Source organism: Sciurus carolinensis, chromosome 6 (assembly GCF_902686445.1).
Source record: "Sciurus carolinensis chromosome 6, mSciCar1.2, whole genome shotgun sequence".
Classification (NCBI taxonomy): Eukaryota; Metazoa; Chordata; class Mammalia; order Rodentia; family Sciuridae; genus Sciurus; species Sciurus carolinensis.
Genome location: NC_062218.1, coordinates 107,177,398 through 107,318,324, shown reverse-complemented (window position 1 = coordinate 107,318,324; position 140,927 = coordinate 107,177,398). Strand labels below are relative to the sequence as shown.

The 140,927-nt window shown below is 46.7% G+C and overlaps 4 protein-coding genes and 1 long non-coding RNA gene across 18 annotated transcripts in view; 1 reads left to right on the top strand and 4 right to left on the bottom strand.

The window, feature by feature from the left end:
• The window catches only part of LOC124986831 (uncharacterized), a 19,978-nt gene extending 7,705 nt beyond the window's left edge, over nt 1–12,273 (bottom strand). The window contains exons 1-5 of one of the 5 annotated variants that reach the window (XR_007109097.1): nt 12,093–12,273; nt 5,130–5,291; nt 3,883–3,977; nt 3,463–3,516; nt 1,041–1,161 (exon numbers count right to left, since the gene is read on the bottom strand). This is a non-coding gene — a long non-coding RNA (uncharacterized LOC124986831). The remainder of the gene's footprint in view (nt 1–1,040; nt 1,162–3,462; nt 3,517–3,882; nt 3,978–5,129; nt 5,292–12,092) is intronic. The other 4 variants (XR_007109098.1, XR_007109099.1, XR_007109101.1 and 1 more) reach the window with 4 other exon arrangements.
• The window catches only part of Il17b (interleukin 17B), a 42,868-nt gene extending 2,489 nt beyond the window's left edge, over nt 1–40,379 (top strand). The window contains exons 1-7 of one of the 8 annotated variants that reach the window (XM_047555620.1): nt 9,365–9,481; nt 18,248–18,425; nt 18,755–18,988; nt 31,038–31,105; nt 35,106–35,178; nt 37,243–37,532; nt 39,843–40,379. In XM_047555620.1, the coding sequence (XP_047411576.1) occupies nt 35,158–35,178; nt 37,243–37,532; nt 39,843–40,074 (543 nt within the window). In that variant the 5' untranslated portion in view covers nt 9,365–9,481; nt 18,248–18,425; nt 18,755–18,988; nt 31,038–31,105; nt 35,106–35,157 and the 3' untranslated portion in view covers nt 40,075–40,379. Of the gene's footprint in view, nt 1–9,364; nt 9,482–18,247; nt 18,426–18,754; nt 18,989–31,037; nt 31,106–33,229; nt 33,293–33,331; nt 33,471–35,105; nt 35,179–37,242; nt 37,533–39,842 lie in introns of those variants that run through there. The other 7 variants (XM_047555621.1, XM_047555619.1, XM_047555623.1 and 4 more) reach the window with 7 other exon arrangements.
• Nucleotides 40,380–45,508: 5,129 nt separating this feature from the next.
• On the bottom strand, nt 45,509–56,293 carry Pcyox1l (prenylcysteine oxidase 1 like). Of its 2 annotated transcripts, none has more exons than XM_047556923.1 (6): nt 56,147–56,293; nt 51,399–51,605; nt 50,040–50,214; nt 48,096–48,307; nt 46,864–47,004; nt 45,509–46,414 (listed from the first exon to the last, which is right to left on the bottom strand). In XM_047556923.1, the coding sequence occupies exons 1-6, from the start codon at nt 56,232–56,234 to the stop codon at nt 45,753–45,755; spliced, it is 1,485 nt and encodes a 494-aa protein (XP_047412879.1). In that variant the 5' UTR covers nt 56,235–56,293; the 3' UTR covers nt 45,509–45,752. The 2 variants fall into 2 exon arrangements, with proteins under 2 accessions (XP_047412879.1, XP_047412880.1); XM_047556924.1 differs by having other exon boundaries at nt 51,399–51,552.
• Nucleotides 56,294–59,867: 3,574 nt separating this feature from the next.
• Nucleotides 59,868–70,077, bottom strand: Grpel2 (GrpE like 2, mitochondrial). The gene is made up of 4 exons (XM_047556768.1): nt 69,828–70,077; nt 66,098–66,251; nt 65,049–65,130; nt 59,868–62,873 (listed from the first exon to the last, which is right to left on the bottom strand). Exons 1-4 carry the CDS (start codon nt 69,890–69,892, stop codon nt 62,509–62,511), a joined length of 666 nt encoding a protein of 221 aa, XP_047412724.1. The 5' UTR covers nt 69,893–70,077; the 3' UTR covers nt 59,868–62,508.
• A 3,389-nt stretch (nt 70,078–73,466) lies between these two features.
• Afap1l1 (actin filament associated protein 1 like 1) lies at nt 73,467–134,870 on the bottom strand. 2 transcript variants are annotated; one of them, XM_047556919.1, is made up of 19 exons: nt 134,749–134,870; nt 107,868–107,996; nt 106,783–106,866; nt 106,005–106,102; nt 104,803–104,911; nt 100,655–100,753; nt 99,858–100,069; nt 98,132–98,311; nt 95,440–95,532; nt 92,192–92,285; nt 91,803–91,955; nt 90,312–90,523; nt 88,454–88,599; nt 87,776–87,848; nt 85,990–86,101; nt 79,639–79,803; nt 77,604–77,797; nt 75,194–75,322; nt 73,467–74,040 (listed from the first exon to the last, which is right to left on the bottom strand). In XM_047556919.1, the coding sequence occupies exons 1-19, from the start codon at nt 134,762–134,764 to the stop codon at nt 74,017–74,019; spliced, it is 2,322 nt and encodes a 773-aa protein (XP_047412875.1). In that variant the 5' UTR covers nt 134,765–134,870; the 3' UTR covers nt 73,467–74,016. The 2 variants fall into 2 exon arrangements, with proteins under 2 accessions (XP_047412875.1, XP_047412876.1); XM_047556920.1 differs by having other exon boundaries at nt 77,604–77,782.
• Between the last annotated feature and the right edge of the window lie 6,057 nt (nt 134,871–140,927).

Below are 140,927 nucleotides of genomic sequence, written 5' to 3'. Positions count from 1 at the left end.
TGGGCTTCATCCCTCGTCTCACATGCCCAGGTGTCAGCTCCTTGCTGGAGCTCTGCCTTCTTCTCCCCCGCCCCTCCCCTCTCCTCCCACATAGGAAAGGAGCCAGATAGGGCTAAATCTTCTCCCCACTTTCCCATCCACATGGCGCCCAAAGTCCCCTCTGTAACTCCCTGTCTGTGCGACTCTGAGTGAGTTTCTTTACCTCCTGGGCCTCAGTCTCCCCTCCCAGTCTTACAAAGCTGGCATACGCCCGTTCTGCTGTGAGCATGGAGGTGTGTTCAGCAATTGGCAAGTGTGGGAAGAATGTGATCAGTAGTAGAGACGACTGCCACCCTGTCTCGGGCTTTACTGTGTGGCCCGCTTGGGATGCAGCTTGCCCCCAGGGCCCCTCTCAAAGCCAGATGACCTGGTTGGTTATTACTAGGCTCAGAGAGGCTCAGTGACTGTCCCACCTCTGGATTCTGACCCTGCTCCTTCCATTCCTTTCTCGGGAAGGTTACTATTGTTCCTGCGTCATTTGTTCCATTTGTCGACCTGTCTCGCTGGCTCTGCACTGTTGTTTTGTAGGGAGAGTAGGTGGGGTGATTTCTTGGCTCCTCGTTGATTCTCCCTTCTTTCCACCTTCAACCCAGACCTCAACAGCCCCAAATGACCCACAGTCACACTCATCTACTGGGACTTTCCTTGGATCAAGTTCTTCTCTTCAGTATTTATTTTATTTTATTTTTTTAATTTGATGCTGGGGATTGAGCCCATTGAGCTCAATCCACTGAGCCACATCCCCACCCCTTTTCCTTTTTATTTTGAGACATGGGTCTTACTGAGTTGCTGAGTCTGGCCTCAAACTTGCGATTCTCCTGCCTGAGTCTCCCCAGTCACTGGGATTATAGGCGTATGCCACTGTGCCTGGCTGCTCTTCAGTTTTCTGAGACCTGGTTTCTGGGTCCCTAGTGGCAGGATGGGGAGTTTTCCCAAGGGTCCAGTTTGCTTCAGTACTGCCTGCAGAGTTAGGTGGGGATGTGTGGAGGGGAAGTACTCACAATTTTGCTTCCAGGGCTGCCTACCCTCTCCCTCCTCTGGTCTCCAGGAGGCGCCCTCTCTGGGGTTTTTGCTTCTTTAATGCTAGGGTGGTAGGTGGCCTCCACCAGCCAGTGCCTGTGCCTGAAAGAAATAAAGACCCCACCTATCAGAAGGATGCTGACTACCTTATGGTCAGAGTCCTGCCTCAAGAGTCCCTGATCAGGCTGCCAGGCCCTGAGCGACTGAGGAAGGGTCCTTGGTTATCTCTAGCTCAGAAGTCTTGGCTTAGTCTTGTGGTAGTGCAAACCTGTAATCCCAGCCACTGGGGAGGCTGATGCAGGAGGATGGAGGCCAGCCTCAGAAACTTAGTGAGTCCCAGTCTCAAAATAAACTAAAATGGCTGGGTATGTGGCTCAGTGATAGCCTCTGGGTTAAATCTCCAATGCCACACACATGCAAAAGTCTTGGGCTCACTCCCCTAGAGAATTTTCAGGCCCTGAGGGCTCTACTATCCCTGCTTTGTTGCCTAGCTTTGATTTTCTTTTCTTTTTTTTTAAACTTTATAATTTTTTGCAGTGCTAGGGACTGAACCCAGAGCTTTGCACATACAAGGCAAGCACGCTACCACTAAGCCACATGCCCAGCCCTGCCACCTAGCTTTGAAAGAGGGTCTTCAGAGAAACTCTAAGGTTCATGATCAGAAGGAGTCACCTTCCCTTCCAGCACAATCAGGCCCCATCAGCAAAAGTACTGGTCTGGAAGGAAATTTCCTAGAGGCACTTCTGACCAGCGGCCACACTTCCAGCCTCACACATAGGAAAGGAGCCAGATAGGAGTTGATAGAAATCTGGGGCTAAGCGAGACCTGTGACCGTCTCCAGCAGTACAAGGCTTGCAGCCTGGGAGATGCTCCCCCGCTTGAGTCAGAACGCTCACAGTCCCTGCCTGGGGTGAGTTCAAAGAGGTGGTGTGGTTTGCTCAGGGTCATCTGCCAACCAGTATCAGAGGCAGACGTGGATCCAGGCTCTGCATGCTCTATTCAGCTGTCCCTTGAGCGTGGGCAGGAGCCAGCTGGATGACCACCAAACAAAGCTCACATCGTCATGGTCATTGCAAAAGCCCAGTGGCCTCTCCTGGCCTTGCTTGTTTCCAAGAAACATGAGGGGCTGGGAATGGGCCACATCTGTGGGCCAGATGGCACTGCCGTGGGGAGAGAGCTGAGGCCAGGGCTCTGCGTGAGCCCGTGAGGCATGCTCATGAACCTGGTTGTTTCCAGAGAGACTTCCTTGCCACAGCCCCCTCACACAGGCACGTGTCCTACAGCCTTTGCTCGCCTTGGGCTCTGGGACCCAGGTTTCCGCCATATGTTTGGAAAAAATGAAGACACTGGCCCTGCCTTTGGGTCTCACCTCTGGCACTTATTAGCTGTGTGACGGTTGTCTTCACTTCTCTGACCCTTGACTTCTGACCTCTCCACCTTATTTGTGAAGGTCAAGTGAGACAGATGTCAAGTGCAAGCACAGATCCACGCAATAGTAAGCCCCGAGTATGTGGCCACAGCTCCCATTGTTAGCATGGGCAGCCAGGATGAGGGTGAATGTCCAAGCCGGCATCCAGGGCAGATGTGGAAGCTGGCTGTGGGAGCCCGGGAGTCCTCCTCCTGTCCCCTCCGTGCATGGCTTCCTTGGGCCTCTATTCCCAGGACACCTCCGCCCCTTGTCACCCCCACCGAGTTCACCAGCCTCACACGCTCCCCACTTCCTCCCCAGGGAAGGGAGCTCCCGGACTTTTCAGCAAGCCCTGGGAACGGGGTCTGAGCTGGAACAAATGAAGCAGGGAAAAGAGGGAAGAAAAGGGGCGCCAGGCTTGCCCAGAACCCCAGGGCCTGCCTCCATTAATGCAGCCACATGGAGGGTCCTACAGCCCAGGCCTCCTATGGGTCCTGTCACCCTGGCCTTCCAATGAGGGCAAAACTGGGGAGGAGTGGGAGGATAGGAGTTCTTGCCCATCTGTCTTCCTGTGTGTCAGGCACTTTGGGATCTGCTGCAATTCTAAGAGCAGCTAACAGCATCCGGGCTTTTGTGGTACCTCCCTCTTGTCAAAGTATGCACAGCTGATCCTCGTGATCATTTATGACTTAGTTATCACTCTTAATCACCATTTTACAGATGAGGCTCTCAGAGGTTACAGCACTTGCTCAAGGTGACAAGTTAATGTCAGTGTCAGGTAGCCCAAAATGCGATTTCATGGCTCTCCAGGAGACCTGGATTATTCATGTCACCGTTCTTAGAGGGATAACATGGGTCAGGATCTGGTGGCATTTTCCAAGTGTGTGTTGGTCTTTGGGGTGGGGGTTGTGAACAGAGAAACCACTTTGTCTAAGTGGAAGCCATCTGGCCCCTGGTGAAGATCACATGTCACTGAAAGTAAGGGGGCTTCTTACATGGGTTGTTCCTCTGCCTCTTTCCCCAGTATCTTTTTCTTGCATGTTATCCATCTGTAAAAAAACAAGAAACAAAAACTACTACTAAACTAAAGGAGTTGGTTCTGCCTTTTGTCCTGACTCTTTGTGAAGAACAGGGGACTCTGGGAGTTCAGGATTATGTGATGCTTTGGGGATAAAATATCAGTTTCTTTTGGAACAAGTTGCATGAGAAGAGCAGTAGGTTAGGCATCAGGCATCCTGTACATATGTATGCTCTGTGATCCTGGACAAGGGTCTTACCCTTTCTGGGCCTTGGGAGCCACTTGCATGTGATGTGGTAGGGAGAGGACTGTACCTCACAGTATACAGGGCCCTCCCAAGTAGACTCCCACCCTCATGCCACTCGCTGTTGCTCAGTCCAAAGCAGGTCTCAATTACCTGGACCAGGGGGATTTTCAGCAGCAGGACTTGAAGTCTTGGAGCATCTGTACTAGAAGCATCTTTGTCTCACATTCATTATTTGGATAAGGAAACTGGGGCACGAAGAGGAGAAGCAATGAGCTCAAAGTGATGCATGCCACCAGAGGCCCAACTGGTACCCCAGCAAAGGTCCTGCCTCCCTGAAGGGACATGACTTATCAGATAATAATACAGGGGCCCCTGGAGGAAGGTGGGAGAGAAGAAGGCCTTAAGTTCCTGTGGCCTTGAAGATGGAATAATCGTGACTTCCTCCTCCAAATAACTTTTGGCCCTTCCTAGAACCAGATGGCGGATGTTTGGAATTGATGTTGTAAATAGTTTTTCAGAAGGGGGTGGGGCGCAGATGTGTTACTTTCTTCAACCACCACAAAGATCTGAGGGAGGGAGCCGGGGGAGGGAACCTGGGTATGAAAAGATTTGGGGGAAAGGGAGAAGGGAGGAGGAAGGAAGAGAAAAGAGATGTGAGGTGGGGGGAGGGAAAACCCAGGGAAGAGACACTGATGGAGATTGAAAGCAGGAAGGCGAGAGGAAGAAGCACAGAAGAGAGAGGATGGGAGGAGGAGGAGGAAGAGAGATGGGAAGGGGGCTCCAGGGTGCAGGCGCAGACAAGCTCCATCCTGACTTCAGGAGCAAACCCCTGGGTTTTCTAAAAATAGCTCAGCCTTTCCCCCAGCAGGGCTGGCGGCAGGGACGAGAGAGGCACGCTTGCCCTTTTATGGTAAGAAAAATCCAGATCCTTAGAGAGAGGCTGAGCTGGAGCCTCTAATTCTGGATGACGCCCAGCAGTGGGGTCTGGGGTGGGACGGGACCTCATGGGGCATGACTGGGTGGGATTTCCTGGTCTAGGTTCCATATAACCCCTGAAAAAAGGACTGAGGTAGGGGCAGCAGGGGCCACCCAGGAAAGCCCTGGGTTCTGGTGGATCCTGACTGCTGGGGTACAAGGCTCCTAGGGATGTGCTCCACCCTGCCTCCCTGCTTTATGGAAGAGAAAACTGAATCTCAGGGGAAGGATTGTAGGCTCTTGCCTGAGTTTGAGCTATCCAGGTGAACGGATGCCTGGGTCCACAGGAGGATGACTTTTGTGCCTGTTACTCTGGAGGGCAGCATGGTCAGTGGAAAGAGCACTGATGTGAGAATCAGGCGACCCACGGTCTCCTTCCAGTTTGCCCATTGCTTGCTGTATGACCCGAGCAGTTTGCTGACCTTCTCTGGTCTCAGTGTCCTTCATTGGAACGATCTTTAGGGCCTTCCCAGTTTTTTCTCTCTCAGGGAAATTCATGGCTGGAAGTTAAACTCGAGCATAGAAGAATTCATTGGCTGCTGTTTTCTTCCTGTACCTGATCCACTTCCTGCTCCAAGTGAAGTCTAAGATGAAACAGAAACAGGGAGGAGGCCCCAGAGGAGACTGAGGCAGATCATGGATGGAACCCCTGACTTCTCCAACTGGTTGGGTCCAGCCTGTCACTGGATACACTGAGGCCCAGGGGACCTTATGTTCAAGTTCATGCTAGAGGTCATATGGAGAATTGGGGCAGAGCCCTCTCAGCCGTGGGCTCTTTTTTCTGCAGAAGTCTCCCACCTATAACTGCCAACAGCTTGGGGACCATCTATGGCCACACGAAGAGACTCTGTGGGCAGAGAAGCAAGAAGCCAAGATAGGCTTTCATCTTCCCACTACCTTTGAAGACAGTGACATCCTTGCTTGGTTCTTGCCTCTCCTCTGTCCCCCCTGGGGTGTGAGGAACAGTACCATAGTCTCCATTTTTGGCTAGAAGGCAAAGACACCACAAATATGCTCAGGGGGGCTGATCTTGGGCAAGTCTTTCTCTGTCATCGAGTCTCAGTTTCTGCATCTATGACACAGGGACAGAGACTCCGATGTACTTTGAGGTCCTTCGTCCTCCAAAAGGACAAAGAAGCTATGAGTTTAGGATTGAACACCAGGAATATTTATTAAGTATCCACCATGCCAGCTCCCCAGGGTGAATGAGATGGAGATAGTGTGTTTTAGCTTTATAATCAGTGTGAGGTGGGGACTCATTGCCCAAGGTCTCTGGCATCTCCAATCCTGAAACCCTTCTGTCTTTATTGTAGGAGCCCCTGAGATCAGGTAGGTCTGGTCATAATGATCCAGGGATGCCTACTGGTCTGGTAAATGTTCACGTGCAATTCCCCAGGACCTTCAGGAGGCCTGGCTTACTCCTGACTCTCTAACATGATTGTCCCCTTCTCCAGGTCCTGGAAGGTGGGAGGATGCCCCCAATTTGCTCTGTACATCCCTTCATAGCCTCCATCTCTCCGCACTCTCTTCTGTGACTCAGCCCAGCATGGTTGCTTGATTTCCTTTTCCAGCCTCCTGTGACATCCCCACCCACCACTGGGAGAAAGGATGGAACAGAAGAGGAAAAGGGAAAAAAAAAAGCATCTTGATTCTAAATCAGAAGTTTTCCTGTGACCCTCCTGGAATTTCCATGTGGACTCTAGGGAGCGTGTGAACACGACTCCCAGGGACCCTGGCCCCCTCCGTCTCATTCCTGCAGGGTGGAAGGCCATCAGCTGAATGTTCCCCAGGGACCTCTGTCTCACAACCAGGCTCCAGGTCTCTCTGGCCAGGCCTGGGCTCCCCTGGGAAGGGCAGAAGGCAGCAGTGGGATGAAAGGAAATGGGAGGCAGCGTTCCTGAGAGGCCCTTTCGCAAAGTCAGGGCAGAACTGATGTCATGTCTGGCTGGAATCTGACGAGCAGGCTGCTCTGGGGAGGCGGGAGACTCAGCTCTGTGATTATCCCATAGCAGCTAGAGTTGGCTCATGAAGTTCCAGGCTGCTGGTGGGAAAGGCCAGAAGCCTCTGATACCTAACTTCTCTCTATGTCACTCCTGCTAATCTTGCATACTTCTGGTGTTGGCGAGCTCACCATTTCCAAATCCCTCTACCTTATCCCTCTTTGGACAGACTATTGGAGACTCCTTCCTAGTATCTTGTTGCTATCTGTTCCTGTGGGGCTTGATACTCTATCTTCTGGAGCTGCAAAGAAGGTTCTGCTCCTCAGAAGGCTCAGGAGAGGTCTGCAGGTGGTGAATGCAGCTCTTGGGTTTCCTGTCCCTCCTAATCTCACCATGAGGTCTCTTTTCCCAATGTGTGACACTGGAGAATTGCCCAACGCCCACATTCCCAAGTCTCTTCCCTGCACTGGGGTTCTTGGTTTGACAGTGTTTTGCGGAAGGAGACAAACAGGTTAAAGGAAGGGACTAACAGACACCAAAGAGGGCTTTCTCAACCTCTGTGGCTGTGATTTTGATTGTCAAAGCCACTTCACAGCTCAGGCCTTCCCCACTTTGCCAGACCCCTCCCTCACTGAGTTCTTTTAGATCAATCCTCAGCTCCAGCCAGATGGGCTTCTGTCTTCTGAAGATGCCCACATCTGTACCCCTGTAAGTGGGGCTCTCCTTCCTTCTGTCTGTCTGTCCAGAGCACACCCTTGCTACCCACCTGAACTGTCTCCCTTCCATTACAAACACTGGGCATCTTGACCTGAGGGGTTTAGTGGGTCGGGGTGCTGGCTTCAGGGCCCTGGCTAGGTATTAGCACACTGGGTCACAGGCCTGAGGCCTAGAGGCTCTGAGAAGGCTGACCAGAGGTCCCTAAGCCTAGCAGTGCAGCCAGGGTGGTGTTATAGCCTCTATAGATGCCATCCAAGGCCAGCAGCTTCATTCTGGACACACTCCCATCCCCATTTCCCTGGAGGAAGAGGCTAAGGAGAGGATGGGCAGAATCTAGTGGCAATGGAGCCGTGTCTGGTTTTGGTTTTGTTTAGACCAGGGATTGAACCAGGGGTACTTTACTGCTGAGCTACATCCCCAGCCCTTTTTATTTTGAGACAGGGTTTCCTTGAGTTGTTGAGGTCCTCACTAGATTGCTGATGCTGGCCTCAACCTTGCCATCCATCCTCCTGCCTCAGCCTTCTGAGTGCCTGGCATTAGAGGGGCATTGTCACTATGCCCAGCTGAAGCAGTGTCTGTTAAGCCTGTGGGTCCTCTACAATTCAAGTGCAGTGTGGGTCTGAGGAGGGGTCTTTAAGGAGAAGCCTTGGCTCATGGCTGATGAGGACTTTTAGGGAGGTGCCGGGGTCTAGCCTGCTGCCCCTTCAAGTCTTCAATAACCTGGAGGAGGGACAGACCAAGCTGATGAGTGCTAACTGTGCCAGTCACTCTAAGGGCTGCCCGAGTTTCATCTCGCTTAATCCAGACCATTCAGTAAGCTAGTGAGGCAGGTCCTCTTACCATCTCTATTTTATAGATGCGTCAACTGAAGCACAGAGAGCCCAGGTTGCCCAAGGTACCACAGCTGCTCTGAGACAGAGGCAGAATGGAACCCAGGCAGCCTGTCTCCCATCTGGCATCTCCTGCATCTTAGCCCCACTCCAGAGCTTGCTGCCTCCCCTCTACCTTCTTCACTCGTCTGGTGAACACAACATCTGCCCCACTCATGACAGCCCTGGCTCCGGAACCAACCTCTGTCTCCTTAGCTAAACCAAAAGGGGCTGAATAAGCTGGGCTCTGGGGGCCAGGAGAGTGGGGGATCCATGCTGTGCATTAAGGCATGTTTTGAATTGGAGAAAAGGTTTCAGTGGTGAAGTATTGCCGCCAAGAAGCCTCTTTTGTAAGCAGGGAGGAGACGGGCCTTGGTGCTCTTGCAACGTGCGGTGAGAACTGGAGCCCCGTGCGGCCTGTCTAGACAGGCTGTTAGCAGGCGGCAGCCACTGTGGGCTCTTTCCCCCAGATTCCTGCAGCTCAGTCCCCTGGGTACCTCTAATTGGACTGTAGCAAATGCATTCTGGCGGGCTGGGGAAGGGCCACATGGGAAGTGCCCACTCCCACTCTGGGGCCTGTGATTCCCAGAGCTCTGCAGCTTGCTTGGCATATGAAGAGCAAATTTCTAGATAGGCACACAGACACACACAGCTTCCTGCAGAACACACGCAGTTTTATTTCCATTCCTTCTTTCCCTTTTTTTTTTGGTGGTGCTGGGGATGGGACCTTGAGCCTCTTGCATGCTAGGCAAGTGCTCTACCCCTGAGCTACATCCAGCCCCATCCCTCTCATTGTTTACTAGATAAGCTGGATGCATACGATGTGAAGTGTGCAACATATATACTTCAAGAAACCTGGTGATTTCACAAGTGATCATTTTCACCTGAGACTGCGGCCTGCTGGTAGGAGTGGAGCTGGGTTTGGCTGGCCACTATCGAAAGGACCCTGGTGCTTTCTTATAAAGCTGGAAGGTGCATATGCAGGACCCAGCAAGCCCCTCTAGGTAGAAACCAGACAACTCCAGCCTCTGCCTGCCAGCAGACAAGCACAAAAGTGGACATAACAACAACTGGAAATAGCCTTTATTGTGGCTCTTTGAATCATCCCAAGGTCCTGAGCCCCAGGGACTGTTTAATTGCAAAATTGCAGAAGAAGGCAGGGCCCCAGCACCGCTCAGCAGTGAGAACTTCAGAGACCATCCAGGGAGCCCCAGAGGCTCACCCAGGGAGTTTGACACAACCACGCAGGTCAGTGGTGGTCGGGGCCTGAACTTCCTATTCTGTAGGGCTATATGTTTGCTTTTCCCCAGAAAGGGCTGATTCAACTCCTTTCTCTCCAGGGGAAGCAGTGTGGCTGGCTGAAGGGAGAACAGTGGCCTTGGAGCTAGGAAACTTGGGTCAAGCCCTGGGGCAGCCTCCTCACCTCAGTGTCCTCAAGACAGAAATCCTCCTCTCAGTTCATAGAGGGACTAAGAGCTTGTGGTTGGGCCTGCACAGGCTGGGGTCAGATTCCCCTGAACCACTTTCTAGCTGCATGGCCTCAGATGAGCTGCAGTGTTTTCCTTTCCTATAAACTGGGGAGGATGGGATCATGCTGCTTCCTGCCTCTCAGTACGCCTGGGAGAACTAAATGATAATTCAAGTGATTCAGCCCAGGACATGGATCCTGGGAAGTCCTCCATACATATTCTGTCTGCTGCTGCAAGGGAGATTGGAGGTTTCTCTTGAACTATGGGGTGGCCAAAGGTCAGGGCAGGAGGTTGGAGGCTCCTGCGGCAACCAGCACACACACAGTGTCCAAGCTTCACCATTCATTAAGCCACTTAATCTCTGTGCCTCTGGTATCTCATCTGTGCAATAGGGACACTTGCTTCTAGCTCATAGGGTCTTTTGAGGATTGACTGAATTCATTCATATAAAGGCGTTAGGTAGTTACTAGACCTTGTAAGCACTTCACAAATGAAAGCAATGTAACTGTCCTTATTTGTACCAACTTAAGGAGCCCATTGTGGGCAGAAATGCAGGTTCTGTTCCAGCTCAGCCATCAGCTCACAACATAGCCTAGAGCTAAGTGTTCCCTTTGCGGCTTCATAGCTCTGTGAGGGTCCCAGGCTACTTACAGCCCAGCACTCCTAAAACTTCCCCAAGCCTAGGAATGCCCTGAGAGCTTGCACTAAAGATCCCAAGGCCACCTGACATACATCAGTAGACAAGTGTGCAGTGGCTCAGACCCCTGCACCTGGGAGACACCTGGCCCTCACATTGCCTTCTACATGCAGGAAAGGAGGTCCCATCAGCCCTTAAGGCCCTCCAGCTGGCCCTTTGCCCCTCACCTCTGATTTTCAGATCCATCTTGCCTCCTCCCTGAGCCTGTCCTCTCTTGAGCAGCTCTGAATACTCCCTGCCTGGCTCTTATCCCTCTTCTCTCTAAACATAGCTAAGGTTACCTTGCCCTACAAAGGTACAGGGTCTAACTGTACTATCACACCAGCCCCTGCTCTTTAGGGGCATAAGCCCTTCACTGCTGCTAACAGCCATGCAAGGTCAGAACCAGGATTGCACCCATTTCACAGAGGAAGAAGGTATGGCTCAGAGATGGCAAGCGACTTGCCCAGGGTCACTCTTCTGATAAATAAACAAGTCAGAATCGGGCCCATTCAACTGGATTCCAGAGCCTCCTTCAGGATCTTGGGCCTTATATAATCAGAAGTAAGAAGGCAAGGATGCTGAACAGCTTAGCACAGGAGGCCTGTGCTGCATTTGGGGCTGGATGTGGCCAGTGTGTGTTCTGAGGAGCCTGCCTGGATGTTGTCTGTGTGACCCTGAGTCCCAGTCCTTAGCCTCGGCCTCTGCTCAGCCCAGTCTCCCACAGAGCCCGTCACAGGTCTCCTGCCTTCCTCCAAGAGTCCTGGCCCCTCTACCTTATCCCCGAGACCCTCCACAGTTTTCCCCACATCCTTCCCTGAGGTCCTGCACTCCTGTGTCACTGCCCGTTGGCCCTGGGAAAGCTCATCCTGAGGTCTCAGCCAGACACTTCCCGGCCACTTTCCATCTTTTCAGGCTCAGCCTCCAAAAGCTCCCACAGGTTTTGGGCATCTTCTTGGGCTCTGAGACTATGGTCAAAGGTCAGACTTAGCTCAGGGACCTCTTAGAGAACTTTCCAACACCAGCTCCCCTTAGGTTCCAATATCTCTGAAGTTACATCCTGTAGAGAGGCCATTTTGCCCAGATGGCGAAACTGTGGCCCAGACACCGAAGGGGGCCTGCCCAGAGCCACACAGCCAGGCACTGAGAGGGAGCTAGGGCTGGAGCGCAGGCTCGCTCGACTCCACCACCAGTGTCTTAGCCCACTGCTCCTCGTAGAGCCGGTAGCTGGTCCTTCAGGACTCTCCGCCTCCCCGCCAGGGCCTGAGCTTACATGGCTTCTTCCCCAGCTTTGTTTCTTCAGACTATTATCTGAAGACAGTTTTCCTTACCAGGAGCCCCCGGCTCTTGGAACCGTGAAGTCAAAACCTCATACAACAAAGAGCACTGTCTACGAAGAAGCCAGGAGATTGACCCAGACTCAGGCTTGAGGTGAAGCTCGGGACAGCAGGGCAGTAACTCTGTCCACTCCACCGGCTCCTCCTTTCCCATTTAACTGCAGCCACGGGGAGTCCCAGGAGCAAAGGGCCACAGATTAGAGCTGGGTAGGGCTGGGCGGACTCTTAGAGATCATCGAGTCCAGCCCCTGTGCAGACAGGTAAACTGAGGCTCAGAGAGGCAGGAGCACAGGGGTTAGCAAAGAGCAAGCAGGGGCGCCCCAGATACAGCCTCCTCCTGGGGGCCCATGCACGGCCCCCTCCTCTGCGATCCTTACCTGTCCCGCAGTCTGGTCCAGGTGTGGCTCCTCAGGGCCTAGAGATGGGGTCAGCCTGTTTGGGGCATGGTGGGGGGTGTCACTGCTTCTCAACTAACTTGACCCGGCCTCTGGCACCCCTTACTACCACAGGGGCATTTTTAAGCGACTGGCACTGGGTCCCCCTCCCCTTAGCCCCTTGCCCATGGTTCCCTGGCCAAGAAGGCCGATCTGCCTTTTACCTTATATGAGCTGAAGAGGCGAGCCTGGTGTTGGGGCAAGGCGGGTCCTGAGTCCTCCCAGGGCTCCCATTGGCCCAGCCTCCAGTCACATGACTGCCTCGCCTTGACCTGCCCCTGGTGCTGAATGTTGCTTTTACCCCCTAAGGAAGGAGTGGTTGACAATTTTCATATTTCTTCTAAATTTGGAGATTTCAGACAATGCTGGGAGGCTTGGCTCCAGCCGCTGGAGACCCATGTGGAAGTCATTAAGCTTGAGAAGGGGGCAGGGAAAGAGGGAGGTAGGGAGACAAGGAGGAGGAAGGGGGTGGGGACGAAGTTCTGAGGGCTGCCAGTTGTCAGCCTGGGAACATGAGCAAATTCCCTGGGAGAAAGCTATGTGTGAGAATTTCCTTCCTCTCCCTGGCCCCTGTGCCCAGAACTGCAGTGGGAGTTCTGAGGTTTTCTGGGAATCCCCAGTGAGGAAGACACCAGGCCTGGCTCCTGGGGGCAAGGGGTGACAGGAATGGTGGGGCATGGGGGACCACAGGGAAGTGAATCTCTTCTCCTGAATTTTAGGAGATTACTCTTATCATCATGTGAAGGAGGCCCAGTGCCCCACAGAGCCAGGTGCTAGACAGGTCAGGGCCTTGAACCCAGGAGTGCCTGGCTGGGTCTCTTTCCTGAGAAATGACCATGTCTAACCCTGGCTCCCTGTCTCACTGTTTTGGCCACCTTGACTTTCTCTAGATGCGTTAGTGGTTTTCATGCCTCAGGGTCTTTGCACAAACAGTGCTCTCTGTTCAAGGTGCCCTCCTTCCAGAGTTAATCATGACCAGCTCTTTCCCCTCCTTGCTCTGTGCTCAAATGTCACTTCTGGGAGAAGCCATTCCCTGGCCTCAGTATTCCCTACCATATTCCCCTCTTCCTTTCCTCACAAGATCCATGGAGCCCTGTGCTTATCTTATGTGTTTTCTGGTTCAGTTTCTCTCTCTACAGTTCTTCCAGGAGAGTGTGCCTCCTTCGGGCAGAGTTTGAGTCTCTGGGTTTCCCATCATGCCTGCAAAGAATGTTCAGAAAAGATTTGTGAGGGGCACATGAGAGGCAGTGACCAACAGCAAAGGAGCCGCTCCTGTGACCAGCCCTGCCCTGCCCCAGGGCCACCCTGGCCCTGTCCTTCAATGCTCAGAGCTTCCCTTCTGTGGCCACCCCAATGGCCCCCCACCGACTTCGTCCACTGTGGGGAGCCATCCATACCTAGCAGAATCAGCTTGGCTGAGCCATGGGATACAGAGGTCTGACTCCCAGGAACTGGCAGCCATGGGAGACTGGTTCAGACAGCCGGGGAGTGGGTGGTCCTGTACAGAGTGGCTCACCCCTGAGGATATGCTAATGCTCTAAGCAGAAGGTTTCCCTAATTCCACACCATCCTGTTCCTCACCCTCCCCGTGTGGGCCCCTTTACCTGTGGGGCTATAAATAAAGGTGAAGGTGGGCTTCTCCATCTTGTCAGAGGCCAGGTCTGGTATGGCCTGATCCCTCACACCCCCTCCTATTTGAAGAGTATTGGTTCTTGTGTTTACTGATTAGATAAGTTTACTGGTAATTAATTGATCGCCAGCACCATTGTCCTCCTACAGAAGCTCTTCCCCTCACCCATGTGGGACGTGGCTGAAACCTCCCACAGTCCACGACCTCAGTCACAGTTCCCCAGCTCCATCTCTCCCGTCCTTGGTCAGCCACATGCAGTGTCTGCCTGTCCCTGGCACAGGGCTCCCTCCAGCACATGGCCTGGTGCCATCCTGTGAGGGGCCAGTTAGGGGCTCCTACGGGCATGGGGCACTGCATCAGACATTCTCCCTGGCCTCAAGACTCCCAGTGTGCTAGGAGGAAAACAGTATTCCTTACCCGCTCCCTTCGTCTCTCTAGAGGGAGGAGCTCCCCAGCGCTGGCAGGCTTGCTCTCGCTTCTGCCTTTGTGGCTCCTTAACTGTGAGGTCTGGGCAAAGTTGTCTAATGGTGGCACTCTGGGTGTCACCTTCCTGCTCTGTAAATGAGAATAAAAACATCTGCCTTGCTGCATCACCACTGCCAGGGTCCGCACTGCTGTCCTGGTGGTGGCCTGAGCAGGACTCCAGGAGTCAACCTGGGCTCAGCTCCACCCCTCTGCTCCCCATTTCCCAGGGGCCTCGGGAAGGTTCTCTTGTGAGCTAATGTCTATGAAGCTCACTTTCCTTCTTGTAGAATGGAGCGGACCCGGGTGCCCGCCTCCCAGATCTGCTGCTAAAGGGGAGGTGAGATGAGGCTGTGAGGGTTTAGTCTGGGGCCTCCTTCAGGGCAACTGCTCAACCAGCCTTGGACATTTTTAAGAGTCACAGTACAGGAGCCTGACACACAGCAGACTCGCCATTAATGTCATCCCCTTCCTTCCTGTCCATGAGGATGGATTCCATCCTTGTGCGCAACCCTGGGACCAGTGAGAGGTGGGGGGCAGGGAGGACTCAGAACACCCACTCCCCTCCCCTGCATGACAGCTGAGCCACCAGGAGAGCCCAGAGTAAAAGTAAAGCCAGTCCAACAGAACCATCCTGGAAAATCCTCAGGAGACTGTGAAACTTGAGTTACGCTGCTGTATAAATATCAAGGATTGATTTCTGTTTTTATTTCTTGTGCTTTATGAGTCTTGTCAAGGAAGTCTGATCCTGAGCCGACATGACGAAGATTCAGGCCTACTTTTTCTTCTATTAGGTGCAGGGTCTCTGGTCTAACTCCTAGGTCCTTGATTCATTTTGAGTTGAGTTTTGTACAGGGTGAGAGTTAAAGGTTTAATTTCATTTTACAACATATGGATTTCCAGTTTTCCCAGCACCATTTTTTGAAGAGGCTATCTTTTCTCCATTGTATGTTTTTGGCACATTTGTCTAGTATGAGGTGACTGTATTTATGTGGGTTTGTCTCTGTGTCCTCTATTCTGTACCATTGGTCTGCCTGTCTATTTTGTTGCCAATACCATGTCGTTTTTGTTACTATTGCTCTGTAGTAGAGTTTAAGGTCTGGCATTGTGATGCCTCCTGCTTCACTCTTCTTGCTAAGAATGTTTTGGCTATTCTGGGTCTCTTATTCTTCCAAATGAATTTCATGATTGCTTTCTCTATTTCTATAAAGTGCATCATTGGGATTTTAATTGGAATTGCATTGAATTTGTATAGTGCTTTTGGTAGTATGGCTATTTTGACAATATTAATTCTGCCTATCCAAGAACATGGGAGCTTTTTCCATCTTTTAAGGTTTTCTTTAATTTCTTTCTTTAATGATCTGTAGTTTTCATTGTAGAGGTCTTTCACCTCTTGCTAGATTGATTCCCAAGTATTTTCTTTTTTTTTTTTTTTTTTGAGGCTATTGTGAATGGGGTAATTTTCCTAATTTCTCTTTCAAATGGGATAGATTCAAACTAAAAGGCTTTTTCTCAGCAAAGGACACAATCAACAATGTGAAGAGATAGCCTACAGAGTGGGAGAAAATCTTTGCCACATGCACTTCAGATAGAGCACTAATCTCCAGAATTTATAAAGAACTAAAAAAACTTTACACCAAGAATACAAATAACCCAATCAATAAGTGGGCTAAGGAAATGAGCAGACACTTCACAGAAGAAGATCTATAAGCAATCAACAGATATATGAAAAAATGCTCAACATCTCTAGTAATAAGAGAAATGCAAATCAAAACTACCCTAAGATTCCATCTCACCCCAATTAGAATGTCTGTTATCAAGAATACAAGCAACAATAGGTGTTGATGAGGATGTGGGGAAAAAGGTACACTCATACATTACTGGTGGGGTTGCAAATTAGTGTAGCCACTCTGGAAAGAAGTATGGAGATTCCTTAGAAAACTTGGAATGGAACCACCATTTGACCCAGCTATCCTACTCTTTGGCCTATACCCAAAGGACTTAAAATCAGCATACTACAGTGACACAGCCACATCAATGTTTATAGCAGCTCAATTCACATTAGCTAGATTGTGGAAGCAACCTAGATGCCCTTCAGTAGGTGAATGGATAAAGAAACTGGTATATATACACAATAGAATATTATTCAGCCATAAAGAAGAACAAAATTATGGCATTTTCAGGTAAATGAATAGAGTTGGAGAATATTATGCTAAGTGAGATAAGCCAATCTCAAAAAACTAAAGGCCAAATGATTTCTCTGATAAGCGGATGATGATATATAATGGGGGGATGGGTAAGGCAAGAATGGAGGAAGGATGGATTGTGCAGAGGAAAATGAGGGCTGGGGAGAGGGTGGGGGGAAGGAAAGATAATAGAATGAGACAAGCATCATTACACCATGTACATGTATGATTACACAAATGGTGTGACTCTACTTCATGTAAAACCAGAAAAATGAAAGTTGTACCCCATTTGTGTACAATGAATCAAAAATAAGAATTAAAAAATTAAAATAACTTAAAAAATCAAGGATTATTTGATAGAAAAGCAAAACTCCCAGTTTGAATTATAGAGAAACCCACCACGTCAAAAACCCAAGAGCTCTTTCAGAGACTTGGCTGAGCTCTTGAGTCAACTCCACCTGTGAGTCAACAGGCTTGCTTACAGAAAGTCCATTGTGAGAGGCCATAACAAGGAATTGAAGAGACTTGGGGACAGAAGAGAGGCGTCCCCACAGAAGTATAGCTAAATGGCAGCCATTCATGACTCCATCTCCATAAATTCATCTCCAATATTTTGGAAGTTGTGTCTTTCCTGCCCATACCATGTCTTGGGAGCTCTGAGCACCTACGTCTGTGAATCTCTGTGTGAAGTGACTTCTTTCTGTACTGTGGAGAAGCAACCGTGACATCTCTGCACTCCCAGGAGAGACGGGTTGACAGCCTCTGACTCAGCACACATGACTAGGCTCCTGGGAGTGGAGCAAGGGCCACTCCTGCTAGCAGCTGAGGATGAGAGTCCCTTTGACCTGGTAGGTTCTGTGTCCTCAGAGGTGTACCGATTGGTACAGTTGGAACCTTCAGGAGAAGGAGTCTAGATCTACAGAGGAAAGACTAAATCAGTGGAGACGTCCAAGGATGAAGTGGGCTAGTGACTGTCTTGGTAAAGTGGTGAGTTCCCTGTCACTGGAGAATTACAAGCAGAGGCTGGATGACAATTTAGCAAGTCCCTTCTAGCTCTGAGACCCTATACACTCCCCATCCCCAACCTGTCCCTTGCCCCCAGTGCTCACTTCATACCGGTTCTGTCCAAAAGACAGGTTGGTGGTCACTAGCTTGGAAACAGTTATGTATTGGACAGGGCCATGACCCTTGAGTTCAAAATTAAGTTCCATATATTCTTTTCAATGAGCACAAAACTTTTGTTGAGAGTTTGAATCTGGGAGGTAAGCTCATAGACAATTACTGATGAAATTCTGATAATTGCCAGGCATGGTGGGGAATGCCTATAATCCCAACAACTCAGGAGGCTGAGGCAGGAGGAGCACAAGTTCAAGGCTGGCCTGGACAACTACATGAGACACTGTTTTAAATAATAGAACTGGAGATAGTACAGGATGTTGTGGCTCACACCTGTAATATCAGCGGCTCAGGAGGTTGTGAGCTTACAATCAGCCTCGTGAGGCCCTAAGCAACTTACTGAGGCCCTGTCTCAAAATATAAAAATGACTGGGGATGTCCCTGGTATCAAACCCCAAAACAAAAACAAAAACAAAAAACAAGAAAACAGAGAACTGGGGATGTAGCTCAGTGCTTTCCTTGTATATGTGAGATACCCTGGGTGTCTCCTATACTGCAAAAAAAAAAAAAAAAAAAAAAAAAAAAAAAAAAATCTTACAATTGTTTGCCTTGTGATCAAACCAATTTCTCAAAAAATGTCATGCCATATGCCATGGAAAGCTGTCCACAACATACCACTAAAGTTTGTTTTTTTTTTTTTAAAGCATGGCACAGAAGATGCATGGTGTGATTCCACTGAAGTAAAACAATGTGTGTGCCTGTACCGGGTGGCAGGGAGTGTGTCTGGCAGGGGCCCCGCTGGAGGTGTCTACTGCAGACAGGCCAGGACAGAGAGTCGCTGTGGAATGTCCAGGGTAGTTTCTCTGGGAACAGCAGGGGAGGGTGAGTTGCCCCATTGTCCTGGGAAGGATGCGACAAACCTCTTGCATTGCTCACCAGGGAAGAATGGTTGCGGAGGTGGAGGGAACAATGGCATAGCACAGTCCTTCCAAATCCCTGACACAGCCTGGCACAGGTTGCTGGCGGGCACTGGGGAAGGCCTGCACTGAAGGACCTGATGGTTGACCTGGAGGCTTCCCTGCTAAGGGGGGATGTGGGCTTCTACCCCTGCACTGTGGAGTTGTGAACTTGACCCACAACCGGGGAAATTACTCATTGAAATCAGCTTATCAGCTTATGCTCTGTCATTCATGTCTGTCTTTCCCCCACAGAATGAATATAGGTCCAGGTGGGACTGGACACTGTACTCACCTAAGACAACCTTAAGGACTAGGGGACGCCTGCGTGTCAGAGAGAGGTGGTAAGAACCTTGGAGCTGGCAGCTGGGCCACCTTTCCAACTTCCGACTGTCACCAGCACAAGGGGCTTGGATATTCGAATCCTCACAGCCAACTGGACCACACTTACCGCACCCTGAATGGTTGCAAGCAACATCCCAGTTATGTGTGAGTGTGCGTGTAGTTGCAAAAATGTGTCAAAATGTACCATTTGGAGTATGTGAACGTTCAACAAAATAAGAACAGAGGTTGTCTCTGGGTGGTGGGAATTTGGGTGATTTGGGTTTAGTTCCTTGTAGTTTTCTATATTTGGTTGTTTTCTTGATTTCCATGGTTTTTCACTATTAGGAAAGAACAATTATCACTTTTCAAAAGGCATTCAACAGCTGGGCATGGTGGCACACGCCTGTAATCCCAGCTGCTCTGGAGGCTGAGGCAGGAGGATCACAAGTTCAAAGCCAGCCTCAGCAAAAGCGAGGCACTAAGCAACTCAGTGAGACCCTGTCTCTAAATAAGTGAAAATAGGACTGGGGATGTGGCTCAGTGACCAAATCCCTGGTAGGAAAAAAAAAAAAAAAAGAAAAGAAAAGAAAAGGCATTCAACAAGTCCTTGCTAACTTACTTACTTTGGGTTAGAACTTAGGTATAGCAAGTGTGTAAAACTGAAAATTCAATGTAGTATTCACTGTACAATGAAGTGGTACCAGGCAGGGTCCAGATGTAGGACATAAATCATTCTTGCTCACTTAAACAGAACAGGAATTGCTACAGGGAACTGGGTGCTTACACAACTGGGAAGGCTGAAGAAGTGGGCTCTGGCCAGGATCCCTGAGCATGACTGCGGTAACACAGCAGAGCTCTTCGGCAGGGGCAGCAGCTTCCTTTTCTGCCATCAGAAAGATAGTGTGATGGTTAGTTTTATGTGTCAACCTGATTGGACGAAAGGATGCCCAGATACCCACTAAAACAATTTCCTGTGTGTCTGTGAGGGTGTTTCTGGAAGAGATTGGCATTTCAGTCAGTAGACTGAGTAAAGAAGATCCACCTGCACCAGGGTGGTTGGACATTAGCTAATCTATTGAAGGCCTTCATAGGACAAAAAGGTGAAGGAAGGGCAAATTCTCTCTGCTCTCGACCTGGGACATCCATCTCTGGCTTCAGATATTGGATATTGGTGTCCTGGTACCTTGATCTTTGGCCTCCAGGACTTCTACCAGTAATTCCCTTGGTTCTCAGGCCTTTGAACTTGACTGAGGACTGAGTCACACTGGCAGCCCTCCTGAGTCACCAGCTTTCAAATGGCATTTTGTGGGATTTCTTTTTTCTTTCTTTTCCCTCCCTCCCTCCCTTCTTTTCTTTTCTTTTCTTTTCTTTTCTTTTCTTTTCATTTCTTTTCTTTTCTTTTCTTTTCTTTTCTTTTCTTTTCTTTTCTTTTCTTTTCTTTTCTTTCTTTCTTTCTTTCTTTCTTTCTTTCTTTCTTTCTTTCTTTCTCTTTCTTTTCTTCCTTCCTTCCTTCCTTTCTTTCTGTTTCTTTTCTTCCTTCCTTCCTTCCTTCCTTCCTTCCTTCCTTCCTTCCTTCCTTCCTTTCTTTTCTTCCTTCCTCCCTCCCTCCCTCCCTCCCTCCCTCCCTCCCTCCCTCCCTCCTTTCTTTCTTTCTTTCTTTAAAACCCAGGAGTTCTTTACCACTGAGTTACATCCACAGCCCTTTATATTTTTTTATTTCGAGACAGGGTCTCATCAGTTGCTTAGGGTCTTGCTAAATTGCTGAGGCTGGCCTTGAATTTAGGATCCTCCTGCCTCTACCACCCAGTGGCTGGGATTACAGGCCTGTGTAATCCCAGTTTATGCATGTGTAATCCCAGTTTATTTTGGGATTTCTTGACCTCCATAACCATATGAGCTAGAATACATACCTCTCTGTATTCTTTTGGTTCTTTTCTCTGGAGAACTCTGACCAATTCTGAACTCCTGCCTCTGCCACATTGTTCCCTGACACCACAGAGTCAGTGATGGGTCCTACTAGTCAGCTAGGACTGCATAACAAGAACCACAGAGGTGGCTTTCAACACAGGACTGCATGGTCTCAGTGTGCTGGAGGCTGGATGTGCAAAGTCAAAGAGTTGGCAGGGCTGGCTCCTTCTAAGGCTGTGAGAAGGAAGCTGGCCAGGTCTCTTTCCCGGGTTCTCCGTGGTGTGTAGGTGGTCCTTGGTGCCTGCTTGTTGACTTGTTGACACGTCACTCCAGCCTTTGCCTTCATGTGTATTTGGCATTCTCCTGTGTGCATTTGTCTCCAAATTCCCTTCTCTCTCTCTCTCTCTTTCTCTCTTTTAATAAGGAAAACAGTCATATTGGATTAGGGACTCACTCTATTCTAACATGACTTCACCCTAACTAATTACATCTGCAAAAACCCTATTTCCAAATAAGGAAAAATTCTGAGGTGTTGGGGATTAGGATGTCAAAATATGGATTTATGGGGGCAGATGGACACGATTCAGCCTGAACGTGGTGATGGAGTGTTGCTGTGGACAAACCCATGTGGCTGTTCTTGTAGCAGCTGCAGTGAGAAAGCAGGGAAATGACCTTCGTCCAGAATCCTGGGTTTGTAGATTTTGTTTTTAGGCGGGGAGATCAATCCAACACGGGGTCACTTTATCCCTGAGCTATATCCCCAGTCCCTTTTAGTTTTCTATTCTGAGACAGGATTTTGTTAATTTTCTGAGTCTGGCCTTGAACTTGTGATCCTTTGGCTTCAGCTTCTGGAGTAGCTGGGATTAGAAGTGTGTGCCACAGTGTCTGGCCAGAAACCAGTTTTAGCACACAGGAATCTGCAGTAAAGAAGAATGAAGCCACTCTAGAGGCAGGTTGGTGTGATGCTGTGCCAAATACTCTATCTCTAATACCTTCTGCCCACCTTCCCAACCCTGGTCATTATATGGCAGCAAAATTTCATACCACTGAGCACATGAGCCTGGGGTACTAGAAATAGCAGTGTCTTCAGGAACCAGGAGATGGGCACTTGAGCCCTGGTCCTATCATTAACTGATGGGGTGATGGTGAATCAAACCTATCAGATGGACAGGAAGTCCCACCACACACAATGTGCTCACCACATTGTGATAGCAAGGCATTTACAGTCACTACCATACTTAGAGGCTGGTGCCATAATTGTAAATTATGTCTATCCCACCCAAATTTGTCAATTATTTCTTGCTATCTTGGGATTAGCTTCTTCTCATCCTGAGATTATTTTTAAAGCATTCATTTTAGTGGGGCCTGGTGTCACTTGTCTGTAATCCCAGCTACTTGGGAGGCTGAGGCAGGAAGATTGAAAATTTAAGGCCAATCTGTGGCAATTTAGCCAAACCCTGTCTCAAAAGGAAATGAAAAGGAATGATGATGTAGCTCAGTGAAAGAGTGCTCCTGCGTTCCATCCCCAGTTCCTTCCCCCGAAAGAATGATCAAAACAGCTGGTATGGCAGCACACATTTATAATCCCAGCGACCTGGGAGGCTGAGGCAGGAGGATCGCAAGTTCAAAGTCAGCCTCAGCAATTTAGCATGTCCCTAAGCAACTCGTCAAGATCCTGTCTCAAAATGAAAAATAAAAAGCCAGGGAACGTGGCTCAGTGGTTAAATGCTGCTGGGTTTCAATCTCTGGTGCATGCACACACACACACACAATCAAAAAATCAAAACAAAAGAGCAAAACAATAATCATCTTCTCCCAGCCATGACCAGTTTCCCACTGCCCCCATTTCCCTTGTCTGTGTCCCAAGTGTTGTGCTTTTGCGTAACCGAAACCCAGTGCTCAGTTTTGATGCTAGATGGTTTAGAAGGAACGGGACCAAGAGGCCGCACTCTCTACACCACTGTGCCACTGACTTGTTATGTGTCTGGGATCCTCAATACTCTATGAGCGTCAGGGTCATTACTCCCTGCCCACCGGCAGAGTCTGGGCAGGGCCCTGAAGGACAGTAGTGGAGGGATCATGCTGCATGGGGTTTGCTCTGCGAACTGTCTTTTGCTCATTTTCTGTTGTTAAGATGGGATCTTTCTATGTTGTCCAGATGGAACTGTTGATCCTCCAGGCTCAGCCTTCTGAGTAGCTGGGATTACAGGTGTGTGCCCCTGAACCCAGATGCTGCTCTTTCTCAAACAAATATGGCTGAGCATCTACTGTATAGAAAGCACCATGCTCAGCATCATGGTGATTAGAAAGGGAAGTCAGACCATTTCTGAAACAATTAAGGGAAGAAGTTAATACACCAAACCTCTTTTTTAGAGGAGAATGGAAACTTAATTTTCCTGGGTTCAGATCAAAAGGAAATTCATTAGACTAAGTGATTGTAAAATCCCTGGGAAGATGCAGCATCAGGCATGGCTGGATCTAGGGACTCAGTGTTTCTGGAATCTTTCTCCTCTGAGAATGGATTCTGGAGAATGAAAGATAGGAAAGAAGAAAGGAAGGAGGAGAGAGAAAGGGGGGGAAGAAAGATGTCATCTGCCAATGTGCCAGGAAGAATTATGCTACAAGGAAGACTGTTACGTGATATGTGATCTCTGTGAAGCACGCAGGACTTTAGAAGAGGGAGGAATTGATGCACTCATGCATCTGCTCATTTATTTATTCAGGTCTTAAACGGTCAACTATTCTGGGCTTTGCACTGAATGAGACCAGGTGCTCCTGAGATGAAGACCAAGTCTCTGCTCTCAGGAAGCTCCTGCCATTTATCAGAGAAAGCAAGTGGGTAGAAAGCCAGTTACGGATTTGTATCATGTTCCAGGGATGCACGGGGCATACTGAGAGCTCATTTCTTACTGGGAGATCTGGAATTCTTTTCTGTAGGTCCTGGGGTTGGATCCCAGGGTTTAGGCAAGCATTCTACCATTGAACTACATCCCTAGACTTAGGAAGATTTTTGGAAGCAGGTTATTAGGGACTCAGGGAAAATAGTAGGAAAGATCATTCAAAGCAAAGGAAACTGCACAGGCAAAAGCTCAAAGTCTGTATACAGAACTACTTGGAGGGTGATTGGGTGACAGGTTAAACTGGGCCGCTGGTTTTCACATTTGTGTAATAAAAGAGTTGGGTACCCTGCTACTGAGGAAGGGAAGGGCACATGCACACACACACACACACACACACACACACACACAGAGGCTGTGGCTGTCTCGTCTTGGAACAGGATTTAATTTACTTCTAAGTGGCCTTGCTGGCTCACGAAGGTGAGGACTTTCGGGCCCAGCTCCCAGAGAACAAAAGAGAATAAAAATGATCCACGTCATACTAGGTATTACGTTACACTTTAAAACAGTATTTATTTTTTGATAGATAATACCAGTACATTGTCACCATCAGAAACATACAAATGATATGCTGTGAAGAAAAGGTTCTTCCCATACCTATCCCTTAACTCACTTGCAAGAGGCTTTGAGTTTAAAATCCTGGTCAAAGAACCCCAAACCTTTGTGATCATAAACCACTGTCCTCAAACTACAATTTATTTAAATATATTTTTATTTTATGCTATTTAAAAAATAAATCATTAAAATTAGGAGTTATTTATAAAGTCTATAGAGTGCTATAATAATAATAATATATTCCTTTAACAAAAATAAAAAAACAGTAAAAAAGAAAGTAGAAAAGATAAAAAAGTAAAAATTGAAGTTCCTGTATTTTTCCTAAGCCCCAAATGAAGCCCCACTTTGGAAACCACTGACTTAGCCTTAAGAACGTGCAGAGCTGTGCTGGGGCTGTAGCTCAGTGGCAGAGCTCTTGCCTACCACGTGTGAGGCACTAGGTTCGATCCTTAGCGCCGCATAAAAATAAATAAAATATAGATATCGCAGGGCTGTGCTCAGGACTAGGGGCTGCATGTGTGTGTGTGTGTGCGCGCGCGCGCGCGCGGGTGCGCGGATGTACACGTGGTACTTGGGCGGGATGGAGCTGCTGTGAGAGCTGGTAGACTTGGGACACTGCAAAGGCTGTGTGGGGTTCCTTGAGTGGTGGAGACCTGGGCTGAGCTTGCAATGGAACCCTGAATAGGGATGGGGATGCGACTTTGTGGCAGATGGACTGGACCTTCAGCGTCTAGGCATGACAACTTGGCTGCAAGGGGGCGGGGAAACTTTCACCTTCATGAGGACCCCACGTCCCTGCTCCAGTCCCCACCCCTGCCTCCTTGAACAAGGATCTTAATTATAGGTGGACATGAAGATGGAGCCAGGCCCCTCACTCACTTTTTCTCAATGAGGGGAGAGTCACTAATCTTGGCTGCTAATGTGGGGGAATTCAATATGACATGTACAACGAGAATAAAATGACAATTATTTCTCTTCTTTCTTAATGTTTTTTTTTTTTTTTTTTTTGGTGGTACTGAGGATTGAACCCGGGGTTGCTTTACCACCAAACTACACCCCCCTCCAAGTCCTTTGTCTTTTTTATTTTGAGACAGGGTCTTGCTAAGTTGCTTAGGGCTTCATTAAGTTGTTGAGGCTGGCCTTGAATTTGCAAATCTGCTTCAGCCTCCCAAGCCCCTGGGATGACAGGTTTGCAGCACCACACCTGGCCATGATGATTATTTCTCTTAGAAATTGTTCTTATAAATTGTTCTTATTTGCCTTAGAACAAATTGACATTTGCTACCCATGTATGAAAGGGTTATGCCAGCAGAGGGAAGTTGTTAGAGATTATTTCCAACTGGGAGCAACCTGGTTAGTGGAATTATGGAAAAATCATTTTAATACCCCTTCTGGGCCCCGACTTTTCCTGTCCTTCCCCTGTGCTGCAAAGTCACCCTCCCTGCCCACATCTCCCTGACCCTCCTCAGCCGTTCCCCAGGACAGCTGGCTCACTCCAAGTCTTTGCAAACCACCCAGGACTGTTAAACAGATCCTATAATTAGACGCCAGGTTTCCTAAACGAAGTGAAAAATGTAACGTTACCCTCTGTTTGTTCACTGGATGCTCAGCTTATGTCCCATGACCCAGAGGAGCTGTGACCTTGGGTTTCCAAGAAGCCTTAATAAGGTAATGTTTATAAGGCTCTTAGCTTTACAACTCCACTGGAGTACAATTCTGTGAAATGAAGACAAGCTGTAATTCCAAGATGATCCCCTCCTCCTGAAGGGGGAGAATGTGGCTCCCTCAGGTGGTTCACAGAAAGCCCCAAGACTGGAAGTAAAGAAAGTGGGTTCTGACCCCAGCTCCACACCGGATTGCTATGTGATGTCTCCTTCCCTCTCTGGACTTATGTTGGGCATTGTTTGAAAGGGCTTTTCCGGCTCTGACGTTCTACAGGTGATTTCTTTGTCTACCACTGAGTTTTATCTCAAGCAAGGATTCTTTTCCAAATTCCACCTTTCTTCTTTAGACTTCTCAAAAGGAGCTGATGATGAAATTTGAACTGCATAGATCTAGTCTGGGGTTGGAATAATGCATAGATACTCCTTTTCTTTTCTCTTTTTGCGGGGAGGGTATTGGGGATTGAACCCAGGGGTACTTAATCACTGAGCCACCTCCCCAGCCCTTTTTTGTATTTTATTTTGAGACAGGTCTTACTGAATTGCTACAGGCCTTTCTAAGTGGCTGAGGCTGGCTTTGGACTCATGATCCTCCTGCCTCAGCCTCCTGAGCTGCTGGCATTACAAGTGTGCACCACAGTGCTTGGTAGATACTTCTTCATCTGCCTCAGTTTTCAACCCCTGAGGGCCTCTCCCATGAGATAAAATGCATAAAAAATAATACATAAATGACTAGTGGAAATAAAACTGTTGAACATGAGGACCTGCAGTCGCCCTGTCTGGAGATGGCTGCACCACATGTGCTTGTCACATTATAGGCCAACATCATCGGAACTGACCCCGCGCTCTTCCTATGAACCAGACTCCGTGTCAAGGGTTTATGCCCATCCTCAGCCTCCCAGCAAACCGGTGAGGCAGGTCCTTTATCATTAGTTTCTCATTTAACAGATGAGATACTGACAATTAAGAGATGAAAGAGACAGTCACAGTGGCTCAAACTTGTTATCCTGGTTGACTTGGGCTGCAGCAAGAGGATCACAAGTTCAAGGCCAGCCTGGCAACTTAACGAGACCCTGTCTCAAAATAAAAAAATAAAAATAAAAAGGGTTTGGGATGTAGCTCAAATTTACCAGGAGGAAGCATGTGGTTGGAGTAGAGATTGCAGAACCCACCCTTGACCTCTGCAGATCTGCTGCAACGCCTGTAGAACGTTACGATGCCTCTTCCATCTCTGTGGCCCTGCACCATTCTGAGGACAGTGCACGACCTGCCAGCCCACACGGGACATGTAGCATGGGTGGTAAGGACACCTTTGCTGGGCTGAGCCCCCTAGATTTGAGGGTTGCTTGTTGCTGCAGCAGAACTTGGTCTGTCTCGACTTGACATTGTTTGCCATGGTCAAAGGGAGCGGCTTTGCGCTGTCTATTCTCAGAGAGTCAATTTGCAGCCAGCAGAAGGAAGGAGCAGGAACATTTAAAGCCATCACTAAAAACCCCAGCAATATTTAATAGGAGTCTCATTCAGAAGCCAGCAAAATACTCCTGGTGAGCCCGTGGAGCTCAAGAGTGAGAGAAGTGGTTCATGGACTGAGAAGGTTTGTAAGTGATTCTGGAAAGCCAGCTCTGGAGTTGGGATAGTGGGATGCAGAACAAGGGAATCTCAGTATGGAAGACAAAAGCTTTGAACATAGCTGTGTGAGTCAGACTGAGGGCCAACAATCCTCATTTTTTTCCAAGCTCACAGTCCTGGGGAGAAGAAGATCAAGGTCAGCCTGACCCCACCAATCTCTCCAGAGCCAACTCAGAAAGCGTGTCCCTCTGGCACAAAGCCCTCTCACCAGACACATTCCCTGGGATGTGACTTTGTGCATAGAGCCAGGTGGCCATGACTGCAATAACTTGACTGGCCTGTGGTCCTAACCACTCTGACCACACCAACCCAGCTCTAACCACTGCCCTTTATAATGCTCCTTAACTCTCCCCAAGGTGGGGCAAAGGTTAGGGTAGCTGGTGGCCAAAAGTGATCTGGGGACCCAGTCTTTCATCCCAAACTCAGTCCCTTTTTTCCTCGCTGCGTGAGGAAGATCATGGGCAGATTATTTTCCTTCACAGGCCCTCTTTCCTCTTTTGGAATATCTTCATATTCATAGGGTTGACTCGTGGAGTAAACTGCTTCCTGTACTGTAGAGTATCCACACGTGAGGAGTATCACTTGTCAGCAGGCGATTGATGCCAGCCTCTGCCTGGGCCGTGGCTGGAGCCTTGAAGCTGCCTCTAACACTGGAGCAGTTCTGGAGGCTTCTTTCCTGGGAACCGGACCTTGGAAATGGTCAGATTCCACACTAGCCGTTTCTTCCTCTTTCCTCACAATATTTATGAGAACTGACCTTCCAATGGAAATTTGGCAAGATTTCATATTCTGGAGACATTGTACCTTCCTCCACATGCCCTGAGGGCCAAGGTCATGGGCTTCCCAGAAGATGTAGCAGTTCCCACGAATGCAGACGGTACAGAGGACTGAGGGGAGGGGGACAGCAAGAGTCCCAGAGCTGCAGGTTGGTCCTGAAGTTATCACTATTGTCATTTCCCCCATCCTTCGCTAGAAAGCAAGCTCAGGAACGTGTATCCCCATTGCCTAGAACAGTGCAGGTTCAAGGAGGTGCTCAATATATATTTTTAAGGGAAGTGAATGGACCCCTTCAAGAGCTCTAAGAGGTGCTTCACGGCCCATAGGCCAACGCCCTGTCGTGACTCACAGACACTGAGGGAGCACACTGGGCAGGGTATTTAGCCACCACTGGGGCTGCTGCTCAACACTGTGCCCTCACAGGTCCAGGCCAAGAGACCAGCTTCTGCAGGGAGGCCAGGGTCAGGAGTTATGGAAGACTTGAGGGCTTAGGTGTTTTCCGGTGTTGAGAGAATGGGGACAGAGACCTTAGCTATGGCCATGAAGGCCCCTTGCTCAAGGGTGATAGAATGTGTCTCAGAGTTTCTGCTTGTCCCCCAAGTGGTGGTCATGAGTAGCCCTCACAGTGTCCTTCAGCAAGTGCTGCCCTGGTCATGCTGGTCCCAGGCTCCCTGGCCAGGTGCTGAGATGTACATCTGAGAATAAGGCATGTTGGCAGCCTGGAGCTCGCTCCTTCCAGGGCAGTCCATTTTATTCCTGGGCAGCTCTGGCAGCTGGAAGGTTCTCAAATTGAACTGTAGCTCTCTCTCCATGGCTCTTCAAAACAATAACCAAACAAAACACACATATTCAAGATACCTTCCACAAATTCACACACGGATATTCAACCAAACAACCACAGTCAAAACAGCACCATCTGAGCCTGTAACAGAAGCGAGCATGCAAGGCCCACTTGGCAAGCACCATCAGCCTCAGTGTGGTGTTCAGGGCACAGGCCTTGGGACCCGCGCTGCAGAAGCCAGTACTGGTGCCCCACCAGGCCTGGCCCCCAGACTCCCCTCCTGACAGCAGCCAGGGCCTGAAGGTAACATTTCTCATGCTGTCTGTCCTTTTATGTCCTTCTGCTGGAAGGTGGGGCCTCCTGTCCCACATAGACACAGACCTACCCAGCGAAAGGAGGGGCTGACAGCTTTGGGAGAAATGTCAGGATTCTGGATCTTGTAAATCCAGACGTCCTGTAAACTCTGACCAGAGTATAAACATCCCCTGGGACTGAAGGGAGGATGTGCTGGTGGGCAGGGGGCCCGGCGCCTCAGCTGCCCTCGGGACAGGCTGTTTATTCCATGTCTCTCACCAGCTCCCTCTGGCTTCTTCCTGTCCCAGGTGAAGCCAGGCAGGACAGCACCACATGGGGCCTGAGGCCTTGGACAGATCTGGACCTGGGTCTCGAAGCTGAAAGGGAACTTATTTTTAAAGCCCAAGAAGCCCAACCCTTCCCCTCACAGTGCTCCCAACTGGTGTTCTGCCCTGTGCTGAAACTCGTGGACTCATGGGCGCTCACTCCTTCCAAGGTAGTCTGGTCCATTCCTGGGCAGCTCTGGCAGCTGGAAGGTTCTCGAATTGAACTGACTAGAATTGTCTGTGCCACTTGATTGGGCAGAACTAAGAATAATACGAACAACTAAACAAGAGTGAGGTCATTCACTGAGCGACCACCCTGTGCCAGGCAGTTTACAAGGTCTTGTGACGTCACCCTTTGAGGCCTAGACTCAGGGAGGTTAGGTCACTTGTCCAAGGTGACTCTGCTGCTAAGTGGCAGGGCTGGGATGCAGGCCACTCTGGGTGGAAGTCTGTGCATTAAATATTAGTCTAAACTGGCTCCTCACAAAATCAAAGAACAAAAATAGCACCAATACCCACCAAAATACCACACCACGAACACAGGCACACATAAAACCAAACCGGATTACAATAAAAATAGCCCGAACTGGTCAAATAGTAGATATCTTATGTAAAATGGAATATGTGTTCTAGAAAGGAGTGATCTCCCTAGACTGAAGGGAATATCCAGCCAAGACCTTTTAGAGGAGTTCCTGCACTGGAAGGGCCTGCATGAGGCACCCCCTGCTTCTGGTGGTCTGTGGTGAGGAGTGTTAATGGGTACTAGGTTCAGTGTTGGGTCTGTCTGCAACCCGGAAGCACTTGGCATCTTCATGGCTGGATACGGGCAGAAGGGTGGTCTTGGCACTGTCCCCAGAGAGCCCTGCCCCAGCTCACTTCCTTGACTGCCCCCTGTGCCTGGCCTGGGCAGAGGGTCCCTCTGCACATTTGGGGGGCCGCCCATTCACCCAGGCCTTTCCCTTTTTTGAGAACTGGGAGCTAGCTGGCTGGGACTGTTCCCACCAACAATGTTCCCGTCCAGGGAGCTTAAAATAGCCCCTCTTGGCTGGGGCTCTGGAGTGAGCAGTGAGGCAGGCATTTGTGCAAATATGGGCCTGGAAGAAAGACTTCTACCCAGGAGGGAGGGTGGGCGGCATGGCAGAGGAGCCAGGACCTCCTGGGGGGATGTGCCTTCCTGGCCGCAGTCAGCAAAAGGCGTCTGCTAGTCGCCTCCTGCCTCCCGCCTCCCCAACCTTACTGGGTCCACTTGGGCAAGGTTTTACAGCAAACCCCTCAGGTCCTTCTGGTCAACTGAGCTCCAGGGTGGGCCCACTGATAGAGGTCTCTGCATTCTTCCACTGGCTCTAGCCTCCTCCCTACCTATCTCATAATGCCCTTCCTACCTAGGAACACTCCAGAAGCATCCTTGAAGGCCACTGACGAAGCTACCATTGATTGGTCATCACTTTTTCCAGGTACTTGAACATGCATCATCTCCTTTGATCCTTGCAATAAACCAGTTGTTATTATTTACCTTTTTTTGGTGGTGCTGGGGATTGAACCCAGGGCCTTACATATATTAGGCAGGTAATCTACCACTGAACTACATCCCCAGGCCCAAGAACATGTTGTTATTAACTTCACTGAGCAGAAGAAATGAAGGTTCTGAGAAGTCAAGTAACTTTCCCAAGGTCACACAGCTGTGAGCGGGTAGGGACAGTACTGAGACTCAGGTCTGTTAACCTGAGGATGCTGAACACACCATACCTCCACCAGGGCTGCACCTTCTTCTCTGGGTTCCTACTGCTCTGGCCTCTCACCCTTCATCCTGGATTATCATCCCGTATTAGAGTCGGTTTGATTTAATGTATCAGTATTTAGTGAGTCTTTTCCACATGCCAGAAATGCTGTGGCTGTGGGGTCCACAAATTAGGGAGGGGGCTGTCAGACTCTCCTCCACTCCCCAGTACTACAACTTGGCCTTGGGTTAGTGAACTCCTGAACTTGCAGGATCAAGGGTGTTTGAAGATGTTGGGGAAGGTGGTCATTCTCAATGGCCAGTGGACCTGTGGGATAGCCTTCCCTTCTGGCTGCAGTGCCCACGGCAGGGAACAGCTGGTACAGGGGCAAACTTGCCTTGCATATTCTGGGACTTTGGGCAGGTGATTAAGTAAGCTTCTGAACTTCACTTTCAAACCCAAGTCATAATTTTTAGGATGAAGTAGGGCCCAAGTCCCCCGACAGAGCCTTTGGGAAAATTTAAAGAGAGAACACACATGAAGGAGTCAGCTCGGTGCCTGGTGGACAGTAGGTGGATATTAAGCAGAAACTGTTATTACTGCTAGTTACTTTCTGAGGGTCATGGTGTGCAGGTGCCAAATACTGAGGGCCTAAGCACAGCAAATGCTCAAAGTAAAGGGGATCACTCACTTGGCAAGCACCCTGGCTGGCCGTGTCCTTCCTGCTCTGACGTGGGAGCTGGTCCTCATCTGCAGTAGGGCCCCTAGGGAAGCCATGGTCAGGCACAGGGCACCTACCCTCTAGCTCATTTCCTCATTTTCAGCTCCAGGGCCCATTCTAGGCTAAAGAGAAGAGGCGGCTGGCTGACTTGGAAGTTCCACCAGGGTGTGCAGCCCTCTGGGGCTGTCTGGCTTTCTGGTGGCGCCACCTGGTGGTGAGTGCTGCATTGCTCCTGGAGAAGCTTGGAGCAAACAGCCTCTCAGGAACACCCACTGCTCACCCATTCACCACAGTTCCTTCCCTGGCACATACTGTCCACCTCCTGTGCCTCAAGAGCAAGGAGCCCAGCCTCCGATGAGAAACCCCGGTTCCCATGTCCTCTCAGGCCTGGCTCTGGCCTCTGGGGCTGGGTCCCATGGCCTGTCATTGTTCACACTCAGGACTTCTCTAAGGGAAGTTGATCCTTTGACGATTTCTCAAAGCCAAGCCTGGAGGAAGAGACTCTTTCCTGACCTGAGATGGCCCAGGACTGGGAAGTCCAGTGATAGTCCTGGGCACGTGTCTGGGAACCCATGGTGAGGGGTCTGTGCCCCAGAAGTACTGACCTAGTTCTTTGACGCCCTCTAGACCAGCAAGGAGGCCCAGCCTGGCCCAGAGCTGTTGATAGGAACTTTGAGAGGGAGGAGAAGTGAATAAAATTAGCAGACTAGGTCTGTACCCGGCTCTGCACAGACACACCGTGTGATCCTGGGCAAGGCCTTCCCTCCTGTAGTAAAGTGGGTAGAAGGAGCTGGATGAAGGGTGAGGATGCCTGTAGCTCCCAGACCAGGATCATGTTAAAATGCAGATTCCTAGCTGGGCGCAGTGGCGCACACCTGTAATCCTAGCGACTCAGGACGCTGAAGCAGGAGGATAGTGAGTTCAAAGCCAGCCTCAGCAATAGTGAGGTGCTAAACAACTCAGTGGGACCTGTCTCTAAATCAAATACAAAATAGGGCTGGGGATGTGGCTCAGTGGTTGAATGCCCCTGAGTTCAATCCCCAGTACCTCCCCTCCAAAAATGCAGATTCCTGGGTCTCCTACATCAGAATCTCCAGGCTGGGACCCTGGAATCTCTATTAACAGACACAGCAGCTGGGTGCTGGGGAGGCTGCTGGGTTCTGGCTTTGGAAGGCAGAATTAAGGGCTGTGTGTTCCAGCAGGTAAGGAGACTGGGGGCTTCGGGGGTCATGAAATGCAGAGGAACTCCCGGACCCTGTACCCATCTTTCAATTTCCCTACCTTCATGTGGATACCGGAGGGGTCTCCCAGCTGCATGCTTACGGGACCCTGAGAGGGGTAGTAAAGAATACAACCAGGATGCCTCCTTTGCCCACTCAGGTTAGTCCTTTCGTTTGTTCAAAGGACAGTGGCAGAGGGATTGGGACAGCCAGGGCTGGGGGTGGGGGGCCTTGTTGCCCAAGGAGGTGTTTTCAGAGTCTCCCTCCCTCTGGAGTTTCCAACGACAGAACAGAGCCCTGTCTAGTATTTGACCAAATATGGTGGTATCTCTCGAAGGGCTGGAGCCCCAGCCAGCTTCTCAGTTATGCTGTGGAAACCTGCCCTGGACAGATTAATCTTGTGACATTCAGGAGTGCTTCTTGCTCAGCCTTCTTCTCCTCGCCAATTTCTGTAAATGGCCAAGATGGGCCCTCGGCAAGACAGGGCAGTGTTGGCGGTCTGTCCCAGGGGCCTTCCCCGTGTTCTTCTGTGTGGGTTTGCTCGCTCGCTCACATTCACCTGGCCCATTCCCTCCAGATGAGAGAACTTGGCATGTGAGTCCAGGACCTGGGGACTCTGGGGTCACCTGAACTCATGAAATTGTGGCCTGAATATGGGAGAACTCTAGCTCTCTCAGCCAGGAGGGTGGGCCAGAAGGTCAGAAGGCAGTTGTTAATAAAAACCATGCCAGCTCTAATGCTAATCAGAACAGCTAATGTTTATAATCATAGTCATGAAATCACTTTATAATAATATTTTTTTATTGAGCACTTACTATGTTCCAGGCTCTGTGCCAGCTATTTAACATGGATTATTTCCATGGGATAGATGCTATGATTATTCCCATTTGAGAGATGTGGGAACTGAGGCTCAGAAAGATTTCAGGGAGGAATCTCCAGGTCACTGTCTCTTCTTGGGCATAACTCCCATTTTACAGAGAAGGGAACTGAGGCTGAGAGATAAGGGGACTCACAAGCAGCCACCCAGGGGAGGCCCAGGGTTAGAGACCTTCCACACACGAGGGGAGTGCTGTGTCAGGAAGGCCAGAACAATCAACCATAAAGTCCTCGTGGATCTGCCACCAGCCTGCGTGAAGCACCCACACTCAGAAACACATTCATAGTGGGCTGGAATTGTGCAGAAAATATCCCAAAATAAACAGTGTGGGGTGAGGGATCAAGTTCTGCATCAGAACCAGGCACAGACCCCAGCTCTGTCCCTGCTGACTCACTGTGCGACACTGGGCAAACCTCCTCTTGGAGCAGGCCTCAGTTTCCCTGCCACCTGAGGCTGGCAGAGACCGAGGGCCTGAGGCGGTTTCCCTGGGAGATAGGGCCGTGTCCCGCTCTTGGCCAGCACTCTCCGAGAACATTTGCTGTCTTGACCAACCAACAGCCCGTCCCTCCTCCACCCTCACCCCCTTGCCATCCCCAAAGCAAACGAAGCTGATTGTCTTAGCTGGCCCTGTGGGTGCTGGCCGGGCGGCCAGCCGCAGGCCACAGGCGGAGGTGCCACCAGCCAGAGCCCTGCCAGACACACAGGGCATTGTCCCTTGGTCAACAGCCCTTGGGCACCTCAGCCCGGCTCCTGGCCTGCCCCCACACACCTCACCGCCTGCCACTGTGCTAGGCCCAGCCAGCTGGGGGCCCAAGGCTCCAGCTGATGATGAGCCCACCCACCCACCCACTCCCCCGGCAGCCCCCTGTAGAGCTATAATTGCTGCGCTCCATCCTGTTGCTGCCATTCTCTCCACAGCGGCATCTGGGGTTCCAGGCGGGCAGCAGCTGCAGGCCGCTGACGGCCCGGGATGGACTGGCCACACAACCTGGTACGTGGCGCTCCCCTGCCCCACCCCCACCCGGAGGGCCTGCATGCTTTCTTATTTCTTTCCTATTGATTAATGACCGCCGCTGTTTGGCTTGGACTCTGCAGAGGTGAGCTCTCCCTCTGTCCTCCCCTCCAGGACTGGAGAGAAACAGAGCTGGGCTCAGAGCCTGCAGCCATGGCTGGTCGCTCGGCTCCTGCTCAGGGTTCAGCCTCTCCACACTGAAGTTCTTTCAGGCAGAGGCATCCAGGGAGAGCCTGGCAAACTCAGCCACTGGGGGTTTTTCCAGGCCTGGGATCCGGGCAGGCTGTGTGACCTTGGGCAAGTCCTTCTGTTTCTATCCCATCTGGAAAGTGAGGGAGGGGGCTTTGAGTCTCCTCTGGGCTTCTCTGAGTGGAGAGCTAAGGTTAGGAATGCCACGTGAGAAACTCAGATGAGAGAGCCTATTGTTAGAGAGACATTTTTCTGCCCCAGAATCTAGGACCAAAAGAAGAATTTAGTGACTTGAATCTCTGAAGATTTTTTGCCAGGAAACGGGTCCACCAGGAGGGCCTGTGCGGAGACGTGCTTCCAAGGGTCCAGCCTTGTTGCATAGGCTGGATGGATCAGGCCTGGGTCCTGTGGGCGGGGGGAGGGGTGCAGGGAAGATGTGGGGCCTGACTAGATCCAGGCAAGAGCTGAGACTCCCCAGAGGTCAGTCTGTTCTGGAAGCTCTGCTGCCCCACCCAGGTTCTGTTGGCTTGCTTCTCTCTGGCTTCCAAGGGAGGCTGGTTCTTCTGCATAAGACAGGCTTTCCTGCTGTGCTGAGGGAGAAGTGGGCAGCAGAGGGCCAGGCTGGCCATGAGTGGGGTGGGATGGGGCGGGTTGTACAGGGGTCCTTGAGAAGGAGGCCTGTGGGAGTCCTAGCCTGGGACTGGCTCATCCCCCCAGTTCACCCTGTGCCCCCTTCCTGCCACACACTCTCCTTCAGCCGGTATCCTTTCAGCAAAGCTCTTAACCTGCTCAGACTTTCTCTCTTGCTCTCCCCCACCCGGAAGAGTTTTCGACTCCCTCTGCCCATGTCTGCCTTCCTCTCGTGCTACAAGCACCCCCTGAGTCCCCTGTCCAGGAAAGCTTGGTGGGGCTGCTTCTCTGGCACAAGCTGAGAGGAACCCTGCCCTTCTCCAGCCACCCCTGCACAGGCCCATTACTGCACTTGACATTAGCATTGTTTTTCCTTCTGGATTGAGGACTGTCACCACACAAGGGCAGGGGTGGTGGCGTCATCCATTCACTCAGCAAGTGCTCCCTGAATACCTAAGCACCTAGCACTATGCAGACGCAAAGGACCAGACTGACACAATACCCTTGGGGAGTCTGTGCTCAGTGGCGAACCAGCAGATAAAAGCATCACACATACAAATGTAAGGTGACAGTCATGCAAGTGACTCATGAGTTATGAGAGCCAAGGAAGTCCAGAGGCATCCCTGAGGTGGTGACACTAGATCCCACATGTGGGGGTGCAAAGGGCTTTAGAAGGAAGGAAAGAGGCAGAACTCTGTAGACAGAGGCCTGTGCAAAGTCCCTGTGGCCGGAGGGAAGAAGGCCAGTACAGAGACAGAAGGCTGAGACTGGAGCACAAACATGAGAGGAAGCAGGGAGAGTCCTGGGAGTACCCTAAGGGCAATGGGAATGGTTCTAGTGGGAGGTGACATTATCAAATTTGCATTTCGAACAGCTATCCTTGGCCACAGTGTGGAGAAATTGATTGGAAGAACCAGAGGGGCATCGGGAAGCCCAGCTAAGGGACTGTGGAGATGTCCAGGCCAGGACAGTGCTGCAGATAGAAGTGGATGGGTGGGAAGATTTTTCCGAGGTGCCCTATTTTTAGGACTTCAAGATGAGGGGTGGGAGAGGGAGATGTGACTGGTGCCCATCTCAGAGTGCTGTGCACAGCAAGCACCTGCAAACGTGGGACCAGGTCAGGGCATGGTAGGCCCCTGCAGAGACCTTTCCTCTTCCATCTCCTCCCCTTGGGCCCGGAGAGACTTGATGCTCCCAATGTTGACCAGTGGCCTTCCTCCCCAGCTGCTCCTTCTGGTCATCTCCATCTTCCTGGGGCTGGGCCAGCCTAGGAACCCCAAAGGCAAGAGGAAGGGACAAGGGCGGCCTGGGACCCTGGCCCCTGGTCCTCACCAGATGCCACTCGACCTGGTGTCCCGGGTGAAGCCCTACGCCCGAATGGAGGAGTATGAGAGGAACCTTGGCGAGATGGTGGCCCAGCTCAGAAACAGCTCTGAGCCAGTCAAGAGGAAGTGTGAGGTCAACCTGCAGCTCTGGCTGTCCAACAAGAGGAGCCTGTCTCCCTGGGGCTACAGGTAGGTGGCGGGCAGCAGCAGGCCAGATTTCTATTGGAGGGTGGGGACATTTGCCAATAACCCAGTCATTGAAATGGTCAAAGCTTTGGATACAAAAGTCTGAAGTCTGGGTTTGAATCCTGGCCTCACTAGCTGTGAGGCTTTGGGCCAGTTGGTTAGTCTTTCTGGGCCTCAGTTTCCCGGGTTGTAATGGAGACGATAGTAGTACCCACATTGTGGGCTTGTTGTGGGCATATCCATACACAGCACTGCCCTTATGTCCCAGCTGAAGGGCCTGCAAGGCCTTCCCCAGATGTCACTGTGTCCGGCAGTGGCATGCCTGGTACACAATTGTCAGTGGCTGTGTTGCTGCTGGGTCCATGCCGACCTCTTATGCCAGATGGGGACCTCCCTAGTGGTGCATCAGGATTGCCTAAGGGTTTCCATGCCCCAGGCTATCACAGTGTCCAGGACTCAGGCCCAGAACATGGTATAGTATATATCTACATGTGACTAGGACGCACAGCCAGGTTTTGACTTGGGAATCGACCCTGCTGCCCTGATTCTTACCTTGGTTAGAGCCCCACTTCCTAGCTCAGTGCCTGCACACAGAAGGGACCAATGAAATGTGTTGAGTGAATATAAAGAAACAGGCTGGTCCTCAGGGTCCTCTCTCACAAAGATTTTCCAGTCACACAGCTTACATTCTGAGACCCTAGGATAGACTTCTGACTTCTGTGATGGTATAAAATCTCATATAGTAGCCACTGGCCTCAGGCGGCTACTGAGCAATTGGAATGTGGCCAATGAGCCTGAAGAACTAATTTTGATTGATTTCAATGTAAGTTGGCACATGTGGCCAGTGGCTATTGGATAGTGCAATCCTGGAATAGGACTATATTGGGTGGGTCAGTAAGGATCCTCCCGAACATGACTTCCCTCACTGTACTGTACCTGTGAATCACTCAGGGAGCTTGTAGGCTCTGGTCCATGGGGTCCTGTGTTCCTAACAAGGTCCCTAGCACAATGCTGGAGCTGCATGTTCGTAGGTCTAGTTTGCCCATGTTTCCACCCCTGCTTAGCAGAAGCAGCAATTGAGGCACAGCAGAAAGGTCACAGCAAGTTCATGCTAGGTTCCATGACAGCACCAGGAGAGGACTTGGGACTCATCTATTCTATGCAACAAACTCTTAAAAAGTCTAGGACAGGCAGGGCATGGTGGCACACTCATATAATCCCAGCAACCTGGGAGGCTGAGGCAGGAGGATCGCAAGTTCAAAGCCAGCCTCAGCAGATTAGCAAGGCACTTAGCAACTCAGGAGACCCCGTCTAAAAATAAAATAAAAAAGGGCTCGGGGTGTGGCTCAATGGTTAGGAACCCCTGGGTTCAACTCCCAGTACCACTCCCCCCCCCCAAAAAAAAAAAGTCTAGGACAGAAGTACTCACATGGTGAATCTGCAATACATGCGTTGAACAAGTGGGGACTGTCTGAAGTGCACCCAGGAGCCCTGATTCCTCTTCTTTGATGTGTTCCCATTTTATTTCTGTAGATTAAGTTCCTCCCAAATATAAAAATAGGGTGGGGAGGCAGAAGGGAGCCCTTAGACTTCTCTATAGTCCTCATAGCACAACCTAGTACAGGGATGAGTGTCTTGCTGGGTGTAAGAAGCTAGTGACCTTGATCTGGATAACTGGATAACTGGACAACTTCCAGGCGTGTGATTTGCCTTCCTTCCTTCTGGGATCCTCACCAGGAACATGGAGCTGTTGAGTGAAAATAAAGAAACAGGCTGGTCCTCAGGGTCCTCTCTCACAAAGATTTTCCAGTCACACAGCTTACATTCTGAGACCCTAGGATAGACTTCTGACTTCTGTGATGGTATAAAATCTCATATAGTAGCCACTGGCCTCAGGTGGCTACTGAGCAATTGGAATGTGGCCAATGAGCCTGAAGAACTAATTTTGACTGATTTCAATGTAAGTTGGCACATGTGGCCAGTGGCCTTCCAGCGCAGCACAATCTTGCGGTAGGAATCAAAACTTTGGTGAGGGCAGGCAGGCACCGTGGTGGCTTTTAATCCCAGCAACTTTGGAGGCTGAGACAGGAGGATTGTGAGGCCAGCCTCAGCAATTCAGCAAGTCCAAATTTTAAAATAAAATAAAATAAAGGGCTGGGGATGTAGCTCAGTGGCAAAGCACCTCTGGGTTCAATCCCTACCCAAACAAACAAAAGCAGCAACAAAAGTGAAGGCAGGGACTTGGGGAGGGACTTCATTTGCTCACTTGTGACCACGCCTTCACCTCGAGCTCTCTCCCACTCGCTCCCGCAGCATCAACCACGACCCGAGCCGCATTCCCGCTGACCTGCCCGAAGCTCGGTGCCTGTGTCTGGGCTGCGTGAACCCCTTCACCATGCAGGAGGACCGCAGCATGGTGAGCGTGCCGGTGTTCAGCCAGGTGCCAGTGCGCCGGCGCCTCTGCCCGCCCCCGCCGCGAGCCGGGCCTTGTCGCCAGCGCCCGGTCATGGAGACCATAGCTGTGGGCTGCACCTGCATCTTCTGAGCCTCCAGGACCCAGAAAGCAGGCGGGCTGCCGGAGACGGCCTCCCTGCACCTGGTGCCAAGCAAGGCTGGTGAAAAGTAAATGCTGTCCTCTGTAAAACAAGACTTTGGGTTTGCTGCTTGTGGCTCTAAACCAAAACTGGGATGGGGCTTGGCCATCCCTGGGAGGCCTATTTCAATTCAATATGAAGGAGGATTTTCCATCACTCTGATTCCTTAACTCTGAGATAGGCTATTAAACATGCTGCATTCGAGCTGGACCTGGTGACACTTTGCCTGTAAATCTGAGACTCAGGAGGCTGAGGCAGGAGGATCCCAAGTTCCAGGTCAGCCTCAGCAATTTAGCAAGGTCTAAGGAACTTAGTGAGACCCTGTCTCAAAATAAAAAATAAAAATTAAGAGCTGGGGATATAGCTCAGTGGTAAAGTGTTCCTTGGGTTCAAGCCACAGTGTCAAAAAAAAAAAAAAAAAAAAAAAAACCACAAAACAAAACAAAACAAAAAACAAAACCCCAAAAACAAAACAACAGCAGCAACAACAACAATAGCAACAACAAAAAACCCCATACACAAAAACAAAACGCAAAACAACAACAACAAAATACCTTCATCTCTATCACTTAGGACAGTGTCATGCTTCCTTTAATTCAGTATTATAAGCCCATATTCCACCTATAGTATTGAAACTTGGTTGACATAAACCGATATAGGAATTAACAGCTAATTCTATCAAAATCGCTTCAGGATCCTGGGAAATGACTGTTTTGAAGTGGTGAGCTCTGCACCCTGAAAGTGTCAAGCTACAGCTGAGCCTCTCAAGGCGGTTATGAGGCCAGTCCTTACCTGGTTATAGTAGATGATTCATAGAGTTATCTTTCAGTTCTGAGATTTCTCTGCAGGTCAGACTTAGGTCTCCCAAAGGACCTCCAGGTTGCCACAGATCAAGCATTTTCAACCTGGTCCAGTGACCCCCTAAAATTTTCATATGAGTGTATATTGTTTTCTGGGCTGGGGATCCCTGGCTTTCAAGAAACATGCGAGAGTTGAGGGGAATCAATGCAGATCATTCTTTCATCCAGCCCTGTCCACATCACATCTGATTAGATAGCTTGCTGGTATCAGTGGTTCTCAAACTTTTGCAAGTCCCAGGATCCCCTGCAGGGCTTGTTGAAAGAGACTGCTGGGCCCCACTCCGAGAGGTCCTGATTTAGGTGGGGACTGGATATTTTTCATTTTTATGCAATGGTTTCTTTTTCTTTCTAGTATAGTGGTTTCCAGGTGCTGCTGCTGGTCTGGGACCATACTTTGGGAACCGCTGGCTTTTATCTAGACACTTTGCTGATCAAAAAAGACAGCACAGCCCTACATGCCCTTGCTGGCTCTTGCCCCTCCATGCTAACTCCGTGTTCCCCCCTTTAGCCCTGGCAATTCAATCCTCCCCCTCACCCTCTAACCCCTGCAGCAAATCCCAACTCAGCTGTCCTAGGATCTAAAATACCCTCCTTCTAAGACAGCTGAGGGGCTTGAGCTATTTTCTGAGGGTAAGAATAGTTAGCACTTTAGAATTAACTTCAGAGGAAGGGCCAACAGCCTCTGTAGGAATCCTGTCCCTGGCTTCCTAGCTTTAGTGCTTAAAGTAGCCCTAGTGCTGAATGTTTTCAGGAGTCTATTTCATGAAAAACCAATGGTTAGGTATGTGTCTGTCTGGGGTGGTAAGTAACTTACCTTTTTTGGTATTGTTCTAGAGTGGATACTGGTTAAAATTACTCTGGGAAGCTTTAGCCTGATTCCAGACACATGGAAAATAGATTTCATGTGCCAGCTGAGCCGATCCCTTCAGCAGCCTTATCTCCTCCCTCAGGGTTGCTTGACTCTAAGTCCCCCACAGATGGCTCTTCATGTATATATACATAATATATATATATATAATATATATTATACATTATATATACATATATATATATATATATATATAATTTTTTTTTCTTGTTACTGAGGATGGAACCCAGGACCTCATGCATGCTAGGTATGTGCTCTATCACTGAGACTCATCCCTGGTCCTATACTCCACCCCTAGGTCTGTGCACTCCAGGTCTTGAGACTGCAGGCCTGCATGATGGGCATAAGTTTCCAAAGCCTTTTTGGAGGTGGGGTGAGGGTGTGGGAAGAGCTGAGCTCCAGGAGGGTTGCTTTTAGTCCTGGAGACCAGTGTAGCCTGGGGGTGTAGGGATTTGAGTAGGGATCCCTTTTTCCTGGTGAGAAGGGCCTTTCCTCCACTAGAGCATCAGAAACATGGAGATGCTAAAAAAAGGCCCTTCTACATGGATGATGTCTTTACATCTTTGGGGGTTTCTGGTTCCTCCTCTGTGAAATGAGTAGGTGGGATTTAGGGATTTCCAGGTTTTTTTTTTTTTTTTTTTTTTTTTTTTTTTTTTTTGCAATTTTCCCATTCTGCAACTCAGAAGCCTGGCATTATGAGCCTAGGCTGGCAGGGGGTAGGGGGATGGCCATCCTAGTTCCAGGTTTAAAGGCAGCAGCAGGGAACTCAGAATTAGGCCTACCTGGCACTCTGGAGCCTTCTTTGGACTGAGTCTAACACGTGTTTCCTGTTTTCTACTTGTTAGTGAGAAACTTCCACTCCATGAGGTGGGACACTTACTTGCCAGTTCAACGTGGACCTCCAACCTGCCCTCTCCCGTCCCCCACAGTGCAGCGCACAGAGGCCTCCAGGGGGAGCCCAAGATCTGCTGCTAGTTCTCTTTAGGGTTCCTTGGTGATGGTTGGCGGTGGTTGGAACACAAAGGTGTTCCTTACCTCTCTACCCGCACCCTCCAACTCTTCCCTTCACACAGTAGAGTGGCCCCATGCTTCCCAGAGAGTGCTGAAATATTGCTTGGATCACCAGCTCTAGGGGAGGGAGTTCTTGTGAAGGGTTTTAAATGCAAAGTACACTACACGCACCAGAGACTACTGCGGATGAGCGTGGCCCCTTCCCTGATTAGTTTTGGAGGTTATAGAGCCCTCTGCAAATGGTCTTTTTTTCCCCAGGAGTCTGTGGGCCTGTGGGGGCTTCTATTCTGGCCTGAGAAGGCTAGTGGCGGTGGCGGGGTGCCATGGGACAAAGACTTTCTGCTGGTTCTCATTCCCCTCTCTGGAATCTGTCCTTTCCTCCTTGCCTGCAAAGAAGAGAGCCAACTTTCAGGCTTGGGCTTGGGGGAGCAGGCAGTGTGGGCATTATGGCTGACTTTGGTTCTGAACTGTCTGGTCCTGCCCCTCAGGTGAAGAAGGTTTCTGAAGGACAGCCAGTTCCACAAGAGTCGTGCTTGGGCTTGGAGCCAAAGCCCCAGCCGAGGACCGAGGGTCACGTGTAACTGCACTCATTTGTTATTGTCTGTGCACATACCCTCCTTAAGGACACAAACGAGGGAGGTTATTAGGAGTATATGGATTGTTAGGGACACCATGACAGCTTATGCCTTCTTCATTTCAAGCAAAGGCCATCAAAAGATGCCATGGGGGCTGGGGTTGTGGCTCAGTGGCAGAGCACTTGCCTGGCACCTGCAAGGTACTGGGTTCGATTCTCCGTACCACATATAAATAAATAAAATAAAGGTCTATTGCCAACTAAAATAATAATAATAATAAAAAAAGATGACATAGCACACTTCGATTTCACTGGGCTTGAGATGGGGGAAAGCATGGGCTGCTCCGCGTGTGGTTGGCGTTGTGGCTCTCTCCATCCTTCCAACCCAGACATTCGGATAAGACCACCCCTCAGTAGCAGGGGTGGTCTTATCAGCTTAATTTTATCCCCTGTGTCACAGTGAATGGTCTGGCATCTGGGTTGCAAGCCAATCAGAATGTGGCACTCCCCTGGCCACAGGAATTGGTTCAGGGGTGGTCCAGCTGGCCCAAAGCCCAGAATTATTGGGTTCAGTGGTTGTAGAAAAAGAACTTTTCACCTGGGGAGCTGCCAGCAGACATCTTGGACTGTGGGAGAAGGGACAGAGCTGGGGATTGCTCTGCTCTGTGCCTAGTCATTCAAGGCATAACCAATACCATTTTTACTGCTTAAGTCATTTGAGTTCAGTATTCTAATACTTCAACAAAAGCCTTCTTGGTGATGTATCTGTTTCATAATTTTTGTAATAACCAATGAATGTATGCCACTTTTACTCTAAAGGCTCCTTCTCCTTCACTGCCATTACCACCACCCTGACATAGTGAAAACAACCTCAGAGACAGTTTGGACAACCTCACCTGGAAGAATATTTTGCCCCATGTTGAACTCAATTAACAGGAAGAAGTTAATTCTTCCAGACTTGAGTTTTTTTGTGTCCAAAGAGACCTTGGACAAGTCGCTTTCTCACTTTGGACTTTTATCTTCATCTTTACAATGAGAGGAAAATTAGCAGGACGAACTCTGGGGACTGTTTCTGTTAGGAAAGTCACAGCATTAGCATCACGTGGCAGGGATGTTTCCGTTGGGCACCTAGGCCCCTCCCCGAATCCTGCTTTAGCAAGTCTGAGTAGGACTTGGGCATCTACATTTGCCAAGTCCCACCCCTTCTCCAGGAGGTTCAGATGTGGTGGTTGGCCCGTGGACTATGCTTACTGGGTGCCTAGGGCTCCAGTCCTACATTCTCTTTCTTTTACAGAAAGACACTGGTCCAAAGAGAATGAAGAGGATTTTAATTTCTTTAAAGACAAAACAAAACAACAACAAAAAACTGTTCTCTAAGGATTTGTAGAAAAAGCAAAACACAATTGTCTTGTCCTCTTAAATTAGAGGAGAAAGCACCAGATTAATCTCTGATCAACTCTGTCCCAATACCTTCTTTTCTTCTTTTCCTCTGCTAAGGTGAAGGTTTGGGGTGAGGTATGATTATTCTCTACCATCTGAGGACTTCTCTTCTCTGCAAGATAGATGTCATATTTACCCTTGAACCCTTGCATAAAGAACAGAATGGCCAGTTCCTGCAGATGCCAGGAAAAGTTTCTCTTATCTTAGAGTCTAGTTTGTTTCTTTTCTCAGAGGTTGCCAGGAAGCTCAAAACTACGCCACAGGCAGTGATGGGGTAAACATTCAGGTCCTACCAGCCATCTCCCAAAATGTGCAGAATTGTTGAGAGGCTTGGAGATGGTATCTAAGTAAGTTCTGAACTAAGTCCTTCACATCCATCAAGCCCACAGCAAACAGGAGCTATGATAATTTCTTAGGTTTTCTGATCGTCCCCCCTACTCTCTTGTAACTACTGGGTTGTGAGTGTTTTATTGTAGGTTGCCTCAATTGGTTGTACATTTTGAAAATAGGTAGAAGTAAAACTTAAGACTCGAGTTCTCTGCCTTATATTTCATAGTCATCCTAGTTCCTAGCTAGAAAACCAAGTCATAAACAGCTTGAGAAGATGGATTTTTATTTCTTCTTTAAAAAACAAATAAATAAGACACATACACTGGCTTGAATTTCCTTCCCGTTTCTTACCCTCTCCTTCAAAACAAGCAACCACTGTGAGGATCCTTAAGATAGACAGTGGGTCACCTGGACCCACACTGGAGGGAAAAGGTACACAAGGGGTCAAAAGAGTGGTCAGGTGAATGTGGCTGTCAGTCCTGGGCTGCTGGGGGTGTGATCCATCTTCAGTGTGGTACACAAGTTCCTGGGCTCTCCCTGGGGTCCTCACAGTTCGGTCTTGACCTTGTGCATTAAATCCTTTTGGTCAATCTTGTCCAGGTCCTGGTACCAGCGGTTGTAAGCCAGCAAGGCCACATTCTTTGCAGCTACAGCCATCACCTCCACAGAGCTGGCTGCCCACTCCAGGGCATTGAGGTAGAAGAGTTGGTCATGGAGTGCGAACCTTGGGAGGGTGGTGCGGGAGCCATAGAGGGGGTGGGCCTGCCACTCGGCTGTCTGGACTGAGTAATAGGAACGGAAAAGGGTCTTCAGCTGGGTCCGAAAGAGGGGCTTGGGAGATTGGACTCGCCAAACAGCTGCCTCCTGGGGCTGTTTCCGCCGGAAGCTGGCTGAGATGTTGACAGGGCAGATGTTATCCAGAGTGCAGAAGAAGTTGGGGAAATCTGTGGTAAGGATGTTAGCAAAGGGGAAAAGCTTAGGGTCAGGGAAACCAAAGTAGGAAGAGTTGAGGTAGCCATGGACCAAGGAGACGATGGTGGGCTGGAAAGAGCCCTGGACATCATCAATGGGTGGATTAAAGCCTTCAAAGGTGAAGTTGCTGCTGCTGTTGTCCAGGTGCAGGGGTGTGGCGATGACTACGATGTCATAGAAGTCGGATCCACTGCCCACTTCACTCTCATATCCCACCTGGTACAAGGCTTTTCCTTCTGGAAGGAAAGAGAAGACAGCACCAAAGTCAACTTACTCTTTATCTTCTATCCACTGATCTCCCATCTGGGGGCCAGACCCTAGTGTGGAGAAAGAGGGAGCTGGGTTGTCCCAATGGCAGACCATCTCTCTTCATATTGATGTGGTTGCAGGCTGAGCATGTGACTTGGAATCAGGGGGCCAAAGTTCTTTCTCTGGTTTTGCTGCTGACTGGCTGAGAGAGTTTGGCAAGGCTGTCAGTCTTCCGTGGTCAAAGGAACAGGTTGGATTAATGAAAGACTCAGCTTCCTGGCTCTGACGTTTGACTCAGGGAAAAAGCGCCCTCTAGCGCCACGGGGCTCCCCATTGCTTTTCTGAAAATACTCCCCAGCAGAGCACACAGCCCAGGGTTGAGGGGCAGGGGTGGCAGCTGACTAGGAATGGTATGGCCTCTTGCCCTGCTACTCACCTGTACTGTGCAGGGTCACAGAGGTCACTGTGGCATGGATCACATTGGCCTTGGTGAGCTTCAGCAAACCGGAACACACCAGCTTGTTGCCTCCTTCCACTGACCACAGGCTGCCTTGGGCCCCGGCTAGTGACATGGCTCCTGAGCAAAATGGGAAGGGTGGCCAGTGGGTCAGGGAAAGACTCCTCCCAACCATTGGCACAAGGAGACAAGAAACAAATAATACAGCCAAGTTCACAATGCTATTAAGTGAGAACACAAAAGAGCCAGCTCCAAAAGACTGCTTGGTGTATCGTTCTGTTGCTACAGAATGCCCCAAATCAGCATATCCATAGAAACAGAAAAAATTTATGGTTGTCTAGGGCTGGAAAACTGGGGCTGTTGGGAGGTGATGGTTAAAGGGTAGGGGGTTTCCTTTGGAGTAATGAAATGCCCTAAAATTATGGGAATGGTTGTGCAACTCTATAAATATACTAAGAACCACAGAATTATATATTTTAAGTAGGTGAATTGTATTGGGTATAAATTATATCTCAATGCAAATATGCTATGAAGGACATGCACAAGGTCCTAGAAGACAGTGAGAGGACACTGAGGCAGGACCTAAAGGCTGGGAAGAAAGCAGAGAACAGTATCCTGGGCACCTGGGAGGTGCTTGTCAATGCACACCTTTCCATTTACTTTCTCAGCAAAAGTGCACTGAGTGTCCAGCATAGTCCACGCACTGTTCTAAGTATTGGGTGTATCAGTGGACAGAAGAGGGCATGAATCCTGCCCTCCTGAAGCCTATGTTCTCTACTTGAGGCCATTCAGGAGGATGGTGGCTATGTACATGTCTACCCACCCCCGTAATGGGCTGGGAAGATTAGGTGCACTAATGGATCAACAGCCAAGGCTCAGAGGTCTCAAGGCACTTCCTGAAACCAAAGTGTGGACAACGAAATATCACCTTAACTCTAACATTTACACATCTGTAAGATATTAGCAGGAAATCAGGAATGGTAGGCACACACTGGACCTGCCTCTAAGCTTTGCTTCTACCTTCTGTAAAGTGGTGTGAATACTGTCTTGCCAATTTGGAGGAATGATCCAGAATCAAATAAGAATTGGGCAACAAAGTATGAAGGCAAGAGCAATGAGCAGGATAATGTGAGGTTCTTATGGGAACCCCAGCTCAATCTGGGTAACATGGGCAGGGGAAAGGTGGATGGGCAGAGGGGCTAGACACTCACCGGCAAAGGCGGGCATGGCTGCTGACTGTCCATAGCTGGCCCGCAGGACAGCGGAGACGACATCGTCGATAAAGCGCTGTGTGACACCCACCTGGAGAAGGGACTCGGCCACTGAGCGCTGGGTCATGTTGACAAAGGCAGACTCTCCCAGAGAATAGAGCAGCTCCTCAACACCCGAAAAGGCATAACCATGGGCCTGGTACTTGTAGATCCTAGGGGACAAATGGAGCTAGTCATGCAGAAAGGCTTGTCGGCTAACCACCTGCCACTGGGTACCTGTGGCCCCAGAAGGCCCACAAGGGATCTGCCTTCTCCTCTACATCTGGAGGGATGGAAAAGGAGGCTGGATATGTTCCCCTTGGCTGTGGTGGACCTGTCTCGAAGGAACAGCATGGAGACAAAGGCAAGTACTCCAGATTCCCACTAGATGTGCCTTCAAGTCACAGCTCTGTTGAATACAATTAATCACCACTCCTCTGAGGTCAGTCCACAGCCTTTTCCCACTCTGCTGGGACTGCCAGCAGTGGCCATGACTTGTCCCCACTGACACATCCCTTGATGTGGAGGGGTGCTCCACTAGTTTCTACTCTGCCCTAGCTTCTAGGACCACATTGGACTTGATGGTAGCAGCCTCATGTCAATACTGTCTTGATCTGACAGCTCCCAGTCACTCTCGAGCTCACATGGTTCCGCTCTAACACTCACCCAATCCCAAGGGCTAGCATGGACTGGAAACATCTGCCTACGGATTTCTAGACCAGCTGGTCTTTGAAATGTTGCCCATTCTGGGACTGCTTTGTAAACATGCTGTGTTTGGTTTTTAATAGGGCAACCGATAAAGGTGTCCAGAGCAGACGGAAATGTGGGAACTAGGGGAAACTAGAGCTTGCAGGTAGAAGTTATCCCCCTTAAAAGGGAGAAGTCAACAATGTAGGTTTGAATAAAATTAATGAAAGAGAAAAGTATAAGATAGAAAAAAAAAAAAAAAAAAAGAGAGAGAGACTCAAGGACATAAGCTTTGGGGGACATCTGGAGAATGTAAGGGAGAAGTGTCATATAAAGCATAGCTATGGAGTGGAGAAGTGCCAGAAAGCCGGGGAAGGGGCCGTGAGGCCACACTTGAGCTTGTGACACTGAGGAGAGGGAGACAATGATGGGTGGAGGGATAGCCTCTGCTGGGGCAGCGGGTAGGAAGCAGAGCGAGCCTGCAGGAGGCCTTGGGGACTCCATGTGGTCACTTGGTGCATGGTATACAAAGTGGGCACAGACCACTTGTCCTCCATACCTGGCGAGGATAGGGATGGCACCCAAAGAGGAAGAAGGGGTGGAGAGAGGTATTTGTTTTGGGTGTAAAAACTGGGGATAGCAAACTTCACAGACAAGTGGCCCTGGGCTGCATGAGGCCTACAGATGTGTTTAATTTGGCTCACAAGATGAATTAGTTGCAAGCCTTGAAAAGTTGGGAGACTTCATGTATAACTCTGGACTTCCAGCATCCAGCCTGGAAAACTGGAAGATTGAGCCCACAGGGCAGCGTCCTCACATGACGACCACAGCAGGCTTTAGAAGCGTGCCGCCTGCCTCCCTCAGAGGACCTGGCCCTTCAGGTCACCCCACTTCTGTGGCTCCATGCTCTCCTCCACCAGTGGCTTCGCTCATGCACCTCCCACTTCATTTCTTATAGGTGACTGTATTTCAATCCATGCTCTAATTAGTTTAGCAGTGGGAAAGAATGTAGGCTCAAGTAACAAAGCCAGAGGCACCAGCCCTGCTCCAAGAGGCCACTCCTCAGGCTGGGGGCTTGCTTGGAGCCTGCACTGAATCATGCTGGGCCTTTAAATCCCCCAGTGCCTTCCCTTTTCCCCAGTGGCTGAGCCGGTACCTTCCCAAACTTTTCTCCTTGGCTCTCTGAAAAACCCTCCCCACAGCTCAGCCCAGCCCTACCTCATGAATTTCTCCATGACCTCCTCCACCCACATCTGCAGTCTCAGGAAGCTGATGCCATAGTGCCACCAGAGGCGGAAGAGGTTCAGCAGGTACCAGTCAGTCTCCTCCAGGACGAAATGCTCTCCACCGAAGATGGCGCTCCTGCCCACCACTTCACGTCGGTGCCTCAGTCCTGCAGAGACCAGGAGCTCCTCAGGTCCCCTTCAAAGGGCGCCCCTGGGAGACCTGGCAGTGCCTTCAGCTTATATTCAGGGCCTTCCTAATGCAAATGGTTGGTTCCATTAAAGGAAACTGGAGGACCATGGTTTGATCTTTTGTGCGGTGTTTATAAATTGGAACAATGTTTGCCCTTCCTCGTCAATTAGGAAAAGAAAATATAGCACTTTATATATTTTTAAATGTGAATCCACTCAGACATGAGTAAGGAAAATTCAGATGTCATCTCAGAGTATCCCGGGGCTGAGAGACACAGGGCTTGCTGAGATGGGGCCCTGGGCACCAAGGTCACATGGAGACAACCATAGCTCCAATGCTCTACAACCTACAAAGCACTGGATTTGGAAATATGATTTAATTCCTCCCCCACCCCACACACTATACACACTGTTCTGCACCTTAACAACATACTATGTTGTGGAGATTACTCTATACTGGGTATAAAGGATCTTCCCATACTGGCTGCTGAGTTGAGTTCTTACATAATCAGGTATTTATTATTGTGCATGAATAGGTCCCAGTGGGTGGGCAGATAGGACATTTTCGGTCTTTTGCCAACAATGCTGTAATGAATCAGCTCATGTGTGTGCCACTCTGCACACCTGCGGGACCACCTGTAGGATCCCTTTTGATAAGTGGAATTTCTTCGTCAAACAGTAAGTACATTTGTGGTTTGGACAGAAGCTGAGGCTTTAAATCCCAGCTCTCTGATTTATTAGCTGTGTGCTTTTAGTTGAGGAGTGTAAAATTTCTGAGCCTCCATCTCCTTGGGGGAGATCTCACACCCATTACTCAGGCTGATTGGGAGGATGTGAGGTAATTCTCATCAGGTAGATGCCAGGTAGATGTCAGGTACCAGCATGTGGATGCTGATATAATCACAATAATTAAGAGGCAGCAAATTGAAAGGGAAAGAAACTGGCCTGGGAGTCAAACCTGAGTTCTAATCCCGGCTCTGCAACTAACTCACTGTGTAACCTCAGGTAAGTTCCTTCCCCTCTCTGGTCTCAGCTGCTCCATCTGTAAAATGAGGAGATTGGGCTACATGACCACTGGGCTTCAAAGGACTGGGCAGTCTGGGAAGGGCCTGGTGGCTACTGCCAGCCCTGGGGTGCTGGAGCCTCAGGACCCGGCACTCACCCAGCAGCTTGACGAAGTCCTGCATGTGCAGGCTCAAGGAGTGGAAGGAGGCTGCTCCGCTCTCGTAGTGCTGCTTGTTGACTGAGATGGTGGCCAGGCGGCCACCCACGGTTCCCTTCTCGTACACGTCAATTTGCACTCGGGGTCCAAAGTGCTGCTGGAGGAAATGGGCCACAGCAGAGCCCCCGATCCCGGCGCCAACCACCGCTGTCAGCAGGCCGCCGGGGAGGCAGGGGAGGAGAGATAGAGCCCAGTGAGGGACTGTGGGTCACACCTCTGCATCTGCCTGTGCTGTGGTTCCCGGGCACCTGCACCTCACAGGCTGGTACCATTTCAAAGTGGAAATTCGGTATTAAGTTTTCAGTAGGGCTCTGACTAACAAGCAAAGGGCAACCTGAAAACTGCCGCCTATTATCACCCTCATGTTACGAAGGAAAGAAGAACTGAGCAGCTGAAGAGCAGAAAAGAATCTCAAAATTCAGCATGGTTGCTTGAAGAGAATAAATTTAGTTTTACCTCAGACTCACTACATTGTCCCTACTTTCTTATTTCCATATGGACTGGTGACAATATTTACTGACCAGTTCTGTTTGGAGGGTCAGTGTCTGGAAATCACTCTTGAATCTAGGGGTTGGCAGACTCCAGCCTGCACGCCAAATCCATGCAGATGATTGTTTTTTGTTTTTAAAAATTTTTTTAGTTGTCAATGGACCTTTATTATTTACATGTTGTGCTGAGAATTGAACCCAGTGCCTCACACATGCTAGGCAAGCGCTCTACACTGAGACACAACCCTAGCCCCAGATGACTGTTTTTGTAAAAAAAGTTTTATTGGCCACTTTTTCCCCCCTTGCTATGCTGCCTGGACTGGTCTTGGATTTCTGGGCTCAAGTGATCCTTCCCTGTCAGCCTCCCAGGTGCTAGAACTATGTGCCACTGTGCCCCAAAATAAAGTTTTATTGGAACACTGCCATGCCTTTTCTTTTACTTATTGTCTATAGTTACTTTCATGCTAGACAGAGCTAAATAATTGTAACAGAGACTGTAATGGACACAAAGTTCTCTGGTCTCTTACTGGAAAATGTTTGCCAAACCCTGGTCTAAATCCAACCTACCATCTGACATGTAAATCATTTCTATGTTGGTATTTGCCAAGACTGGAATGCACCCTATGACAGGCTGCTCCTTATCTATGGGACAATCTAGTGCAGTTTGGACTCTTGTTACAGTTCCTGTTTGTGGAGGTCTCTTTTGGGTCTTATCATCCACCATCTTTACTACACCTCCTGCCTTCCTGTTATTTGCAAACCTGGTTTATATGCATCAGTATTCTCACTAAGTCACTGATAAAAACATTTCACTGGACAAAGCTCAGAGGTGCTGAGGAAACACTGTCTAGACAAACACTAATCATTAAATAGCCCTGTCCAAGAAGAAGAGACCTGCTGCGAAGCAACTGAACTGGGCTATCACCTAACCCATGACCATGCCCACTGTGTATTGGAAACACTGCTTTCTCACCCTACACGCCAGCAACCCTATCCAAAAAGGAAGTAAGCTAAACATGGTATCATTTGTCCTCATTGGACCTATGTTGAACCCCAAGACCACATCTTCTATCAAAAGAAGTGGCAGACGGCCACTTCAGATAGTGGTGCATGCCTGTAATCCCAGAAGCTCAGAAGGCTGAGGCAGGAGGATCCTAAGTTTGAAACCAACCTCGGCAACTTAGCAAGGCCCTTTCTCTAAATAAAATATTAAAAGGGGCTGAGAATGTGGCTCAGTGGTTATGTGCCCCTGGGATTAATCCCCAGTATGAAATAAATAAATAAATAAAAATAAAGAAGTGGCAGGTAACCTTCCGAAAACACCAGTCTCTTTATAATCAGCCTCCACTTACCTTTCTGCTCCCTGCCCTCCTCACCCAGTGCTCTACCTCCTTGTCTGTCTGACTTTCTTCCATTGTGCAGTGCATGTCTTCATCCCTTCATGCCTGGCCTTTGCCTGAGCTTCCCTCTTGTCAGGCACCCTCTGAGACCCTGCACCTTGCTGACTTCTATGGTCTGCATCTACCATCTTTAGCTCAGCTTGCCTGACCCTCTCAAGGCGCTCAGGGCTTCTTCTGTGTATACAGGCAGCACAGTCTGCTTACCCCGGCTTAGCCTTTGCCACACAATATTCAAATGGTCTGTTTAAGGAACCAGAGAGAGCAGGGTCACCACTCTCAGGGTCTTCAGGTACTCACAGGTAGTGGAGTTCATGAACTATCTGTTGCATGTTGAAAAAAATAAACACTTTCTTTCTCAGTATTCCCAAAGTCACTTCCAAGAATGCCCCCTTTTATTTACTTTTTAACTACTGTTTCCCTCCTCTTCACTTGTAAACCACCCATGGTTCCTAGAGAAACTGATCTCTCAAGGCCTAGAAGCCACATGAGGGGTATAGAGAAGCAGATGACACCACTTCATGTGGACTGGCTCACTGCACACAAAACTGAAAGCTACTCAGATCTATAATAAGATGTGCTGGGAGTCAAAGATGAACCAGATAGGTCTTCTGTCCTCAGGAACCCAGGCAGCCAGTGGGCATTCATGCAAAATCAGCTATCACAACCTGTGCCAAAGTGTGACAACAGGGCTTCAGGGAATCCTGAGGAGGAAGCAATGCATTCTTTTTGAGAGTGTGGGGACACAAGGGAAAAAACTTTGGATCAGGACCCTGGGGGACAATCAGTTGGGTCAGTGAGAGGAACTGCATGGTCTGCAGAGAAAGCAGCGTGTGGAACTTTATGGGTGAGCTGAAAGGCTCCAGATGCCACTCTGAGGAGATCAGATTGGATCCAGCGAGAGTCTAAGGATTAAGTCATCCTGATAGGAAGCTCCTCATTCTCCTTCTGGATAGAGTCCAAACTGCCATGGGTGGACAGAGGCTCCTGTCACAAGACTGAGGAAAATCAGGAAAGCTAAAGGGAAGCTTGGCATGGCACTTGTCCTGCTCTGAATGCCTGGGTAGAGGTAGGTGGGGCCAGCTGGAAGGAGGCAGACAGCAAGCTCTGCACTGCCAGAACATTCTGCTGGGAGGAGGCCCTGCCCCCTTTCCTTCATACTGCCTGCCAACTCTTCTCCAACCTGCCTCAACATCTACCTTCTCCACGAGATCTTCTTTGGTTACTCTACTCCTCAGAATTCCTTCTCATGAACTCTCAGTCCCAAACTGATTTCTGGCATGCTTCAGTCTGTCCTAACCCTTTATGGCCTGGCCATAGTTTTCTAACAGTAATCTTTAGCACTGCACTGGCCCAGACAAGTCTGTGGTGCTCCCAAGGAATTCCTGCTAATGGGGGTGCATACAGGGCAGTCTAGTGGAGTTAGGACTGTGTCCTCCTACACCAAAGACCCGGTATCTCTGCTTATGGGAATTTTATGTGCAAGGGTATTGAAAATCTTCAAGTCATGTAGATTTAAAAATGACAACTGCTGGGTGTGGTGAGCACACCTGTAATCCCAGCAGCTCAGAAGGCTGAGGCAGGAGGATCGCTCCTGGATCAAAGCCAGCCTCAGCAACTTTGTGAGACCCTATCTCAAAATCAATCAAACAAACAAAAACAGGCCTGGGATGTGGCTTAGTGGTTAAGTGCCCCGGGTTCAGTCCCTGGTACCAAATAAAATAAAATAAAATAAAATAACAAATATTAAGAGGAAAAGAAAGCCTTGTGAACAAATAAGAAAATCTAGTCAATGATAGGCACAATGAAGTATTCAGTGAGGTGTCCTGATGTCTGCAATTTATTTTGAAATGTATCAAAATGTAAGATGGATTCACAGATGGTTAGGACATGTGACAGGTATGTGATAAAGTGAATAGAGGTGAACAGCAAAATCTAGGTGGTGCGTATATGGATGAACACTGTAAAATTCTTTCAACTTTGCTATGCGTTTGAAAATTTCAAATGAAATACTAGAGAAACTGCACAACAAATAAACAAAGAAAAATGACTGCTATAGGGCTGAGGAATGTAGCTTTGAGGGAGAGCACTTGCCTAGTGTGCCAGGGTCCCTGGGTTAGACCCTCAACAACGTTCAAAACAAAGAAACAAACAAAACAAAACAAAACAAAACAAAAAAAACCCATCTGTCATCTAGCAAATCTATCTCCAGCCGTTCTGTCTCTGTGGAACTACCTCCTATCGACCAGAAGTTTGGGCTTAGATGTTACTTCTAGGAAGCCGTGGCAAGTTGGCAAAGCCTGGGGTGAAGCGCCCTTCCTCTGTGTGCTCGGTACTTTCTCGGCCTTAGAAAAGACTTCCCGTATTGTGGGGTCTCGCTTCCTACCAGGAACTACAGCACTATATCTGCTACAGACCGCCCCGAATAGACCTTTGTGAGTGCTATCACCCAGCTCCTGTTCTCGGTCATCTGGGCGCCTAGCAAAGAGCTTCGTTCATGGCAGCAGCTCAGTGACCCTGCACCTCCGGGTAAGATCAGTGGCCAGTCCTGTCCACGCTTCTTTACCGTCCCAAGTGCCCTCTTTACATGCCCATCCCACCCTTCCCATCGACACCTTCCCTACTGCGGTTCCCTTTTTCGCCCAGTCCGAGTCCTTCGCCTCTCCGTCACCCAGCTGCTCTCCTGAGGTCTCCTCCTTTGCCCAGATGCCCTCCCCTGCCCCCAGCCAGCTGCTGGCGGCTGCAAACCCTTTTCCCGCCCAGCGGGCCCCAACATAGACCCCCCACCGCGTCCTTCCCGCACCGATTTTGCCGGGCGGAACATCTCCGCCTGCAGCGGCCGCGGCGAGGAGCGTGGACAGCTTGGCGAGGATCAGGGCAGCGCGGGCCATGGCGGGCGGCGACCGGGGCAGCACGCTGGAGCTCCGGCGCTCGCGGGTTGGCGCTCGGCTCCCCCTGGTCGTTCCGCCTTCCAGCCCGGCAGGTCCTAGCCTCTCATTGGCCGATCAGCCGTCCCTCTTCAGTACAAGACACTGATTTGATACATCTTTCTCCCGGAGGGCTCTATCATTGGCAGCCTCGCGGTCCCGCCTCCTGGATGCGGCTTCCTCATTGGCTGACTCATTTGGTCCCGGCGCAGCGCTCAGGAACCTCAGCATCAGGACCAGGGCCCAGCCACTGGTCACAGTGGAAGAGAATGAACTCAAGTCCAGTCTCAGAAATTAACTAGCTCTGTAACGTGTCTTCTCTGTGTCTCTGTTTCCACTTTCATAAAAGGGACAGAATAATTCCTGATCTACCTTTCTTGGTACTTAAGATGATTACGTGAGATATGGATGTGAAACCCTCTTGGGGTTTGACAGTGTCTGCAAGTGCTGGAAACTGCTGACCAAGCAGGAGGCTGGGATGACTAGACTATACCCTATGCATATGTTGAAACAAGTCTATATACTTTGAAGACTACAGTTTTTTGTGCGTTTTCAGTTTCTATATGGAGTTTGTATATCTGCATTCTATTTCTTTAAAAACAAGAGTTTCATCCATTCTTTTTTCAAATTCCAAGAAAACTAGCAGCTCACTGTGGCTAGTTTGCCACACAGGTAAGAACAGATTACCTCTGGAAGAGGAATAAAGTTAGGGGCGAATCTCATGATAAATAAGGAAAATCTATTCAGTTGGATTATGGCCAAGGAAAGGAACTGTCAGAATTCACAGAATGGTTAAGAGCTTATAGCTGGGGTTCTAAGTTACGTTTTCACATCTTAATAGATCCAAACTAGGTTACTGCTGATTTAAGAGGCATATGAATAAACATGAATTTCTCATAATCTTTTCAGTGCTGGAGATGGAACCCAGGGCTTCCTGCGTTCTAGGCAAGTGCTCTACCACTAAGCTACATCCTCAGGCCTTTTCAAATTTTAAGTTGCCCCGGCTGGCCTCAAACTTGCCATCATCCTACCTTGGCTTCTTGAGTAGTTGGGATTACAGATGAGTACTACTATGCCAGGCTCTCATGATCTTGAAACAGTTTTTTTTTTTTTTTTTTTTTTTGCAATATCTAAGTCAGAATGTAAAACCTTTAATTTCCAAAGATCAAGATATGCCTTAAACCCTTGAACACTTTAAAAAACAAGTATTTATTATTTTGTGCCAAGTTGTCTAACGTACTTATTATTATTTTTTGAGAAGGGGCATTTTACCCTGAGTTACATATATAGGTTTTTTATTTACTTAGAGACAGGGTCTTGGTAAATTGCTGAGGCTGACCTCAAACAAGAAATCTTCCTGCCTCAGTCTCTCAAGTTGCTGGGATTACAGGTGTTCACCACCTTTCCTGGCTTCTTGTTTTTATTGTAGGGTAAACCATATTACCTTTAAAATTCATCTTGGGCCTACTTTGTTTTTGACTTTAAATCTAGAGCTGTTTACTGTTAGAAAGTTTTTCCAAGCCTAGCATCCCACAGACAATGTGTGAGGTCATCATATTCAACAAAGTCAAGAGTTGATAAGAGGAAAAACAAGGATGCACAATTCTGGTGACAGGTGAAAACAAAAACAAAAGCAAAAAAAAAAAAAAAAAAAACTAGCTTAGACTAAGAATGAGGTTGGAAGATAGTTATGTGTTGCTGTGGAACAAGCCACTCCAAACTTGGTGGTTCAAAGTAATAATTTTGCCCACAAATCTGCACTTTGGGCAGAGCAGTGAGATCAGTTCATCTGTTCCATTTTGTGTTCTAGTGGCTGCTTTACTGGGGATGAGAGGAAACGCTTTTATGATGGCTCAATGGCTAGCAAGATGATGCTGGCTCAGCTGAAAGCTCAGCTCCACTCCTACAGGCTACTTTGGCTTAATTTTGGCATGATTGTTAGGTTCTGAGTGTTTGCTTCTCAAGGAAGTGAAGCCATCAGTTTTTTTATTTGGGTCTAGAAACTGGCAGTGTGACTTCCACTGGATCCTATTGGTCAAGCACTCACAAACCTCCAAGGAGATTCATGAAGGGACATAGACCCTACCCCTCGTTGTGTATTAGGGATTCTGAAGCCATTGTTTTAAAACCACGGTGAACCTGAGAGTGTGGGTAAAGTCTGAGTGGATAGGAATAAGAGTACATTTATGAACTAGCACTGGGATATGGGAAATGATGGATTATAGAGCCAGGGTACACAGATAGGACTGCAAGAATGATGAAAATGCAAGCCTGAATCCCAGGAAAGGTTAGCTCCAAAGAGAGCCTTTAGCCAGGGGACTGTATATGGGAGCCAACTGAGAAGCACAAGTAAAGACAAGGCCAGGCAGTCAGAAGTTGGGAAGAACACAGGGAAGGTAAAGGCCTTTTCAAGTAAATCTGATTAAGAGGATAGTTAGGGAGTCTCTAAGTGCAGTACTGAAAGCTGGTAAGACAAATACAACCAAGAAGCAAACACAAGAAAATAGGGTAATGCCACAGTGCAAGGCAGAAACAGGAATCCTGGAAATCAGAGAGGCAAATCAGAGGTAGAAAAATAGGAAGTCTTCAATACTAAGGTGGAAAGCCTAAACTCCCATCTACTTGGCTGTGCTACTGAGAGATCTCTGAGTACCTCTGCTGTGCATCTACATAGTGGGGCAGCAGTTAATGAAGTGATCCTAAGATACTGTACACAGCATGAATTAGGCAAAGACTCAAAACATCTGAACTTCAGCTTTAGGCATAGTTCAGTGGCAGAGGCCTTGCCTAGTATATAAGGCTCTGGTTTGATCCCCCAAACCACAAAATAGAAACAACAAATAGGAAACACCTCAATTACAATTATTTCAATTCAGGTTTTATTAAAGTTATTTCTGAATATTACATTTCATCCTTACTTTCCCCTATTTAATTTTGCTTTAGTGTTTTAAGAACCTTTATTTATTTGTCAAATCCTGTCATGAATGAGAGCACCAAATAACTTAGCTGATGTCAAAGTGACTGACTGCTTTATGGCAGTACGGAAAGTCAGTAAGATTTGTAGAATTCAAGTACAGAAAAACCAAAATCCCCCCTTCAAGCGAGCCAGAGCTTCCTTCCATATCATCTACCAGCTAATGTTTTTACACTTTACAATCAAGATGAAAATAATTAAAGAGCAAGATTACATTTTCTTTTTTTTTGCTACTTCAGTCTAAAAATGTGAGTTTCTTGTGGTATGGTTAATAAAAAACAAAAACACCCCCTAAAATACCCACAACAGAAACTGGAAGGAAAATAAGTCACTGTGAATGATTTGATTATAATTTTTTTTTAACCATTTGACTAGCTTTTCCCTTTCCCTAGACTTCAGGTAGCTATAGAAATGTAGGAAAAACAACATGTATTTAAAAAAAATAAATAAAATATGAGGGCCTACTGTAGGAGGCAATTTGCACACTTCATTTAATCCTCACAGTATCATGAGAATATTTAATAAACAAGCTTATAAGAGTGAAATGACTGGGGCTTAAAGTCACATAGGTGATGGAGCTGGGTGGGTTTATGTTCAAGTCTACGCCTAGTAAACCTAAGTTCTATTATGCTGCTTTGGCTCCCTAAAGCCTTTTGACTTGGGATTTTTTGTTTTTATTTTTTTTTTACTATTACCATTTCATCATCTAATTCAAAATTTATGCTTCAAGTCTGCCAAACTACTGAATAATAAAAGAATCTAAAATTATTCTCAATCTGCTTGCAAAAACAGGACTTGGAAAAGGTATCAGAAAACTCTTTCAGGTAATGAGAACCTTCCATTCCTAAAATTATAGTTAAGTAGTTCACTGGTAATGATAGCTAGTAATCCCAAAACACATGTGGACAATTTAATTGACTCAATTTCTTATTGTTACCATCTGTCAATCTCACAGGAACAAAGGCAGAAAAGGACAAATCACTATAGTGAAATTTGAATGCTCATTAAATTTAGTGTGCACTTGGTGAAGTGTCAAAAACACCTTTGACTGCAATTTAAAAGTGCATGTTTACCGGCCCCTCCCCATTTGGTGCACACTGGAGGCACACCACCCTCAGTCCCTGTTTTTTTTTTAAGTGTTTAGATCTGATGAAGATGGTAGGGCCACAGGGGATCCCTTTATTGATACATACACATATATGTGTAATGTCTTAGAATTGACTACATTGTCTAAGGGGATAACTTACTACCCCCAAAATATACTTCTTTGGAGTATTTTGAGTTGGATATTCTGAGAAACTGCAGACAGAGAAGTAGCTCTGAAAAGTTGTTCTTTTGTAAAATAAACTTTTACCTAGATAGGAAACCTGTATTACTAAAGGTATCTGTATAAGAGGGGACTGCTAGACAACTTTTGTTACCTGCCCTTTTTTGGTGTGTGTGGTGATGGAGATCAAACCCACGTTACCTTCCTTTCTGCATAATAAAACACCTCTATTTACCGGTTTCCTCCATGTTCCCCACTCCCACTCACCTGCCAAGGCCCTGCTCTGTAGCTCAGGATGCTATAAGCTTGAACTATCTGACTCTTTTTAAGTATCATTATTTTGTGGGAGTCCCATGTACAGGTATACAATGAAATATGATTTTTCTCCTGTTAATCGGTCTTGAGTAAGTTTAATTTGTAGCCAAAGGACCTAAAGGGTGGAGAGAAGCCAGTTTTTGCTTTTACACAGGATCACCAAGTTCTAGTGACCAACTTAAATCTATATAATCTGGACATGTTGCAAGTGACTGTCTGCTGGGGATGTATCTGTATGTAATCTTTAAATGTTTGAAATTAACATCTATACTTACTCCTTATACAAGCTCTTATTGAAGTTTGGTCACTTGTTTATAGACTTCCCCCCACCTGCTTTGGGTCCAATCCTAAAAATACTAGATTCTTATACTTCAGAAGCTGAAAGGGTAAGATTAGAAGTCTCTCCTAACATTAAAATATGTGTAACTGACCTCCTTTCTAAAGCCTCACTGATGTTATTATTCATTAAGTCATTTATTTGACACATCTTTTACACAATACCAGTTGTAAGACTAAAAAACCCCACAGAGGCCCATTAGCTTTAGGAGGTTAATAATAGGGAAGCTAGATGTTTATACAAATGTGACTTAAGATGGATATAAAAACTAGGGATTAAAATTTGTCAGGCTTGGGGATGTAGCATAGTGGGAGAGCACTAGTCTAGCATGCATGAGACCTTGGGTTCAATCCCCAGCACTGCAAAAACAAAAACAAAAAATAAAGTTTGTCAATGTTAAGAGAAGCAGTGATCTGTTAGTACCAATTAAAGAAAAAGAAAAAACAAAAACAAAAAACTCAACATAACCAAGTGAAATGAAAAATTGTGGGAACACAACATTTTTGTCCCGATCACCTCTCCTCATAATTTAATATAGGAGCCTAAGGCAAATTTAACCAATAGGACATAGGAGTTGGGGCTGGTGGAATGAGCAATTGTAGGTAACTACCAATACCCACTCATTTGGATCATTAGTGTTGGTACTGCCTCAGTTTATCTGAAATTATTGTATACATAGTAAGGCTAAAAAAGTAATTCCTTGCTTTAAAGGGATACAGAAATCTTGAATCTCCTAATGCTCCCTGCCTTCCAAATGGAATTGGAAAGGGGTAAGTATAGCAGAACAAAGCAGTATGAAGTCTAGCAGGGACTACAAGAACAAAGGATGGTTAAACAGAAAAGAATAAAACAAAAAGGGGAAATCCTGAAAAATCTATGTATATAAAAACCAATCCAAACAATCTAAACGTATACAAGTGTAAAGCTTTATCATCTAAATATCCAAAAGTTGAACCAATTCCTACTGTCTCCTTTTCCCACAAAATACAAGACGCTATACAAGATACTGTACTAATTTCAACCATTCGTTGAAAATATACAGTTAAAAAGAGGATTTTGGATTCAAAGTCATCAGAGTACCAATTTAAAAATAATTTTTGTAAACACATTTTGATAAAGGCCATAGGAACACTTGTCACATTGTTCAAATGCTCAATGGCAAGACTTCTGATGAGACCAAACAGGTCACATAAATTTAATAAGAGTATCATAGAAATAAAGCCAATATGACTAAATCCAAAGCAGATCACATGAAGTACCTCATGTACATACAAACCTAGTTTAATAAATAAAGGAAACACAGGTGACTGCACTCTGGGAGAACATTCAGTTCTTCATGGCCTGTTTATAATCTTCTTTGAGACTCCACTGCCACTTCCACTTGAGCAAGTCTAATGGTACGACCATGAAGTTTGTAGCCATCTTGTCTTACTAATGCCACTGTGCCAGGTTGTACCCCAACACCAGCTGGCACATGACAGATGAGTTCATGCTCATGAGGGTCATATTTATCACCAATGGGAGTCATCTTCTCCAGGCCATGCTTGGTAAACACACTTTTCAGCTTTGCTTCTAAAAGTGACAACCCTCGGAAAACTTTCTCCAGAGTGAGCTTTTCGTTCCCAGGTTCTGTTTCTTCAGAAATGCACTCAGTAGTCTTCTCCAAAATGTCTGCTACCTCCACCAAGTCCTTACAGAAACTCTGGATTCCTACAGAGACACCAGACACTTATGATTGTAAGGTAATCACTCTTAGGAGAGGAATATGGGGCAGGCCCAGATAGGGGGCTAGTATACTATATATAGAAAGTGGGAGGGTTTCCTCACAGGACTCAAGGATCTTCCTCCTTTTCCACCCTAATCCAACTGACAAGTCTTTTTTAGAAGGTATAGGTGACCAGGAACCCTACTGGGAAATGGGGAAGAGAGTAAGAACCCAAGAACTAGCTAAATTTATATGGCACAAAAACCTGTTCTTTTAAAACAACTATTATTTTTGTTTCTTGTATTTTTATTGCTTTTCAGCTTTAGTATGGAGTTATAAATATTTTGAAAATTCCTATCTCAGCTGTACAAAGGTCCCACTCTCAAAAGGGACATGAAATTTACAGTTGGCGGGGAGGCAATAAAAACGTCAATACTCTGCTAAGGATGTCAAGAGTGGTTTAGTTTTGAGGACTGGCTAACAATAAATGGAAGGTTAAGTCACATCAATAGATGACGTGAGTCTCCAACTGCTTATTGTGTAGCTGCTAGAGAGGGGTCACAAAATTTAGTCACGTGAATTGTTTCAGGATAAAAGGAAACTCAGTTGTTGAGAAATGTCATTCTTTCCAAATCTGTAAAATGCTCTTTCTTACAGAGACTAGGATAAGATTAGGATAAGAAATGGCATCATTAGAGATGTCTATGACACAATATCTAGTTGGGGCTGATGAGGGGCAAGGACTTTGTTAATTCAGGGACAAATTTACACACTGGTAGCTGCCTTAACTTTACTCAGAGGTAAGAAGGAAGATCAACAAGCAATATATGGAAGAGGAGAGATCTGGGAAAACTCACTGCTTAGATAGAAGAGAAAGCCTAAAGGACATAGGAATTCCACTTTTAACTTCAAGGTGACAGAGCTTCTCCTCTCCCCCCGCTCCTTTTTTGCACTAGGGATTGAACCCAGGGGTACTTTCCCACTAAGCTACACTCCAGCACTCTTAATACAATTTTGAACATGGTAAGCTCCTGGGCTGACCTGTACATTGCCAAGGTAGAAGCCTTGCTTCAAGTCAGTAAAGCTGTATGAATCTGGGTAAACAGAATCCTAAGTTCTCTTGTCTGTATAACAAAGGTTCAGTCTCTGACTTTATTCTAATTATTGTATTACTTTGGTAGTTAGTGACTGCATAATCTCTTAAAAGAAAAATGGATCTTTGTGACCAAGAAGGTAATTATTGAGAAAAAGAAAACCGCCTCTGGAAGGTCAGATAAGTCTTCATGCTATATCCCTTTAAAAACATTCTACTTTTCTTCTACTTCCATGATTACCCAGTTATCTTCAATTTTCTAATATTTCTGGTCATTAAGAAGAAATGATCTAAGAGAATAACTTATGCTAGAAACATTTAACTCTAAAGTCAATCAGTTGGATTAACTATCAAATTCTTCTGGATTTAATTAACATCTTTTACTAGAAACATTTTACTCTAAAGCCAATCAGTTGGCTTAACTATCAAATTCTTCTGGATTTAGTTAACATGGGTTTATTTTCATAAATCTTTCTACTACTTGAGTATTGATATAATAAGCTAGTTCTAACTCAAAGTCTGACTTCTGATAAGCCCACTCACCTGGCTCCTCTCAAGTAGGTTGTACACGGAGTCCAGAACAGCCATCTGAGGTTATCTGATTCTGTGATCTAAGCCTTTGTCTTCAAGCTATTTTATAACTCACCAAGTTGTACAGTACTGATAGTAATGCAAAAGATACTTGTCCACAGCAGGGAAAACTGTTTGGTAGTTCATTATTACACTATGGATATAAACCAATTTTGCTTCCATTAAGCACATTTCATATTCCTAACTGCTAATGAGCCTACTCTTCAGATTCTCTTCTGGATATCTTAATGATCCACTTGTTCATTATGCAGAATTGTTTGCATAAGCACTAGCGTACTGCAAATGTAGTGACTGTATATACTGAGAAAATAATACAAAGGTTTGGTTAAAAAAAGGCCAATGTTATTTTAGCAAAAGGTTAAGTTGACACCATTCCTGACAAGCAGCACAGAAAGCCTATGGGGATGGTGGAAGGCGTAAGAACCCAGATGTACTTTTACTGTGCTCAGTTTGCATGTGCTGAGTAAATGCCCTTCAACTGAAATACATTTCTCACCAAATATCTTGGCATCTTCCACACATCTCTGAGTTCTTCTCCTTATATTTTCACAATCAGCTACAGCTCTCTGGTATCTCAGCTAAACATCAACAGCAACATGGAAAAGATGAGAAAATCCTTATCAGTGAATGTTTTGTTTACTTTATAATATCTCACTCTTTTGACTGGTTGTCTGTTTCTCAAAATAAACCAGGAGTCGTACAAATCTTAGATTAGTCACTTCAGTAGGTCCCCAAAGGAGAGACCTGCTATAGTACACCTGATGGGCAGTCATTTAGCTTGCAAGAATGAATACAACAGTTTCCTTCCTTCCCTCTTTTTTGTTCTTTGAGGTACTGGAGGTCAAGCTCATACCAGGCAGGTGCTTTAGCACTGAGCTATAGCCCAGGACCTGAATATAAGCTTTCAAACTACTAATCTAGAGAAAAAACTTTCTATTGCACATCCAGTTAAATACTGCTAACCTTAAGTTTTCTTTCTCTGATTTAACTCTAGGACATCGGAGAATAAGTTTTAAAAGTGTGTTATCTCTTTGAAGGCACTGATTTTAGCCTCTTTAGTCTTTTCATTCTTATAAGTTCTAGTTCCTTTGATTGTTCTCCTAAAACAAGCTTTCCAGTATCCTATCATTTTGAATGGCCTTGCTTCGGAACTACTCGTTAATATACTTATCTCCCTCCAAGTGTCAACCCAGAACTTGGTCCAGTATGTCTAATTTAGTCTGAGTAGCAGAATATAATAGTCAGTAACCTCACACATTGAATACTGAGTGTCTACCACATGCCAGGCACCACACTACCAAATATCAGATATGTAAGTGCTGTGATAAACAGGGAACGAAAAGGAGATGACTATCATAAGCTAGTGGCATTTTTGAGCTTCTAGATTTAAAAAAAAATTTTTTTTTTGCTGGGTACACCTAGCAATGAGGGTATAAGAGGTAGTTAAAGACTTAATCAGAGGAAATTTCATTTAAAAAGTGACAAAGAAAAATTTACCTGGATATTTAAACCAGATAAAGATCAAATAATACAAAATCTACTCACTGTTAAATCCTGGACTTCCTTCTCCAGTTTAACAGCTTTTAGTTTTAAGGCTCGTTCAGCTAGAGAGGGCCCAAGCTCATCAGGAGGGTCATCGGAACTGCAGTCTTCACCAGCAGTTCTCTGGGTGGCAGTGCTGAATGGGTGTAGCCATCCCCTAAAATAGGAGGGAGGTGGTAATAATGAATAAATATCATATATCATAGAAAAGGCAAATTACAAAAAAGTTTAGAGACCCAAAAGTTCCCAATCCAAATCTCTAGAGATAGGGTTTTCAGTCACAGTAACAAATGAACACTATCGATTACTTACTAAGAATCAGGTACTGTTATATCTGTATCTTTTCATCTCACAACATGTAAGGTAAGTACTATTTTTCTAAAAGAACATTTGTATCAACATTCAGTTCTTATTTCATACAATTCACCATTAAAAGGTTTTTAGTATATTCACAGTTGGGCAACTATCACAATTTGAGAACATCTTTATCATTATAAAAAAGAAAGCTTACACCCATAAGCCACTCACCATTTCTACCTAAATTCTCTGCTCTGTGCAAGTCTAACATTTTTTATCTCCCACATATTTGCCTTTTATGGATGTTTAACTTAAATGGAACCAGACAATATGTGGTCATTTGGGAGTACTTTCTTTCACTTAGTGTGTTTAAGGTTCAGTCATAAAATTGCACTTATCAGTAAAACTTTTTTTTGTATGAGGGATTGAATTGGGGGTGATTAGCTACCGAGTCCCATTCTCAGCTCTTTTTATTTTTGGAGACAGAGTCTTGCTAAGTTACTGAGGCCGGCTTTGAACTTGTGATCCTCCTGCCTCAGCCTCCCAGGTCACTGAGATTACAGGCGTGTGCCATCACCCCCAGATTTTTTTTTTGAGACAGGGTCTCACTAAGTTGTTGAGGCTGGTCTAGAACTTGCAATCTTCCTGCTTCAGCCTCCCAAGTCACTGGGATTACAGGCATGTGACACAGTGCTTGCCCAATAAAACTTTTTTATTGCTAAGTAATATTTTGTTGTATAGATACACCAACTTTTTATTCCATCTGTCAGGATATTTTGATTCTTTCCCGTTTTTTTTTACCTGTTATGAATCATCTCTATTTAACTAATGAAAAAACTGAGGCTGAGAGGTTTAATGCTTAATGATTTGCTCAAAATCACACACAGCTGGGCAAAGTGGTATATGACAGTAGTCCCAGTTACTAAGGAGGGTGAGGTAGAAGGATCATGAGGTCAGTCTGGGCAACGAAGCAAAACCGTTTCAAAAACAAAATAAAATATAAAACAAGAACCCCCCCACACAACTAGTACTCTCTTGAGCCAGGATACTGAGCTCCAGGTAGTAGAAATAGCCAGAAATAAGTAGACAAAAGTAATCAAAGAAGAAACAAAATACTCAGAACCAGAGAGGCAATATCAGAAGTGGAAACTGAAAACCACAAAGTCACAGTTTTGGTTCAAACCTTCATTTACAGAAGGGAAAAATTAAGTCTAGTAAAGGGAGCTAAGTTATGCTTTGAATCCTAAGCCTTCTTGACCACAAGTTCTATGGATTTTAGGGAAAATAACTTGTGCTAAGAAAGAACATGTAAAATCAAGTCAATGAAGTGCTTATAAAATACTTGCTATGTGTTCAGCCTCTAGGCTAAATAAATAGGTGACTAAAACAGATCCTTGTATTCAACTACTTTTGCAATCTAGAATTTTGTACAGCCAACGAAATTGGTAAAGGCCTGGACACAATCAGAGGTAAATTCCTTAAATAAAGAAGTACTTGTCTTTCAGGAAGTGCCTCCAAAAATCCATTCAAGTATGACTTAAAACTGATTTTTCAAGAATGGACTTGTGCAAAAGCCAGCCTGCCTGAAGTTTCAAGTTCAAAATCCTCCACACAGAACAGGCCCTTGAAAACAAACCACGTGACCCTTGAAAAGGCATGATAACCATCTATTCCTGTACAAAAGAACCCTAAAACTTCTCCTTACCCATCCAATCAATAAGCAGCCTCTCCACTCTTCCTTCCTACAAATTCTCCTGAAACCAACTGATTGGACAGGCAGATTTGAACTTTCTGCTCCTGACCTTCTTGTCAGTTGTCCTCACAATACAGTCCTTTCCTTGGGAAAAAGAAACAAAAAACTAGTGTGCCACAGTATTGGATTCTGTGTGTGCAGGGCCTTTCTTCAGTATCACTAAAAGTTTGATATTTAGTTCAGTTTACAAAGCACGAAATTTAGACTAGGAGTTAGTTTGTAGCAGATCTTGAACTGTGGCAGTTCTGATCACTAGTATGAGGAAATTTTCACCACACATCCTGGATCCCGATAATTTGATAACAAGAAAAATCAATCTGTTGGTACAAGAGTTCTTTAAAACAAATAGTTTACGTGAACAAGCAAATATTGGAGAATGGTCACTGAGGGGACATCTGAGCAAAGGCTTAAGGGGGTAAAGGAATTTGCTTTAAGGACAAGGAAGCGCATTCAGGGCAGACTGAGGAGCTAGTTTAAAGGTATGAGTAAGAGGACTTTTATCTCCTGGCTGCTCTTGAATTCAATTATTATGATCTGGTGTCCAATTATATATGATCCCTAATTTTTCTTTCCCTCTAAAAGATCATTTAGCCTATTGAAAACAGATCAAAACATCCTCAGGGCAAGTCTGCAGAGAACATGGCTAGAGGTCAGATTATCAAAGAGTTGTGGCTGATCCCAATTCCGACTCCTTCAGAGTAGGAGGAACTGGAGGAAAGGGGAAGCTTAGCAGAAGGCATCATTTTTTTCTTCCTGATCATTTCTCTACCTCATCAACAAACTGTCAAAAAAAAAAAAAAACCAAACTTCAAAAGAAAACACAAAATAAAACCCATGAAATATTAAATTTAACTCCTCACCTATGCTAGGTTAGGGTAGTTTGTCAGGTGTGTTAAGATTAAAAAGAAGAGACAAAATAGTTATGCAAATTTCTCAGATTTCCCTGCCGCTAAACTTACAATTTAGAGGTCTAATCCCATCCCATACTCAGTCATTTTAATTTTTTCCCCAGGAAGACAAACTGAGAAAAAATGAACACCGTTCAGAAATAAAAGCACCAATGACTGACTCGGTCCGGGTTCTATCACTGCCAAAGTATTTAAGTTAAACCAATTTTTCTAAACCTCAGTTTCCTCAATTATTATACAAAAAGAACACCTATAGGTAGTCGGCATGGTAAGTGATCAAATAAAACCTGATGATGCCTAAAAGTAGCAGCTGGAATTTCACAGTATCTCAAAGGCAGAAGGAAGGGCTGTTTGAAGAAACCCGGTCCAACACCTTTTACCAATGGGTAAAATGATGCCTGGGAAAAAAGGGCCAGTGCCTAAGGGCACATGGAGTCAGAAGAATCAACTGTTCTCAAACACCACTAATGAGAAGGGCCGGCGGAGGAGTGAATCTCCAATTCAGTAGGCGCTTCAGGCTCAAGAGACTTCCCACCTCCTAGGACATGACTCCATATCCACCCATTTCCTTCGCCTGGGAAAGAGGCGCGCCAGTGAACCTCAGTTTCCCCCTCTGTAAAATGGGGCCGTGAACGCCCAGTCGTGGAGGCCGTGAGGAATGGCTGGTCCTCTCGCTGCGCCAACTTACCCCTCGCCCTCCAGCCCATAATTGCCCTTTCTAGCGCGCTCGTCCGACACAGCCTTCAGGTCTCTGACTCTTCGCCCGAACGTTTACCTGCTACGCGAGGCCAGGAGGCGCTGCACCCGCCGCCGGACCGCCCACAGAGACCGCGCGGCCATGATCCAGACCGGAGAGGACCGGCGCGGCGCACGCGCACTCGCTCCAAGTGAAGAAGCGCGCTCCAAAACCACGCCTCCCGGTAGCCTTTGCGAGCGATTCCCTCTTAGGACGTCCGGACAAGAACGCGATACTTCCGGTTACCTAGTGCGCTACGCTGTTCTTCGAACCGAACGAAACACTTCCGGTTGTTAGCTCGTGGGGTTTGGTAGCGTGGGTGTTTAGGTATGGAGAATCAGTATTAGGCACCGAACGACGAACAAAAGCGGCTGCGTCTCCATAGAGCTCGCGAGAAGTTATAAACGATAGAGACAAGCGCAATATAAAATCGAAATATGACCAGAGTTTAAAGGTGAGGGACATAGCGCTGCGGAGGCCTAGAAGACAAATATGGCCAAGTGTGAGGTTTTCCCAAAGGAAATGATATTGTGCTGAGAGCAAAAGAAATGGTAGATGAAAGGAGGGTAAAGTGATGGTGATTGGGAGGAGGCATATTTGCAAACACCCAGTGAAGAAGGAAGAGTATTGCAAACAAGGGACTGAAATACAGGGAAGGGGAGTAGCATAATCTGGATGGGTAGGACCGTATCACGTGAATGGTGAATAAAAACTGCAGCCCGAATGCTTCTTCCCCCACCACTTTTTCCTTTTCTTCAATACCCTTATTTTCTTAGTGTGTATTGTTTTGTTTCCACTTACTGAAATTTAGGTTCCATTGGGGCAGAGATTTTTTTGTTAATTCCCAGTGAGCAGTGCCCTAATGTAGGTGCTCAACATTTCTTCTTGCTGAGTCAATCTTAAGTCTTAATTTCATTGCATTAAGAACATGTGATAAAGCCTTTACATATTGTAAGGGTCACTTTGTTATATGGAGAAGGCCGGGTATAAGAAAAGAAGTAGGGGAGATAAGCTGTTGCAATAATAGCCCAGGCAAGAGAGAGATGTGTTCTGCCCAGTATCACCTTAATGGAGAAACCTTTGTAACTACCCTGTCTAAAATAGCTGTGTCCAAAATCCCTTTTGTTTCTTACTATTTTGTTTTGCTTCCTTTTTGTTACTCTAACTAGGGTTTGAGCTTCACTAGGTGACTGGTTCAAAGCTGACTTTTTTTTCCTTGACATCTAGTATAGCAGGTGCTCAATAAATATGTTTAGTGAATTAATGAAGCTGGATAATGTGAATGGATAGGAAGACGAGGATGAACTTTAGAGATTTAGGATGGAAAGCTGACAGGATATGAGAATGAACTGGTGGTTGGGGTCCAGGGCACTTGGAGTTGCCAACTTATTGAATAGTCTTTAAGGTTAAAAGAAAAAAAGAAACCAAAAGAAGGAATGGGACATACTCCAGCACTCTGAATCTTCACCATGTTAATGGCTTACTTCTGTAGCAATCTGGGTCAGATTTTCTCTCCTGTTTGTGAGTTCCAGAAAAACAGCTGGAGTCTTTTGCAACTTTATATGACATCCAAGACCCACTCAAATGTGTTATAACCAATCCCTTCTAGTTTTTGTTTGTTGCCTTATGAGAAGGGAAATATGGTTTAGGGAAGGGCCATTAACTTTTTTATAGAAAATTTAGGCTCAGAGGTTGGTGAACCTGTGCAAGGTCCTCCACCGAGGATCCAACAATACTTGAATTCTAACAGGTCAAATGCTTGACAGTGTTGGGAAGGATGGAACTTCAAGTTCACCTCAAACCCATGACCTGTAGCTTGAAAAAACACAAGCAAACAGCATTTTAACGAGAACAGGAACTGGCATTTGCGTTTTAGCTATTTTGCTTACATTTCTCTTAGCTGTCCAGCTTATACCAAGTGTGCATACATTCATTCATCTGTTTATTAAGTGCTAGTGTGCTTCTGAATGCTGCAGTGCAGTGGGAGAGAGACGTGGTGGAAAAGAGGTTTGGAACTGAGAGACTAGGAGCAGACTGAATTGTAAACAATGGGATGATGTAACCCATCTTGCAGGATTTTAGTGAAGACTAAAGGGATAATGCCTAGAAAAGTGACTAGTTACCACCAAGACTGGCTAATAATTTATAGGGACAAAAGGAAAATGCAGAACCCCTTGTTAAAAGATTATTAAGGAAAAAAATTATCAAGAAGGCAACAGTAGAATACCAAACCAAGCACAGGACCCTTCTGAGCAAGCGACCCTCCTTGACTACGCAGGCTGCATGCCTGTAAAACCTACTCTGGCTAACAGTGCTTGACATATGGAGAGTGCTCAATAAGTGTTGATTATTAATGACCTAGGGTCCCTCCTCTAGTCCAAGATCTATTGGAAAAAGACATCTAACCCCAACATAACTGCATCAGAAAGAATGTGACAGATACTGAAGACAGTTGTGGGTGCCATTTCAGAATACACAATTTTAAAAAAAGAACATTGGCAATCTGGAGTATGTGAGAGTAGTTATGATTTTGTAAAATCACTGATGTCACTTAGACACCGAGGTGAAATTTGGATGAAAACTGTCAGTTTGCATTGTTAAACCTTTTGATGATTGTATTATACTCTAAAAACCATTTCTTCTTCAGTGGAAAGAACAAAGGCTTTTGAGTCAAACATATCTAATGATAAGAACCACTATTCACTTGGACATACCCTATTTCTGACACTATGCAAGATGTTTCCTGTGTATAATCCCATTAAATCCCCCCAACAGTCTTGGCAGGAAAGTATAATCATTAATCCTGTTTTTACAGATAAGGAAAGCAAGAATCAGAGAGGTCAGGTGACTATCCTAAGGTTACCCTGCTGGTTAGCAGCAGAGGCACAAACTAAGCTTTATCTGCATCCAGGATCATAACCCCTAAGTCAGACGCTGTGACAGGGATCGGCTGGGTGATTTTGGTCAGGTTATTTTTCCTGCTTTATTTTCTGGCTACTTCACAGAGTGCTAAGTTTCAGTGAGGCTGAAGTTTGTTTAGCCTTAGGTGAGTAAAATATGGCAAGCCTTTAGTAGAGTTATTCTGGAATTCCCCTTCTCTCCCCTTGAGCTAATGTCTGATATCTTAGAGTTAAATGGTTTTATCTTTATTGGAGAGCAATGTGTTAAAGACGACCCATGAAGTGCCTATAGTGAGATGGTAGTGAGTGGTACAGAAAAAGAGACTGCTCAGGACTTGAGGTTCTTGCTCCTCTTATAAAAGTATCAAGCATTTGTAAAAGGCTTAGCACCCATGTGGCAGATATGGGGCAACCATCCTATTGGTTTTCCTTGGTAGTTTTACTTTATAGCAGATATGGATGGGCAGGTTTCCCAGTGGAAGATGAAGACTTCATTAGGATAAAGGCATAGTTTTCTAACCATAGTCCTAAGATCCTCAGTGTCACAAAATAGGTAAAGGACCTGACTGACAACAAGTCCTACCCTCCAATGTCTGCAACATCCTGGGGACATTAGAACTCCATACTCTTGTCACTGTGAACTTAAAATACGTCAGCTGATCAGCTTTGCCCTTTGGCTACTCAGATATCTGATTTTAAAATGCTCAGATCTGAAAGGTTCCAGTAGCTGCACTTTGCCTAGCTCTAAAGCAGATGAGGAATGATTGTAGAATTTGCATGCTCTTGATAGCTTTTGTTCATTTTTGTGCAGGCAGAGATAATGTAATTGATTTTCAGCTCATTTTCCTTGTCCAGAGGTGGTCAGTAATGCCCAAGAAGAATACAGTTGGTACAGGTGTGATCAGATGATCAAGTCTCGTCTCTTTACACTGTACCTCTGATGTTTAGCACTGCCTTCGTTTGCTTGAAGGACTGGGAATGGGATGCTGAGATGAGATGGAATGACTCGTTCACATGTGCTTTCATTTCTTCTTCAGCAGGGAAGATTAAGATAGCTAAATAAAAACCTTTACAACTGTGCAGACTTCTGTCTTCCCTCTACCACCATTTCCACCCTTTGTAAAGTCATAAGGGAGCCCCCTCTGTTTCCGTGTGCCTTCTACTACTTCCCTCCCCAGATGCCCCTAAATCATGCAGACAATAAGGGCTGGTCTTTTGGAAATGGGGGCTACTTCCAGTTTTCTCCTCGTTTCTTTTTGTGAAGAAAGCATTTACACCTCAGATGGACAGGCTGGTATTTCTTTTGGAATGAAATCCTCATCCTCTTTCTAGGTCTTCTTCATTTCCCATTCCTGAAGTACGGAAAGAAAAGATGAATCAGTTTGTGCAAGTTCTAGTGTGTAGAATAAAAAATGTTTCACTGAACCTAATTATACAAAGATCTTCACTATCCTGGTCCTACTCAGTCTCTCTGTGATCCTGTGTAAGTCACTTGTCCATGCTGGTCTCTCTTGTTCCCTTATCCATTCTCAACATAGTAGCCAGAATGGGCTTTTAAAAATGTAATTTGTAAAAAATCTTGCTCATATCTGTCCAGTGGCTTTCCATTATGTCAAATAAAATCCAGGTCTTCACATAAAGGACTGGCTAACTGTAGCCCGTTGACCAAATCTGGCTTGTCATCCACTTTTGTATAACCCACCAGCTAAGAGTGCTTTCACACTTCTCAACAGGTGTTTGGAAAAAAAATTAAAAAGAGAACAGTTTCATGATAGGTAAAAATTCTATGAAATTCAAATTTCAGTGCCTGTAAATAAAATTTTATTGAGACATAGTCATGCTCTTCATTTGTTTAAATATTGTCTATGACTACCTTTGTGCTACAGTGACAGAGCTGAGTGGTTGTGAAACAGACCATAAGGTCCACAGAGGCTGAAGTACTTATTGCCTGACCTTTTACAGGCCAGTTTTCTGGCTTCTGGTCTCAGCAATATAGGTCCCAGCTGGTTCTTCTGCCATCTCATCTCCTAATGTTCACCCTCAGTTCCCTTCCTTGGAATCACTTGGATCTGCTCAATGTTTCTCCTATATGTCAAGCTTTTTTTCCCATATGAAGGACTTGGCAGTTGCCCTTTGCTTTCCTGAATCATCCTTCCCTCAAATCCCCACACAGTTCACTCCCTCATACTCTGTTCATTCCCTCAAAGAGCGCCATCCCCACCCCATCCCATCTTGTTTCCTCACTTGTGAAATGAGACCTTTTCTGTCTTTAGGCTCAGAAACCAGATGACTGAGCTTGTTAGAACTATATGTTATCAAATAGTGAAAGGGTTCTGAACAAGATTAGAGGGTTATCTCTTTTGAGGGAAGTACATGCATTATACTGCATGGCTGTACTAGTAATTTTCTGCCTTTCTCTCTAGTTAATGTTTTGGTCTGGGGTGAGGTTCCATATAAAGGGGAATACCAGATCTCTGATTTTGCTTAGCTGAACTTCTGGTGTACCTTTGCTTTCTGTAGCACCCTTCCTTGGTTGGAGGTTACAATGGATGGGCTCCTCTTCCTCAGCTCAGAAACACAGTTGACAGGAAGAGATTGCTCTGGAACATGGTTCTGGGGTTTATTTGCAACTTCCTGTTCATGACAAATAAAGAAAAAAAAAGTTAAATATGTGAGATCCAGTGCTGGCTACTTGTAGCCCACCTGCCTTTAAAAGAATAAGGGCACTTTGGGCTGGCTCCGTGTGGCTCTGTGGTAGAGAGCTCACCTCACGTGTGAAGCACTGGGTTTGATCCTCAGCACCACATAAAAATAAACAAAATAAAGGTATCGTGTCCATCCTCAACTAAAAAAAAATATTTAAAAGAAGAATAGGGGCACTTTAAAATAGAAGTCACTAGTAAACATGCCGACACTGAACAAAGTGAGAGGAGGAAGATACTAAGAGGACCTTGGAATAAAGACAGCGATAGCCAAAGTTACTGTACCCTCTGCACCAGGCATTGCATGGATTAGCTCATGCAACTTTTCAACAAGCCTCTGAAGTAGATACTATGATTAGTTATCCCATTTTACAGGTGAGAAAACTGGGAAGGTCAAGTTACTGTGCAGTATCAATAACTGGGATTAAAACTCCACAGCCCCACCTTTTTTGGGGTGGGTGGGAGGGGCGTTGAAGATTGAACCCAGAGCTGCATGCATGCTAAGTATTGTACTCTACCACTGAGCTCTACAGCCTTACTCTTAGCCTCTCTGGTATTCCTTCTTATTTTCTACACTACTATTACCCCTTATATTTTCCAGATAATTGCTTAATACTGTACTGGATGTAGTTACTAAAGTGTGACATCTTAACAGTCAAGCCTATAAAGAATTTAGAGAAGACTTCTATGTATCTTCAAAGGGTATCAGTAGGATCAAAAGTGGAGGGAAAAGCATTCTGGACCAGGCACATCAGGGAATGCCAGTGGGAGGAAGCAGCTGTGATGAATGAATCAGATCTAGCTCCTCTCAGCCTTCTGTGACTCTGACCCTTATGTTTTTCATTAATAAAATGAGGCTGGAAACGCCCCAGGGAGAGGCAGTGTAAGGGTGTAAGACAGCTTTAGCTTCAGATTCATGGGTGTGGTCTTCCTGACATTGTGACCTGGAACAACAACAATAATACAGCTTCCAGTGACAACTCATACTTATCAGACAAGTTATTTCATCTCTTTGAGTCTCAATATTGCATCCTGAAAGCTGGCAAGGCATTTATTATTCAACAAATATTATACTCCTACAATTATTCATACATTGTAAAGGGCCAGGGATGTGATGATAAACCAAGCATAGTTCATTTTTTTTTTTTACTGGGGATCAAATTTAGGGCCAAGCATTATACCACTAAGCTATACACCTCAGCCCCTAATTAATAATACAAATTAGTTAGGGGGAGACAGACATTATACAAATAAAGACATAAATACACACACACACACACACACACACACACAAATTGAGGTTAAGTGCTATGAGAAAAAATAGATGGGACTATTGGTAATTTAGACCAGTGGTTCCTAACTAGGGGTGATTTTGCCCTCCCAGGGGACACCTGGCATTTTTCGGGAGACACTTGGGGTCAGGTGCGAATGGCAGCCAATGGTGCAGGTTAGGAGTGCAGCTAAACATCCTAGAATGTACACAGCAGTCTCCTATGAAAGGAATTAATGGCTCCAATGTCTGTACTAATGAAGTTGAAAACCTTGAGAGAGTGGAGGTCAGGGAGGTCTCCCTGAGAAAGTCCTGCTGAAGATGACAGTATTGCCCCTGCTGAACTACTGGGAGTGTTAGAGATGATGGATGTCAAGCCCTGAGGACAGAGCCTTACACTGGAGACCCCAGGAGAGAGCATATGCCACAGTGATAGAGCAGAGTTCTGTCATCACACTTCCTGGATTTGGAACCCTGTGAGTAACACTTGAGCAAGTCATTCAAGACCTGTGTCCTTCAGTCTGTCAAATGGGGTTAATACATGTAATGCTACTTATAGGACTGCTGAGAAGATTAGAGTTATTCAGGTTAAGATAATATATTATTGATGGCAGTAGATCAACAGATTTGTGAGTCAATATGTGGTAGCTATTATTATCATCAATAACCCCAAGGCCTTTTCTAAGATCAACCTCAGGACAAAAGTCCAACTGTGGGGCTGCTTTGGAGGGAACAAACCAGAGAAACAGGAGAACTTGCTATAAGATTTCCCTTCTTAGCTGTGCCACAGTGGCATGTGCCCTCATCTTTCTGGGCCTCTGTTTTCTCATCTGGAAATGAGCATGATTCCTATCTCCAAAAAGAATCATAATGGAGAGATCTGCAGCATGTGAAGGGATTGAGGAGCAGCCGCCTACCCCCACGTAGATGGCAGGAGACTCACCCCACTCTTGTTCTTGCTGCTCATGGAGAGCCCCAGGGCTGGACCCCCTGCCAGGGACTGCTGCAAGCGCTCCTTCACAGCCACCAGCCTCAGCTCTAGGTCGATCCTGCGTTCCTCCTTTGCCCGACACTGAGCTTCCAGGGTGGCCACAGCTTCCTCCAGAGCCTTTAACTTTGCTCCTGAGTCCAAAGACACTGATGAGACACAGATGCGCCTGACCCAAAGCTCAGGGAGTCTGTCAGGGCCTCTGGCCCTAGTCTTTCCCTCTCAGAGGACTTTTGGCCTGGGCTGCTATGCTGAGTGTGTGATCTTTACCTGCCTAGTACCCATCTTCTGGAATCAACACCCTGATTTTCCACGGGAAAACCAATTCCCCCCTGTCATTTTCTGTAGTTCAAGTAGGGCCTACTCTACTTCTAGTTCAAGGGTTTGGCATATAACTTAGGTTGGCCCATAATCACCTCTCATCTTCTGGTCAGAGTAATTGGTTTAGGAGTCAGAGTTGGTTCAACCAGAGTGAATCCTGAGGTTTTGATGGTGCTTACAGGGAAGAGAAGCTTTGCAGGGATTGCTAAGAGGATTGGGTGAAGGTTGGAGCTGTGCAGCCACTGTGCCACCACAAGGGGGAGAGAATGAAACTAAAGTAGAAGAAGGCACAAATACAAGTTAGATAAGCTTCTTGGGGACATCAGTTAAGCCCCTAGACCTCACTGCACCTGATCTCTCAATTTTAAATTTATGTTTTTCTTCTTTTCATTTCTGTGCCAGTCTAACTTTGGTTTCTGTTATTTGCAAACAAGAATTGTAACACAGCTTTACACAGACCAAGGTTTCCAGTAGGGTTTTGCGCTTACTCAGTTTCATCCAAAAAACCTGTATTAGTTTTGTGCCAAGTATTGTGTTGGTTCTTACCAGGTTTAAAAATTAGTTCCATTCTTTGCCCTGAAGGAGGTGCACTGGAAAGGTTTACAGTGATGTTAAATAATTAGTTCATACCTTCCTTCAGTAAACATTTATTGAGTTCTTACTGTGTACAAGAAACTGTTGTAGACCCTTGGGATTTATCAGTGAACAGGCAAAAGATCTTTGCCTTATGGAGCTTATCTCTGTATGTATGTGTGATACAATAAATACAAATAATAAATAATCTGGTGTATTACAAAGTGATAGTGCTATTGAAAAAAACAGTTGAACAGAATAAGAATAGTCATCCTGTTTCAAATTCTGGTTCTGACTTTCAGAAAATTTTCCTTTCTGTTGAAACCGACTGCATTCCTGTGCCTCTCCCATTGATTCTGGTTCTTGGCTACATAGACTGTGTCTATACTTCAAACCAGGCTCCCGGGCAATCTGTGGATAAGCACCAGGGGCTCCTGAAATTGTTTGCAACATTTTGAATTGTGGTGTTTTTTTCTTAGGAAAGGTCTATAGGTTTTATCAGATTTTCATAGGGCTATATGATCTTGAACATGTTCTATAAGGACAGGACTTCTGTTCCTTCTAGCATGTGGAGAAACCTCAGGCTGAAAGCATGGTGAACTGAAGCCAGAGGAAGAATTTAAAGGAAACACAGCAGACTAGGGTGTGGAGACCAGAGTAGGCAAGGATTTCAGAAGAGGAGCCTGGGACCGTATCACTGTTCATCACTCCCAGCACGTGAACCAATGTCTCATATGTACCTATGAATGAATGAATGTGAGATTTTCAAAATGATCTCTTATTTCCTAAGTGCTAAGGTCACTTCTGTTTTTCATGCTTCTAAAGTCAGGTTGCATCCTTCTACATTAAGTGTACATGTTATTCTGATGCTTTTCCATTTTCTTCTCTCAAAGTGGTTATTAAACTGAAGGTGCTTCCTTTAATTAGAAGGAATTATGATGGTGATGATGAAGATGAGGAGGCAGGGGAGAAGAAGCACACCCCTCCTGGGTAGGCAACTAAACAACCTGTGCAAGAAACTTCCCCTTGTTGTGCCCAGGGAAGGTGCCAAGGATGAGCCACTCGTGGAGGCTGAGGATCACAACCACACAGGTACCTGGGCTGTTCCGAATGGCTTCCCGCAGCTCCCTCTTCTCCTGCCGGAGTGCCATCAGCTCTGTCCGGATTGTCTCTTTCTCTTTCTCCAGCTTCTCTTTTTCTACCAGGTATCTCCGGGCATCCTCCTCAGCTCGGTTCTTGCCATACTTGTATTGATTGGCACCTGAAGTGATTTGGGGAAGAAAAAGTTCCTCAGTTTTGAACTCTTTTGAGGTAGGTGGATGGTGTTAATTTCTCTCTCAGCCTCAACTCCTCCATCTATCAAACGGGAATATTTAGATCTATTCCTTTATGTATATTTAGTATGAACCTCCTAAGGAAATAAGGAACAGAGGGGAGGCAGCACAGCACCGGGACTAGAAGCAAGAATTTGCAACTCACAGACCAGGGTTTGCATTTGCATTCTCTCTTGCCCTTAGTGGTTGTGTGTCTTCAGGCAGAAGTGAATGGTGGTGCTTTTGTGCTTTTCCCCTGAGGTCTCAATTTCCTTATGTGTAAATAAGCATACTGATAACATTTACCTCATGGGGTGTGGAAAGATTTAAACAAAGTATTTAAAGAAAAGTATTTAGCACATTATCTGACAAATGGAGAGTGCTTAGTAATTGTTAGGTAATAATGATAGTAATATATAACAGAACCAATTTTGTAAGGTATAACACACTTTGGTTTTTAAAAGGGCATGCTTTATATGAGCCAACTCTCCAATATATATAAGATAGGGAGATAGCTATATATTACTAAAATTCATAGAGAATCCAGACTCTGGCTAAAGGCAGGCATTGCCCATTGTATTCCTAGGGGAAGAATGGGGAAAGGGAGGGTACCCAGTATTTCTACTGTAGGTTCAACATGATGGTGAACAATAACAACCAATAATCATGGCAATAATTAAATAAGCATTTACTATACGCTAGACACTTATATGCTAAGCCAATTACTTGCATTTACATTTAATCCTTATAAAATATACTTTTATAATTAGCTCTATTTATTTAGCTCTATTTATTACTCTGTTTTTTTTAGCTCTTTTATTGTTGAGGAAACTAAGACACAGAGATTAGGTTTCACAGCTAATGGTGACAGAGCTAAGTTAAACCTGTGTCTGTCTGACTCCAGGGTTCATGCCGTCTTTAACTCCACCCCATCCTGTTTGTCATGGAATAAGCTCCTCCTGCCTCCCCTTTTACCCTAACAGCTATAAATAAAGGAAAGGTGGGCTCTTCCATCTTTGTTAGAGTCGCATCCTTTAGCATGGCTCAATCTGTTATGCCCCCTGATTCAAAAGATAATTGTTTCCTGTGTTTTTTTTCCTATTAAATAAATTTCATTAGCAATTAATTTATAGCTGGCCCATCCCTCTTACAGAAACCCTATGCCTTGTCCATGCTAGATGTGTGGTGAGAACTACCTTTATACGTGTATTAGTGCACTTAAAGGTGTCCCATATTTCTCTGAGACTGTTCACTTTTCTTCCTCCTTTTACTCTCTACTCTTCAGCTTGTACAACCTTTATTGATCTATCTTCAAATTCACTGATTCTTAATTCTGCCAGTTCAAATCTACTGTTTTGCCCCTCTAGTGAGTTTTTCATTTCAGTTACTGTATTTCTCAGTTCCCTAATTTCCATTTGGTTCTTCTTTTTATAATTTCTATTTTATTATTGATGGTTTCAATTTGGCTAACACATTGTCAGCCCGCCCTCCTTTTCTTCCTCCCTCCCTCCCTCTCTTTTTTGGTATCAGGGATTGAACCCAGAGGCAATCTACCACTAAGTAATATCCCTAGTCTTTTCAAATTTAAGATAGGATCTTGCTAAGTTGCCAAGGCTAGCCTCAAAACTTGCAATCCTCCTGCCTCAGCCTCCCGGATCACTGGAATTACAGGCAAGTGCCACCAGGCTCAGCTTACCTTTATTTCTTTATGGCTTCCTTTAGTTCTTTGAATATATTTATAATGGCTCTTTTGAAATTTTTGTTAATTCTACATCTGCACCCTTTCACAGGCACTTTTTGTCACTTGCTTTGCTCCCTTCAAATGGGTCATGCTTTGATGATTCTTTACACGTCTCATAATTTTTTGTTGAAAACTGGTCACTTTAGTATATTATAGCATCTTTAGATATTGATTCTGCCTTCCTCTCAAAGATTGCTATTTGCTTAATGTTTTAGTAACTGGCTGGACTTTTAGCAACATGAAACCTCTGATATTGCTCCTCAGAGGACATAGCACTGGGCATGGGTATAGTCACCCTGGATGGTAATGGTTTTAGGAGGGCTCTCTCTTTCTCCCTAATATCTCCCTTAAGCTGTCTGCTTCTGTTGGTAACCTAACACCCAACTGTTAGGTTCTACTAATTGTTAGCTGATTATTGTTGTTGAAAATGCTCTGGGGCATAAATTGATCCATGGTTAATCCAATTAAATCCAGTCCTTTTATAGGATAGTTTTTGGGGCCAGTCTTTGAGGTTGCTCCTAATGCTGTTCTTAGCTGTCTCTGTGGTTCTCTCTGATCAACTAGCTGGCCTATGGTTTAATTTATTGCTCCCATGGAGCTCCTAGCTTCTTCTTAACTTGTTTACCACCAATCTCCATAGTGTTTGAGAGCACCTTTTGACTTGAACTTCATTATTCTGTGTTCCAACCAAAGTCAGTTCTTTTGTAAGAGAACTTTGGAGTTCTCTGTTCTTATGGCCCATCTTTTACTCTGGCCCAAATCCCTGAGACACTGTTCTAGATCTGGAGGTGGAAACATTGGTCTGTGTCATTTGAATGTTTTTCCTCTCCAAAACTCATGTTGAAACTTAATTGCCATTGTAATAGTATTAAAAAGTGGCACTGTCTCCCCAAAGTGGGACCTTTGAAAAATGATTAGGTCATGAGGGTTCCACCCTCATGGGTGGGATTAATGCTGCTATAAAAAGCCAAGTTTGTTGGCCCAGTGGGGCACAGCTGTAATCCCAGTGGCTCAAGAGGCTGAGGCAAGAGGATAGCAAGTTCAAAGCCAGCCTCAGCAGCTTAGCAAGGCCCTAAGCAACTCAGCAAGACCCTGTCTTTAAATAAAATACAAAAAAAAAAAAAGGAAAAAAAAAATAGGGCTGGTGGTTCAGCACTCCTGGATTCAATCCCTGGTACTGAAAAAAAAAAAAAAAAAAAAAAGAGTGGGGCAAGTTTTGTTTCTTTGTCTTTCCACCTTCTGCCATGTGATGATGCAGCAAGAATGCTCCTGCCAGATGCTGGTAACTTGATCTTGAACTTTCCAGTCTCTAGAACGTTGAGCCAATAAATCTCTTCTCATTATAAATTACCAGTTTCAGGTATTCTGCTTTAGGAGCACTAAGACAGCCTGCTTGTCTTCGAGTGACATTCCTTCCTTATGAGTAGGGTGCAGGATGGGGGCAGTGACCTCTGGTCTTCTCTGCTTGCCTCCCCCAGCCTGGAACCTCTGTCTAGGTGAGCTGGAAGGAGGGCACTCAGGTTCTAGTATTTGTGACCTGGCCCACATTGGGTAAAGCCTGTGCCCTCAAAGAGCTGGGTGGAGGAAGGGAACTCCCTATCTTTCTGCTGCACTCACTCGGAATTTAGCCTCTGCAACATGGAACTGAGCATGATGAGAAATGCTGGCAGCCTGTCCTTCCTGGGGAGATACTGTAGCTCTTTACTGGGAGCTGGGGGAACAGGGAGCCCAGCTTTCTCGTCCACACCTGCCTGGAGCAGACATTTTTTCATACTGAGCAGGGGGTGGGGGTGGAAGAGAGTTAAGGTATGGGTGTGGCTTAAATGCCACTCAATCTCTTACTGAGATTTAGCAAATTTTCTAAAATAGGTATTTATTCATTTGTTATATGCCCTTATAACAATTTCCAGAGACTTTAAATGATTGTTTTAATAATTTTCATCAGTTATAGTTGAGTTTTTGGGGGAGTGGGTCCACAGTTTCTCATGCTACCATTTTTCTCAATAATCATCTTGGCCTCCATAATTCTTACTTTCTGATATTCATGCCCTTTTGTGGTTCCCTCCCACACTAAGCAGGGCTGAGCTGTGTAATATTAGGATATTGCAGAAATGACAGACTATGACTTCAAAAGGTAGGTGATAAAAGACATGCATTATCTGCTTGCTGCTCCCTCTTAGGCTGCTTGCTTAGGGGGAAGCCAATTGTCACATCATGAGGACTTGCAATCCTATGGAGTGGTCCCCATGGCAAAGAACTGAGGCCTCCTTCTAACACCAGCACAAACTTGCCTGGTATGTGAGTAAGCCACGTTAGAAGCAGATCTTCCAGCCCGGCAAGCCTTCAGATGACTTCAGGTGATGGGCCGATATCTTGACTGCAACCTCATGAGAGGTCCTCAGTCAAGACTGCATAACTAATAAGCTCAGGATTCCCAAACAGCAGAAACTGTGGCATAACACATGCTCACTATTTCGAACCATTAAATTTTGTGTATTTTGTTATGTTGCAATAGGTAATTAATACATGATGTTGGGCAAGTTTCTTTGGCTACAGACTAAATATGAGCCTTCAAAATTCATATTTGGAGGTGGGTCTTTTTTGTGTGTGACTAGGTCATGAGACTGGGGCCTTCATAAATGGGATTAGTGCATTTACAAGAGACCCCAGCAAGTGAAAAAATGGCTACCTGTGAAGCAAGAAATGAACCCTCACAAACGACAAATCTGCTGGCACTTTGGAATTCCCAACCTCCAAACTGTGAGAAATAAATTTCTATTATTTATAAGTCACTGTTTCTGGTATTTTGTTATAGTAGCCTAAGTGGGCCAAGACACTTCTCTTTTTTACGTTCTTCAGTTTTTTATCTGAAAAGCAATGTTGTTGGACTACCTCAGTGGTTTCCCACCACCCTTTAAGGAACCCTGTGACTTCACAGTGATGGCTAACACTGATAGCAAGGGCTTCAACAAGAGTAACTCCACTTTTTATGTCTCTTTTATAAATTGGTCTTTCTGCTTATTTCAGTTTTCCATTTCAAAATGGGCTTTTCATTAGGTCCTATATTTCCAGTGCCTATGAGTAGCATGTGAAGAATATTATACAACATTCCTTTAGTTGTTTAGTGAGGGAACTCAGAACATGCTTTTTTCTTCCCTTCCTTCCTTCCTTTCTCCCTCCCTCCCTCCCTTTCTTTCTCTCTTCTTCTCTCCCTCCCTTCCTCTCTTCCTTCCTTATGGAATCCAGGACCTCAGGCATGTGAGGCAAGTGTTGTAGCACTGAGCTACATCCCTAGCTCAGAGAGGGAATTCAGACCCAGAGATGAGAAAGGACTTTTCCAATCTGTCTTCCAAAGAAGACAGATCACCCAACTCCCAGGAGGGAGGACCTACACTAATGGAGCTATAGTATAGAAAAGTTTTTTTTTTAAATAAGTCTTCAAAAAGCAAAAAATAGAACTTGACTTTGTTCAGGTGCAAAGGAAGAAAAGTAAAGGAAGGAAGAAAAAACTCTTGGATTAGGCTGTCCTACAGGAAGCCGGGCTTCTCATAGCAATAGTTCACACAGGAGCAGAGGTTAGCGTTGGAAATCAGACAGAACTAAAAAGAGTCATCTGATGTACTTAGTTACCATTGTGCAGTGTGGCAATCAAGCAATTCACTGACACCCACAGCAAGCTAGGTGGAACTCGGCCTGGACAGAGTAGTTGTGGCTGTCATGGCAGCCCCCTTCAGGTTGTGTGGAGGGATTTAGTTCTCCACTCAGTATCACACATCAGAAATCATAAATTTATTAGCTCTGAAACAGATACAGCTTGAAGATGACCTCTCTCATTGTCCCTCTCTCTATGTGTGTGTATATATATATATATATATATATATATATATATATATATGCATACACATATACAAAACATTCAGTGTTAAAATTTTTAACAATTAATTGTTAGCATTACTAAAACTTCACATAAAGCCTAGATTTCTGGATTTTTGAACAATCAGTAAATCTGGCAATAGAGGCTGGCACTTCTGTGTGGGGCCCACTGAAGTGAGCTAGTGGTTACCTCTAGAGTTGGGCCCTGAGTGCTCCAGTTTCCCAGAGTGCTACTCCCAGTCATTTTCCCTCTGAGGCTACCTGATAGCTTCCCCTTTTCGCAGTGCATGTGTTGCTGCAGTGCTGGGGATGAACCCAGGGCCTTGTGCATGCTAGGCAAGTGCTCTACCACTGAGCTACACCTTTAGCCCCTGTTACTTTTTCTAGGGCATTTTCTCATGACCGACTTTACTCATTTATTGACCTTCCTGACCCTGGAGTAATCTGATTTTAAGACCCGTGAGTAGGCTGCTTCCCTTCCCTCCCCCTGCTTAGCAGGGAAGGCCCACACAGAACTCACTGGAGGCATGGCGCTTGACCTTGACCTGTGGATCCACTCGATGGGACTTCTCACTGCAAGAGGAGGCATGGCGTTTCACCTGGGCTCCAGTGGGGCGCTCAGGCTCCTCATCCTAAATGGGAGATGGAAATGGTTAAGTGCAGAAGGCTTAGACAGCACTGCAGGGTGGGTTCTGTCCTTGCTGGGTGTGTGCACACTAGCAGGACCTCTGAGATCTTAGCCTTACATTTTGAGATCTGTGTAGTACTCAACAGTTTATAAACCACTTTCCCTGGTGGTATATCATTTGAATCTCCTACCCATCAGAGGCAGCAGAAGGCAATTCTAAACTGGAGTACCTGTGAGAGGAGAACTAGGAAGTCTGAAGAGAATGTGGGTAGCTATGAATGAATTATCCTCACATTATTTGGAAGATTCCTTCTAATTTTCTGAATTGCTAATGCAGAGTCTTCCCTAAAAAAATATATAACGAATGAAATCAGCCAATAGTAGAAGTGACATAACTTATTAGACTGGCTATCCATCTGTACATTAAGGGTATTATGAATGCTCAAAATACAGTCAAAACTCAGGAAACCCTAGTCAATTATGATAATACTGTTATGTAATAATCATATTGATAACAACCGTACTATTTACTCCTCTTTTCAAAACTTTTCAATGTGTGGGTACTGTGATAAATTTTGTTACATAAAATATCTCGGGCTGGGAATATAGCTCAGTAGGTAGAGTGCTTGCCTCACATGCCCTGGGTTCAATCCCTAGTACCAAAAAGAAAAATAAAAACAATAACAACAACAACAAAAAAACCCAAACAACAACAAAAACCCAAAAAACAAACAAAAGAAAAAAAACCAAAAACTCACTTAATTCTTGAAATAGTCCTAGAAGGTAGGCTTTTCATGCCCTCATAGGGTTGGAGGTGAGGGCCAGAGAAGCAAACCCAAGGTACTCAGCCTCAGCCCTGATTCTGACCCCAGCATTCCTGTCAGAAGTAGTAAACCGCCTCACTACTAGCTGCTCTGCAACTGAGAAAAACCTCAAGCTTGATCCAGTGGTTCACCTGAGTCTGAAGAAAGACCATGAACAGAAAGATGACTGGAGAAGTTTCTAGAAAAGGGAGTCCTGGACGTGAGAGCTCAGAGTACCGTCCATTGCTGTCCATGGCAGGGCCTGGCCTGCAGACATGGTATCCTTGGCTGTCAATCCCCTTTCTCTCTCTGGCTCCCTCTGCCCACCCCAAATGTGGTCGTCTTCTGGCTCTTCCACAGGAGAAGGCACAGGGCGTGCTGCCACCAGCATTCTGGGACATGTGACAGGTACTGAGAACTTGTGTTCAGTTAATGAGCTGACTCCTCCTTGGTTTTGTGAGCAAAACAAGGGGACAGCCCTGAGAACTGAAGTCTAGACTGCAGAGGCCTCCAGGTGAAGGCCTTGCGGGTGGCCAGCATCCACCCCTGACCATATGGAATGAGCAACTCAGTTCAGAGTGGTAAGCAGGGGAGGAGAGTGCAGCCCATTGCTCAAACTGGACATAGTGCCTTACTTTTCTGGAGTGGTTAGCAGTCTACAGAACTCCTTTTCCTTCCTGACCCAGGACTCTTTCCATTGCACCACCTGGACCTCTGAGTCATCATCTGTGAGAAGATGGCAATCCTCTTTGAACTGCCAGTTAAATGAAAATCATTTCTCTGAAGCAAAGGATAAAAGGGCCACTGAGTGGAAGAAAAGAATGGAAGAAATGACCTTTATTATGTTCCCAGGCAGCCAACCCAAAGGACCATACCTGCATTTTTTCATAAGGAACATCATCATAGACTCGAGGCTCAGGCCACTGATCCTGGCAGGATCTTGCATATCTAGAAAATCAAAGGTATGACAATGATGACAACAGTTTGTGGTTTATAGTGCTTTCCTGTCATTTGATTCTGGCAGCAGCTCTTAATGTGGGTCAGAATATCATGTGTTGTGTGAGTGTTTCCTGAATAGGGACCCACATGATTCTCACAATAGCCCAGAGGGCAGGCGATTCATCAATGCCTTTCTGTAAGTCAGGAAACAGGAGATCCAAAATGGCAAGCAACCAGCCCACACTTCCACAGTTAGTGGTGACAAAGCTGGGACTCAAACCCAGAGCTTCCAATGCTTAACATGCCACATGTCCACCTGCACACTCAAGGTTGTGACAGTTTAAGGTCCAGTGGCATGAAGGCAGAGCCCAGTACTTCCCCACTTTTGCTCATTCCACCCACAGCTTGCCTTGACCCTGGGCTACTTCCCTCAGCCAGCTCCTTCTCCCATCCTACAAGAGGAGGACACCTACTCTAGCTTCCCAAGGAAGCAGAGTCTTCCCAAGCTCTTCCTCCCTTTCCTTTCAGTGCCCAAGGCTAGATACAGAGACTCTGAGATTGAGCTGAGACAGGAAAGGTCATGGACAGATGTGTGCTGAGGGACTGGCCCTTACAGGAAAGAGTTGCGCCCAGCACTGACAATGCTGGTTAAGGTCTCCACGTCCACGTAGTCATAGTGCAGTGCTTCTGGAGTGACTTTGGAGCCCATCTCCACCAGCAGCAGCCCAAGCCAGCGACCCATGTCCTCTGAACAGCTTGCCTGGGGGAGAGGAGGGACAGTGGAGTTCATTTTCACACTGTCGGGCCTTCTGGCTTCCTGCTCACTTCAGCCAAACCCACAAATATTTATAAGTGCCTATTGTGTGCCCAGTTCTTAGGAACCAAAGAGGAATAAGACTCAGGGTCTATGCACAACCACTTGGATAAAAAAAAAAAAAACATTTAGGTGTTCCCTGAAAATTTTGAAAAATATTTACTTTTTTATTAGAGGAAGCAATTGCTTATATAACTCAATTTTTACTTGTGTTGTAATTGCCAAATATTACAGTACTGTATGGGAAACCTCCCATAAGTTGCTGATTACCTAAACACATACTTAATTTTCATTTAAAAAGTATTGTTAGTTGGGCAACATGGTGCAAGCCTGTAATTCCAGTCACTCAGGAGGCTGAGGAGGAAGGATCGCAAGTTCAAAGCAGGCCTCAGCAACTTAGCGAGGCACTTAGAAACTCAGTGAGACTCTGTCACTAACTAAAAAATAAAAAAAGGGCTAGGGATGTGGCTTAGTGATTAAGCACCCCTGGGTTCAATCCCCAGTACCAAAAGAAAAAAAAAAAAAAAAAAAAAGCAAAGTTACAAAGTCAACTTAGCTTGCAGATAATAAAACTGAATAAAGGAAGTATGCTTTGTGCTAGAAAGTTCTGTGTATAAGTTAAAGAAATGAGTCTATATGAAACTATCAGAAATAAAAGCAAGTTACAGAGGCAACATTTCTTGAAATTTAAGAACTGAGAGATGCAGTGGATACTAGGCAAAGAGAACAAGATCAAGAGGTTGAGTTTTAGTTTTAGGACAAGACCAAGAGGTCACTGATCCTCTTTGGGGCCCTAGACAAAGCATTAGACTGCTCTGGCTTAATTTTCCTTACCTATAATATGAGAAGGTAGGTATTTAAATTTTCTTCCACTGTCAACATTTTAAATTTTAAACAGATAGGATTCTGAGAGTCAATGTGTTTTGCATGATCTCATGGCGGAACTCAGTGCTAGTGGTAGGAAGCACAATGAATAAATGAAATAAATTCACATTTCATTCATTCATTTGTGCAATAAATGTTTATTGAGCACACAGTATATGCCAGACATCATGCAGGGCTCTAGAAAAATAAAAGTAGTCATGGTTACTGCTTTTGTGGAATTTAAAAATTTTAACTCAATATAGACAAAATCTTCCTAGAAATTTGAGTTCCTTAATGAGAAGAGTAGGCTACTTTGAAGAGCAGTGGTTTATCTGAAGTGGACTTCTAGGAAGCTTTCAGAGAAAACTCTAAAATCAGATTGGGGTTACACCAGATGAAATGCCTTTCAGATTTGGGATTTTAAGGTCAAGGAGAATAAACATACTTTGGTTCTAGGGCTGTCAGAATTAGAATTAAAAACGGAGTGCTCTGTTAAATTTGAATTTCGGATGAACAAATAATTTTTTAGTATAGGTATGTCCAAAATTTAGTATGTCACACATAATATACAATATAGTATAGATATACATGTATTAAATACATGGTTTACTGTGCACCTGGAGCTGGCATTTGAGTGAGTGGCCTGTGTTTTCTTGCAAGCCTGCTGGGTCACTGACAGCAGCATTTACTTTCCTCTCCCAGGCCCCGCAATGTCTTTGGGTAAGTTCATGCCAAAAACAAGACTCCTTGGCCCAGAGTCCCACCACAAGGCCCACCGGACTCTCTCCTCTTACCTCCAGGATGGCCACCTCCTGCCGGTTACGCAGGATCCTGAAGGCAAATGGGTGTCTGGGCCCAAAGCCCGGGGCCACCTCACAGCCGCGGAGGGCGATTGCGTTCACGTGGGTGCGCAGGTCCGCACGGTCCTTGTGGAAATACAATGTGTTGCATTTGAGGCGGCACCACCGTTCCTTCCAGCCCTGGTTCACCAGCACGTGCAGATAACCTGAGAGGAGGAGACAGAGGTGTCTTGATGTCCCCACGACCCGGTCTTGGACAAACCCCAGGTGCGGGGTGCAAATTGGGTGCATGGGCCACTGCCCAGGACAGAGCGCTCGTGCAACCCTTGCACTTGCTGGAAAGGAGGTCTCTGCGTTCTTTCGGATCAGCTCACTTGCCTGGCCTGCCATCCTAGGCATCCTCTTCTCTGAGTTTCAGTTTCCTGTCTGTGAAATGGGCACTGATAATCCCATTCAGACATCGCTGCACAGCCTTGGGACCACACTAAGTGTGGTGAAAAGGGCAGGAGCTGCTCTATATGTTGTATAAAAGACAGTCTCCCTCTTGCCTCTCCTCCCTTCCCAAATCCAGAATTTACCCAAAGGTGGAAAATAACGGATGGTGCTGACACCTAGTGTCAGAGTGTGGGAACAAAACCAGCTGGCCAAGGGAAAGAATTATAAAATTTACATCAAGGCCCAGATTGCTACACAGTCCACAGGTGGGGTTAGATTCCCTCTTAACCAATAGATTAAAATTTATTATTATTTTACCATAACAAGATGGACTCACTGGTTACAAAATTCTTTTTTTTTTTTTTCTTTTTTTACAAAATATTTCTTTATAGTCATGTTTTCTCATACTATTTTTTTTTTCTTTAGGGGCAGAAGAATATTACTGCATATTCAAATAGCTTATTTTCTTTTTGTTGTTCCAGAGATCAAACCCAGGATCTCATGCATGCTGGGCAGGGGCTCTGCCTCTGAGCTACTCCCATCCAGCCTCTCAAAATAGATAATTTTCTATTGGATTCCAGGATATGGAATGCTGCATTTATATGAAAAAATGTTTTCCCTCCTAAAGCCCTTTTCTCTCACACAGAATGCATTTATTTTGAAAAGTACTTAAATATTTTTAATCTAACTCTCTTTATGAGACTGGTTTGCAACTTACATACCTTGTGTGTTATATGCTATGAAACATTACTCCCCTCTCATTATAGAGGACGAAGCTGAGAAACTGAGGCCCCAAGATGGGCAGCAATGTGGGCTAAGATCACAGGAGTACAGAAATATGGGGGTCAGCTGACCTTTCCTTTCACTGAGTGTCAGGGCCTCATAGGAGCCAGGTGATGGCAGGTTGTGGATACTGAAGAAGTGGGGTTTAACTGTGCAGAAGGCTGGAATTCTCTCCCCTGCCCTGGGAGCCAGAGAGATGAGGCAGGAAGGGTCTCCTGGCTTCAGCCTGGGTGCATGAAGGCCCCTGCTCTCCACATCCGTACTCACCACAGCATGGGACCTCCTCCTCTGCAGAGGAGGTCTGCAGGTCCTCGGCCGACGCTTTTTTCTTGGAGAAGCTGATGATGCGGGTGATCTTGCGGCCTGCAGCTCTGCTCACAGAGCCCTTCAGCTCTGCCAGGCTGCTCTTCTTCCCTTTGCCTATTGCAGCAGAGATGGGTCAGGGGAGAAGGAGCCCCATGTCCCAGTTCCATCCATCCCTGGCTTCCCAGCAGCCCTTTCAGCCTGCACACAGGGACTAGCATGCAATTCCAGGTATGACAGTCCAAGTCATTTAACCCAGGTCTTCAGGACTGGCTCTGCCACTGTGTACCCACAGCTAAGGCCCCTCCCAGCTCTGGCAGCAGTCTTCAGCCTGACCTGGCGGAGGCTCCTACCATGTTCGCAGGTCTCCCGGCGGCTGAGGGTGGAAGCGTTGTCACCCATGCCTAGGCTGTCAGAGTCTGAGGTCTGTTTTTCTTGGGACAGCCTCTGAGGAGGGACACAGACAGCCTCACATCAGAGGGGACACTCAGAAGTGTTCTTTTATCACTTCAGTCTTCCCCCAAGCCCCCACACATGATAATTAGTTAAGGAACACTGTAATGTACCTGATACACTGTGCCAGGTATGGGGAGGACAATGACGACTTACTCATGTCGTGCCTTGTTTTATAGTCTATCAGGGATGAGGCGATTAGTCATCACACATTGACAGCAGTATCCTAAGAGTTTGACTGTATCTGGCAGGTGACAGAAGCTGGGAGTGAATGTAAGTGGTATGCTAATGTAATCCAGTGGTATTGTGGGGATGGACAAGAAGGGTGAGACCGAATGCAAAAGAGCCTATGGAGAGCACATCATTCCTGGTCTAGATGAGACTCCAGAAGGGGATGAGCCAACATGACAGTAGGGATGACAGAAAAAGGGATGAACCAGCAGACATCTTGGACAGGACCTGGTTGAGACAGGACCTGGTGACCAACAGGAGTCCAATATGATCCTAGCTTTGATGAGACAATGATAAGGACACACACACACACACGTTAACTTCATTGCTAGCCAACATTATTTTTACTCATACCAACTCCACACCAATCATACATTCATTGATTTATTCATACAAGGTGAAGGCAGCCTGGGAGGTAGAGCAGAGTAGTTAGACAGACCTTGGAAGAAATTCTGACCCTGTTCTCATTTATTAGTTGGGCAAATGTGGGAAAATCCTTTCATCTTCCCTGGGTTGGTTTTCTCATCTTCAGAAGGCAGCTGTGAGGCCCCGGAGAGCTGGCCCACGTGAAGCTATGAGGTCAGCAGGTGGTATCATTTCTAACACCTGCACGAGGTGCTGTCCTCTTGCTTCAAGAAGTTAAACCATGCCAGCAAGGCTTGGGACAGGGTTAAAATGATACCCACTCATGTGAGAGCAGAATTACAGAGCTGAGGTCCCTACTGAGGGTCCCCCAAATCAGGTCAGGGTGCTTTGTGATAAGCCCGGTCCTAGGAAGCAGGGAGGACAGGAGAGGTCATGGGCTCTCCTGTTTCCATAGGGGTGGAAAAATAGCAACTGCCAGAAATGGGGTAGCACTGTTCAAGTTGTCTCTATAAATTGTGAAACAGAAGCTGTGGCTCTATTTGTTCTGCAGAGGTGTACAGACAGCAAGCTTTCCATCAAGGCAGAGAGCAAATACCAAGCAATGCCTCGAGCACTTTGGGATTAACTCAGAGATGATGACATTTCAACCCCACTAACACCACATCCTCAGCCCCATTCCCACCCCAAATACCACCGTAAGCGTTACCCTCCCCCAGTGAGCTTGGCTGCAGGAAAACTCGACTACACAAGCTCACCTCTATACATTCTGTGAACTGCAGCACAACATGCACCCACAAATGCGTTCTCTCTCTCTCTCTCTCTCTCTCTCTCTCTCTCTCTCGCAATCAACATGCTTTCCTTTAGACTCCTCTACTGACAAAGACTAAGTGAGGGCAGGGTTGAACTTCTCCACCAGCATTCACTACACATCAGAGACCTGGCCCTTCATAACTGTCACCTGATCCCACACTGGTGCTTCTGCTGTCCCCTCCCTTGACCCTCCCCACCCCCGCTTCAGTAACATCTTGCTTATGCTTTAAGGCTCACCATAAGCACCATCTTCCCTACTCCTCCTGTTCCTCCAGTCAGTCCCCCTCTCTGTCACTGTTCAGGACCACTCTAGGCTGACAAACTCCCCCTGCTTTCTGAATTCCATGTGTCCTTCTGTACTAGCCTGCTCCCTCTGTTTGGAATGCCTTTCTCTTCCCCTTTCTTGCTAACTTTTTATCCTCATGTGAACAGTGACTTCCGCGGGGAAGCTTCCTATACCTCTGAGACAGGAGCAGGCCCCCATCACACACTCCCAGGGAACCTGGTACCTTCCTTCCTAGCACTTCCATGGCTTGGCATTTGTAAGTCTTTGTGATTATTTGACTCATGGCTGCTTGTTCACTGCCTGTAAGTACTGTGAGAGCAGGGGTGGTACCTGTTTTTCTCAGCACTGCATTATAGGGCCCCCACAGTTCCTGGTATGGGCAGATCCGTATCAACTACTTGTCTGGTGGATGCTCCGGATACTTCACTGAAATGGCAGAGTCCTCCAGACTATCTGACTTTAAACCCTAGTTCTCTCTCTTTCTTCCTTCCTTCCTTTCTTTCCTTTTCCTTTCCCTTTCCTTCCCTTCCCTTTTCCTTCCTTCCTTCCCCTTCCTTCCTCCTTCCCTCCCTCCCCCCCTTCCTCTCCTTCTTTCCTTCTTCTCTGTACTGAGGATTGAATCCAGGGCCACTCTGACCATTGAGCTATATACCCCACCCTTCCTTTTTATAAATTTTCGAGACAGAGTCTCATTAAGTTTCTGAGGCTGGCCTCAAACTTATGATTCTCCTGCCTCAGACTCCTGAGCTGCAGGGATTACAGGTGTGCACCACTAAACCCAGCTTCTGTTTCTTATTTACTATGTGATGTTGGATAAATCTTTCCATGCCACAGTTTTCTCATCTGAAAATGTACCTACTCCAAAAGTTACAGAAATTAAATTAGTTAATACATATAAAACACTTGAAACAATGCTGCACACCCAGTTATAGTCTATAAATACTAGCCTTTGTTACATTCTTTAAGACCTATGTATGTGGAGCTTAAATCTTCCCATAGGCTACAATGTCCTTAAGGGAATGATCTGGGTCTGAGTCCCTTTGTTACCTACAGTACCTGGCAAAGGGTAGGCACTGGGACATATCTGCCCAAGTCCTGACCAACTGACCAATGACCACTTCACCCATGTTCCAAGCAGGCATCTTTCTTTTCTGGTAGATATATACCAACTTATTTTTCATGATATAGTTCAGATGTGACCTCCTCCTGTCTAGACAGGGTGAGCTGCACCCTCCTGTGCTCTTACTACACCTTGGACATAGACACTCATTTATTTGTGCATTCATGAGTTCAGTAGACATTTATTGAGCACCTACTGCTGGGCATGCATTGCTTGAATGACACCATCAGCAGGGACCTGGCTTCACCACCAGCCTGTGATTTCCACTGGCGTGAGGTCCATGCCGAATGCCCGCTGCGTTCTGACCAGGAGGAGCTTAGTAGAGACAGACGTACCTTGTCCAGGTCCAGCTTGCACAGGAGCACTGGGGATCTGGGGACCTCCATACTCTCAGCTCCCCCAATTGGCTTGCTGACCTCACGGATGACCTATGGAGAGGACACATAGCTGGGAACAGATGGGCAGGGAAGCTCTGGAGGTAAAAGGGTGACTGGGGTTTGTGAGTCAGGGCTGTCAGCAGATGGGTGGACACAGACACCTGCATGAGCATGGGGTATGTCAGGGTTGGAAAAGGCTTCCTCTTGTATCTGTCCCTTGGACTAAAAGGATACAGGGCTGGGCACCAAGAGGCTTGGTTTCTAGATCTGACTTCACTGCTGATTAGTTTTGTGTCTTGAAAGAGCTGTTTATGCCAGGCACGGTGGTGTGTACCTGTAATATCAGTCACTTGCAAGGCTGAGGCAGGAGAATGGCAAGTTCAAAGCCAGCCTCAGCAACTTGGTGAGGCCTTGAGCAACTTAGCGAGACCCTGTCTCAAAATAAAACATGAAAAGGGGCTGGGGAAGTGGCTCAGTGGTTGAGTCCCCCGAGTTCAATCCCTGGTACCAAAAGAAAAGAAAAAGAAAAAAAAAACTCTGGGCCTCTATCTCCACATCTGTAACATGACAACACTGGTCCTCTCCTGGGGTTGCAGACAGTGAGACTGTGGATGTGAGGGATGATGTGAACCAGAAAGCCTCGAGGGGCAAGGGTCTGCTTTGGTGACCACGGAGGGCAGCTGGGGTCATCATCTCCACCAGCGATGCAGAGACAGACTCACTCCTCATTCAAGGCCTCAGCAATGAGCATGCAGATGGCAACATAATGACAGCCACCATTTAATGCTAACCCATCAGGCACTTTATCCCCACAGTAACCAGTGATCCCCAAGATGCAGGTTAGGACGATGAGGCTGAAGAGGTGAAGCCACCTGTTAGGTAGCAGCAGAGTCAGAAACCAAAAGCAAGCAGTATGAGTCAGTCTTGTCAGCAGAGTATTCTGGGGAAGAGCTATTATTATTTTCTGAAATTTATGTTCTGGATCAGACATCGAGGCAGGCAGGCCTCTCTCTCTCCTCTTTGCAATGTGGGGGATAGAACTCAGGGATTCTCTCCCACTGGGTTACATCCCCAGCCCTTTCTATTTCTTTCAATTTCTTTCTATTTCAGGGTCTCACTGTGTTGCCCAGACTAGCTTGAAACTTGCCGAGGCTCGCTTCTATCTGTGATCCTCCTGCCTCAACCTCTCAAGGATGAGGGCTGACAGTCTTGTAACTTGGTGCCTGGGGCTCCTTCTTCTGACCCACCTGCTCTTTGGAGGCAGAGGTTTCCCCACCAGGCAGTTTCTCTCCCTTCCTTCCCCTCCTGAGACTAAAGCAGTTAGGAGAAACACCAAACATTCCATGCGAGAGCTGGTTATCACAGGAAGGAAGGGAGGGAGGAGGGTTTCATTGTTCCAGCAGGGAGATCAGAGGAGGAAAGAGAAAGGTGTCAGAGTGAAGCAGAGGCCTGTGAAGGGAGAGATCTGCTGGAGAGGACTGGGCGTGGGGTCTCGCCATCATGGCAGCAATCACTGACAGTTGCTGGGCACTTGCCACCTGGCAGGCACTGTGCCAATGCTCTCTAGAATCTTTACAGGAACTATTCTACAGACAAGGAAACTGAGGCACAGGGAGGCAAAATCATTTGTAGAGGATCACACAGCCAGTGAATGCTGCTTAGGTCTGGGACTTAAGGCACGTCTGTGTGCCACCAAAGTCTTCCTAAGTTGCAGGTTAGGATGATGAGGCTCAAGAGGTGAAGCCTCATCACTATGTCACTGTGTCTGTATGCCTTTGGAGCAGATCTACTTCTTTGACTCAAATTAAGGCACCAACCCCTTGGCAGTGAGACCTTTGGCAAGTTGTAAGTTCTCTGTGCCTCAGTCTCTTTATTTGTAAATTGGGAACAATAACAGTCCCATTGTGGAGGGTGAGGCTCTCAGCACAAGGCATGGCACAAAGTAAGTGCTCAATATGTGGTGACTCTCATTGTTCTGTGTGACCACAAAGATGCAGAAGTGGGGCCACACGTGCTGGTTACAAGGATGAATATTTCCGCCTAAAACATGCAAGAGTTCTTCCTTCCATCCTTCCTTCCGACTGAACCCAGAGGTGCTTAAGTACTGAGTCACATCCCCAGCCTCCTCCCCAACTTTTTATATTTTATTTAGAGACAGGGTCTTGCTAAATTGCTTAGGGCCTCACTAAGTTGCTGAACCTGGCTTTGAACTTGAAACCCTCTTGTCTAAGCCCCAGAGCCAGTGGGGTTACAGGGGTGTGCCACCACTCCTGGCCCTTTTCATTGTATTTTTTAAGGGCTAGCTTGTCTAATGATAAAGTTGGCTTCCTTCATAGATTCTAAGCTCCCCATTCCAGGATGTACATGATTACAGACCAGAGAAGCTCATAGCAGGGATGTTAGAGGACTCAGATAACTAGAGGGAACTGGGGTCTCCACATGAGGGCTCTCTCTTGCAGATATCCAAGACCCATTTCTATACATGACTCCCAGCTACATGCAGGGAACCTGGGCTCAGGCTCTGATCCCTTCTATCCTGAGCAAGGCTTGGTTCTTCCAGGGATAGAATTCAGCTCCACCAATGGCATTCTGGGGAAGAGAGGAAGGAAAGAAGGGTGGGAAGGCAGGACTGGGAGTGGGCCCCACTTACCTTCAGCCATTCCTCGGCCTGCTCCCGGCTCTGCAGTGCCAGCACCAAGACCTCGGTGGCCCCCTGGGTGAAGCGCAGCTCATGCCTCTTGTGCCGGCTGTCCTTGGGCACATAGATGACGCTGCAGGCATCCAGCGCCAACCTCAGATGTGGCTGCCGGTCCTTGGAGCTTTTATAACACTGGACAAGGAGAGAAGGGGTCAGAGCCTTCTGGAGTGGAGGGTAGAGCAGGGAGACACCCTCACACAAAGGCTTGGGGCACCCAAAGTCTCCAGGGAAACCTGACCTACCCCACAAAGACCTCCCCACTCAGTTGAGGGTACTGCGCAAGGACTTGGAGATGCCAAGGGTGTCCTTGGGCGGCTTCAGGCACAACTGCCTAGTAAGAAGAGGCAGACTGTAGCACAATACCAGAAAGACCAGTTGGGTCTAAAGAAGCAAAGAAGAAATGGGCTGGCTTGGGAAGAAGCTACAAGAAAGGGTTGTACGGCAGGAATTCGGAAAAGGGAATCTCACAGAGGTGGAGGGCTGACCTTGGAAGGTCAGTAGTTTCTCAATAATGATTCTGACTCCTCCATTCTTATCATGAGACCAGCATTACCTTGGTGGGAGAAACTGACAACGACATCACAGAGAAGGAAAACCATAGGCTAATTACTCTTATGACAGTGGCAGAAGCCCTCAACAAAAGATGAGCGAATGGAATCTAGACACAGAAAAGGAGACCACATCAGGACCAAGGCAGCTTTTTCTAGGAACACAAACATGGTTTAACATTCAAAAATCAACCACAAAATTCATCAAATAGACAGAAAAAAGGAGAAAAACCACACATCTCAATAGTCAGAAAAAGGCGTTTGATAAAATTCAGCATCCATTTGTGATATGAACTCTTAGCGAATCAAGAACAGAAGGAAGGGGATCTGCCTTAATATGGTAATAAGGAACATTTACAAAAGCCTGCAGGAAAAACAAACGTCAGTCTTAATGGTGAATTATTAGCGCTTCCTCTAGGGGTCTGGATGGCCAGGCCTGGTTCTCACCACTCTACTTACACTGTGCTGGAGGTCCTGACCACTGCTGGGCGTCCAGAACAGAGAAAGCACAGGGAGTGGAAATAGGTCGCCCTGACCCTTGCATTGGTGCTGGCTTGGGATGAGTTTTCACTGCCCCAGGGTGACAAGGGACTTGTTTCACATGTGTCTTGTCAGCAGAGTATTTTAGGAAGGAGTTATTATTTTTTCTGAAATTTATGCTCATCTTCCCATTTTGGAATTAAAGATATGTTTTCTTCTATAGTGTGTTATATACTAACAAGTGCTACAGAAGATCAATTTTATGAGACAAAGGTGTGGAAATCAGGGTGGAAACAGTGGTCATCTCTTGGTCTATGGGATCATGGGTATTTTTTTAAAAATTACTTTTCATTATGTTTTTCTCTAATTTTATAAATAAGCACGTTAGCTTGCATAATGAAAAACAACAAATAATGTTTTAAAGTGATAAAAAAAATTTCTTCTCTGACAAAACAAAACAAAAACCTTGGGGAGCTTACAGCAGGTCTTTAAGGTATGTGAGTGTGAGTGTGTGTGTGTGTGTGTGTGTGTGTGTGTGTGAATTTTGCTTGTGTGTGGTTGTCAGGAAGAGCCCTGGGCTTTGAGCTGTGTGCAAGGCCAGGCCAACAGTCCCGAGGCACAAACATGTGAGTCTGCCTGAGGCCACTCACCAAGAGCTGGTCCTCCTTGATGACGGTCAGCTGCTTGGCCCACTGCCCGAAGCGCTTTTTCCGTAGCAGGAAGGCACATATCCTGCAGTCCCTCACCAGGTGCATAGAGGCCTCCTCGGAGGGCCACTGGTGCCTGGGCTGCGGTCCCTTCCCGTCCTCCTCCTCCTCATCGTAGGACTCATAGGAGCTGCTCATGGCATCCGAGTCATTGTCTGTAGGCACCACAGGAAAGGACCCATCATTGTGCTGTCCCAGGGAAGACCCCTGCTCACCCCTCTGCAGGTACACTGCCCTGACACCCTGAGACCACAGAGGGGACCACCACAGGGCATGGTGTTGGTGAGGACTAGAGACCTCCCTCATGCAGGGCACTGTGTTTTGAATTTACCACTTGCTTTGTGATCTTGGTGACTTTACTTGGGGAGCCTCAGTGTCCTCCTTTGTATGGTATCTCCATAAATAACAGTACTAACTCAGTCAGCCTCTTCAACACCAAGGCGTGGAGAATGTTCAGCCAAAACATTGTCATGACCCCATCACCTCTGCAGCCCTTGTCTCAGGTGACCCTCACACCAAATCCCCATCACAGATAAGGAAACGAGGCTCCCCTCAGATCAGTTATCAAGTCAGGGCAGAGGCAGGATTCCAGGATCCACACTCCTATTCCAGGGGCCTTTCCACTGAACCCTGGGGTCTCAGGCTTTGGGGATCTGTGGTGACCATGGTCTGGGTGTTGGGTCAGGCACATGAATGCCAGGGGCTGGCTCTTTGTGAGGGCGGAGCTGGTGTGAACTTACAGGAGTTCTTCAGCTCGCCGTTCATCCTGGCTGCAGGGTAGCTGCTGTCTGCATCCTCATAGTAGCCGTCCACAATCGAGTGGGCTGGGCTGCAGCCATCTGTGGGATTGTCAGGAAGAGTTGAGCATGGAGAAACATGGACAGACCCAGGTGCAGAGCTAGGGGCAGGGCTGGGAGGCCCTGGATACCTTGCCATTGTCAGGGGATAGAGTAGAGCTCAGGGCAGTCCCAGACTGGGTGTAGGGACTTGTCTCTGCATCTTATCTGCTCTGGCTCTCAACATACCCTGAGTGCCCTTGCCCCAAGGAGCTGCCCTGCTGGGCCTGGTCACACCTCCAGGCCTATGTTTGTACTATTCCCTGTGCCCTCTTCTGCCAGAAAACTCCTACATGTCCATCAAGACCCAGTTCCAAGATCTTTCCTCTGACCTTCCCAGTTGTATCTCTTCATGACAAAGGGCATCAGGTGTGTGCGTGAGAGAGCATTTTGGTCGCCAATCTGGTCATGTACTGCAGGGAGTGGTGTACCAGCTGTGGGGCTCAGATCCTCCTCCCTATTCTGCATACTCCTCCTCTTCTGCCCTCAGACTTGCCACTCACTTCCTAAGATGCCTGCCCCCTTGTCTTGGAAAGGCGATTTTCCTTCTAAACTTCAGGAACTACGAAGGAAGAACGGGACCACAGAGCTAATAATAATGTACATATGCATGCCTGCCACAGCTATTGGAGCTGAATTGTCACTGCACATTCTCCTTTGGGGCTGGGAGGTGGTACGGAGCAGTGCAGTGGCGAGCGGGCACCTCCAACTGTTGTGCATCAGAATCACCTAGGGGTTGTTTTCCAATGCAGATTCCTAGGCTGCATTCCTAGAGATTGGGATTCCCTGGAGTGAGTTGGGCAGAGGAATCTACACTGAAAAAAATTATTTGATAGGAAATTTCTGAATATACATAAAATAGAAAATGTATCAAACTAATGGATTGGAACAAATTTATTCAACAAATTTATTTTTTAAAAATACGAAAGGTCGTTTTGATATAGATAGTCCCTAGGGCTCAGCTGGAAGTTCAGTTGGTGACAGGTGTGTGCTTGGGCTCTGTCAGAGTTGAGCTCCAATCCTGTCTCTCCCAACTCCTGTGTGAGCTTGGACAGAGTACAGCTTCCTGCATTCTGATCCTTCACCCAGGAAGTGAACAGCTCCCACCATGGATTAGTGATCTCATGCACGTAAGCTCTGAGCCACAGAGCTTGGCACACATATGGTACCAACAAATGCCAGCTATCACTATCATTGCCTTTTTTGATTCTCAATGCAGGGAGGTAGGTTAGGCCCCATTTTACAGATGAGGAAACAAGCCACGCGTGACTGGTTTGCTAGACAGAGCTTGGGTCAGGACTGAGGTTGCCAGCTCAGTGACGGAAGCAGACCCTCTCCTCCAGGGGTCTTCCTCAGCCCAGTCCAACTCACTCTCACACCACACTGCTCTTCAGAGCTCTGCTCTGGGTTCCCAGCCCCTCCTTTCCATCTGTTTCCTGAGGACAGCAGCACTGAAGTTCCCTGTGACTGGGACTTTCAGATCTAACTCCCAAGAGGGACTCTGGGCTGCCTTTCTCAGCAGGCATCCTGAGGCCTCAGATGTGGCCACACACCGGTGAGGTGAACTGGGGGTGTAGGGCCAGGGCAACGGGGGCGGGGGAGGGGAGGTGTGTGAAAGGACAGGGTGAAGCATGGCAACACCTGGCGGGCGGCATGCTGTGTGCCAGAGGAAGGATACTCCCTGATGGGCTTGGCACAAGATCCCTGGACAAGGTCCCGGCTCTTCCTGAGGCCCTCCCTTCCCTCCTGCCCCAGGATCCCAGCTACTCCCAGGAGGGTGCTTCTGTGCCCTGTCTGAAAGGGAAGTGAACTCTCTGGGAAGATGCAGGAGCCTCATCCAGCCGGGGGGCTTGACCTGGGATTGGGGCCCAGCAGCACTTCTTCCCCCTCTTCCTCCCCTGCCCTGGCATAGATGAGATAGGAAACGTTGTCTGTTTTACACCCAAATAGCTGCTTGCAGTGACATGGAACTTGGGACAATCAAGGCCGAAGAGGGCAACAGATCATCTGGTCCAGCCCTACCACAGTAAAAAGGTACAAAATTACCCAAATGTTTATAATTGATAGGTATACGCAACATAGTACAGATCCATGGAACATCATTCAGAAAAGAATGAAATTCTGATCTGTGCTGCAATACGGATGAACCTTGGAAACATTATAAGTGAAAGAAGTCAGACAGAAAAAGTCACATGGCATGTGAGTCCATTTATATGACATGCTCAGAATAGGGAAATCCATGCTGGCAGAAAGAAGATTGGAGGTCAGTAGAGGCTGGTTGGAGGGGACAGGGAACTGACTGACTGGTGAACAGCAGTTTCCTTTGGGATGATGAAAATGTTTGGGAACTAACAGTGATAGCTGTATGACACTAAATGTGCCAAATGCCACTGGTTGGTTATTTAAAAAATGGTGAAAGTGGTCAACTCCTTATGTCTTTTACCACAGTAAAAAATAAAATTCCCCACGGCAAAAAGGTCAAGCAGTATAAAAGAATATGAATGGAAGAGTGTGTTCCCTTTGTTCAGATTTTTTTTTTTTTCTTTTCGAGACAGGGTCCAGCTATGTTGCCTAGGTCAGCCCTGAACTCCCAGGCCCAAGTGATCCTCCTGCCTCAGCCTCCTGAGTAGCTGGGATCAGGGTGCACACCACCATGCCTAGCTGAAAGAAGAAGCATATTTCTCAAATCACACATCACATTCATTCAGTGCTAGGGTTGGAACCCAGGCCTCAAGCATGCTAGACAAGTACTGTATCACTCAGTTATACCCCGAGCCCCGCTCCCCTGATTTCTGTTCATTTCACTCAGGAAAATCCCATTACTATTTCTTACATATCCTAGAAAAATTGTTAGGATGAATGTACGAATATGTGTTAAAAAAAAAACCCAACTAGAATCATGTTATATGCAGTATTTTGTGTTTGATTTTCTTAAATGACTATATCTTGGAATTTGTTTCTGATCAGCACAGGCTTGTTTGAACATTCCAGTGCTTCTGGATGATAGGGGAGCATCACACTAACATTGTCATATACAAATTCAGCTCCACTTGCTGGGTCATCTAAAACCATAAAATGGTTCCTTGTGTACAGTTAAGTCCCTGTATTCAAGAGAGTGATAGCATCTGATCCTCAAAGGAACAGCCACCTGTTAATTCACTGCAGGGAAACCATGGAAGATCAGGGACTCTTCTTTGTGATAAATTTAAATGATTTTCAAAGTTAATTTATTCCAGTGCCCTCTATATAATTTTAAAGAGCATACCTGCAGTAAAAATATGTACATGGAATATCTTTAAAAGTATTCATTATAAATTATATGTGTAATAAACTATTTCAAGTACATGCTTATTAAAGTATAAATGCTATATTCATAGATTTTTAAAAAATGTGTTGAATTAAATATCAATATAGCTTCTAAGATTTCTGCCAACATCATTTTATGAATGTCTGGGATGTGCACATTAGAGACCTTTGGTAAGACCATGTGTCCTATCTTTTTTTTTCTCTCTTTCTCTCTCTCTTCTTTTTTCCGGTGCTGGGAAGTGAACCCAGGCCTTGCACATGCCAGATAAGCACTCTACCACTGAGCAACACCCACCACATACCCTATTTTACCTGCTGTTGGCTTGATAACCTAACCCATGGGTAAGATGTGATTCTACTGAAATGCACCAGATGGGAGCAGTTGGATTAGCAGCAGTTTCAGTGCTCAGCACAGGTTGGTTTATGTTACCTCCTTCCTAGTGCATCCATGTGAGTATATTTTTGTTTTTGGGGTAGAGGAACAGAGGTCCAGAGAGGAGAAATGGGTGGTCCAAGGCCACACAGAACTGAGACTAAGCCAAGTCCTTGGCCCCTGGGCTGTGCCCATCAGTCCACCAAGATTGGCACTGAGAGGCCAGAAGCTCAGAGCGACCCCTCCTTAAGAAGTGGTGACCTGGCTGGGCAGGTACCAGGCCTGGCACTCCAGCTCCTGCAGGACATGGACTCACTTAGAATTGGCTTCTCAGGAAGGAGAAGCCCAAACCCCCTAAGGGACCAGAACTTACTGTGGGAGCTGATGTACTCAGGGGACTTGCCCGGTCCCAGAGGAAGGGCCTCCTCATAGTAGTCCTCAGGGGGAGGCTTGTTGGGCAGTGGTGGAGGCAGGTCCTCTGCCTGCGTGGGGACAAGAAGGTGTGTAAGACCAGATGGCTGGAGGGTAGAGCAGAGGGGAGCAGCAGAGCAGGAGGGAGCAAGGTTGGTGGAGCAGGAGGTGGTAGCTCCTACGAAGGGGGAGACCCTGAATGGGAAGGCAGCCATCATTTAAATAAAGTCGCAGAGCTTCCAAAACTTAAGAGTGTATTTGTCCTATGTTTCTTACCCCAAGTTTTTAAGCATTAGAGCTTCTCTATAATGGCTGAAAGTTTTGTGGACTGCCAAACCATGGTAGTTTGACTGTCAATTGGGCACATGCAGAATTACAAAAAACTACCATGAGTTCCCCAATCCTCTGCCACCACATCCACATAAGAGGAGCAGTAGGACACATATAAGCACAAGGCCTATTATTTAGTGAACAGTTTAGGCTTTGGGCCAGGGGAACCTCAACTTTATAGCTAAGTTCTGTCACTTACTAGTTGTGGGACATCAGACATATCACTTGCCCTCTCTGAACCTCAGTTTCCTTTTCTGTAAAATGGGGGATAGCTGTTGTACCAAGCTCACTGAGTTGCTGTGAGCATGCGAAGTACACATTAAGTTGTCAACAATTGGTACCACTGATGATGGCAATGATAATCCATTACTGAGTTGACAGACACTGCTTGTCTCTAATTCTGTGATAATAACCCCCAAGGTTGGGAACCCTAAATCTGGTCCAATCTTTCATCATCCTTGTGGGTGAAATCAGGCTCTGAGAAGGGAAATGATTTGCCCAAGGTCACACAGCAGAGTGGTGGGGAGGGCAAAGCCCCCTACTCCTGGTCCAGAGCATTTCCCAGCACCTCTATATGCAATTTGAGGTAGTGGTGGTGATGTGCTTCAGGTCTAAGGGGACAGACCAGCTCACCACATCCTCCCTGCTCAGCAGGACCACGGTGCACATGCATGGGGCCATCAGAATGCTCATTTGTGCTATTTCTGCCCTTAACCACCACCTGGGAGAGAGAACAGGGTCCTGCACACAAGGAGGTCCCAAGTGTGGTGTGAGAGCTTCCCTCACGTTCTCTAGAGGGGCACAGGGCTTGAGGGTGTGGAACCCATGGCTCACATTTCTCAGAGATGGGCTCTTGGCTGGCTCAGGGCTAGTTCCTTTGCTGGGCTCCCCATCATCCTCTGGCATGTCCCGAAGGTCACTCAGGTCACAGTCTACAGAGGATCAGGGTATTGGTCAAGAGAAAAACCAAAGATTAGCCTGACACAGAGGGGAAGAGGGTTGGATTTGGGGTTTGGAGGCTTCTGAGTGAGGTTGGGTTTTACCACCAGCTCCACCAATAACCTGGTCACCCCACCCCCTGCCTCGTGGGTCTTCCAGGGCTGTCAAGAGTACCAAATCACATAATGTTTGAGATTTCTGATGGTTGTGTCATAAAGACCCAGTGTTCTTCCTAGGCCTGTCAGTCCCAAGAGCTCCTGCCTAGACTACAGATTTCTCCCTGTGGTGAGCAGTGCTCTCTGACCCCGGATGGAGTTGGGCTGGCACACAGCCTCCTACACACTGGCTTGGCTGCTCCCAGGCCAGGCAGTCCTCCGCTGAAGCTCTCATTTTCTGCTGAGATGCTGAACTTCTCAGTCAGGTTCCCAGGTGGACCATGCTGACAGAGGCCATGGTGGGTGAGATAACCCCTTCTGTACTGGACTCTGACTCATATTTTTGTTCCTACTGTTCCTCAAATCTCAGGAACATTTCCATAACTGTAAGTTCCAACTACATTTTCAGAGCTGACAGAGCCCAGAGAACCCAAAGTGACTCCATGATGCCATGTCAGAGCCAGGCCCAGCCGCCTGGGAGAGATGGTGTCAAAGCTGAGGTCAGGAGAAGCACTTACCAAATTCTTCGAAGAGGGACTCCACGAAGCTGGGCCCCGAGTGGAGGTCGGCAGTGTTCACGTACAGGTAGGAGACTTCCTTAGCTGGAAGGGAGGGGGACACACTGGCAGTGAGGCAGGAGGGAGGAGTCTCCCCACCCTGCATGGACTTCGTTCCACAGGGACACAGCACTCCCGTGGCAAAGCACATTCCCATCCTGTCATTGCACTGTTTTCACATTTTGTTTTCATTTTTACTCTGTCACTGAGGATCTGTCTCCAAGTAAAAGGATACCCAGAAGCCTACTGTTATGGGGCTGCTCTGGGGATAGTCAGGGGACAGGGGTTCAGTGAGCATAATGGGAAAAGCACTGCCCCTTTCTTCCTCCCAAGGGTCCTGTGAAGGCAGCAGAGGACATCAACTCTGTTTTTTGGGAAGCAAGGCTTGGAGTCAGTGCAACTTCCCACAGCATCCCTCAGGCTCCCTGAGGTTGGTGAGACGAATGGCACCATCAACTGACTTGGAGTGTGGAGGGAAGGCTGGAGTGGGTGGGAGGAGTGAAGGGCAGACACATGGGCTTGGGGCCACAAGCAAAGATGTGGGGACCTGTGCAGCTCAGGAGGATGATGCGTGCAGGAATGTAAGCCTGTGCAGGAGGGTGTGACGTACACGTGACTGTGTGCCAGGGGTCTACCTGGTGTAGGTCAGAGCACGTATTTTTGTGGATGTGTGTGTGCTGTGTGCACATGTGGTGCACGTTAGCATGTGTTGTGTGCCATGTGTGGTGCATTAGAGTACACTGTGTGAGTGTGTTGTGTGAGTCACGTGAGAGTGTGTTGTGTGTCCTGTGTGGTGGGTATGTGAGTGCAATGTGTTCTTGTGTGAATCCGTGGAGGGCCGGGGCTGGAGGAGGACAAAGTACAGGACCGAGGTGGAAGAGCAGCGTCTAAGTGAGTGAGGACATTAGACCAGAGCATGACATACACAGAACCCGCTGTGCTATGAGCTTCGATGTCCCCTTGCACAGGCCCTGGGGAGTTACTGAAGGTTCTCGAGGAAGGTCAAGGGTGGTACTGCTGTATGAAAGAGGCTCCGCCGGGCTCACCTGGGAGGGGCTGCAGGCTCTGCAGGATGGAGGCCACGGCCATCTTCTTCTCCAGGGTGCTGTCACTGAGGTATTCGTGGTCCAGGAGGCTAAGCAGCCCAGTGAGCTCCGGGAGCAGCTGCTCCAGCACTGGGGAAAAAGGCCGGGGGCCAGTCAGGGTTCTGCATTCAGGATTTGGCCCTCCCCACCCACTGAAGCCAGGGCGGCAGGGGCCAGAGAGCAGGGCCTGGGGCAACGGGGAGAGGCAGGGCCCTCACACAGCTGTTCCAGTGCTGGCCACCCGCCTCCTTTTGGGGGGCCCTGCTTATTAGCCCTGTGGCCTTCCTCCGGGTCTCCTCACACTGCCTCAGACCTCACATGGCCCTGACTGGAGGACTGTACCTCCCTGGACTGTACCTCACCCTGGCCACTCTGAACCCAGGCAGCCCTGGGCAGAGGCACCCAGGCCTCCCTTTGTCCCAGTCTGTTCTCTGCTTTGAGGGTCCAGCAGGGCTCAGTCGGGCTCAGGCCAGAGCCCCTGGCCATCCAGGATACAGGCAGGAAGGGAGCCTTCCTGTCCCATCAGTTCATATGCTTCAATCTCTGGAACCTTCTGTTTCCGGTGCCTTGGCCAGAGCCAAACTAAACATTAACCCTTCCTACCCCATGCCCAAAGCTAGCATTGCCATTCTTCTCATTCTCACACCAGTGCTTCTCAAACCTGGGTATGTGTGGGAACTACCTGGGGATCCTGCCAAATGCAAACTTCCATTCAGGAGGTCTGGAGTGGGAACTGGGAGTCAGGGTCCAAGTTCCCGGGTCTGTGGCCAAAGTGAGTTGCAAGATCCTAGAGCACAGAGTCCTTTAAAGACTAGAGCATACCAAGACCATGATGTCATTGGTTTCCCTGTCCCAAACAGTGACTTGGGACTTGGTTTGTATTAAGGCCAAAGACCAGCTTCATCACAGTGGTAGCATTGTCCTGCTTTGTGTCTTACCAAGCCCTTGTGTGTGATGATGAAAGCTAATGTGCATTGAACAATGCTAAGACCTTTATGCTTATTGTACCTTTTAAATATGGTATCAAGCATTTTCTTGTCTCCATCATATGGAGGATTACACTGAGGCTCAGAAACATCTACATGATTGCACAGCTACTACTTTCTGGCCGGACTACTTTCTTCACTCTAGTATCTTCACCATGGAACTATATTGCCTTGCAGTATTTTACTCGAGTTTTGAGGTAGGTCTCAGGTTCACCCTTACATTTTTAGATGAAGAAACTAAGGCTGAGAGAAGGTGAGTAACTAGCTTGAAGTCACAGAAGCAAGGTGCTAGGACTTCCACTCTGGCCATGATTCCTAGCTCCATGTGATTCTCTCCACCCTGAATCCCCTGAGGAAGCAGGAGACTCTGATATGAACCCGTGGGGTCTGGAACATGTACAAGAGGCTGTCACATCCTGCCTAAGAAAACTGGCCTTGGAGTTAGAGTGCCAAGTTCAAATACGAAGCTGCATTATTCCTCAGCTCTGGGACCTATGACAAGTTACTAAGCTTGCCAGTGGCTGAGTTTTCTCTGTGAGGGGAAGCTAACAACAGCACCTGCTTCATCAGGTGGCTGTGAGAATTTCTTCCATCAAGCATGTCCATGCCTGGGCCAGCTCAGAGCAGAGGCTCACCACGAGTCAGCTGCTCTTCCTGCCTCTGCGGGCTTCACCCTGCTGACCTGCACTGTGCAGGTCTCCGAGTGTCTGTCTCTCAGCAGGTGCTGAGGCTCCAGAAGGTGTGGGCTTAATTGTTAGTGGCGTCTGCTCAGCTTGGAAGCACTAGGTGTGTTTGACAAGAGAAGGGATGTACAGATGACCACACTTGGATTTTCTTTTAAAAGGAAATTGTCTGTGGAGATAGTGGCATTGATGGAAAAATGTGACATTGTCGTCTCTCTGCAGCAGTCCAGCTTCTCCTCAAACTTGCAGAACATAAGTTAAAGACTGGTGAGTCCAGCTTACCTCATGAGTGCTCCCCACTGCTGGGCACTGAGCTAGTGGCTTTCCAAGCCTCTTCCCGTCTCACCCCCATGCACTCTGTGAGTAGCTACTGGGATACACATTTTCCACGACATGCTGCCCAGGCTGAGGAGACCTAAGGGATGGTTCTCAGTTTCAAAGGGGTGGAGTCCAGCTGATTCCCAGGCTGTGGGATTCCTAGATCCGCTGAGTGGTACAGCTCCAGGGGGCGCTGCTGAACCCACAGCAGGGTGAAAGGAGCCTGGAGACCTGCTGCTCCCAGAGCCTGAGCCAGAGAAGAGAGGGTTCTGGATGGCTGGACTCCTCCTCAGAGCAGGAATTCACTTAAAGTCATTTCATCCAAAGTTTAGTTGTTGGGAAGGAAATCTTTTCAGATAGAATCACAAACTTCTCTGACACCCTTAGGGACACACCAAATATCAGTTAATGTAATTTGAAAACATTTACTGAATACTAAATATGTGCCAGGGGGGCCTCTTGAGGGTTAGGAAAAATTAACAAGATATTGTCCCAGTAGCCATCTTCTCTATTCAGTTCCTCTCTCTCTCTCTCTCTCTCTCTCTCTCTCTCTCTCTCTCACACACACACGCTGCGTGCACACTCACGTGTAATGACTCACGGGGAAGTCCTGGTAAATGTAGTAAGGCAGGCACCAGGGGCAGCACGCATTGCCCAAGGCCTGCAGCCGTGGTTCTTATTTACAAGTCCCCAGTGCTGCTCTGCTTTCCTGTGACGAGGTCTGAGTTCAGGGTTGCTGGGCAATTTGGCTCACACCAAGCATTCTGAAACACTCCTAGTGTCAGGATTCCTTTAAACTTTTAGACATTATGGAGGACCCCAAAGAACTTTTCTTTTCTGGGGCTTTTTATCTGCCAATGTTGACTGCATCAACAATTAAACCTGAGACATTTTAGAACCACGAGAGCACACTCTTGGATTGGTTTTCAGAGCTACCACGCTGTCCCCTGTCCCCTTTGGAAATCTCCACTGCACACTCACAGAGAATGAGTGAGGAAGTCATGTGATATCTTAGTATTATATAAAAGCAGTTTTGACCTTGTGGACCCCTTAAAAGCATGTTGGGGACCCCTCAGGTATCCCCTATCCCAAACCATACCTCGAGAACTATTGTGCTCAATGAATGAGTCCAGATGCTCAGCTTATTGAGTTTCTTTCTGTTTTTGCATTATTGGGGATTGAACCAGGGGCATTTTACCATGGAGCCCTTTTAATTTTGAAACAGGGTCTTGCTAAATTGCTCAGACTGACCTTGAACTTGCAATCCTCCTGCCTCAGCCTCATAAGTAGCCATGATTACAAGTGTGCATTACCATGCCTGGCAGCTTTTTGGGTTTCTTAAGTCTCTCTTTCTTTTTCTTCTCCCTCCTTTTCTTCCTTTTCCTCTCTTGTTTCTTTCCTTCCATCTGTCTGTCTTTCTGCTGTGAAGTACCAACACTTTCTTGCTGCTTTTAGCAAGTGCTTCCATGTGGCAGTATTCCTGCTTCTAACTGCTCTGCCTAACTGCTTCCAGTATGTACAATAAGCTTTGTTACTGTTGTTTCTAATAAGAACAATGTGGTTCTGGGTGAGTTCTCTGTATTTATCACACGAGCTTTAGTATCCAAGCTTCATAACAGCGTTTTTTGTTTCCTTCCTGATCTTTGATGGTATTCTTCGCATGGGACCTTGACTTTTAAGTGCCTTTCATTTAACAGGGATGTGATTACTCAAGTCCAAACAGATGGGAAGAGAAGGAAGGGCCTGAGTGAGTCAGGGTGAAGCTGATGAAGAGTGACGGGCTGCCACCTAGTCCTGGTGTTGGTTTCAACAGCCACAATCTCAGCTCAGTGCAGCAAGGGCTGGCAGAGGCAGTGCCGGGCTTCCTCTCCAAGCCCTCCTGCTGAGGGCTCTTGGTGTGACTTCACCAGGGTTCCCAACTCTTTCGCTGGGGACCCCTTCACCTGTGGGTGGGTGGCCCTCACTGTGGGGCTGACATTCCTTCTCTCTCTCTCTCTTTTTTTTTTTTTTGGTACCAGGGATTGAACCCAGGGGTGCTTAACCACTGAGCCACATCCCCAGCCGTTTTTTATATTTTATTTAGAGACAGGGTCTCGCTGAGTTCCTTAGGGCCTTACTAAGTTGCTGAGGCTGGGTTTGAACTCAAAATCCTCCTGCCTCGGCCTCCCAAGTTGCTGGGATTACAGGCACGTGCCACCACGCCTGGCCTGACATTCCGTCTCTATGGCTCACTCCACACTGAACCTATTTGAATGGCAGAGACTGACTGTGAGGACCTCAGAGAAGAAAAACAGGCTACTCAAAGAGAACACCAGATGTAACAGGGGGATCTCACCTGATAGAATCTTTTATACATTGTGGATACCAGAAAACTTCAGCCAGCACTGGGCTCTTCCAGAACAATGCAGACTCACCCCAAGAAGACAGCCTTCAAGTGTAGTGAATACAGAAGTGCTTTCAATGACAGCTTTATCTTTAGTACCGGAGAACCAACCACAGGGATTTAAACAATCAGAGAATTTAATTTGGGAGAAGTCATATGGGTATGATGCAAATGACAATAATTCTGGCCCAGACTCATACATACCACTAGGACAACAGCCTCAGATTTTAGAAAGACTAAGAGTTTTCCAGGGGTTGTTAGAAACGTGAGTTCCTGGACCTCCTACCCAGAGTGATCTGGTAGGCCTGTGCTGGGATCCAGAGTCTACATTTAGGCACTCCAGGTGATTCAATTGCAAAATACTCCACCAAACATACTCCAGGGGACATCTATGAACTTCAGAAATGTGGGGAAACCTCTCATACACCTTAAAAAAATCACTGGACTGACTCTTGGATAACTGAGAGTCAAGGGAATTAGAGCCCCAAGAGTAGATGGGAAATGGCTGGAACATGGAGTCTTTGATTAGGCACAGTGGTGGGGCTTTGGGGATAGACTCATGATGAGTACTAGGATTTTTTTTTTTTTTTGGTGCTGGGGATGGAACCCAGGGTCTCATGCATGTAAGGCAAGCACTCTACCTCTAGGTTACAGTCCCAGCCCTGGTATTGGGCTTCAATACTGCCAGTTTCTGAGTTGAGCAGAGCCCTGGTTTTGTCTTATGTAAAATGGGAATAGTGGGATCCCAACCTCACGGGCAGGGAGGACTAAGGTCATGCTGTGAGGCCCTTAGCATGATGCTGTTCCTGGAACAAATACTCACTAAATGACAGCCATATTGCTTATTGTTGTGTCACTTGCTATTTCCTGACACTTCCCAGAACCATGCAGATTCCAAAGAACTGATCAGATAGTATTTGGTGACAGATGTGTGACTGTTTTAACAAGATCAGTGAGGACAGGGCCTGAATCTTGATCAGCACTTGGTAGATGCCCAGTGAACATTAATTCAATAGACAATATTTTGATGACCTAGTCTAATCCCCTCATTTTATGTATATATGTATGTATGTACTTATTTATTTATTTTTGGGTATGGGGGATTGAACTCAGGGGTGTTCGACCACTGAGCCACATCCCCAGCCCTGTTTTGTATTTTTTTAGACAGGATCTCAATGAGTTGCCTAGCACCTTGCTTTTGCTGAGGCTGGCTTTGAACTTGCAATCCTCCTGCCTCAGACTCCTGAGCCACTGGGATTACAGGTATGTGCCACAGTGCCTGGTTAATCCCCTCATTTTAAAGATGTCAAAAGTGAGGGTCGAAGAGGTTATCTGACTCGGCTAAGGTCACATGACCACTTGGGAAAAAAAGTATCTAGTGTTAAATTCTCACAGAACTTGATGTTTAAGGTGAGTCATTGAAGAGTGGCTAAGAGTACAGGCTGTGGACAATCAGGTTCCCGTCCCAGCTTGGTCATTTTCCAGCTGTGAGTCCCTGGGGAAATTTCTTAATTTTTCTAAGCTTCCAATTGATGTGCAGACAGTGGAGGTAATAACAGTAGCTGCCTCACAAGGTCATGACAAAGATGAAATATGTGATGTGTACTGGAGAGCTGCTCTCTTCATTCCTATGTGGCCTCCAGGGCGCAGTTTCGGGTGCACTGGTATGTACAGGTGGAGGATAGGCCAAGAGGACATCTTGGGCTCTGCCAGGTCTCACCACCTGGACTACCCATGGCTTTGTGCCTGAGACCAAGCTCAGGATGGTTGCAGCAGGAGGCAATGGATCCCCTTTCCTCAGGGTGCTCCCATTTCAAGGACCCTCCCATGCCAAGCGAGGGACAACATTCTTCAGTTGGAGGGGCAGAAATACAACCCAGGAACTATGCACTTGCCAACCCCAGTCAGGAAGAGTCATTCACCAGTTCCTAACCTGCCTCTCCCATCTTTACTACTAGTCCAGGTCATCTGTCCTTTCTGGGGGCAGAGTGGGTCATCAGGACGTGATGGCCTTTTATGTCTAAACTTTATTTAGTACCATAACAAATTTCATTCTTCTTATTTGGTTTAGTTTAATATTAAAGAGGTATGGTGAATTCCAAGGATAAAGAAACCAACAACAACAACAAACCAGGAAGAAATGAACTAATCATTGTTCATAAATTTTTGATCTTTTAGGTGGGACAGGCACAGAAAACCTAGGGGATACTTATTCTCTTGGTTGCAAAAAGTTTCTCAATTAAGATTAGAACCTATTTAAAAATACATGTAAGATTAAACTAAAGAATGCTTGTTGTTTTGGTGAGTAAGACTAAATTTCTCTTTGCTCCTCCACCCTCCCTACCACAATAAAATAAAAGTAAGATGTTATGAGGCCCTAAGCAACTTAACAGGACCCTGTTTCAAAATGAAAAAAACAGGCTGGGGATATGGTTCATGGCTCAGCACTGCTGAGTTCAATCCTTAGTACCTCCCTTCCCCAAGAAAAAGATGTTATACAGCAGAAATTTAGACCTAAGTTAAAAGCACTGTCACTGGTTCCCAGGACATTCTCCCTGGTCCAGTCAGTAAGGGTGATCACAAAGCAGCTCAGAGTTATTTAAACATCTTGAAGGTTATGAGTCTAATTTCCATGACAAAAGAGCCAGTAATATAATTAAACTTCCGCCAACCATGGGTTGGGCTCATACACGTTGGCATCAGAGCTGGGCACTTTGATGCGTGACCTCATGCCTGTGCACCTTTCAGACTCTGCAATTGACAAAAATGCCTGGTGACAGTTTAGAAGCTACAACTTCATTAAATTCAAAGCAGGAGGGAGAAGTGCCATTTCCCTCTCCCCCACCTTATTGTTTGAGAAGCATCTTTATAGAGATGATAGCGACAACTCCATCCTTCTCTGTTTTCAGTCAGAGGAAATGCAGCTGGCCCAATTTTAAAATGGAAAATAAGAAGAGTTGTTGGATTGTGGTTTATGAAGGGCCTACAATTTTTCTTTGGGTTTACTCAGATTTCCTTTCTTATTGCCATGCAGCAAAATAACCCAATTTCCATCTCATAAAGGCTCCTGTTTGGAGAGAGAACCAGTGTGTTACTTTGAAAAAATTTGACCATGATTTTAAAGATAATTTTCTGTATACTGTATTTTGCTTTATTTATTTTTTTGAGAAAAAAGAAAAAGAAGGTTTATTGCTTTGCTAGCAAAGGAGGAATATAGGGGACTCCTGTACTAGAGACTGTCATTCTGCCCATCACCAGGAACAGGGGGTATTTAAAGAGGTGACTCAAAGGCTACATTCCATGTGTTCTCTGTCTGGGGTTGTAATTCACTTGTTAATTTGGGGGATAATCAATTCTGAGATCTTCTGGTACCATCCCCTTGATTACTTCATTCCCATGGTAGGTATGTACTCAAGGAGAGATAACTCTGCCTAGGATGGGGAAGAAAGGTAATCCTGTTTTCCCTGAGATCAGGGAGGGGGAGAGATTAAGGAGCAGGGAGAGAGGAAGAGAAAGAAACATGTTCATTTAAAAATAAGTTGCAGGGCTGGGGTTGTGGCTCAGTGGTAAAGTGTTTGCCTGGCCTGTGTGAGGCACTGGGTTTGATCCTCAGCACCACATTAAAAAGTGAATAAATAAAATAAAGGTATTATGTCTATCTACACTAAAAAACATATTAAATTAAAAAATCAGTTACAGTGGCAGAGCAGCAAGGGCTATATTCAAAGCATAAAGTACTATTACATTTCCCCATTGTCAATTGCTACATTCCATTTCTATGGAAAAATGGGAGACATCTCCAAACTGCTTCTTGACGAAAGGGGGTGAAGTTGGGGAAGTAATCCAAAGTCTTTGTTCTCTATCAGGTGGAGTATGGACAGTTAAGGGCATTTAGCATCAGAGTGCATACTGTATTTTAACAAGCTGGCACAATAATAGCGTCTGATCCTTTAGAACTGTGTGTGTGTGTGTGTGTGTGTGTGTGTGAGAGAGAGAGAGAGAGAGAGAGAGAGAGAGAGAGAGAGAGAGAGAAAGTCGTCCTGGACTAGAAAGCAGCATGTCTATCAGAAGTGAACTCAATGTATGGATGGGGAAGGAAGAGGAATCTTTCCTGTGACCTTCGAACCCTGCAGGCTCTTCCAGAGAGACTTTCCTCCAGGCTGCTCCAAGCTCTGTACCTCAGTCTCTTAATCCAAGAATGTTTCGTGTTTCCCTGAGCCTGTGAGAGCTTCCTTCCCCTGCCACCTGGGTCTGCCCTCTTCAGCTCTCTACTGAGTCCTGATTTCCTCAGGGAAACTGTGTCCTCTTGACCACGCCCATCCCCCATCTCACATGGTAGCATGGAGGATCTCCCATGGCATGTCACTTGGTGAGGTTTTATACTTATGCATTTCTGCATCAATGCCTGTTCAGTGACTTGAGCATGAGCTCCACAAGGGCAGGACCCATGCCAGCTTGTGCAGGTGCCTGACACAGTCGATGCTGAAGTGTTACTGAAATGAATGAATTCTTGGAGCAAACATATTTTTTTCTTCCTGTGTTGATAAAGTCTAGCAGCTAGTGAATGTGATTTACCTCGTCAAAAGTAGGCAACAAAAAGTCAGGTTGAAAGGGGAAGCAGGCTTGGTACAGTGGCACATGCCTGTAATCCCAGCATCTTTAAAGGCCGAGGCAGGAGGATTGCAAGTTTGAAGCCAGCCTCAACAACTTAGTGAGGCCCTTAGCAACTTAGCAAGACCCTGTTTCTAAATCAAATATAAAAAGGGCTGGGATGTGGCTCAGTGGTTAAGTGTCCTTGGGTTCAATACCTGGTACGTTAAAAAAAAAAAAAAAAGGGTGGGGGAGCCAAAGCCCAGACTTCTCACTTGGTTGAGTTCCCCAAAGACTCCACGTTGCTGAACTTGAATCCGTCCATTGGGAATGGCTGCCAATTGAGTGATGTGTATTTTGTTATTGATGAATTTTAATTCTAGCATATAAACTGGAGAATAATGATGATTAACAGATATTGACCAACCCAATTTACCCGAGTTTATATCCTGTTCCCCCATTTCCTAGCTATGTACATTTGGGACACTGATAAATTGTCCCTGCCTCATGTACCTCATGTATATCATTGGTAACCTGCGAATGTGTCTTCTCTGTGGGAATGGGCTTTGATACTCATGAAAGTGCTTAGTATGGTGTCAGACACCTGGTAGGTGCTCAAGAAGTGTTATATTGTTATATTACTCTTCGTTTCTGTTATAAGGCATACTCTAAGAGATTTGTGTGTGTTGTTTATACTTATTTATTTGTACGCCAAGGTGAGAAAGCCCGTTTTACAGGTGTGGGACCTGAGGACTGCAGAACAAGAGGGGCAGTTTTGATGTCTCCTCCAGTTTCCCTCCACAATGCTGCTTCTGTCAGTGTCCAACTCAGGGTTCACTCTGCGGAGGCCACCAGCTCCACAGGTGAGGCAGGTAGAATCGCCCCTTCTCCTTGTTGGTTCAGAAATCTCTTCTTCCCTGGTCCTTCTCTTCCAAGCTGCTGCAAAGCTACTCAGCTGGGAACATGGGGATGTCTCACTTCCTTCCTCTGAATGTATAAGCACTCTTCTCCACATCCAAGGGAAGGCCAGATAGTGGGCAGAATGTTGGAGGGGACAGCACTGGTTGGACCCCCATTGTTTATCACCCAAACAAATACTTCCTGTTGTCCCAGTGTGGATGGGGAAGATCATGGTGCATGCAGGAGGGAAAAGAGTCCAGGAGGAGCAGCAAAGCAGCCCAGCTGCACAGCCAGGGCCTGGTGCTCAGTGCTTCCCAGGAGTTAAATATAGCCCCTGTGAGAGGGAGGGCAAGGGGTGGTGAGGTCACCTTGGAAGGCTTTTGTGTGTGTTAATGAGAGCTATGGCAGGAAACTGAATATCCTTTTATACTGAAAAGAATAGTAGGGGTTTGACTCCCCAGGATAGAAACAGAAACATTCAGGAGGAACAGAGGTGGGAACAACTCAGGTTCTAGCTCCTCCCCTGACTAGTGTGTAATTGAGTCAGTTACTTAACCTCTCTGACTATCGTCATCTTCTTCATGAGAAGTTTAGAAAACCTCTGTGTGAGGTGACATGAGGAATGGCTGGGAAGGACCTGTACATCCAGGGCTTATTTAGGGGTGGCAGACTTGCACAATTCTCTCACCTCATGTTATTTCAGGTCAGGGAGGTCACAGGTGAATGGGAAAGCAGGTCATGGGGTGTTTCTTGTGACTCTTTCCCCAGAAGCCAGGATAAAGCGACAGGCTCGGAACTCCTGCATCTTCATTGCCCTTCCTAGCAGCAGCTCTGCCCCTGCTCCTGTCACCCACCAGGAGGCTCTCCCTTGGGGCACCTCATTTCTAGCTCTGGGCCACCAGGGAAGCCCAGCCTCCTCTCATCAAGTCATTTCCAGACCACACAGGAGGAGGTGGGGGTTAGCCACCGAGGAAATAACTTTTGGCTGTGGGACTGGGATCTCCCAGAATTGTTCCTTTGTCTGCGGATTCTTCCCTGTTTAGCTCACAAAGGAAATGGTTCCAGGAGGAAGTGGAAAACTGTGACACACTCGCTCAGCGACCCCTGCAAGATGGTAGCTGCTTCCGTTTGGGCAGTCTGCACCATCTCCTTCACCAAGCCTGGGGAAACAGCAACAGTCCCAGGAGTGGTCTGGGATACCTGATAATAAAAGGTAGTAACTGCAAGCTCCTAAGTGATGATCCAGATGTTGTGCTAAGCATTTTGCACGAATTACCTCATTTAATTTTCATAATGACCCCACAAGATACCTTCTGTGTTTACCCGCTGTTTTATACATGGACCAAGTGAAGTTCAGAGAGGCAGCCATTTGAATAAAGGCATACAGCAAGAAGATTGAGATTCAAACCTAAACCTAACTCTGGAGCTTCAGCTTCCAATTGCTGCAATATAATGTCCTCTAGCCTTCTTTACTGAACACTCCCTACGTGAAGACACTGTGCTTAGCATTTTCATGTCGTTTTTAAAATTAGCTGGGTGTGGTGGGATACACCTGTAATCCCAGTGACTCAGGAGGCTGAAGCAGGAGGATTACAAGTTCAAGGCCAGCTTCATCAACTTAGTGAGGCCCTGTCTCAAAATAAAAAATAAAAATAAAAAGTGTTGGGGATGTGGCTCAGTGGTTAAAGCCTCCTGGGTTCAATTCCCAGTACAAAACAAAAACAAAAACAAAACAACAACAACAAAATATCCCCCAAACACTCCCCCTGCTAAAAAAAAAAAACTAAGTAAAAAGAAGGCCTCAAGTGGACCAAACTTGGACTTATCCCAATCTTTACTTCACAAGAAACACGCATCACTGACCCATGCACACTTCACTTTTATTTAGTTGTTATTTATGTAATCAGTTAGTTTTGATAATGTAATAGGCAACCACCAACCTACCATCCCCAACAAAAGCCAGGATCTTGGCAGTATCTTCCATCTACCTGTGTGACCCGCCCTGTGCCTCCCCTGCCCAACCCAGCCACCACCTGCACATGGAGCTCTCAGGCCCTGCTTCCCTCATATGTAGTTTTGTTGCAACTGCTGTTTTCCTGAAAATATGCTTTTACAATTTTCAGTTGTTAAATACACACTTAAAAATTTTAGTTGTTGTCTCCAAAAAAAAAAATGGCAATGCTATAGGTAATGTTCTGTGACTTCTTCTTTAAATATTATGCTGCAAAGATTGATTCATATTGCTGCCTGTCCCTGAGTTCATTCCTTCAGACTGTTGGATGCTGCTCCACTGGGAGAACATTCTCGGTGTCTAACACTCTGTGTCTATGCCCTCACTTACTCTTTGCAACAGCCCTGTATGGAAGGAAATCTTCTTTTCCCTGTTACTGACAGGAAACTGAGGTCCAGAGAGGTTAACTCTGATGCTGCTTCTTTTTTGCAGTGCTGGGAATTGAACCCAGGGCTTTGTGCATACTAGGCAAATGCTCTGACACTGAGTTATATTCCCAGCCCCTCAGAGAGGTTAACTGTGGAGGCCACAGTTGCCTGGGTCAGAATATTTCTGGCCTTCACTGTGTGTGGTGTTTTGGTGTAGTGGAGAAACATGGGCACTGGAGCCAGAATCCAGGGGCTCCAGCCCTGGCCACGTGCTAACTGACCGTGTGACTGTGTGGAGGTTGCTTCATGTCTGGGACCCTCAGCTTCCTCAGCGTCAAAGTGGGTGATTGGGACTGCATTGCCTACCTCCAAGCTTATTGTGAGACCCAAGTCTGCCCATGCCAGGCGATGTGAGAGCACTCTGCAGTTTGGTAAATCATCAACTGTGATTAACAGTAATTGCACCACTGCCTGTAATCCTCCAGCCTCCACTCCCAGCCAAACAACAGAAACTGGGACTCAAGGATGAGACTGACCAGTACCCCACCCAGAAGGGCGCAGGATTAGGTGACAGTCAGCTCACACAAGCCCTAGTGTGAAGGAACCAGAAAAGAAGATGCCTGAGGGTGTGCTCATGGGAACCTAGTATGAATCTAGCTTTGTTCTGTTCAATAGTCTTTAAAAATGTTATTATCATTGTTGTTATTATTATTTAGTATTTCTGACCTCATTTTCACTTGTTTTTGAGACACCATCCCTGTGTGTTTGTTCATGGTGTTTCCTCTGAATGACCTATTCTCCAACTCTCACCTCCTAGTACCTGTATGACTTTAGGCAAGTTCCTTAACTTCTCTATGTCTGTATCCTCACCTGCAAAATGAAGAGGATATTAACAATGTCATGAAGTACAGTATGTGCTTAGAACAGTTCCTCATGCAAACCAAGCTATTATGATTATCTAAAATCTCCCCCACTCTCCACACAGCACCCATTCATCCTCTGAGAGTTGGTTTAAATGCTACTTCCTGTTGGGGAGATAGCTCAGTCGGTAGAGTGCTTGCCTTGTAAGCACAATGCCCTGGGTTCGATCCCCAGCACCCAAAAAAAAAAAAAGAATTGTAAATGTTACTTCCTCCAGGAGGTCCATCCTGGCTCCCTGAATAGGCAAGGTCACCCTGTTCAAGACCGCAGAGGTGGTGACTCACTTCTTCATTAAGTGGTGAGGTCAGGAGGGCAGGGGCAGTGCCTGACTCAGCGTGTACCACTGTGGCCCAGTGCCCAGCAGAGTAGTGGGTACACAGCATGTGCACTGGGAACAAACTAGCCACCAACCTTGAATTCAGAGGAAGGGTCATAGACTAGGGAATGCCTGTGAGTCCTGCTTATGACAACTGTCTCTGAGAGCAGAAAGGCTCTTATGTATGGGGGCAGGGAGAGGAAGGTGGAGCAGATTTGCTCCCTGGAGCATGGGGCAGGGGTAGCGGGTAGCTCCAGGACCACAGTATTTGGTTCACTGTGTGGAACTTCCTAGTCATCTGAACAAGGAAGAGAAGTAGATGTCCTAAGAGGGACTGAGCTGGGGGGGACAGGCCCTGGCTGGGCGGGAAGGCTGGTAATGTCAGTAGTGTGGGTAATTGATAAACCGAAAACAGGGGTGAGCAACACTCAGAATCAAACCTTGGAATTGCCTCCCACTGCCCAGTGACTCCAGGTAGGTGATACCACCTGACCAAATCTCAGTTTTCTCACTGTGACAGATAATAAGAGCACTTTCCTCAGAAGGACGTGAGCAGAAAGGGAGAGTGTTCTGCACTGGGCCAGGTACATGTCAATCTCGTTGTAAAGGTTTGTTACTATTGGTTGTTGCTGTGATTAGTGACCACCAGGGGTTGGGCCAGGTGTTCTAGGAGGGGTATGAAGGGCTGAGTTGACTGGCCACCATGACTGTTCACCTAGTTTGGAAGTCTTCCCTTCCTTCCCACTTCCTGTGAAGCCTCTCAGTGCTAGCCCTGGATTTGGTTTTGGGCCAGGCCCTCAGGAATCCACCCCACAGGGCTGCCTAGGGCAGTTGTTGGGAGACTTCTGAGGTTGGTTCTTGCATCTACAGTGGGTTTGTGGGGTTCCAGAAAAAGTTGATCATGGGAAGGGAGGTCTTGAGTTCTGAAGTGCACAAGATGATTGTCTCCTCTGCTTCACCATTCAACTAACAATTCTGTAGGATGAACTCTATCTGGCTTTTCCTTTCTCTTTCTTCCTCACCCCTCCTTTAGATGGGGTTTTTTGTTCTATTGCTGATCTTGAACTCTTGGGCTCAAGGATCCTCCCTCCTAATCCTCCTGAGTAGCTACGACTGCAAGTGCTAGCCATAGTGCCTGGCTGATTAGCTCTGTTTGAAAATGGAGAGTTTAAACCTTTATGTGGCTTTGCTCTTCAACATCAAGGTGAGCTAATCTTAGTCTAAGTATTTGCGTCAGCTCTTAACTGGCCACTTCTGTCCAGCCCCGCACCTCACCCCCTTTGCATTCTGATGTGAGCTCACTGCTGGCTTTAACAATTGCCCCAAATTGCAGCACATCATAATCTCTTCCTGCTCACAGTTGATCAACAGCTACCTGGGGCCCGGATGTCAGCTTTCCTTTGTGACACTGATGACGAAAGATGCTCACGTGTTCCACACATGTCCTCATTCCCACTCCCTCTGTCATTCCATCCCTTCCCAGGGCATGCAAGAAGCGAAAGTAAGAATGCTGCCCAGATAACTTGGATTCCTCTCCAATTTATTAAGAAAGACAATGGCTCACAAACTTGTATTTCAAGCATTCACTTTTTCAAAAAATTGAACCCTTCTGAGAGCTTTCCCTGCCCAAATCTAATCATCTCTCATTGGTAGATCAGAGATTGTTATCTCCATTTGTTGTTAATTTAACTAAGACTCAGAGGGTTAAGTGAAGAGTGGAAGGAGCAGCACCAGGATCCCCCCCCACCCCCACTGCAACCGGACACTGCAGCTGAGGCACTGGGTTCTGGCCTTATCTGCCTCTATTATTAGGTACTGAACACAAGCAGTCCAACCTCTAAGGACAGAGACACACCCAGTTAGGGACCTGGAGAACAGGCCCCACTCTGGAAGGACCTGGAGGTCTCATTTTCCATCTGTCCTTGGTGCTCCAGGCCCACTGCCCCGTTTTGCTGCTCTGAGCACCCCCTGGGCTTTTCTTCTGTCCTCTCCCCACTTTTTCTACCTGGAAGGCCATCCCATAGTGTTCCTGAGGTTCTTGGCTAAAAGTGACCTCGAGTCTTCTGGTTCTTTACATATTCTCTTTGATGGACACTGACCAGATCTGACCTCAAATGACAGGCATTGGTGACCAAGTCTCACTTTCTCTGCTACACTGGGTGATGCCAGGGTGCAGGGACCCTGTGACCTCTCAGAGCTGCAACTGATTGCTGGTCGGAGGTGAGGAAAAACCATCAGTCTCCCTGGCTTCCTGGTACAGCCCCAGAAGATCAGTTTTCTTTTTGGTTCAAGTGGAGCTAAAAAAAAAAATTCCCCTTGGTTTCATATCAGCAGGATCTGCTCTCAGCACACCCTTCAACAAGAATGGGCAGGAAAGGTAAATATTTATTCTACAAATGAATAAATCTGATTCCATCTTCAAAAGAAAGCTTTGGTATAAATTATCATAATTTCTCCATTCTAAGATGCCACTGATTTGAAGATGTTTTTATCTATTGAACAACATCTTTTTTTTAAAAAAAGAAAAAGCAGATAAATATGTCAATTATATGTTCAATTATATGTTCTGAGTTATTAGTAAAACCTGTCTTTGTATCAATGAAATAAGAACATATGTGGTCAATTTTGATTTTAATTTTCTTCTTGTGGGCTCTGGTGTTCCTAGAAAAAAGGTTCCCAAACCTTCACCCAGCCACAGTGACATATGGGTAGGTAATGTGTCCTGGCCAAGTTAGCCCTGAACCCCTCTCTGCAGGCTGCTGGGTCAGCAAGGGCACTTCGTGGTCACTGATGGCTGCCCCAGGCCTGCGAAGTCAACAGACAGCTTCTCTCCCAGCTGAGATGTGCTCTGCTGATAGACCACATTAGGGGTTCTGTGGAACACCAACTGAGGGGGGGGTCCGCCAAGGGACCTTAGGTGAGATGATGCTGCTGCCCCTTGGGCCTCAATTTCTCCAGTTGTAAAATTAGGGGCACAGAGTGAGATGAGTGGATTTCAAGTGCTCTTTTGCAGAAACCTATGGGGTGTACAGAACTTCCCTTGGACTGCCAGGAGGAGAAGGGATGGGGTTGACGGGCTCAGTGCTCACGTGCCCACCTCACCTAGAGCAGTTTGTTTGCAAAAGGATTCTAAGGCTAAAAGTAATTTGAAAAACACAACTAAATGGCATTCTGGAGTCCTTCCAACACTACTGTTGAACACACACTTGTGTGGTGAAGGCCAGTGCTTCCTTCTGGAAACGCACTCAGAATCCCTCCTTCTGCTGTGCTCTGGGCAGGTGCTTCTGATCTCTCCACAACTTAAACCAGGGGCTGGCAAACTATTTTTTTGGTAAAGGTTCAGATAGTCATATTTTAGGCTTTGTGGTCCACATATGACCTCTGTTTCAACCACCCAACTCCGCTCTTAGAGTGAGAAGATAGCCACAGACGATACATAATGAATGGGCATGGCTGCGTGCCACTAAAACTTTCTTTACCAAAACAGGTGGTGGGGGGATTTGGCCCATGGGCTGAGGTCCTAAGATTCCTGCATTAGGATACTTCGACCTGACAGGTGAAGACACTGAACCCCGAGTAGGGGATTCAAGGAGTTAGGCTGGAACCCCGGTCTGCCCACATGGAGATGGCTTCCTCCACCCCACCCTGCTCACCTAGCAGTGACTCTTGCCCTAAATTGAGCTGCGGGCATCCAGGAACTACACGGTGGAGGGGATGGTGCCTGGACAAGACACATGCTCCACTTTTCTCTCTCAGGAGATCAGTTTTCCCCTGGGGTTCTTAGAGGGCTATAAAAAGCCCCCGGCTCGCCTTCTGCGAGGCATGCTGTTGGTAAATTCCCCAGGATGGAATGACTGCAATGTGGTGCCACATTCTGTCCCTGCCACAGCCTGACAGCTGAGCCAGGAAGAATCACGCCTGGCCAACTCTGCACCTTCACCACTCACTCTGGGCGTGACTGGGATTCCCCAAATGGAATTTTAGGTGGAGGACAAGACCTGCTTGGGCCCTCTTGGGTCAGTTTCTTCATCAATTCCAGGAGCATGAAAGATTCTTGAATTCTAAACTCCAGAACTCCAATGGCCACAGTGGCTGCTTGGCAGGACCCTTCTACGGATGGAGGGTGTTTCCTGGAATGGTTATGATTCCCTTCTCCGCGTCTCAGCATCCTTCCTGTCCCCACATTGAAATTTTTATTTAGTTCTGTAGCTTATCTAGCAAGTCATATTATAACTAACCTGATGGGGCGATCAGGGAGAGGAGGCTTCAAGATTCATGGAGAAGCAGGGGACAACAACAGAGGTAGACAGGACTGGGTAAATAAATGGACTTTTCTATGACCCAATTTCTTAATCTGTAAAAGGGAATAATGACAGTATCTACTTGGGGATTTGTGTCATGGTGAATGCTCAGTGTAAGTAGCATTTTTTTTTTTTGTATCTGAAATTGAATCCATGCATACTTTAACCACTGAGCCATATTCCCAGCCCTTTTTTCTCTCTCTTTCTTTTTTAAATTTATTTTTACAGACTGCATTTTGATTCATTGTACACAAATAGGGTACATCATTTCGTTTCTACGGTTGTGCACGATGTGGATTCACACCATTCATATGATCACACATGTACATAGGGTAATGACGTCTGCTCCAGCACTTTTCAATATTTTATTTAAAGACAGAATCTTGCTGAGATACTTAGGGCCTCGATAAGTTGTTGAGGCTGGCTTTGAACTTGCGATCCTCCTGCCTCAGCCTCCCAACCCCCCTGGGATTATAGGGGTGTGCCACTATGTCCGGCCTGTAAGTAGCATTTGACTATAAATGTTAAGCATTTACTGTATGTTAGACACTGGAGGTATGATGCAGAAGACAGTCTTAAACATCCGGATTCATATATACAGAGAGGAAACATTTCAATAAGTACATCCAAATCTAAAAGCCCAGACTGAGGAGGGGAAGCCTATGGGGAAGTAGAAGTGGGGATGTGGCAGGAAGCTACCATGGGGAAGTGATGCTGAGCTGGCCTCTCCCAGGAAGGGGAATAGCGCCATCATCTTTTGGAACTCAGTTTTTGCATCTGTCCAATGGGGAGACTGTCTCTATTGTCCATTTCACAGGGACATTGCCAGGGTGGAGAGAAATGACAGAGGAGAAACTCAGGGCTGAAAGAGTCTCCAGAAAAAAAAAGACTGTGGTGGCCAATTCTTCTGATGATTCCCCCTATCCCATGAGTTCCTTCTCGCCCACAGCAACCCCCCAGTAAATGGCTGCTGATAATGTGTGTGATTACCATGGACAGAGGTGGCCCAGCCTCTGCAGGAAATCCTCAATATCCCTGAGGCTAGGCTGAAGTGCATACCACTGAGGAATGTCAAAATGCTTCTCAAAGTTACAGACTTTATAAAAGTGTTAAGTGAGTGGCCAAATCAGGACTAGGAGTGGAATTTTGGTTTCCATGTTCAGACCCATTTCCACTCTAGCACTTGTGTTGGGATATTTACTGGGGGTCAGAGTTCACACAACCTGGGAGTCCACGGCCGAGGCCAGGGGGTGGGTAAGGAAGGAGAAGCTTCAGGGAAACACAATGCATCTCTGCAGGTCCCTTCTGCACAAAGATTTTTTGGGGGGGTAATGTAAGGGGAGTTTTAATATAAAGGGCTGTAATAAAAAAATTTGCATGGCTTCTTAAAGTTAAAATGAGACATTTCAAGCTTTCAGAGAGGATGCTTTGAGTAACAGACCCAGATTTTAGAGTCCTGTTTAGATGAAAGCGTGAAAGGAGGAACTAGAATAGGCAACAGGGGATTCTGGAAGTGTGTGAGCTGGGTTAAGGGTCGTGGTAAAAGTAGTGCATAAGGACAGAAGGCTGTCACCCTGGGGGAACAACGGAATCACCTGAGGCTTTGCAAACAAAGACAGATTCCTAAATCTCAATCCAGACCCATTGATCAGATCTTTGGTAGGTTCCTCAGGGCATGATTCTGAGGCCAGTTGGATTTGAGAACCACATCTTTAGAAAAATAGGGAGTGGTCCCTAAGGCAGGCTGGAGAAGGCAAGAGTGGAAACAGGAAGCTCTTGTAGGAGGCAACAGGATATAGGAAGTCATTCAAGATCCATCTCCCAATAATAGTCAACAGGATTTGGGGTTTGATTGTCTAAAGGCAAAGGAAATGATGGATAGTGATAAAGTCTATATTTTCTATCTGTAAAATGGAAATCATTGCAATGGAGGATCCTGGGACTGAAAATGGTAGTACTATGTGCTACCTGTGGCACTAGGTGCTGAGAAAAGGGCTACAAACCAGGCAAGAAGGGCCCCATCCTCACAGAGCTCACATCGACAACTAATTCAGGCCCACAGTCAACAGGAATTGTGACCATGGCAACCAGTGAAGCACTGGGTGCTATGAGCACCTGCGACATAGAGTGTAGCTTGTGAGACTGGAAAACGTGGCCTTGAGGAAGAAATGTTTGAGCAGAGAGCCAGGGTGAGCAGGGTGGCCCAGGTGAAGGCACAAAGTATTCAAGGCCGGAAGGAGCAAGTCCAGTGTGAGGACAGCCCACAGCAAGAGGCAGGCAGGGCTAAGGGAGTGGGTAAAGTGGGCAGAGAGCAGACGGCACAGGCCTGGAGGGTCACCACAGGACTGTCACTCAGATGTTACAAACAGTAAGTGACAACTGAAGGGTTGAAGCCTGATCAGATGGATAGTTTTAATTAACTAAATACTTCACGGCATTAGACTTTCTTCCTCCCAAATTGCATTTTAAACACAAATGATCACAAATCCATTAAAAACTATGATACAGTCTGCATGTAAACAAAAGAGAAATGCTTGGGGGTGAAGTGCACACTCCTAGAAGTCCTGATCTCTACTGTGTGAAAAAGGTTCATGTTTATAGAAATGTCTTGATTACGAAGTGATAGGAACCTACATGTTAATGTGGTCCCCCAGGAGCCATTCTGTGGCTTCCCTGATCCATTGCCACTCATCCCCTGCTTCATCACATCCCTGGGCGGCTCCGAGTCTATCTTTGAGCAGGTCTTTTCATTAGATCACCTCCTGCCTTCCGGGAAGTCTGTCTATTATCTTTCCTACAGGACTGCTACTTTGAAAACCGCTCTCCTATCCCACCTTCAAATTTGGTCTTGTTCAAAAACACCCCCCATTTCCTTCCACAGTTCCTCACACGGCTGTGTTGTTAACAGAAAAAGAGAAACAGGAAGGGTCGTCTGATGTGGTGGTGAATAAGATAAGTTCAAAATTGGGTCACTCTGAGGTTGAGCTGACCTCCGAGTGGAAATGTACGGCAGGCAGGAGGTGAGGTAGCAATGGAGCCCACTCACGGCTGATGATGGGCTCTGAGACTCACCCTCACAGGGACTTGGTTTTCCTCAGGAGTGAGAGTCAAGAGAGGGCTGAGCTGGTGGGAGACAAGGGGAGGGAAGGCTAAGAGCACCACAGAAGGTAGAATAAGAAGATAGAGCCAGAGCAAGTGAGAAGGTACAGCAAGAAGGAGAAGATGGGGAATAATAGTTGGTAAGCGCCGGCTGTGAGCCAGGTACTGGGTGCTTGGCAAATATCACTGAAGCCCGTCTCTCCATTTTGGGTGTCATTCGTCCTACATTATGATCTGAGGGAACCACTTAGTTCCCCATCTTGCCTTAGAGAAGGAGAAGCCCAAAGGCTCTGATCATCTGTAACAGTGGGATTGGGTGGAGAGAGGGATAAAAAGTTTCCTGGAGGGGTGGAGAGGTGGCTATTTAACCTAGACTTATCCATCTGATTCCAAAACCCGTGCAAAATAAGAGTATACCAGAAACGAAAAGAGGGGTCAACAGAGCTACAGATAAGTCCTGGAGACAGGATGTGGAAGAGGCAAAAGATTAGACTTTGGTCCCATGCAAGACAGGCCATGTGTGACCGACCCTTCTGAGGGGCTTTTAGCCCAGAGTATGATTGGAAGTGAGGCTGCAGGAGGTGAAGAGAGGGTGTGGGAAAGAAAAGGAGACTGCAAATGCCCAACATGTATTTGAGAAGTTTGATCAGGAAAGGATGGAAGAAAGTGCTCAGGGGTGGGGGTGGGTGTGCGTGTGTAAGGGAGGGAGGGCACACATGGCTTCACTTTTTTGTTCAGTTCAAAGTTGGTTTTTTTTTTTTTTTTTTTGCTTTGTTTTTGTTTTTAAGTGAGAAGGGTATGAGAAGCTGGGGTATGAGATGGTATCCAAAATCAGGATTGTTTTTCTGGACCAAAAATGAGAATGGAGTAATGATAGGTTCTTGGCAGAGGGTGGGGAGGGAGGAACTTACTTGGCAAGTTGCTCACCCATGTGAAAAGGGGAGTTTGAAACTGATATTTGAGGGAGAAGCGGAAAAAACCCTGACTAAAAGAGAAGCCAAACACCACAGGGGTCAATGGGGACAAGGAAATGGAAGGAAGGCCCAGTGACCAGTAGAGGCTTCTATCAGGGAAGGGAGTAAGACTAAGTCCTATGCCCCCACGGGACTCCTCACACCTACTGCAGTATGCGGTTAACATCCAAGTGCTAGCCTATGTGCATTACCTTCTTATGACATAGCTGATAAAGAAATGAAGGTCAGAGAAGTTAGATCTGCCACAGATCATAGAGCTAGAAAATTGCAATCATAACTCAAGTCCAGATCTGTCATCTCTCTGAACCACTCAACTCCACTGAGCCCCCAGGCTGGCAAGGATAGCTTTATAGTCACAACAATTTACAATATATTTTGTATAGAACTGGAAGAGAGGTCTGCAAAGGTTCCCAACACAAAGCAATGATAAATGTTTAAGAAGATAAAAATGCTAATTAGCTTGAGTTGATCATTATGCATAAGATACATGTACTGAATTATCACACTGTACCCTATATAGCCACTTATTATATGACAAAAAAATAAATGCGAAAATGACCTCACTACATATGTCTGGATGGAAAAGATAATTATAATAAGATAGGTGTTCCTTTCAAAAGGATCAGACTAATAGGAGGAGTAGGATGTGAACTTGCATGTCAGGGAGAGGACAGAAGGCTGGAGAAGCAGCCGGGTGGGGGGTTAGCTACGGACTGCTCAGACAACATGGATGCTAAAGGGAAAATGTGGTCTTCCTAATGTGGGTCTCACAGCTGGCCCGACAAAGGCAGGACAGGCAGAATGGATTCTTCCATCATCTCTGGAGTAACAAGAGTGTTATTCAATGAAAACCAGGGCATCAGACTATTTCTTGGATTGCCCATAGACAACATGATCTCTTAAAGCATATAGAACACCACAGAAGAAACTCCTAGCTTGAAAATGAACGAACTGTGAGGTGGAAAGGAAAGTCAATCACATCTCATGAGCCAGAGAGATCAGACATAATGTTGGACACAAAGGAAGCAAATTAAAAAAAAAAAATCAGAGAAAATTTAGACTGAAGACTTTAAAGAGAAGATGGTTGAAGGAAACCAGAAAGTTTGAAAAAGTAAAACTGTGGTTACATAACCATAGCTAGTAGGTGTGAACATAACCATAGCTAGTAGGTGTGAGAATAAAAGAAAATGGACATGCTGGCATATGCATCAATATTTTATCAGTCAGAAATGTCGGTTGGACAGTGATTTGATGATCAAGGTCAGAGAGGGATTTCCGAGGGACAAGCACCATGGAGGAACTCCAGGACATAAAGATGATGATGACATATTCCCTGTGTTTGTGTTAAACACAAAACTGTCTAGCTCAGTGTTTAAAACTGAGCAGAGATTCAAAAATTATCACCCTAACTGAATCAGCCTATAGAGGAAACAAAGGACATTCTATAGAGTAGTTTGAGTACACTGAGTCTGATTTTTAAAAATTACAATTCTTACAACATTTATTAAGTGGATCCCTTGTCCTAGATATTGTCTGAAGTATTTTCCATGCAGTTAATATTTGTGATCCCAAGAAATAAGTATTATCAGTATCCACATTTTATCTTCATCCGAGGATAGAAAGTTGGTTAACTTGTCCTGTGAAAGGTGATGTCTATGGCCATCGAGTTTACTTGTGTGTAACCTTCACTGATGGCTGATTCTCTTTGTATGATATTAATGAAACAGGAAATCCCGCTGGGCTGAATTCCATTACATGTGCTTTCTATGCCTGTTACTGCTTCACAGAAATCCTGCTTCACTCATGGGAAGCCACATAGCCTGCAAGAAGAGAAATTCTTCCCAAGTTTGTTTCCATTCTCTAGTCACTGGACCTTGATGCTGAGCTTTTATGCTATTAATTGTGAAAAATATCCGAACAGTATTGCTGAAGTGTGGTGGAGGTGCCCTGGACCTGGAGAAGTAAGATTTGGCACCTAGGCTTATTCTAGGGCCTGGGTAGGTTACCTGCCACTATCGTGGCAGTTAGCGGCAAGCTTAAAATCAAGACTTGGATGCATACAGAGCTTGGTTCAAACTCACAGGGGGAATGACTGTACAAATTGGTGTCAGGGACCTACCCCTACTGTTATGGACTGACTTGGTGCCCCTCAATTCATATGTTCAAGTCCTAACCCCATGTGACTGTCTTTAAAGAGAGGGCCTTTAGGAAGTAATCAAGGTTAAATGAGGTCAGAAGGATGGGGCCCTAATCTGAAGTTCTGGAAGGAAAAGGAAGAGACATTAGAAAAGAGGCCACATGAGGACACAGTAAGAAGGTAGCTCTTCTGGCCAGGGAGAGGGGCCTCCTCAGAAATTACCCTTATAGCACCTAGATCTTAGACCTACAATATCTAAAATAGTGCGAAAATAAAGTTCTTTTGTCAAAGTCACCCAGTCTGTGGAATTATGCTATGGCGGTCGGAACTGACTGATGTATGGGCTGAGCCTGCTTCCCTATGAGCTGTGATTAATGATAGTATCTGCCCATAACCCCATCCCAAGGGCTGTTCTGAGAAACCATGTAAAAAGCTGAACGTGAAGTCAGGCACCCAGTAAGAGTTTAGTGATTTCAGTTGTCATTGCTAACACTAAAGTGTGGTTTCCTCCCCAGTACCCTGAATGTGATAGTCCTACCTAGACATGGTAGGAACGAGGTTAAAATGAGACCTCTTTTAAACTCTCTAACAACAGGAAAAAGTGTACACCAATCTGGGAACAGGGGCACCAAGGAAGGTTCTAAAACTCATGTTCTAGCTTAAAAACATTCAGATTTTGTATTCTAATTCATAATACACTCACATTTGCCTGAATTTACTTTAATTCTTAAAATGTTTGTAATTATTTATCCGGGCATAAAACTGATGGGAAGAATGTGAAGTTATACTCCATGTATGTATAATATGTCAAAATACATTCTACTGTCACGTACATCTAAAAAGAACAAATTTAAAATAAAAAATATCTAATTATGGCTGCCAACTGCTTGACATCTACTGTGATTAAAAAACAAAAACAAAAACAAAAACTGAGGATCTAGACAGATAACCTGGTCTTGTGTGCCCTAGTCACACAACCACTTTATTCAAAGGTTGAGGGAGACTTTGCAAGCCATGAAGAATGGTTCTGATGTAAGGATTCAGCAATATTCTTTTTTAAATCACCATTATGATTAGTCAACTTAAGATGCCCTATAAAGCATATCATCTTTCTTAGGTTAGTAGCTGGACCATGTGCCAGGCCCGGGGTCAGCAGAGGGATCACAGCAGCTCTATTCCCTGTCTTCTGGAAGCTCAGTTCTGGGCAGAGGAAGGAGACAGTGGAGGACTATGGCTATACTTTTTTTTTTTTTGGCAGTGCTAGGGTTCCAACCCAGAGCCTTATGCACGCTGAGCTAGGGCTCCACCACTGAGCTACATCGCCTGTCCTAGACTCACTCTATAGAGCAAACAGCACATTGTGACAAGGGCTGGGAAAGAGAAGAAAAGCAGACTAGAAAGAAAAGGTCAGAGTTCACAAATGCTCTGAGCACCAAGGTGTTTCGGGAAGTCTGGCTTCCTGGTGAGCATCTTTGGAGGCAGTCTTCTGAAGTGGTGGCATTCATTACAAGGCATTTAAAGTCCAGATAGGCTTAGTATGGATTTTTGTACTGGGGAACAGACAGAGTGGTATTTGAGAATAGTGGTGCTCTCCCCTTCGGTGGGGACAGCAGGGCTGAGAAAAGAAGAGGTGCTGCTTCTCTTCTTTCCGGTCTTCCTTCCCAGTGGGAGGGTGAAGTAAGTTAACAGGTGAGAAATACCTTACAAATCACTGCCTTGGTTTCCACTTGCACCTCCCCCATTTCCTGCCTGCTCTTGGGTGGGGGCTAAAGGAGAAGGTGGAAGGGTATTTTGTTTGGGGGAGGGGTGGCCGGGTCCACTGTGGTCCTCTGAGCTTGGTAAGCTGCCTTTACCTGAAATAGTGCAGGGGAGGTTGTCCCCCACACCACACCTGCTCAGGCACCCGTCCTTGTCCCCAGGATCTCCTAAGTGCTTCCACCCTCCTAGTCACTCTTTCTCCCTGGGGGACTCAGCATAGTGAACAGGCAGATGGGGGAAGGGTGTAAAATTATTGTGGGGAGCGGGGGATTTTCCATTAACAACAATAATTAAAACAACAACTCTTCTCATGATGGCACATTTGCCAGTTTGCCAAGTACTTTCACAACCTGTGATCTCTTTGGATCTCAGAGGTGCAGACAGAACTACTTTTCGATTCTAGCCTTTGGCACTGCTCCATGTCCAGACAGGCCACTTTCTTTACAATCACTCTTTACAGGCACCCACATGCCTATTGCAATGTCTACACCTTTACTTAGGAGACTCGCTGCCCCCACCCCAACCTCCATGAATGCCTCTCCCAGTGCTCTTGTTAATCCCAATTTCGGTAGTTCCTATCACTTCTATGAAACTTCTATCAAATACACGCAAGCATGCGCGCAGGCGCTCTCACGACAGCCCCTCCTTCCAAAGCCCTAGGAAGCTGCAAACTTTGGTCTCCTGGGGCTTTCTCCCTCGGCGCACAGTAGGGGCTTAGCACGTCGCGTGTTTTGGGAGTGTAATCTGTAAACCTTATTTTACTCTTCCTGCGTGGAGTGGGGTGGGAGGAGGTTCTGTCCTCAGGAATCCTGTTGGGGACTTTTATGAAGTTAAGAATTGGAGTGTATGAAAACTCCAATTCCACACACAGGAGCTGACCCAGCCCCAGGACACGAGGGGCTGACACGCACCCGGCAGCTCCAGCTGCAAAAGGCACCTGTGCACACGGTACCACGCGTCTTCCCCGCTCCTGCCCGCACTCGTCCGATCGTTCCTTAGTCCCCGCCCTACCACCCACCTTTCTCCCGACCTAGAGCTCCCATGTTCCCCCTCCCGCCACGCGCGGCGACAAGTGCGGGCGCCGCGGCTCCTCTTACCCCGGCTTCTGTCCATGGCGCCGCCGGGATCCCCCGGGCGCGGAGCCGCAGGGCACAGTGGCTCCGGCGCGGCTGGCTGCGGGCGTGCTGCTCTCTCGGGCCGGCGGGTGGCCAGCGCGCTCGGTGGGTCCCCTCCCCCAGACAGGATGCTCGCCGCGTGCCCCTGCCCCGCCCCGCCCGCCCCTCCGCGCCGCTCCCGGAATAGACTCGGAGCGCGCCTCGCCCCCTGGCCGCGGGCCGGTGTCCCGTGTCCCGCACACGCCCGCGCCACGCCCTGCCTCCTGCACGCCCTTCGTGGCCCTCTCGCTGGACCTGGAGCACCCACTTCCCGGTGCTCACGCTGTCGTTCGGGTGCCCGCGTGGCCCCCACAGCCTGGACCAAGGCGGCGTAGCAGTGCTTGCACACCCCTAGCGATGGGGGGCTATCTCCAGTCTCAGCCCACTCCAGCTTCGATTGCGGACTCAAACTAAAAAGCCCTTTCTCTGAAGTTGGCACCCATTTCCTGGCTTTGGGTTTATCTTTTCTCTTCCACGCGTCTCTCCTGAACCCCTTCTAGCGCCAGATAGAGGCCAGGGGACTAGGCTGGTAGAATGGCAATAACGGTGTGGAAAAGGCATGAGATGATAATAATAATAATAATAAACAAGATTTTAAAAATGAAAACCACCCAGGAAAAGGAGAAAAAGATTACCAAAAGATGGGCAATGACTTGGGACAGCGCCAACTTTCAAAGTTCCTAGTGTACTAAAAAGTGAAAAAATGCTAAAACGAAGTGATAAAAAATGAGGAAATGAACAGTTTTAGCATACAAAATACAGTACAATATTAGTGTGCTTCTTTCAAGATATTTAAAGAATGTAGAAAACATATTGCTATATTCACTGTGATCCAGTAATGGGATTTAAGTTTAAAGTTATATGAAAAACGTCAACTCCTTCATCCTATTAGTGTATCGCTGTGAAAAAGGTGTAACTCATTTGTAGACAACATCAAATGCCTGAATTTAAGACCCTTCCTAAAGTAAAGTCCAAGTCCTATTGTCCACCTGGAAACCCCAACTCCCCTTCACGGGCCAGGTCATGTTGGCAGGTTTGCCTGGGTCACTATTTTGCTTAGCACATTCTGGTACCAGGAATACCTTGTACAAAGGCATAGAGGTAAGAAAGGGCCCTGTAAAGAGCATCTGATACTTTCCTATACTGGGAATAGTTTCTTCATTGCTTTTCTGGGCAACTTGAAATCAATATTGATTTTGTAAGACGGCATCAGTAGTTTGTTTAGTGTGTGTGAGCACTCAGAGAAAACATGGTATAGTAAGAAAACAATGACTTTGACTCTGAAAACTTGTGCGTGAGCTCTTGCATATAACTTCCAGTCTAGGATGCCTTCTTGCTCATCTGTATTGTGGGGAAACTCAGACTGACCTCGGAGAGCTCACAGGGCAGGGCAAATGAAGTGATGATACAAACCCACTTTATAAACCATAAATAGCTATAAAAATGTGAGCCATTATTATTTTCTGAGTTGCTCTTTGTTCCTGCCCATTTTTCCAATTTGAAAAGGTCATTTTAAATTCTAAAGCAGCGAACCAACAATTTACAAGTAGATTAAGTTCTCAAAGTCCACTGAACTGTGAAACACTTGTAAATCAGGCTATATGTTGCAGTTAAGTTTCCATGCTAGCCCGCCAATTCTTTCAAAAACACATTTTAGGGCTGGGGATATAGCTCAGTTGGTAGAGTGCTTGCCTTGCAAGCACAAGGCCCTGGGTTCAATCCTCAGCACCACAAAACAAACAAACAAACAAAAAGAACACATTTCATTTGAAATAATTTAAAAACAAGAGTATGAAACATATTCTTTCTTATACTACTGCAAGAACAGATGGAGGCTTTTGTTGAGATCTTAAAAGAGAACTTTCAGAAACCTCCATGGACTTTGGAGGTTTATTCAGAGAATTGGAACAGAAAAGTCAAAAGGGCTAAGGAGAGTTTACATGTGCCCATGGAGTAACTTATGGAGTGGAATTAATTGAGCTATGGTCTGGGAAAGATATAAAGATGGGAAAACACATTATGTGCACAGTTTTGAGAATTAATAAAAAGTTGCTGGAAAGTATAGAGGTTCTGGTTTAGATAATTACCCACAATGTCCACTAGGTGGCAATGTTGACTAAATTGACTACAGCTTGGTTGCTGTCGGGGATAAGGGAGATGAATGAAGACTATTTGTGAATTAATGTACAGGAACGACTCTATAATTTCTTTACTTTTCCTTGAACCATAAACTGATGGATGAACTATCTCACTGACCATCAGCTCACTTTGATTTTGATTGCACTATGTGCAAGTTCCTATTGTGAGAACAGACACTAAGTAGAAATTTTCCTGTTCTCAAGGAATCTATAATCTAGTGGAGGATATAGATATGTACAAACTACTTTTTAACACTAATTACTATGTGAAAAGTACTAGAGGAGAGTTTAAATGCTGTTGGAGTCTGTTATGGTTTGGATGTCTGAGACCATTGAAGAACATTTAAAAGAGAAATGATTGGATTAGGAGAGCCTTACCCCAATCAGTGAGTTGATCCCGTGATGCAGATTAACTGAGTGGTAACTGAAAGCAGATAGGGTGTGGCTGGAGGAAGTGGATCTTTGGGGGTATGCCTTTGGGATATATATTTTGTATTTGGCTAGTGGAGTTTTCCTGTTTCCTGAATATCATGTGAGCTGCTTCCCTTTGCCACACTCTTTTGCCATGATGTTCACTCTCACCTCAATCCCTGAGGAATGTAGCCAGCTGTCCATGGACTGAGACCTCTGAACCCTGGAGCCCCCAAATAAACTTGTCCTCCTCCAAAATTGTTCTTGTTAGGTCTTTTAGTCATAGTAGTGAAAAAACTGACTAAAACATAGTCCATAAAGACTAAGCAAGAATTTCTTACGGATCTTGGAGATGTTAATGGACTAGACAATTGGTCTGGTGTCAACTTAACTGTAGAGGATTTGACCATACAATGAAGAGATAACATTTTGGGGAAGGAAATCAGAGAGAACCAAGACATAAAGATAGGGAATGGCAGGATGTGTCTGCAAAGCAGTTTGGGTTGGCTGGATCATGGGATATCAAATGCTAGGTGCTAAAGAAGGGGTGGGAAGAGAGCTGTTGATGTCTGGTCTTCTCTTTCCCTTTCTATTTCTCTGACTGAAAAACTGGCAGTATACTTAGGATCTGCTCATATCTTTCCTTTCCTTCTTGCTCAATACACTTTTCTACGTTTGCCTTGTGTTTGTCTAAAGAATTCTATGTGGCAAGGTCCAGCTCTGTAAGAAGATATCAAAATTTGTCCCGTGAACAATACCAGGAAGAAAGCTCTCAACTCCCTCTTGCTCCCAGTCTTATGAAAACAAATGGTACTCCCCAGACTCATTCTTAGCTTATCAGGTGGAACTGGGAGACCCTGGGAAAAGAAAAATTTGGAAGCAAAGGGCTCTTTGTCCCAAGGAGAGAAACATCTCTCACCTTCTAACCCGTCACCCTGAGTCCAGGATCTATTCCTACCATGGCCATCAGAGTAACCATTCCATGATCCCAAGCGGACTAAGTCACTTCCCCTTAAAAATATTTTATGACATTCCTTTGCCCTTGTTGGAGAGTCCAAATTCCTTATGGTGCAGAAGGTACCTTATTCGCTGAGCCTGCACCTATCTATCTCTGGCAATGTAAGGAAGTGTAAGGAAACAACAGACCGTACTCAGATCTGGGTTCTTTCTTTTGGCTGTACTGGGGATTGAACTCAGGGGCACTTTACCACTGAGCTACATCCCAGCCTTGTGTATTTTTAATTTTGAGACAGAGTCTCACTAAATTGCTGAGGCTGGCCTTGAACTTGCCATCCTCCTGCCTCAGCCTCCCGAGTTGCTGGGATTACAAGGTATGTGCCATAGCGCCTGGCTAGTTCTGGGTTCTTGAGTTGCCTCTGTTGCCACATAAATCTCAGTTTTCCTGTTGGATCATCGAAATATAATTTCCTGTGTACTTACCCCTTCCTGGCCCCAGACTGCCATGAGGGTGGGAACTGTGTCTTAAGTATTACTACATCACTACAGCCTAGCATGGCACCTAACGCATAGTAAGCAATAAATACTTCTGAAATGAGTCAGTACGTACTCGTGGATTTGTGAGAGCTGCCATTATTGGCCTCTCTTAATGCATGTGTCCTGGGGGTCCCATTTATCCTCTGGGATTGTTTTATAGGCTTATTTATTTACAGAGGGAAATGGGATTGCAGTGAGGTTCTGTGTGAGAAATGCCTTTGTGCTCCCCCGTCCCATGTGGGCCGCCGAGGCCACACAGCTTCTCCTTGGCTCGGGCCCCTCTCCCAGGCTCCTTTGTGCAGGCGAGCCCCAGAGCCCCTTGCTCGAGTGTCTCTGCCCGATGCTGGCTGCTGGATGAAAACCTCTCTTGTTCCACTTGGCACAATGTTGCCATTATAGCCCCTGTGGGGGAACATGACACAGGCTGCTGGTCCACCCTGGGCCCCGGGAAAGCAGATAGAGGTATGAATGGCGGCTGATGGGAGAGAGGGAGTGTTGTGGGTGGATGAGCACTCCTCCATCCGGGGCACCTTCAGGTTTCTGCTCCAGGTCACAGGGCTTGGCTTCCACCGTCAGTAGATGTGAGCCCCATGGTGTGTTGGGGGAGAATGAGCTTTTGTTTTCATTCCCAAGTGCCACGCGAAGCCTGTCCCCCCACCCTTTGATTTTTGCTGCAAGGAAAATAGCACAGAGGGACCTGATGTGAGGCGCATATGCTGAAGGCCTACGGGGCCAGGTGTGGGACAGGCCATGGGAGTCCTAGGCTGTGGCAAAGCAGAACTCTTACTCTGTGCCAGGGGCTGGGAGCCAGTCAGTCCCGGGGTGGTAAGACTTCTGATTTTGTAAAAGAAAGAACCCAGACATCTAGATTTCACTGTAAACCCTCTTGGGTAAAAATGTTGGTAACTAATTCCTATTGCTTTAGAACATTTCAAGAACCAGCTAAACCCTTCTATGGCCTCCATACGGTGCACTGGCCCCCATGTGGAGACATGAGGGAAACTGGCCCATGAAGACCTTTGGAGCTTCTGTCCAGCTGGATGCTTCCACCCGAGGGACCCAGACAGACGCCCCACCCCTCACCCTGCAGTGAGGACTCATTCTTCTGAAGGGTCAAGGACCACCCCCAGGGAGCAGGTGGACTCCAGGTTTTGGGTTCTAAAGTGAATTTCATAACCTAGATCTAGAAAATACCCCGGAAACACCAGCCAGTCTTATCCCTTCTTCTGGTCCCATTCAGATGGGGACACTGAAGTCGAGAGGGGAAGAGATCTTGCCGGAACTCACACAGTGCCTCAGAGGCAGCACCTGGAGCAGTGGTGCCCAGGGCCCAGGCGTGATGCCACATGAGCCACATTACCTCCAGCCCCATGGCTGCCACCCTGCTGGGCTTGTGGACCTCACTGATGAAGAGTAAGACTTTGGGACCACGTGATTTTGCTACTCAGTCCTGCCTCTGCAGGGTCAAGAGCATGACCTGCAACCTCCCTGAACCTCAAATTTCTCATCTAAAACTTGGAGCTACCAATACCTCCCTGATATGGTGGTAGTGAGGCTTAAGTATGACTGAGTGTGAAGATACTGGGGCTATGCCTGGCCCAGGTAGGCCTTCTCCAAATGCCATTTGGCCCTCTACCTTGGAGTGGTCATTGTGCAGCGGCCAAGGGCATGGGTTCGGATAAGATGGCCTGAGTTCAAGTTCAGGCTCTGCCACAAACAGCAGAGAAATCTTGGCTGAATTATTTATCAAGGACTCAATTTCCTCATCTGTAAAAAGGATGAAAGTAGCACCCAGAGGACAAATAAGACATCCAGAATGCTTAGCACAGTTCCTGACCTGTCGCCAGGAGGGTTAGTGTGGTTTCCTCCGAAAAAGTTGTCGGATGCTTATGGAAATAGTAAGGAAATCTTGGCTATGTACCCAGGCTGCCCCCTGCAGGGAGTTTTCTACGAATCAAACTGCTGGACATGCTGTGGGTTCTGCCAACTTCCTCCTTCCCTTTGGGAACACCCAGTGCTCCTGAATGCGGGGGCTACCACACCTGCAGCTCCTGTTACCCCCAAGTCTGCTATGGAGTG

What these genes read in the sequence shown, in the direction of transcription:
- Pcyox1l (XM_047556923.1), bottom strand. Translation starts at nt 56,234, where the DNA reads ATGGCCCGCGCTGCCCTGATCCTCGCCAAGCTGTCCACGCTCCTCGCC. An exon ending in GGACTTCGTCAAGCTGCTGG is followed by an intron (nt 50,215 to 51,398) that starts GTGAGTGCCGGG and finishes TGGTCTCTGCAG; the next exon opens with GACTGAGGCACCGACGTGAA. An exon ending in AGCCATGCCCGCCTTTGCCG is followed by an intron (nt 47,005 to 48,095) that starts GTGAGTGTCTAG and finishes CATTTTGCTCAG; the next exon opens with GAGCCATGTCACTAGCCGGG.
- Grpel2 (XM_047556768.1), bottom strand. Translation starts at nt 69,892, where the DNA reads ATGGCCGCGCGGTCTCTGTGGGCGGTCCGGCGGCGGGTGCAGCGCCTC. An exon ending in AGGAAGTCCAGGATTTAACA is followed by an intron (nt 65,131 to 66,097) that starts GTGAGTAGATTT and finishes GTTGATGTTTAG; the next exon opens with CTGAGATACCAGAGAGCTGT. An exon ending in GGAAGATGCCAAGATATTTG is followed by an intron (nt 62,874 to 65,048) that starts GTGAGAAATGTA and finishes GTGTCTCTGTAG; the next exon opens with GAATCCAGAGTTTCTGTAAG.
- Afap1l1 (XM_047556919.1), bottom strand. An exon ending in GTCCCTCTTCGAAGAATTTG is followed by an intron (nt 106,103 to 106,782) that starts GTAAGTGCTTCT and finishes GATCCTCTGTAG; the next exon opens with ACTGTGACCTGAGTGACCTT. An exon ending in TCAAGGAGGACCAGCTCTTG is followed by an intron (nt 98,312 to 99,857) that starts GTGAGTGGCCTC and finishes CTCCTTGTCCAG; the next exon opens with TGTTATAAAAGCTCCAAGGA.